Source organism: Acanthochromis polyacanthus, chromosome 17, assembly GCF_021347895.1.
Source record: "Acanthochromis polyacanthus isolate Apoly-LR-REF ecotype Palm Island chromosome 17, KAUST_Apoly_ChrSc, whole genome shotgun sequence".
Lineage (NCBI taxonomy): Eukaryota > Metazoa > Chordata > Actinopteri > Pomacentridae > Acanthochromis > Acanthochromis polyacanthus.
In genome coordinates, this window is record NC_067129.1 from 9,769,373 (window position 1) to 9,907,724 (window position 138,352).

At 39.5% G+C, this 138,352-nt stretch overlaps 8 protein-coding genes across 9 annotated transcripts; 4 read left to right on the plus strand and 4 right to left on the minus strand.

Annotated features, from left to right (window-relative positions):
* Positions 1–18,195: 18,195 nt before the first annotated feature.
* On the minus strand, positions 18,196–64,758 carry LOC110953178 (replication protein A 70 kDa DNA-binding subunit-like). Of its 2 annotated transcripts, none has more exons than XM_022197048.2 (17): positions 64,629–64,758; positions 64,104–64,151; positions 62,693–62,771; positions 61,394–61,502; positions 61,202–61,293; positions 61,014–61,112; positions 53,173–53,470; positions 51,162–51,264; positions 50,972–51,040; positions 47,061–47,253; positions 42,697–42,833; positions 41,973–42,121; positions 39,993–40,122; positions 29,720–29,896; positions 29,459–29,566; positions 29,139–29,225; positions 18,196–18,937 (listed from the first exon to the last, which is right to left on the minus strand). In XM_022197048.2, the coding sequence occupies exons 1-17, from the start codon at positions 64,659–64,661 to the stop codon at positions 18,836–18,838; spliced, it is 2,013 nt and encodes a 670-aa protein (XP_022052740.2). In that variant the 5' UTR covers positions 64,662–64,758; the 3' UTR covers positions 18,196–18,835. The 2 variants fall into 2 exon arrangements, with proteins under 2 accessions (XP_022052740.2, XP_022052739.2); XM_022197047.2 differs by having other exon boundaries at positions 53,173–53,473.
* A 762-nt stretch (positions 64,759–65,520) lies between these two features.
* smyd4 (SET and MYND domain containing 4) lies at positions 65,521–75,410 on the plus strand. The gene is made up of 10 exons (XM_022197049.2): positions 65,521–65,784; positions 66,089–66,233; positions 67,108–67,197; positions 68,853–69,870; positions 70,818–71,084; positions 72,184–72,389; positions 72,494–72,641; positions 73,899–74,015; positions 74,803–74,926; positions 75,197–75,410. Exons 1-10 carry the CDS (start codon positions 65,648–65,650, stop codon positions 75,318–75,320), a joined length of 2,376 nt encoding a protein of 791 aa, XP_022052741.1. The 5' UTR covers positions 65,521–65,647; the 3' UTR covers positions 75,321–75,410.
* Positions 75,411–90,718: 15,308 nt separating this feature from the next.
* waif2 (Wnt-activated inhibitory factor 2) lies at positions 90,719–92,905 on the plus strand. Its single transcript, XM_022197037.2, has one exon. The coding sequence runs from the start codon at positions 91,017–91,019 to the stop codon at positions 92,088–92,090; it is 1,074 nt and encodes a 357-aa protein (XP_022052729.2). The 5' UTR covers positions 90,719–91,016; the 3' UTR covers positions 92,091–92,905.
* Positions 92,906–110,627: 17,722 nt separating this feature from the next.
* On the plus strand, positions 110,628–112,527 carry LOC110953183 (cytochrome c oxidase assembly factor 4 homolog, mitochondrial). Its single transcript, XM_022197052.2, has 2 exons — positions 110,628–110,779; positions 111,858–112,527. The coding sequence occupies exon 2, from the start codon at positions 111,877–111,879 to the stop codon at positions 112,126–112,128; it is 252 nt and encodes an 83-aa protein (XP_022052744.1). The 5' UTR covers positions 110,628–110,779; positions 111,858–111,876; the 3' UTR covers positions 112,129–112,527.
* Positions 112,528–112,643: 116 nt separating this feature from the next.
* Positions 112,644–116,165, plus strand: or41a3 (odorant receptor, family 41, subfamily A, member 3). The gene is given in 2 exon segments (XM_051937759.1): positions 112,644–114,472; positions 114,475–116,165. Coding segments are annotated over 2 exon segments (984 nt in total). The 5' UTR covers positions 112,644–113,982; the 3' UTR covers positions 114,969–116,165.
* Positions 116,166–118,137: 1,972 nt separating this feature from the next.
* LOC110953181 (olfactory receptor 1-like) lies at positions 118,138–121,123 on the minus strand. Its single transcript, XM_022197050.2, is given in 2 exon segments — positions 118,138–119,325; positions 119,328–121,123. Coding segments are annotated over 2 exon segments (975 nt in total). The 5' UTR covers positions 119,803–121,123; the 3' UTR covers positions 118,138–118,825.
* On the minus strand, positions 121,120–123,172 carry LOC110953182 (olfactory receptor 1C1-like). The gene is made up of 2 exons (XM_051937900.1): positions 123,165–123,172; positions 121,120–121,936 (listed from the first exon to the last, which is right to left on the minus strand). Exons 1-2 carry the CDS (start codon positions 123,170–123,172, stop codon positions 121,120–121,122), a joined length of 825 nt encoding a protein of 274 aa, XP_051793860.1.
* A 1,595-nt stretch (positions 123,173–124,767) lies between these two features.
* Positions 124,768–128,232, minus strand: LOC110953191 (olfactory receptor 6B2-like). Its single transcript, XM_051937760.1, has one exon. It carries the CDS (start codon positions 126,424–126,426, stop codon positions 125,455–125,457), a length of 972 nt encoding a protein of 323 aa, XP_051793720.1. The 5' UTR covers positions 126,427–128,232; the 3' UTR covers positions 124,768–125,454.
* Positions 128,233–138,352: the final 10,120 nt, after the last annotated feature.

Genomic DNA, 138,352 nt, shown 5'->3' on the forward strand with positions numbered 1-138,352 from the left:
AATATGAAACTTTTGGCAGGAAGTGAAAATAAGATTCCAGACTTTGTCTGCGCAATCATCCGACTCCTGCCAAGAAGTTTGGAAGGAGAGGAGGTGACAAAAGGACAGATGAATGTCCATTTGTCATTTACAGGGTTGAATCATGTCTCAACAGATTAAAAAGTGATGACAATTAATCAATATGACATCATGAAACATGCATTTAATACATGTCAAACAGGTGCCATCTGCTCTAAGACGAAGCCTACAAAATACCAGTTAAATGTTACAAACCCACATCTCTTATTTTTAAAAAGTGTGTAATCTACTGATTAAACTGATTATTTTTGTTGAGCTATTGTTGCTGGAAGGTTTCACACGTAAAAATGAATTTTGATTGTATTTTCTTCTGGTTTTAAATTTAAGGGTGTAAAGTAAAAAATGTTAAGATATGAAGATGTTTATTTTAGTCATTCCTCAAGCTTTACTTATTAACATATTTTCCTGTTTCTGTTGTTAGACAACAAAACAAGTATAAAATGAGGCTGAAATGCAGCCCTTTAAGATGATATGTTCCTCTGCAGTCACATCAGAGTTGTTTCCAAGCTGCTACTCTGCACCACTAAACTACTGATTTTATAATCGCAATGTTGCCTGACAAACTGAGTTACAAACCACAGCTGTGGTGTGAATTTGGTGACATTTTCATGGAGAATGATCACTTAAAGAGAAAGCTAAAAGCGGTTGAAAGTCTTGGTCTCCTTCATGTGCTAGCTGTGAATTGTTTTGCTCCACACTGTCAATCAAACACAGAGAGTCTTCTTCCTGAAGGGGGCGTGGACAGCAGCAGCTCAGACACTTTAACAGCCCATTAGAACGAAAGCCAGGAGTTATACAGTCATGGTAAAATGAACCTTGCTGGCAGTATTTTAAGCTGAAAAATTGAAAGACACAAAATATGAGACCTTTAAAGCTGTCGTCAGTTGTAGAATTGAAAGAAGTTTGTATGAAGTCCAAAAATCGCTCTGAAAAATCTGTCACTCATCGTTTTCCAAACAGACAGTTTGAGGTTTATAGTTTGGATTTTAGTCTGGTGTTGCTGCTCTCTGTCTTCTAATCAGACAGAGAATCTCACTTTGCCCAGCAAAGTTTGCTAAACAGAAAGCAAGATGACTGACTGTGATAGCCTGAGAATCAATCAACACATACAGCACAACATAAGCTTTGACGTCCTTCTGTGTGATCACACATGATAAGCTTTAAAAAGTAACACTAAGACACACAGAAGCAAAACTGACCCCTGCGATTTCTGAAATAAAATGGAAAAGGTGCTCCGTGGAGGTCACTGACATTTTTATGAAAGTGCAACGCATGTAGCACTTTGCACACCATTTGAGTTCATTCCACACTTAATGAAATGCTGTGTGTGTTTTTCATTTGGCATTTGGGTACATTGTCGTTCTTCTCTTTTACAGTCACAAGGCAGTGACTCTTAATATGCATCACGACTCTGTGCAATCTGCTGAGCTGAGCATCATGCCACCACGACATGAGGACACATTTCAGCGTGCACGTGTGTCTTCATGCGAGTGAGCGTGAGACACCGAGAGCGTGATGAAGCTGCTCCCCAAACTCTGGTGCACAGCGCCGATAGCGGTGATGAATATCCACAAGGTGCCTTAGCCTTAACCTTTAAAGCAGCCTTACACGCTGCCATATGTGGCTGCCACTTGGTAAAATTACTTTCTGAAAGGAGACTCAGCGTGTCCTCCAACAAAGCTGCTTTTTTCATTTTCTGACAATACTGGGACAGTCAGCACGATGGACGGGCAAAAGTCAGTATTTAGGGGACAAAAAAAAGAAGGTAGAGCAGAGAGAAAGAGGAGATACTGTGACATGACACAGCCCATCTGTCTTTTACTTTCTCTGCTGTCTTTTAATCCTCCTGTTGTCCTCATTTACAGGCACCAAAAAATATTGTTTCCTTGTCTGAAAAAAATCCAAAAATTCAGCAAAAAAACCCCCAAATTTCTGAAAATTTGCAAAATATTCAGGAAAAAAAATCCAATAATTCCTGAAAAGTTTTATTTTTTAAATAAAAAAACCCCAAAATTTGGCAAGAAAATTCTAGTAAATATTTTCAAAAAATGAGTAAAAATCTTTCCAACAAAATCGCAAAAATATCTTAAGTGATTACATATATATCAGTAAAATTTCTAAGATTTTTTTAAGAACATTCACAAAAAAATCAACCAAAATCCAGTGAAATTCATTGGATTTTGGATTTTGATTTTTAACATTTCTTTTTTTCCACCAAAAAATGTTCAAAGATTACATCAGAAGTTTTCACTGTGAAATTTTTTTTCTCGACATTTTCAAACTTTAAAATGAATAAATTTTGACCCGCAGGACGACATGAGGGTTAAGTAAGTGTAACCTGTTTTCATATGTTTTTGTAAGAACACAGCAACATGGAGTCCAAATTTCCTACAGGGACAATTAAGTTTTGCTCTCCCCTCCTTTATAACAGAGTTGAAAAGCTGCTGCTGCAGTGGCAGCCTCATATTTTACACCATTTATGCAACGGGGACACGGTTTCGATGTGAGCTATGACTGTTATGCCGGTGTCTTGTTTTTTTTTTTTTTTAGCTTTCACTCTTTCCTGTTTGTATGATATTCATGAACACTTCAGCTGGCGAAAAAAGAGGACTCGAGGCTATGACGATAAGAAAAAACGAACAGAGCTGAAATAATCACAGCATTTTAAAGACTTTGATTGATTATTGGATGCCTTTTTGTGTGTGAGTAAATTCGCATGCTATGAGAAGTTATGGTGGATTCAAAATTATGGTGGATGAGGGTAAAATTCACAAAAAAGAATGTCTGCAGGCAGGTTGATGTAACAGCATGAGGAACAAACGATCATTTTTACACATTAACTCCACTCTGACAGCCTTTACTCTCCAATCCCCCATTTAATATAAACTTCCCCCTTTTTTCTTTAAAATCAAATTTAATCCAAGGTTGCAAAATTTTTCAGCAATCACCACCTCCTGAGGTCTGAGTCTGGTCTTCAGCACTGTTGCTGGCTACCTCCTGCACTGATAATCTGGCTAAATAACTGAGCTTCAGACATGTGGTGCATCTGCGATTAGCCACATCCCTCTGGGAGAGAGATTTATGAGCTTCAAGCTGTATTGTTTTATTCAAAGTCAGATACAGAGAACTGAAAGCTCACTAGTCAGGCAGACGTGTTCTGTTGTGTTGGCCTTTTCAAACACTTCTTTTATTTTTTCCCCCGCTAATCCTGTTTTAAAGGGTGTTTGAATGCTTAATTAAATATTAAACTGTCCAGTAAGCTTTAAGAAGATCCTCCCAACAATGCTTCACTGATGAGTCCTCGCACACACTAAAACTGAAAGAGGAAAGCGCTTCCGTACCTTCCAGCCCTGCTACCTCGAGCTCAGTGTGCACTGCACACTCTACGCCTAACTTCTCATAGGGGTGTAATTACGTTTGTGTTGTAAACCGGGTAATTAGCTGCGTCTCCACTTAGCTCTCAGCTGGAAACGTGGAATGAGCAAGAGAGGCAGCAGACAGAAACATCGTCACATCTGCTGACTCTGATTCCACAGCAAGATAATGCAATTCCTGAACAAATCATTACAAACCACATGCTAGCATAATGAAAATTATCCATATGCTGTATATACAGCCTCCATTGTTCCCTGTTATGTCTGGCCCTCCCCTTCTGAGGCTCCCTTTATGAGACAACAAATGTACTACAGGCTGATTGTGTGTCTACACATCATGTATACGCATGTGAAGAAGTGCACGAGTGAGTCTCCTGCTATTTGAATTCCCACTTTATGAAAAATGGCTTTAGGCTGCTCTTGGCATTGCTTTGATAGTTTTCATGATTTTTGAAAATAAATATGAATGATTATCATTTTGTACTGTCTTCTGAATGCGAGAAGCTGAGGGCTCCTGTCGGAGTTAGCATGTTCTCCTTATGCTAGCTGAAGATATACACGGTAGATTAGCTGCTTAACTAATTGGCAGGAAGTGTGAGCATGTGTGGTTGTTGGTCTCTGCCCTGTCATGAACTGGTGACCTATCCAGGATGAACCCTGTCGGTGTCAGCTGGTTTAGTCTGGAGCCCTGTGTGACCCTCTACAAGATAAAGTAAATGGACGGTTAGATTGGTTTTGGCAATACAGCATTAATGTAATCCCTGTTTTGCCTGTCAGAGCAGTTTTTTTTCTGATTCTTTGGGAATGTTGCTTTCACTTGCCGTTTTTGTATTTTTTCTATTTTGATTGTTTCTTTGTCTCTGTCTGAAAATGAACAGATGTCAAGCTGTAGTTAAATCTGCATTTGCTAGTTTTAGGGCCACACGAGCACAAGGAACTTTAACACAAACACTATAAGCTAATCTGCTGTTATGGCCCACTGGACAGACAAAATTCAACATTTGTGTATGACTGTGGCTTAATGTGTAGAAATATCAGATGAGGCCTGAACAAGCGTAAACCTCTGAACTCTCTGAACATTACTTACTGTACCTTACTTATTTTTCACTGCAATTTACTCAATGCAGCTTTATTTTTGTATAGCGCATTTCATACGCTATAATTACATAAAATGCTTTTTAACATAATAAAAATGCAATACAGGGCACAGATTTAAACAACTTTTATAAACTACATGATTTACATCGAAATAGCTAAATTGCAGATGTGAGGCGCATCAATTAAAGAACTATTCAAAACTGAGTTAAGCTTAAAATTATTTTCCAGGGATTTCAGGGTAGAGGCGGCAGTGAAAAAAAAAAAACTTTTCAGATCAGACTTGCGTGGTGATAATCGGGACTTGTCTGGCATCACTTGGGAGGTTATTCCTGGTCTGTGCTGCATTTAAAGAAAACGCTGCTTCACCACGTTTGTTTTTCTAGTGTTGGGACACACAGTCAGCCAGGTGTAGTGAGATTACGATTAGACAGGCAGTCAGTGTGAGGATTTTACAACTGAAGCAATGTGATCATATTAGTTTTCACCAGCACACTGTGAAGAGAACTGAAAATAAAAGCATGAGTGAACCTTTCAAGGTTTTGCTTTGACTTCAGCAGTGTTTTTTAAATGGTAGAAAGCTGATGAAGTTGAAGATTTAATGTGGCCATGAAAACTGAAATGACTTCAGGATAACACCAAGATTTCTTACTTGGCTGCTTGTTACAAGAGAGAGAGATTCAAGGTGGCACTTTGTCTTCCTTTATTCAGTCCAAAGACAATTATGTCAGTTTGATCTCTATTAAGTTTGGGGGAAAAAACGCTGCATTCAGTCATTGATTTGCTCAGTAAAGTGACACAGAAATTCAACAAGTATATAATCACCTGGTCAAAGCAATATGTATATTTGCGTGTCATCTGCATAGTTATGATGAATATTTTTCCTCACATTATTTTCTATGCAGAATTTGGTCTAATGGTCCCACAGTGGAGCCCTGTGGAACTCCACGTGTCACGGCCAATTACTCTGACACACAGCTACCAATTTAAACAAAGTACTTGTCACCATGAAGACGTATTGAACCATTTAAGGACAGTTTGGGAGAGTACTACCCAGTTCTCCAATTTTGGCAACAAAATTGTGTGGTCTACTGCGTGAAAAGCAATATAAATTACTGTACCGCTATGAATACAGAGGTAGAAATACCTTAAAAAATGTTATCACGCCATAAATCATAACAAATATATGAATAAAAATTTCTTACATTATTTATTGTCCACAAATTGGGGGTGAAAAAAAAACATGGACTCAGCATGTACAGCATTTTTCTGAAATATCTTTAGTGTTACCAGTTCTAGAAAGATGGCGGCTTTGCATACTATATATACCGTAGTATATAGAGCCATCCAAGTCTATATATATATATATATATATATATATATATATATATATACACACACACACATTATGTCACTATATTTGTCTCCTGTCTGCTCTATGTAGACAAATTCAGCAGTTCAGTCAAAAAGTCACAGAATTTTGCTCCTGCGACTGCCGCTCTTTGCACTGAGAAACACAAAATTGCTAGTTTTTCACTGGATCTGTTTAATGCAGACACTTTGTCTAAAAGAGACACGTAGAATTAAACAAATTTGAGAAAATATCACAATTTTAGGTTTAGACTCAATTTAGTTCCTGTTGTAACAGCATAAAACGCAACATCAAGTCATTTAAAGTTGAATATCTAACAATTCTTTCTATTTTTACAATTTCTAGCTCAGATCTGGGGTGTAATTTGGGCAATTTTTAATAAGATAACATGCTTTTTAAATCTGCTGGCAAGTTTTGGGATTTTGGGAGTCAAACTTTGGCATGCAAGGCGACATTAAAATGGGAAAAAATCCAGTTCATTCATGTATATAGAATTCCTTCTTTTCTCTCTCTCTCTACCTGCTAATGGAAAGTAGAATAAGTAGAGCTATCCCAATGGGCGTATCTAATCCTACAGATAAGCAAAGCAAACAAGAGGGAGTTAACAGTGATATCGCTGCAATCAGATTGGAGGTTATAAAGACAGCGGCTTAAGACACTTATCTACTGACTCATCGTGAAGACACCACAGGTGAACAGAGATGGCATCGCATGAACTGACTCAGCTGCATCGAGCCACTGGACGGGTACAGCATGAAGAACTGATATAAATACAAATAATAAACTATATTTAGAAGCATTTCTTCATGTCAGCACCCTGCACTGTTGTTACACTCCCAACACTTTGAGGACAGCGGGGCTTTAATAGTTTTGGATTTGATTTCTTTTCCTAGCAGAAGCTAAAAGCTGAAAACTGTCTGGAGACACTGGAGCAAAATGTGTGGCAAAGCTGACAACAGAAACATACAGGCAAATACAGGTGGGTTGGGAGATAGGGATGGGTAGATAGGAAACCAAGAAACAGGAAGGAAGCCTGGACAATGACAAAAACCAGCAGGTAATATGTCAGATTATCACAGGAGGAGATGAGGGAAGTGGAGAACCTGGTAATAAAGGGCAGCACCTCTAGTCAATCCTGCTTTAACTTCTTGATGCCTGAATGTATTTACAATTAAATAAAAAACATTTTTTTGTGTGTGTTTTTGCTTTCCAGCTAATGCTAAAATAAGTGGAGATTGTTAATTTCATATAGAACAGATATGTAATAATAATAATAACAATAATAATAACATATATATAATAAATAGGTCCCACTCCGACCGGTCCGAGGGACGTATTGAATATGCACAAACCAGCTTTGGAGGAATGGATACGCTCCCTTGGCTGCAGTCTAAATAAAAGTGGTATGTTGCGAATTCGCGACAAAAGGCGCCAAGAGGTTAACGAGATTATATATATTGTTCTCAACAATGGAGATATTATGTTATAGATTTCATCATATGAAACCTGCACATCATTTTCAGTCAAAATGGACCCGATTTAAAGTTGGAAAATGTGGGGGGAAAAAATTTACTGTGAAACTTCTGATGTCCACATTTTCGACATTTGTGGGAAATCTTTGAAAATTTTTTTGGTGGAAAAAAAATGTTCAAAATGTTTTTTTTTTAAGAACATTCACATAAAAATATATATATAAAAATTTATGTGAATGTTCTTAAAGAAAATATTAGAAGCTTTACAGATATATATGTAATCACTTTAGATATTTTTAGGATTTAAAAAAAATATTTACAAGCATTTTCCTGCCAAATATGGGGGATTTTTTAAGAATAAAACTTGAGAGAATTTTTAAGGAATTACTGGAATTTTCTTCCTGAAGGTTTCGCAAAGTTTCAGAAATTTGGTAAATTTTTTTTGCTGAATTTTTAGATTTTTTTCAGACGAGAAAACAATATATTTTGGTGCCTGTAAATGAGGACAACAGGAGGGTTAAAGACAAAAATCTATTTGAATAATGTTTATGTTTAGCATTCATGACTTTTACTCTTATTTTATCCAAATCAAAAAAAACATCTTTGTGGATTGGACATCTGTCACACACATGTTAAACAATTACAGAAGGAAACATCCATCATAGGAAAATATATTCCGTACTTTGTGCCATTAATGTGACATTTTCTTCTGCGGCACACAGCTGGTTCTCCCACCCACTGGTATTTAGTCGAATTACTTTGAACTTGACTGTGGCTAAAGCAGGGAGAGGTGGATGAATAGCCGTGGCAGCAGCAATCATGAGAGGCAGCTCAATTTGGAATGCCATGTACTACATGTATTAGTGCTTATGCCACCCACCTGTCACACGCTGAAGGTATACTGTGGCATTGCACGCAGCTTTGTTTTGTTGTGCGTTTTTTAGTGCCAATTTTAGGTTTCACCAAGCACTGTATACAGAGAAATGATGAATTAAATTTACATTTTTGGGAGAAAACATCACACAAAACTACAGTACAAGGACATGCATTAATGAAATTTTTCATTTTAAAAATCTGCAAGGCCAAAGTTTCCTAGAAATTCCCTGCTGGGTCGAAATCTGGTGATTTTGGAGATCATACTAATTAATTTGAGCCAATAAAATTCCTAAGAGAGGCGGAGAATATTTCAAACCATCTTTAACAGAGAGAAACTAAACACAAACTGTGGACTGTGATCTTCCTGATGTTTTCCTGAAAGAGGAAATCTGAAGTTGTCCCACTTGTTCCCTTTGCCCAAATATCATCTGACTTACAACAGTTGTACTGGAACAGCACATTTATAATTTATCTACTGTAAGCTAATTTAATTTAAGGCACCACATATTCACTCGCAGCAGTTCTGCACCTCCCACACAAGCACATCACTTTCCTCTTGAGAGACGCTTTTGCAGTGGATCTACTCCCAACTGTTCTCTGTATCACAGACCGAGCTCCACAAAGCGGAGACCAATCCTTTAGAAATGAAGAAGGAAAAAAGCAAATTTGATTGATGATGACTGACGCGAGCCCCTACCACATCCAGATAATATATTTCTCATAATCGCAGCCTGTTTCCAGCCGCACTTCAATTGTGCCACATGCCTCCAGCAATGAAATATCCAAAAGTCAGCTGCCACAGTGTGAGTGCAGCACTCTGCACCACTGATTCTACAGAACAGAGCCCAGAGACACCAATTTGTCCGCGGTAGCAGCCACAATAGACCAATATATGGCACAGTATTTTGAGTAATGCCTGCAATTCACACATCTTTCTTATTCGGATGCATTTAGATTTGATTCTCTTGCTTTCTTGATGCTGCTATCGCGCTTCATCGACACCACAAGTGCAACAATCTGAGGGGTGCTGAAATTTTGGGATATTATCAACCAAAAAGGAAGTCTTGCTCACTGTGCCACACTTCAGTTGCATAAACCAATATAATAAAATAGCAATGAGTAAGTTTGACTGGCCATTGTAGCATTGTGTTCAAGTTAAAAGAAACATTTAGGATAAGATTGCTTTTATTTGCCATGTTTATTGTCAGTTGGAGACACAACACAAACAGCACATTAGAGTCCAATGTTTTGTTGACCCGTCTATCCACCCCAGTTAACGTTTTCTGCAGATTTTCTATAATACTGTGGCAGCACTCGCTTCTTTACCACAATCACAATTCTAGCAATAAATGTGCACTTTTTTAGCCTAGCCGCGCTAGACAACCCACGGCAACGAATTTAATTCTCTGCCAGGGTGGGTCTAGTTACCCTCCATAAGGCTCGAGGCTGGATGCTCCTAAAACTGGCCGGACGAATCACCATGAAGTGTAGAGTCAGAAGGCGGGCGTAACGAAGTGACGACAGAGGCGTGACGATTCTGACAGAAACAACCGGCGCACAATAAACAGTTATCTTTCGACTCGGCTTTGGCCACAGCCCTTGAAGATTTGAAGCTAAAATTCAACTTGAAAGATAAACAAAGGACGGCACTGAAGTGTTTCATTGAGAAGAAAGACATATTTGGACTTACGCCGACGGGATATGGCAAATCCTTAATATACCAGTTGACTCCGCGGCTCCGCTGGTTGGGAAGCTAATGGGACTTAGCCACAATCCGCCGGTGCTCTCGGAACTACGTCAGCCTATTCCTTGCGTTGATTGGTTGTATACCTACCCAATTGCTGCAGAGGGATTTGATAGACAACCTTTTAGCCCGCCTCCCTCCCTGTCGAGCTTCCCTAGACCCTTGTGCCGTCAGAAACATGGGTGTAGCATGGCTAGGCTAGCACTTTTTATGAAGGGAAAGGGGTAGCTGATCAAATTTTAGAAAGATGATTCTGGTTTATTTCAATCTGTGAACCCAAAACCTGTCGGCAGGTTTAAAAGGCATCTTATCTTTAAAAAAATTGCACAATTTATCACATGCAGAAAGTGTGAAAAGTCGTCTGACTCACAGGATAGAGTGTGGGTGTAAGCCTGCATTTTTACTGGCTTTCTTCTGTGTTCAAAACCCCCTTTACTTCAGAAAACAACTTCAAATTTCAAGCTAGCAACATATTTTGCAGCTAAGTTTCCAAATTGTGAGAAGGATTTGAGCACTTGGAGGTTTTCTGTTTGCTTCTTTTGAGTGAATTAGCTACTTTAATGACAGCGCTCACCTCAAAAATCTGGAGACTTGTTGGCTGAACAGTCGGCTGTGTTCACACAGAGCAGAGAGGAAAGAAGTAAAGTTCACAGTAATAAAATCTATAGCAACTATAGCACATATGCCTACAGGTGCATTTGTAACACCTGTAGGGGGAAAAAGTTCCGTTTTTTTTTTTTTCAAAGCTCGTAAAATAAAATATCAAATGAACTCAACTTTTTGTTTTCTTTATGATTCATGGCATTAGAACTTTGTTATGCTGCACAGAAGACAGTTGTGACTTATCCCTGCTGCTTCTAGCAATGTTTGTGCTGTTTCAATTGAGGTGCAGAGAAAATGCAGCAGAAACAAACAAACTAAACACCAAGACTGTGAGGTTCAGACTGAGTCAGGCCTCATCAAACATGGTCATGTAACAATATTGCATTGCCAGTAACAGCAAATTATGTCAAAACTGTTTGTGTGTTACAGTATGTTGCAGCTTTAAATGAGCCCACAGTGAGTGAAAATGTGACGGGGGCAAAGAAAACACCCAGAAACTGCTTTGGGTTCAGAGGTTTAATGAGAATATTTCGTCACTTTGGGTCACGCTAACTTTGAACTCTCCTTCGGGGACACCAGGAGTCACACAGAACATCGTTGTTGACTTTCTGCCTCCGTCCTCCGTGTCTCATCTTCCATTTGATTTAGCTCCTCGTCTGTGCGCTCCGGTTCGAATGAAATACGACCAACCATCAAACTGAAATGACTTGCTGCCGTCTTCATTATGGTCCACGGGGCAAAGTGCCTTTGCATTTAGCTGTTGGCTTTCCAGAAATTCAGCCTCACACGTAAACAAATTGGCGTGCGTGGATGAATATTCCACTGATTAGGTCAGACAGCATCTCTGTCTTCCCAATGGAGATTCCTAATGCATTTAGCAAAATGAATGTTCCAAGTGGCTAATTTCTGTGTATCCGACTCGGAAAACTTCCAAGTGATTCATGTAGGGATGAAGGTGTTTGGAAAGCTGCAGGGAGTTTGTGCCAGTCGTTCCAGCTTGGACTGCTGGATAAGACTTTGTACAGTTCTTTACAGTGAGGGTGGAGGATGTAAAGTTAGCATGACTACGCAAAAACATGCTGTAGAGATAAAGTTTGATCGACCAGTTGTGAACCACAATACGTATAATTATAGCTATTTATTAAAAAATAACTCCTGCAGCTCACTGATCATGACAGACTGATGATCTGTAGCATTATATGAATATCTGACCGTAAATTCCCACACTGAAACAAATGGACAATGCAAACTGCAGCGTCTAATTTCTCTACAAACAAATATAATTGCATGCGAAATGTGCACAGATTTGCTTTGAAGAATAATAAACCTAAATCAATATCAAATGAAACCTGATAGATTCGTACATGGGATAAATATTCAGCCTATTCTGCATTTACAAACACAAAATAAATGCATGCGCAATGAAGCTTGTTGTATGTAACAGTGTCAGTGTAATGTGTCATTTCCAGTGAGGGTCTGTGCTGCTGGGACTTCTAATGTAATGCTACAACTCCATCTGATGCCACTTTTTTGCCTTCTTGGTTCTTTCTCTAATTTAATCCTCAACTTATTAGGCATGCATGCCTTACACACATACCAGCGTCATTTCAGTTTGCCGTACCTACTGGAATTGACTACTAACAGGCACTTAAAATTTTATGACATTTGATGTCAACTTACGATCCGTCATGTGCCACCATTCACTGCGCTGTTAACTGGCTCGCACTGGCAATTTAAAACCTTTCCGTCTCTTAAGAGTTAGCATGCACACATAGCGTGCACGGTGCACACTGGCCTTGGTGTCAGCATGGCCTCTGGCTCTCCAAGAGGAGCAGGAAGAAATAAACATAAATGCCCTCAAGTCAAACCTGCTTATGATGGAGAGAGAGGGAGAAAGGGCAATAGGGAAGGTTTACTTAACCGGTGGTGGTGGTGGTGGTGGTGGTGGGTTGGAGAGAAACAAAGACAGGAGAAGATGAGAGGCAGTGCAAAGTGGCAAAAGAAATCGATGAGGAGCTCAGAGAGAAATGATGATGATTCTGTGGAAACAGCATGAAGAAACAACAGATACTGTAGGTGGACAGGAAGGCAGAGGAAAAGACAGATGCGGAGAATAATAGAACAAGTAGGGAGCTGAAGGGGGACTGGGTAATTTATGTAAAGAGTGGAAGGAGGCAGGAAGGGAAGGCTGAACAAAAGGAAGAATGGCCTCCTACTACAGTGGAAAGTTAAGAGAGTTAGTGAGAAATCCGCACCTACGGCTCCCTGCTATGAACAAGTAACATTAAAGACGAGAAGAATGCTGCCGAGTACCTGCCCTGCTGCCTCTGGAGCCTTTTCTGACTGTTATAACTGAGATCATACATACATTCATGCAGACACACACACACACACACACACACAAAGAGAAAACAGAGCCTATAAATACCCTGGTGAATGCGAAGTGTCCTTGATAACACTGTGGTGGAATCCTTGAACAGAAACAAGCAGTCAAACTGTCTACTAAAATGCTCTGTAACATCAGCAGAGACTGAGTTGGCAAACCAACCAGAGCAACCCTCGCTGAGCTTTGGGGAAGATTTCTTCTTCCTGCCAGTGGAAGCATGTTGTGGATTAAACACGAGTTTTTAAGTTATGCACATCAAAGCACAACATGTAGATGGTTGACGGGATGCTGGCTGATTTCAGCTTTTCTCAAAACAAACTCGAATCTGACCCCCTGCAGCACTTTTATGTTCACATATTTGTTTGAGTCTTTCCAGATACAAAAAAATAAAATAAAACATTTAAAGAGAGACCATGAGCGCTCCAATAGAACCGACTGCGATATTTGAAGCTTGCACCCTTTCCACTAGGTTCAGTCAAAGCAACAATCCCCTACGCTTCATTTAAGCTCTTGCTTTTGTACTGTCATACTTTCCCACCACGGCCTCTAGGTTCTCACTACAGACTGCTCAATTCAAAGTTTTAGATTTTTAGTCTAGAGGATAGAGTGGGTAGAAAAAGATCTGTGTAGCCTCCAGGCCTGAAAAGTGAAATCAAAGCAGAAGTTTATTAAATCTGCATTCTTTTTAATGGCCATCAGGGGGCGATGCATCCAGTTGCACAAAGATAATCTATTCTGGGTAATAAATATTTTTGTTTTGTAAAAGTTGCCGGTGTCCAAGATGCATGTTACAACCGATGCTCCCGACGGACATCCAGGAGTTTTCTAGCGTGCAAAGCTTCCACTGAGACTGAGGTTTGTGTCCAATATCAGTTCATTATTTTTTTATTTATATTTTTTAATTTAATTCTTGTTTTCACTTGCTGTTTGTTAAGTTTAAGCACCAAAACAACATTAGTTATGTTGCAAGGTAAAATTTTTGTTACCTAAAAGAAGCAACAGCAACAAAACCTGGAGAGAACATTTTTCTCTATTTCTAAAGTTACAGTTTTTAATAGGTCCATTGGATTAACCTGTGTGTTAAAAATGGTGCTAAGGGTATCCAGTTCATTGAAATCTGCACTGGAAAAGTGGCAAGTTGGGACTGAGACTGGGCTCAAGAAGTTTGAGAAAATGACTCAAATTCTCACGTGAATTCTTACCTCAATAAACTATTTCCTAATGAATTCTGGTTTCAAGTGTTTAGTTAGTAAATTATGGTCCCATTTATAAGTGGCAAAACAGGATATGTTTTAGGGCACGGCTTCTATGTGATTGAAAAGTGGCTACTGTGCATGTATGCGTAGTGTCCTCAGGTTCTCAGTAGGATCCACTACTTGTCTGACACATTTGGTTTTAAAAATCCAAGATGGCGATAGTCAAAATGCCAGACTCAAGGTTTCAAATAGTCTGTAAACTAGTGGGTGACAGAGTTATCTTTTATACACAGTCTATTGTCTAGAGGTGAAAGATTTTCGTGAGTGAAAATCTTTAAAAACCAATTACTTCAAATACTCGGATTTGTGATTGTGCAGTGTAGTTTTACAGGGTTTGAACAGGTGAGCTGGTGTGCTCCAGCTGCAGTAAGTGGGACCACCTGGGTGAAGATAGAGATGTGGATTTCATATAACTGCACATTTTAACAAAAGCAATGGTCTACAGTTACATTCAAGTCATTTAAAGGCATGAAGGACATATTTTTATAGAAAAAAATATTTAACTTTGTAACTGATACGCTCATTCCGTCTGTAGGGTTTAGTCTATGACCAGAACGGCACTTTCACTGTCTTCATTGTTGACTTAGACTTAAGTATTTCGTTGCTTCTGCATGTGTAAGTTTTATTGTTCTCAAGCAGCTAAAATTCACACTTGAAATCAAACGACAAAGTGATTATCACTCCAGTCTGCAGCTTCCCTCACCTTCCAGCCACAAGCAGCTGTTTGCAGTGAAAAAGCACTAAAAACCCGCCATTAGCGACGAGGTCAGATAGTTAACGAACAGCACAGCTGGAAATGCCTCTCAAACCGCTGCCCTGGGTGGATCTGGCCAGATGTTGAAAAGGTGTAAATGCATCCAGCATGCTGAACCTTAACGCCTCCTGAGTGGAACAAAGTCAGTGAGCAGTCTGTGAAAACAGCCTCTACGGTGTCGGATCCTGTGACCACAGCAGTAGAAGCTGCCGCCGTCATTCTGTCCGTCTTATTAAAGTGGCAGCAAAGGGCACCTTGAGCGGTTAAACATGCATCCGATCGAACACACTGCACACTGAGCTTGTTTTTCTTTTTTCAATAAATATGATTTATTCAGTTTGCCATCCCTCCCTCTGCAGGAATCTCTGACTCCAGGGCTGCTGGTGAACTTACTCACTGTTTATTATTATTATACCACCAATAAGTATCTTTATTATTATCATCATTAAATTACCCAGTACATACACGTAACTATTCCCAGCTGTTCCTGCTCTCTCCCCTCTCCAGCGCTCTGCTTTTACCTCAACCCTTCAAGGCAGACAAACATCCACCCCAAGTCTGGTTCAGTTTGAGGTTTCTTCCTGTTAAACGGGAGTTGTTGTTTTTTTTTTTTAACCGCTGTCACTAAGTGTCTTCTCAAAGGAGTAATTGTCGGTTTCTCTCTGTAACACTTTCCTGACCCAACCAAAGTGCCTTGAGATGGCGCGTGTTGTGACTTGGCAGTGCAAAAATAAAATCAAACTGAACTGAATAGCTAAGCAACAGAAGCAGGGGATTATTTTTTCTTCATCTTTGGCATGAACCTAACAGCTTCAAGTGCATCAGATTCACACTCCAAGCGACAAGTATAAATGGGGCCATAGAGAGCCAGACTAAAAGTGAGACTTCAAATTAAAAATCCCAGCGACATTTGTAACTACATTAATGACTAAAAAGTCCAGTCTAGGCGTCTTTTGGGTTGGAAGCAAATGCTGCATGGACACCTCAGTGAGAGGCATCAATCCAGGGTTAGACCTGAGGCCAACACGTGTCAGAAGCTACACAGATGCTGCATTCACTGGTTCTGGGAAACATCGCCTTGAACCCATCGCCACACGCATGCAGGAGGACTTGACTGAGCCACAGTGTGTTTAAAGATAGGACCGTGCACAGATAGACTGTGATCAGGGGTAGGACCTCAGCGATAACCGCAGCTCATTTCCATTTACTGTCCTTGTAGCCTCGCGCACATTCTGCAGATAGAGACAAACTGCATATTCACCAGACTGAAGCTCCCACATTCCCAGAAAGAAGATATGCCAACCTCACCAGCAATCCACTTCACTACTGCTTCTTCGCACGTCACATTCAGATAAAGTTCTCAAAGGATAATAATAAAAAAAAAAAGGAAAAAAAAAAAAAAAAAGAACTTCTCCTAATCTCTTTGCTGTGTCCTCCTCTGTCCCACAATGCCTCGGGGCTGGCGAGTGCTGCAGACTGACGCATCTCCATCTTAAGTCTCAATCACCAGCAAGGCTTTAAGTTGGAAATGACTTTCTGATCTCATGAAGTCCTTTTTTAGATTTGCTGAGCAGAACAGAGAGTTACACTCGCTGAACCAACTTATGCCAGCAAATTAAAAAAAAACAAAACCCTGATTCCAGTTTAAACCTGCCAAGATTTTGGAGTGAAGCTGACTCAAAAAGGGAAAAGAAAAAAAAAAGCTGTCTCTTTAGAGATTTGAACTGTGTGGGACTATTTACGTTAGCTCATCAAGAAGTGACACATGAATCTAAAGCAACCTTTAATCATTCTCTTAATTCCTTTCACACTTTGGCTGTAAAATGCGGTTGATATTAGTAAACATCAAGCCACGACATTTCATGTACTAAGTCAGATTTTGTTGTCTTTAAATAGTGATAATTAGAGACTACGGCCTCACAACACTCCGAGCAAATGAAAAAAGATAGACAGAGATAAATGGAATAAGTTGAGCGAACGGTGACACTGGAATAAAAAGATCAGCGTGTGCATGTTTAGCTTCCCAAACCTCCACACACAGCGTGGCAGGCAGGAGATGGTACTGATGGCGCTCAGAGTCGGGAGAGCTGGCGGCTTGCTGCCAACATAAATCAGTGTCGTGCCCTTGAGCCACACCTTAGTGAAGACACACCACTGAAGCAGTGCGCCTGCTTTTAGGAGTGCTTTTCAGGAGTGTCTGAACAGATACTCACAGCGAACAAGCAGTTTGCAGCGTGGATGGACACATTTAATTTCAGTGACTTATAAACCAGCTGTGCATCTAGGAGCTGTGAAATCCTTCATTGATCAGTGAAATGTGAGAGTTTTTAAACAGGGTTTCTGCCGGATTCAAGAAATAAAACCCTTTCAAACCACACCGAATGCAATTTAGCACTTGTTTTCATAACAGATCAGTCAAAATATGGAGATACAATAGGAAGGCGGTGATAAGCAGGATAAGAAGCAGGAAATGGCTGGCTGGATGAGCAAACGAAAGATAATGGATTCCTGTAAGTTCATTTAGATTCTGCTAAAAATGTCCTTCATGAGACAATAAGCTTCAGAGCTCTGAGCAGCAGTGACAGTGTTTGCTACAACCCCATAAAAAGTATCACTTTGTCTGAACACACAAACACGGCCCTCCAGGGGACACGAGGGAAAAAAAACCAAACATCTCATGTAAAAATCGGTGTGTATGGATTAATAAGCCACGTGCTCCGAGGAGTTGTGTTGGAGCTGAGTCACTGAAGAGAAGTAAACAGTGACAAAACTTGGCATGTAACTTTCTCAACACTGTTCATAGGTGTTTAAGGTATGCTAAGAATCACATGCAAAAACATTTTAACATCTTCTGTGATGTTTTTTAAGGAAACCACATTCAATGTTGGCTTACAGACTTTTCTGAACATTTACAGTTGTGCTCATAAGTTTACATACCCTGGTAGAATTTGTAAAATGTGCTACATTCTTTAATGAAAACATGAATGATCAGAGCAAATACAATTGCATGACAATAAATAGCTTTGTCTGAACACCAGCCCTAAATGAAAGAAAAATGTTTCCATTAACAAAACATATTTGCTAAAAAATAAAGGACAATATTTCACAAATTTGGCCAGGGTATGTAAACTTATGAGCACAACCGTATATACCTTGTTCTAAAAATAATGATCCAGACAAAGACACTGCTTTTATCAAATGTCCTTTTAATCACTTCTCTTGCTGGACATTATTTTGGAAGCCTAGAAAGCAAAACCGAATGTGTTTTCTTTTTAAAATATACTTTGAACAAGGAGAAGACATTGTGAATACACTCTAAACATGCATGCCTTTTAAAAACAAACCAAAAATTAAATAAACATGACTCATCTACATCTTATTCAACTAACACTGAGCATCACCAACACACATTAAAATCAAAGACATGAGTCACTTTTAAGAAGAAACAGAAACAGTGTGACTTTAGTATGTATGCAACACGTGAGACTTGAAAATGTACGCAGGTCTAAAACACAGTTCTGTTAACGAACAGTCAACCCACTCTAAAATGTCAAAATGGCATTAAATTAAAAGGTAAAAGTCATTTCCATAATGTTTCCATAATTTCACAGCGGGCCTGGTGAAGGACGTGAACAACTAAATATCAGTCTTTTGTTTGGCTGCCATTAAGTCAGATGAATCACTGGTCGCCCCTCTGCTGCTTCAGTCAGATACGCCGTTATCTCACAGGTGGTAAAAGTCAAACACACAAGTCACAGACCAGTCAGAGACCAATCGAAGACATGTTTAATTACCAGGCAGCCATTTGGATGACTGGGATGCAGTTCAGCTCGCCAATTTGTGGATGTTACTGAGCAGTCTCCTGCTGTATTCCCTGTGGTTGACCGGTAGGACTTCCAATACAGTTACCTTCACTCGACACTCATCCTGAAAAGGGAAGAAAAATCGCAAGTTAAGTGCAGCAACATGTGAATAAAGAGAAGTATCTAAGCTCTACAATCAGCATACATCAGGAATACTAGACAAACTATCTGAGCCTAACTGATACTGGATTTTCTGATCAGAGTAAAAAATTGTCATATCAAATAGTATGTTAAAGGATGGGATCTTTGTGTTGGACCTGTCCAGGAATGTATTTCAAAAGCTAGTTAGCAACTTGCAGAAGCACAGCGTCACTCCGCACCACAGTTTGCTGCATGTGCTGCAAACAGCGCTGAGTGTTGGGAACAATGGAGTCGGTACCGCTCCGCTGGACAAACAATGTGACGACACCGGTTTTCGCACTGGTGCATAGTGGACAACAAATACGGTGACAGAGATTCATCGCTGAATGGCCAATATCGACCAAATGATGCATCGGTTGGGCTCCAAATGGATTAATCTACCAAAACCAACAGGCACATGGGAGCGTTGTCACCAAACCAGTGTAAAATATGTCCTCTAATGGGGAAAACTGATGGCAGCACTGAACAATCCGTCCACTAACAGCTGGCCTTTCGTGCTCGCTGATGTGACTTTCTGTTGGTCCTAAAATCATTTCAGCACACCTTCATAGGTAAAAGCAAAACAAGTCCTTCCTGTGTTTTGTTTTCCACATGCACCAGTCTTAATCTCCCCAAAACAGCTGGTTTAAAAGCTGTTAGGAAAGTACATCTCAGTGTACAGTTTAACATCAGTTCCTCTGGCGAGCGTGCGCCATGGTGTCCAGCCAAACTGCATAATTAACAGGATATTTAATATGCTGGTTTTGGTCTGCATTGCTTACTTATTCTGTTTTATTTTGGTTGAGAATGTAACATAAATGTAATTAATGGAAGTGCTGCTTTTTTAATGATGTGAAATGTTTAAAATGTGCTAGAAATGAACAAAAACATCTTGAAGAATCCATTGCTTGACGTCACAGTACCCGCTCCAGATACCACGGTAGATAAAGACAATTTATCAAAACAGTGAAGAACCTGCTAGAGGACAGTCAGACAAAAATAAGCTCCAAATAAAAAGAGAACATTGATTGCCCCTGATCATGATTAGAGCTTTTAGTAAAGCTTAGATCGTCTGCAACCAACGGAAGAGATGGAACATAATTTGGAATTGACCCAATTTAGGTTCAAATTTGGTTTAAAACCCGGAAACTGAAAACACCTCTATGATTAATACAATTTGTGCGGGGAACAGACCATGAAAGGTGACATTTTCAATTTCGAAAAGTGAACAAAAGCAGGACGTTCAGCTCCGTCACTGCTTTTCTCTTTAATGAAAAAGATAAACAGTGATAAAAACTTCATTCTAATTCAACTTGCATATTTTAGTTTGAATTTTCAGGCTGAAAAGACAAAAGCAATGCCACATGGAAATGAGTAAAATATACACGCAGATATAAGAACTGCCACACTATTCAGTTCCAACAATCTGTAGCAACAGCCACCATCCACGACGTACATTTCATCTTATACCCCATCAAATAACGAAGACGTTTCTCATGACGACACAAAGTCAGAAACTAATTTCCATTCTAATCACAGTCACTCTTAGAAGGATTAATCCAGAGATCATTCATTAATCAATTAGCAATTCAGCCAGCATAACCACCATCAAGGATTTAACATTTGTCCATTATCCTATGTGATTCCACACCTCTATTAGTATTTTCAATTTGCATCTACCTGAGGATTGCAGGCAAATTAAACGATACGGGGGGCCATCAAGATGGAGGTTCCACTTGACAAAAGGTGACAGCTTATTTAAAAATAATGGTCTTCCAAATGACGGGGTACTGTGAGAAAGGCTGCTTGCTAATTTAATGTGCGTTGACTAATATTCCAATCACATCTGGAGAAAACAATTACTCAGTGGCCTAACATTCACACCGTTCTCCAACTCAATTTCAGACGGCGGGGTGAAGTGGGGGGTTCTTCCCTGAAGAAATAAACCCAACATCACACGAACACACTGAAAAAACAAACAGACACAAACGTCGAGAGAGATGCTACAAACAACGAGGAAATAGCGGCCTCACTGAAGCCACAACCTCAAAGAGAATTAATGAGACGCTGTAATGTAAATGACCAACAAAATGACGTAAAAGTGAAAGTCCCCGCAGAGAAATGAGAATAATGAACCTGTAAATAATAGTGTAAAGAGATGACCTGGATGTGAAAGAGACAAATTCACAAAGGTACCTTTAGATTTTAGCTGAACTAATGGCAGGGCTCTAAAGATATCTGAAAACATCAAGCTACCATTTTGAAATATCTCAACAAATACTGGGTGATATTGCCACAATATGTTGTACAGATTTGACATTAATGGTTCCCAAAAGATGGATCCTGCTGTCTTCAGTGGTCTTTAAACATCTCTAGTTGTCACGTATCCATAAAAAAAGTCAAGATAGATTGCCGTAACAATTTGTGCAAACACATCTTAGCTCCCAGATAATGTTTCTTAAAGACTTTGCTGATTCCTCGACTATTTCTCAAGGGCCTCCATAAATTTAACATTTATGAATTTTAACATCCCTGCCTCAATACTGCAAGACTGCTGTAGACATGTGTTCAGTGTCTTTGTTAACATGTTAGATGCACACAAAGAAATCTACTCTGCATATATCATACTAATTATGTAAACAGTCACATTCATCAGGCTTTGAATGGCAGCTCTTTGAAATGCTTCTGTGTACCATCTACACCAGAAGTGAAATTCAGCCATATGCAAAGCTTCTCAAACCGTTTTCACACACTGAGGACCAAAATGTGATGCTGATGAAGATTGCTAAGAGTGTGGTTTGTTGATGATGTAACATGACTGTGCTATGTGTGTTCTTGGCTCTCAATAGCCTGTCTCTTAACATAAGGCAAGAAAAGCAGGGCCTCTCCGACACTAATGCATTCCATGAACCAAAATCAATTCATTCACTTCACGCAGACAGATGTGCTCAAGTACACGAGCGCAGATATATTCACACACACGATGGAGGGCTCCTGCAGATAACAGGTGCACACACATCTGTTTATACGGCTTCATACGTTATTAATGGAGCATCCTGGATTTACTGTAAGACAAATAACCAAGCAGTCTGAAATGGATTCAAAGGCTGACCAAGATTTGAACTTAATTACTGCATCTAGCCACTGGCAAGACGTAGTGTTACACTGCATACCAATTTGAGAAAAGCATCACAATAAGCTGGCTTTAAAATTATACAATTTACCATTTTATTTATATAGGTACTTTAAGGAATGACAGTATTTTAGCAGAAGTTAAAGACAGTAGTTTGCCCATCATGCACAGATTCTCCACAAAGTAAATGCACAAAGCCTACCACCTAGCTAGATTTTTTTGGGTGGAAAAAAAAAACATTCTGACAAAGTTTCAGTGGAAAGCTACTTATTTATTCATGTTTTAGTTCCCATAATGTTTTCTTTCAAGGTAGGATAATGTTCTCCAGATATGTTGTTACATCATCATGCACTAATATTCCTAAAAGGTTTTCTTAATGTTGCATTGAAACATCCTTCCTTTGTCAACATTATTCTATAATGTGTTACCTTAGCAACATCTCAATACATCCTCAAAACATTGCAGGCAAAATGTTCTACCTGTGTTATATGTGTCACAATATAGGAATCTTTTATAAAAGATGATCTGGCACCGAAGGATTCGATAACATCTTGAAAATATTTTTCGATCCTAGTTTGGGAATGTTCTGCATTTCTTTTCATAGAATATAATCTGTGGTGCTTCGCCCTCCAAACATCTGTTGCAGTTTATATCTTAATGAATCTAAAAAAAAATAAACACCTAACAATCCCTGTAGACACCACAAAGCTCTTTTCTATACGAATAGAATATGTTTTACCTACACAGACTGAGGGAGTCAACACATACGAGTTACTAAAACATCACGTCAACACATGACAACTTGTTCAAAGGATTCATGGAGCAAATGTGATGGATAACATGTTTACACAACCTCCATTTTCTCAAATATAAGTCAAACAGGCGTGATTTATTTTGGGACAAGCAAACATTTTCTACCATCCGTGTTTGATGAGGTAATTAAAGGAAATGATAACTGCTTAATTTGGCTTCCTCCTTGTAGTCAAACTTACCCATGTCACAAACATTTTTACATGTTAAACACAGCGTTCACACTTGATTATTGTTAACTCACAGGATACAGAAAAAAATCTGACTTTCATATGTATGCAGATCAGCAACAACAGCTCTAAATGATGAACTGAATTCCTGCAGAAAGCATGAAAGTGGGTGATTAAAATGCGCAAAGTACGGCTCGTGCTCATCTCTGCAAGGATTTATCCTTTTACAAGCAGCTGTGTTACATGTGAAAATGGAGAGATGTGAATGTGTAAAGAGCAGATCTTAATGAAGACTTCCAACAGTTCTGCTGGAAAATGGCTGAATGCAGTTTGGTAAAATGATTCATTCTCATTCTGTGGCCTCCACTGCCTTGCACTGACATGTCAAAATATTTTCCTTTTTAGAATAATTAAAATAAAATAAATTTTGAGTTCTGTGTTCTGTCATTTATTATTGCATTACCTTTCTGGAGGTTTTAAGTTTGTGCTGTGCTATCATTATCGATATGTTTAGACAGGTACCATATTAAAGTCAGAGATATGGTGACAACTTTTACACAAATGCTAATTTGAATGTGCAAATGTGCACACTCATCTGTACTCAGTAAATCCACTCCATCATCTGAATGCTATTTATTGCCGCGTGTAGGAGAGTTTCTGATCAGCCTCATGTGCTCCTGCCTTTGTGGAGCTCCACCTTATAAAAAAATGACAATTAAGATAAACTTGTATTTAATTTCAGTGGGTTTAGACTCTTAAATACGTCCTGTACACTTGTTTATCTGTTTTAGGTATAAACCAGATAATAAAGGAACATTTCAGCAGCTGTCATATATACTGACATCTATCAAAGTGGAGAAAGTGACGGTTTCATCTTTATGCCAGTCATTGCCGTGCTAGATGTACTTTGTGCATTCAGAGATCACTTCAGTGTGGCTCATTATGCCACAGTAACTATCTAAAGGAATGTTTTAAAATATTCATGCTGTTGCCCCAATACACATAAAAGTCACTTCTTGTGTGGAAGAACATTACTTAAATGAAAGATGTGTTTGCATCAAATGTTAAAACTTTCCAGCCGCCAATGTTCTCACACACAACAATGCCTATAAGGGGCCAGTCCAAACAGAGGTGTTTCATTAATGTTTGAACTGAATCTAACCCTCCCTCCTTCACATCATTCTAATAAATGAACTTTTCTTTTTTGTAATTTTCTGAAACTGACAATATGGCAATCAAGCCTACTCTATGCAGGGATAAGCCTGGTGTGCAGAAGAGAGAAAGGTAGGAAGGGAGCTTCATTTTCTTCCCTGAATTCTCCTTTTTCATTCTTTACACAACTACATATCACATTTAATGTGTATGTCAAGACCAACACTAATCTCAAAATGTGCACTGTCATCTGCATATTTGAACAAATATGAACAAATCTGCCCTCTCTATAACAATCGACATTCATTGTATTCTACCTATATGCTGATGATTGTAGACTATATATAATTGTCTGAGAAGTGAAGCAAATACAAAACCCACTTAAACCTGCATTCTCTCTAATTATCGTCGAGCTGCAAACAAGTCCAATTGCATAGAATAATACAAGAAAAACACCCTTAATTCTCCATTAATTTATGAATCAGTAAACTATTTCTTAATGAGTTTATGGTCTCAACTGGTACTATAAAGTCTCTTTTAATACAGCATGAAGTTCATTTGGTAAATTATGTTTCCATTAAGAGCAAAATAGACAATAAAGCAGTCGGTGTGATTAGTGTCCCAGGTATTCTGTCGCATTCCCCCCTTGCATATCACATCTGGTTTTAAAAACACCAAGATGACAACAGGCAAAATATCAAACTCAAGGCTTGAAAGCAGCAGACCATTAACCAATGGGTGACATTCATCTTAACACCAATAAGTCAAAGATTATGACCACCAACAAATAAAGTCAACAGTGTTGATTATCTCATTACAACATCATATGTCACGGTCGAAAATATATTGAAGACTCGGTGAAGAGTCGGTTCCCGTACTTCATGTGTTGGATGTGGCAGATAAAGGCAACAGGAAAAACCAGAGCAAATTCTAAAAGAGCCAATCAATAATGGCCAGATGACTAGGTGAGAGCATCTGCAATGAAAAGGCCTGTGGAGTACTAGTACTGATCAGGATAGATGAGTACCTGGTGTTTTGAAGGCTGACAGAGTACAAACCAGATGCAAAGAGTTAGGCACCAAAAGGCTCATTGATGCACAAAGGACATAAAGCATACCTCCTCTGGTCTGAAATAACTAAGTGGATCCTGAGTACATTTGCACACAACATTTTTAAATGAGGAATGTGTCACAACACACAGAGCATCACATTCTGCTGTAGCCACAAGACAAAGTGCCAGCTGTAACCCTCTGCAATGTCAAAAGAACCTAGGAGAGAGACCTCAGAGAAACGGAAGGAGGTCGTCTGGTCTGATGGCTCCAGTTTTCTTTCCATTACATGGACGGTTGGGTATATATGTGCAGTTTCCCTGGGAAAATGATGACACTCGGAGGCACTGTGACAAGGTGACAAGTGTGCAGTGATGTTGAAGACTGTGATGCTCTGGGAACGGTCTGTTCGAAAACCTTATACTCAGGCATTCACATGGATTTTAGTTTGACACGTTCCTAATTAAACACTACGGCAGACAAGGTACAAATCCAAACATTCGGATCTCAAAATAAATATTTGGATACCATTGTCATGACCGAATATTCGGATGTTCAGATATTCGAGTCCAGCCCTAATACACAAATATACTCCTTTTAAAATGCATGCATAACACTGCTATATATTCTATACATTTTGCATTTGATATTAAACAAGTAGTAATCATTATTTATATTGTATTCTACATTAACAACAAGCATACCAACTTCAGTATGTCTCTGATATTCAATAAGAAGAGTAGAATGTCACTACTAAGCATTTCTTCTGCACAAAAATACTTTCATTCCTATTTGGGCAATAAGCATACAGTATATTATTTCTTGTTTTGCTTTATTTGCTGACTTTAAATGGGTAATCATCTGTTTCCTACTCTTCTAAAGTGGTTCTTGTGTTGCTATAACATGAATTTCCCTTCAGGTAATCTATGAAGTCATATCTCATGAGTCACATTATCAGTAAAAAAGTAGAAAATAAATCTTTTATAACTCGGTTACACTTGCAAACAGGAAGCATGACTGACCACTGAAACACCAATTGTGTAACACACAGCTACATGCTTGTGTGGTTTCGTATTTATAGCTGAAGACTGTCTTTTGAGTGGGTTGTGCTTGTTAAATCTAAAAACTGATAGTTTGTCATCTCTGCTAAAATAAGACAAACTTGAGTTTGTGTGGAAGAAAAGTTCTTACTGCAACTTTAAAATGTGATGCTCAGCACAGTTCTTTCTGTATGTCCATGTTAAGAAACATGGCAAAGCACAAATTTTGTAACTTAATTAATCTTGTTAAGCTCTGACATTTCATTACATTGTTCTATTTTCTAAAAATACTGTTAGATGTCTGATCCTTCTGTCTTGTGTCACACTCCCAAGTCTGTGCGAGAGAACTGAGGCTGAGGTAGAAGACAAATTGGAAAAGTGAATCACAGACTCTCTCTTCTGTGTTTGTCTTTTTGAATAACACAGTAAATTCTGACTAACAGCCACTGAAAGTACATTCTGAATACAGTGATTAAACATTGTGTCGAAAATGTATCTGCTTTGAGCTCATTGCCTTGACTTTGTGGAATTCTGAAATGATTAGTTCGACATTGTTTGAAAAACTCAGAAAACCCAGTTATGATTTGATTTTGGTGTGTTGGTGGTTTTGACATCAATGCCTAAAACATTCATTTGCACCTGTTTTGCAGTTGTGCTTCCCTTTACGTAGGCACAGGAGTAGCTTTGAAGTGCGATTAGCAGGTGAGCCTATTTTCCATATGGAGTGCTAACTGGAAGCAATTTATATTAAATGCTCCTAAATTAATTAAACAACAGGAATGCTAAATTGAATGAACACATCTATGTCTTGGCCCTGGCATGTACTGCCAACAACAGGCTTTAATGACAAGAGGTTGTTGAGCCCTGTTATGAAACATATTCACGTAAAACTGATTAGGTATATTCAGTATAAAGCGGGTCATACTTCTAACCTGCATTAATGCTCAGGCCGTTATGAATGTGGTAAAGCTGCGCAATAGATCATTTAAAACTGCGGCTATGACACTGTATAATGTTTTCCATTTCTTATTTCCATTTTTTGCCAGGCAGGACTTCTGGACTGAGATGACTCTCAGTTTGTGTCTCAAATTTGAGCCTAGATTGCCATGAAATTTGCTGTGGATAATCGTGGTCCTCAGAGAATGATTTACACACATTCATACTCCCAAGGTGATCAAGCGTTTGTTTGGAATGACCATGACTTTTCCTGTAATGCAGCCCTGAGGACCGCATTTTGAGCTCCACCACTGGTAAGGCTGTAATAAAAGCAACATCATCAGAGTGTTGTTTGTTCTGTCCAACACTTCTGTATTGTGCAATGTAATCAAAATTCCAGCCTACAGCATGTGCCAGTGGTGCTTCAGAGCTTTTTTCCTCATAGATGGTAAGTAGCAGTGGTATGCCGACATTTACTGTAAACAGTCAGGCCGACTCATTCCACTTCACGTGTGAAGATCCCTCTTCACTGCAATAACCGGCACTATATGTTAAATTAAAGCACAGCTGCAGGAAATGTTCATTCCTGTGTAGAGACACTAAAAAGCAGGATTTTTACTAGACTTTGAGCAGTTCCTCATAGAAACTGTTTAACATTTTTTCAGATTATGACTTATGAATGCTGCATAGTGTTCCTTGTAGGTTTTCTTGAGGTCAGGACACAGACTGTTCAGAGCTCATCCTACATCTCAATCATTCCACTCAGACTCTCAGTATGTGCCCCCAGTAGCAAATTAGCCTCTGAATAATTTAGCTAATTAGGCTTAGACAGACAATAGCTAAATGCTAATTAGAGCCTAATTAAGAGAAATGAATGCACAGCTGTATTTGTTTTCTGTTATCCAATGTGCACTGGCTATATAACAACTCCCTCGTCACTCTGGTACTAACTGAAATGGATTTGGATTCATGTTGTGTGACTGACAGTGTATTGTGATTACACTGCGTTCGTATATCTTGTTTTGTGGTTTTACATGCTTGGGATCTCAGTTTGGTGGAAGATAAAAAGCCATGATGACTCAGGTTTTGCAAATTCATAGATGGAATGCACTTCACGAATTAAAACAACACACCGCAATGTATTATGCATTAACACCAGGGGATGGGGAACACAAAACAGTGAAAGTTCACTTTATCGCGGTAGAGTTCACTGCATCTTTAATTTTTGTCAATCAAGCAACCTCCCCGAGCACCTTTATATTATTAGTTGCTGCTAATCAGTAAATATCTATTAAAGCTTTGATTTTAAAATTGCAAGCTTTCACATCATGTTTGTAACTATTATTCTTAATGTGTTACTGGAAAATATGTACAAGTAAGTGAGTGATACATCAAATACTAAAATTTCACAACTGAAATTCGGTCACAGTCATATGAAAAAAAAACTGCTCACACACACACAGCTCAGATTGATGAATTGTATCTGGTTCTTATTTTTTGGTTGATTGTGAAATTGATCCTAAATGAGAACATTTTCAGGTTTTTACAACAATGCTCCCTGTGTGAAAGCCTGGTTATTTTGAAAGCCTATTTTTCCTGAACCATGATTGGTGCATGGGAAAAATGAAACACCTGCTGGTGCATTTGTTCAGAACAGCGATAAGAACAGCTGTTTCTGACAGACATGCACTGCCCAATAAGGGCTGAATATTCCTGCAAGATCACTGAAAAAATGCTTGCAGGACAATGATGACCACCATTGTGTGTCACTATATTACTGCTCTTTTACTCCAGGGAAGATAAATTATATTGCATTCTATCAAGCTGTATTGTGCTCCCATTTAGAGTGACTTACGTTGTACGTCTCCAGCTTGGCTCGGTTTTTAAAGATGTGAGTTCTGAAGGTGGCTTTCTGGAAGACTTCATCAAATGCATCTTCGTCCTTTGGAACACAAGCACACGTACACACAGATGTACATAAAACTAGGTAAACACAAATTCAAGGGCGAGCGGTTTACAGGAAGTAGTCTGTTATAGTTAGTCCTGGAAAAACTGCAAGCACAATTTTCCTGTCAGATGTGAACAAACGACTTAAAGAAGAGCTGTGTGTGGTAGCGTGTGCATGTGTGTGTGTGTGTGTGTGTGTGTGTGTGTGTGTGTGTGTGTGTGTCTCACTGTGTCTCTAAGCTGTCCCAGTGCTTCTGCACTGTGGCCTAACAGGACCTCAGCCGTCTCCTGGAAGCATGTCACCCACTGGTTATCCCCGAAGTCTGCTAAGTTGGCCTGAGAGTCAGATGGACAAAGATAATGAGGGGGCAAACAGATTGCTTATACGTCTGAGTGTATGCATGCGTTATCATGGGACATTTTAACATTCCTCATCACTGCATATGTGACAAACATCACTGATGAGTAGTGAATGCATTCTGCACTTACAGAAAGTAAGAGTCTGTATTTGAAGTTGGGGAAGTCTCGGTTACACTTCTCGCAGCGGTACAGTCCATTCTGTTGGTCAATGACTTTCTTGTTGCAGTCGGCAGATGGACAGGCCTGGTACAGACAATTCTCCTTGCGTATGTACACCACTGTTGCTATGCAGCTGAAATAGTCCGCCTGAAAATAGAGAGAGGAAATCTAATTATGAGGACACAGCTTAATCAATAAAACTACAAAATCACATCAAACTGCTGCAATTCGAATGTCTCGGCAGCTGCAGTTAATTTTCAGGTGCTGCCCCCTTACAAAATATTGTGCTGTGGAGTCATTTAACCTGCAAATGAAATTACATACTTGAAAAATCTTTTAAACAAAAAAACAAACTAAAATTTAATCATGGAAAAGGCTTGTAGTGCATTTGTATATTTTATGTCTTACCCTCCTGAATAGAGAACATGAAGTCGGCACTTTGCTCAAATGTCACGCCACCTGACTCAAATCCTAACCAGACATGTTTCGATGCATCACATTTAATGTCAAACAACTGCAGCACATTAAAATCAACTGTAACAATGAGACTTATTCTGCTGGAGCTGAGAGCCGAGACAATGTAGCACTGAGTCACCAATTAATTAACACTGGCCTTTAAACGCATATCTTAAGTTACTAAAAATGTGATAAATCGACAGAATACAGCACAAGCACCACAGGAGGAAGGAACTCATGGCAGAGGAATAGTCAGAGCAGCAGTGCTAAGGATCATCTTGCTTCCTCATTTAAGTGGCAGCTTTCTCCTTTGAATGTATTAGCGGTTGCTTGTAGTGCTGGCAGATGTTAAAACATGAAAATAGCTGTAGCTGTCCTTATGACTGCCTTAAAGTTGCCTTGTTTCATTAAAATTTCACAACATCCCATCTGATTCCTTTTTTGGAGTCTTCGGCTTGAAAAAAGTAAGAGCTACCAAGATGTCTGCATGAAGATTTCAAGCTTATACCACATTACTAACACAAAGTAGAAACATGTTTTAGGCTGTATGTGAAAATAATGTGCATCCTGCAAAAACAGCTGCATAAAAAAGCTTGGACACCACTGGGCAAATTACAAAATGTGTAGTTTTTTTCCTTTTCTAAGCAGAAAAGAGGTAAATAATAGCCCTGCAGTAAACCACAGTTAAAATGGATCTTTCATTAGTATTAATGCAATGCTACTTTATTTAAAGAACTTAAATTAAGAAAAGCAACAACAACAAAAACTGTAATTGTGCCATGTACAAAGGTTGATGCACTTTCTCCAAATCTCACAACTGATGCACAATTATCATTATAAATTGTCAGCTGATGACATTTCCAAAGCTTATTGAAATATTGTGGTATTACTCAACAAATCCATGCTCCTCTGAACAGCTGAAGATCTGAACATAAAGCTAAGCGACACCTACAAAGGACAAATCGTATCCTCAAATTACTGCAAAGCACCTGCAGAAAAGATTCGCTAACACAGGCATGGTGGCCCACTGTTCCTCTCTGCAGTGTTGATGCACTAACAGGGTCGACGTGAACTAGTCATTAGGAAGCAACTTTGCAAAATAACTTGAACACCTGAAGGAGCAGCATTTGGTGAAAAGAACACCTTGCCAACTGTGCAGGTGTGGAAATATTCTGCTTTGGGGTTAAATGGTAGCCAGTGGTCACAGAAAGACGGTACAGATAGAGGGAAGAATGGATTCCACTAAATATAATCAAATTCTGAGTGCAAATGTCATGCATCCAGAGACCAAACATAGAAAGAAGGCTGCTTCTACAACAGTACAATGATGCCACAATTAGTGTTTGTCTCAGATTTTTAAATTCAGAAAATAAGAAGACATTACCATTTTAAGAAAGGCTCATATTTTATTGTCTGTTTGCTGCAGGGGCTCCATTTACTTCAAAAATCAACAAATATGTAATTTGCCCAGGGGTGCCCAAGTGTTTGCACACAGCTGTAACACTGCCAGATGCAAGTGTGACTACTCCACTCATGCACTCACAACAGATAGCTGTGGACTCATAATCTTAGAAAGTTCCATCAGAATACTTTTAAAGACAGGGCCTCTGTACAGTTGTATTGCCTTTGTACTGACAACAATCTGCTACTTTCCACTGAGCACACCCATTTAAAACCTGGCACACTTTAAGATGCATTTTCTGCTTAAAAATAAACAGAGATTCAATATGTACCATCTTTGTCTAATTTTGAGCCTGGATGATCAAAAAAAAGAAACCCTGTCCCTGCAGAAAAATTGGATCAACTCCTTCCATCTGCATATGCCATCAAATTAACAGGATATAAACAGGTGCGGTTTTACAGACTTAAAAAAATGCATGTTTGTGTGTGCCAGGAGAGGAAGTCTGAGCTTTGCAAAAATCTGTTCAAAACTTTTCACAAGCAGCAATCTTAAAGGTGTACAATGAATGGACCAGAACAAGATATCTCATCAAAGCGTTTGTTATGTAGGAGGCAAGAACTTCGTAGATGAAAAAGACGGCAGGTGGCACAGGCCGTAAGAACACAGTGAGTAATCACTAGTTCACATTACAATCACTCTTTTCTGTTAAGGCATAAGAGAAAATGACCACAGAAGTAGATCTCGTGCCCGCCAAAACTGAATTGGATGCCTACATTCGACGCTCATTCATTTATGACTTAACTGATAATGGGGTATTGTCAGCTGGATAATGCTACCATCAGGACAGAATATGTGCAGGAATGGCTCATGATAATGCTGTGATACGAGTTCTTCAGTACAGACAAACACAGCAATGCTAGATAGAAGCATTTTGAATGAATAATCTTGTGTGGATATTTGTTCTAATTCAAATGGCACGAGTATTCTTTTGGCATTTCCTTCTATTAGCATTATTGCCATCGTTAAATGATAACTCAAATGTCAGGAAACTAAAGAACAAATGAGGAAATTTTGGGAGATGAAGATGAGCAAAAGTGCCTTTTCTAGTGTAAGCAGTTATAAGAATAAGACGCTTAGGGTGAAAAGAGAAATATTAAATAAAATTAAAATAAACTCTGATAAAACTTGGCATGATCTGCAAAACTGTTGCCAACGAGCCAGTCCAGCTGGTAGATGCATGCTGTTTACACATCTCTATTTGACTTCCAAACAATCTTGGAACAGTTTGAAAAGAGAGCAGAGGGAGTTTGAGAATTCTTTGCATAATAGATGCAACATGAGACGAATCTCTCTCTCTCTCTCTCTCTAATACAGAATTTGTGCTAATGTACATGCACACACATGCAGGCTGACATATACACATGACTACTATGCAAGGTTATATGACTACTATGCAAGGTTATATGCAAAGACCCAAACTTGTGCATTTGCAATACAGATACAATGAGCGAAACTTCTTTCTGTCATGAATTTAAATTAAAGTGTACATAGTCAAACAGAATCAAATTAAAATGCAGCGATGTTGCTGTAATTTAAACCGATATTAGCACCTTAGGCGGCAGAACTCACACTGGTAAAATCAACAGCTAAAAAGGAAAGAAATGCTAATTCTGAGGGGAAAAGGCTATTCTCTCATCCTGTGGAGAAGCACGGCATTCGATTTACATAAATATAAATATAAAGAATGCACACAGCAGATGAACTGTGTCTCATTGGGGAGAGGCGCACACGTGTACGAGCTTGCACGCCAGCAAACATACGCTTCAACACAAAGTGATGAATGTGATATACATGCACATGGAAGGAACCACAGAAAAATCCTTTTTCCTAGATTCACCAGAGGGTATTTCTTCTACCAGGAGAACAGGCCTTAAACAAGATGTTGGAATTACAGCCAGAATTTAAAATGAAATGCTTTAAAATGCATTCTAAACAACAACTACAAGCTAGAGCTGGGCCAGACTCATTACTAATGTTGGCCTAAATGAGTCTATCAAAGACTCTTTCTAGGATGCCGGCCAAATTCACACACACACTGCCTGAGCAATGCTGTTCCTTCGTTATGCAGCCCACACACTCTGTAAAGTGTTTAGTAAGAGAATTGAATGTGAAAAGGCCATTGTGTTCACTGCATCCCTTGTGAGAAGCCTGATGTTGTCCTGTGTCCCCCATGACCTCTACAGATACTGTCAGTCAGACTTAGAGCTCTCTGGCACTTTTTTCCCGCTAGCGAACACTGACTCAGAGCCTCATAATCTGTCCACCCATCCATCTACCCAGTACCCATGCCACACAGCAAGTACCCTTCTGAAACACTTAGCAAGAAGGTTTTTTTAATTAGGAGATTTTCTCCCGTAAGCAACAGCCCTCTCCCCCTCAACACTCCACTCCCATGTTTCCGCCTGCGTGCCTGCCTCGTCACATTTTGCAGACTTGGGCAGATTGGAGCGCTGGAAGGCTGGAGAGGTGGGAAGGCGATGGGTGGGGAAGATGGTAGGAGGGTGGATGTGACAGGAAGAAAAGTGTAAGATGCTTTTTTAAGGGGCTTGTTGAGGGCTCCTCATGTTGGCAAATGCTACTGTCAATGTGCGGACAGAGGTCAGCGGGATCCAGACAATAGTGATTCCATCAAAACTAGATAACTCTAAATAAATCCCAAAGCATTTGTCATCATCTCTCCCCTTCTCCATCTGTGCTTTTTCTCTCTCTCGGTATTCCAGTGTATACACAGAAGCCTTGGGGCAAAGTCTTAACCTTAAGCACACTGATGAGAACCTAGAAGAGCAGCATGACTAACGCAGCACACAAAAACAGACACACAAATGCAAGAATACGCGCTTAGACTTACCTAAAGATACACACACAAAACATACTCAACATTCTGAAAATAGTTTTCATTCTTATCACACCAAATCCCTGTGTCACCTTCTGGCACCTAAATGCAATTAAAATTTGTATGTGGAAGGGCAACCAAGTGAAAATCTACTTCACATAATTGACATGGCCGCACATGCCAACTTTAATGCTTGTCCCAAAACCCCAACACACACACTGCTACATTAATTAGAAAAGGCTTGCACACTTCCAACCACACAGAAACACAAACAGAGCCAGAGTCACGCACATGCATGGAGCCAAACAGGTAGAATGTCAAATCAGGCTCCTTGGAAATACAAACCAATGATTTCGATTCTATTATTATAACCAAAGCAGCCTTAGAGTATGTGATAGACAACCTTCTTAAAGCCTTTCAATTACAGAAACAGCTGGGGGTACACGGAATAGAGAGAGAAGAAGGCAGACGAGGGGACAAGACAAAGAGAATGACGGAAGAAAAAGGAAAAAAATTGAATAACATGAGAATTTCTCGCTTTTCCCACTCTTTTCCACACATCTGCCAGTTAACTTTTCCTATCTGTCCCTATTTCTCAACACCCCTTGTCACTCCTTCCCCTTAGTCACCACACACTTTCCTTCTTATTTAACTCTTTTTTTCTGTAGTCTTGCACCCTCCCATCCTTCAGCCCAGGTTTGTAAGTGACATGAAGTTTAAGTGGCTCTGTCTGGTTTTTCTACTCGTCTCTCACTCTCCCACATTTTCCACTCGCGCTACTTCCCCTCTGGTAATGTTATGCCCTATAGGCTTCCTCCACCTCCAACACATAATTAGAAATTTTTATTAGAAACGACATTGATCTTGAAGCTACCCGTAAGTGGCTTCCAATTAAATGCGAGGAATGAGGGAGACTCGTCTCAGATAAACTTAATTAATTAGATGGAAAGTTTAGGAGTGGCACATTCCACTTAGATGCACTCTACGTTTGGTTGAAAGCATGATAATTCTGTGCAATGACACCTCTTAAAATGGCACATGGTTCAATTTGAGAGTTCTCTCATGCTCCTCCAGTGGCGTCCGGCAGTACTGCTAATATATGAGCATCACTATCTGCCTCCCACAGCAAAAACAAGAGAAGCATGACTCTAATCCATGAAGTCATAGCAAGGCACAGCCTAGAGCTGCTCTGTTTACAATGAATGGAAGACTGACTGTGGATTTGTGTTTGTCTAAATGCTTACATTTAAATGAGACTGAGGAGCAGTGAGGTCCAAAAAAAAAAAAATCACTAAATCCATGTCTGTTTACAGAAAATCTTCTTTGATAGCTTTTAATAAGAGGCCATAAATCTCTGTGACAAACACGTTACGACCCTGTGATGTTGCGTAGCAGGGGTTGTTTTTAGCCTGCCTGTTGTCAGTTCAGTTCAGCTCAAATGGCTGTATTGATGACATATTGAGACAGAAGTGCAGATACAGTGTACTGGTGTTGGAAAACACTGGGCTGGTGTGATGCAGAGAATAGTTGCCTCAGCATCAGCTAGAACTTCTTCTTTGTGTGCCTGCTGCTAGCTAGCTCCTTAACTTTGAAGAGAGAAGAAGGGAGGCGAATGCGTAAGGCTCCCCGCTGCTAGAGCACAGCCCCTCGACCACCAAGACTCCTGCAGTGCCTCCCTGTGGCAACACATGGCAACTGGGTATCATGTGACCCAGGGCTGAACTCCATGTGCAGCTGCAGTTTGCGGCGGCGGCGGCGGCGGCGGCGGCCCGAATATTCGGATCCGTTCTAGTGGTTCGTGCGGCGGCGCGGCAGCGGAGACGGCCCGAATAGTCGGATCCGTTCGTCTGGTCTCCCGGGTCCACATTTTGCCCTCGTTTAGTCTTTAGTAAACTGAAGAATTCCCAAACACCGGTCTTCAGCATCTTGTCTTTTGTTTATGCAACGAAGTGAAGCGTGACTTGGGGGGGGGGGGGGGGGGGGGGGGGGCGGCGGCGGCAAATATTCGGATACCAAAATTAATTAATTTTGGTATCCGAATAGTGCCGTAGCGAACGAATATTCGGATATTCGCTATATCTGTGTCCAGCCCTACTAAATACAGCATTATCAATTGCTCAGTGATTAGTTTTTCTTGCAAATTCAGCAGAATAGACATTTGGTCCTCTGATACTGTTGCTGTTTTAAACAACAAACAAATGATACTGTCTGCAGAGGCAGTTGTTTCACATGCTACTGTGACACAGGAGGCTATCCTAGATGATAGTGGCTTTCAGTAACACATGTGCTAGTCGGAGTTTATTAAACATCACATGATACTTTGTCATGGTGCCCCTTTACCAGTTGAAGTCCCACAACACTCTCTGCTTGTTAACACACAACTGCCCAACTCATTCGGTTGCTACTATGCAGTAAAAGGCTCAACTGGGTGGCATAACCAGGGACTCTGGCTAATCTACAATATCTGAAGCATGCATTGCGTAGGAAAATGGTGTTAAATATTCAGTGATCTGGACTGGATCAAAGACAGAAAAACTTGAGTAGTAAGTAATTTGAATTTAGCCATATTTTATACCGTATGAGTAGCTGAAGAAAGAAAAACCAGCAATAGAGTGGTGAGAGCAAGCAAGTGAAGGAAGTAGAGAAAATGCAAGACTTGTGCTCTTCACGTCAAAGTCTGTCAACATGATGGATTTGTCCCTGTGTGACTGCAAACTTTGGTGCAAAGCAGTGAAACTCTAACTCCTTGATTCTCTGGGACTGACACCAAAATCTGATGTTTACTGTGCTTGTCTTACAACACTGAAAATATTTTATCCTATCAACCTCAGTTCTACTGTAGTTATGCTGATGTTACATCATCTGCAGAGGGTTTCTTTCATTCCTCTTCAAACAGTAGCCAGCTGCCCGAGCCAGAGAAGGATTTTCTGACTCACATATCAATCTGCTTCCAACCAAAGTTTTCATAAAGAACCAGCTCAGAGATCTAGCTAAAACTAAAACACAAACAAGATATATTTTTTTGCTGTAACACCCCTCACAGTCTAATTTCCGCCAGAACTAATATACATCCCGTGTTGTGTGACTCAAACGCAAGTAAATAGATATATTTACATAAATAGTAAATAGATTTACAACTCAAACGTCAACATTTAAATTACACGGTGGTATAAATATATTTCAGTAATATAATCACTATCACTGTTGCTTGTGGTTCACGTAATGATTCATACATTCAGCTGTTTCCTGCAGACTGCACTGAATCATGTGCCTAAATTAATCGACAACCAAAGTCAATAGTGGAAATTGCTAAAGGGGCACGTATTCAAAATTACAAGAAAAATTCTCCTTGTTTTAATACAATAAAGTCTAGCCATGGAATAGTTTTCGTTTCAACTGCTTGTTCTTTTTATTTAGAGCAATTTTTTTCTCTCCTCTCTCAGTGTATTAATAGTGAGCTCTTTCTTAGCTTCATCCCATACTATGTGAATATATGTACACTACCGGGTCACTCAGGCAATTTCATGTTCTCCATTCTCACACTTTTATTCATGTGCTAACATAACTGCACAAGGGTTTTCTAATCGTCAGTTAGCCTTTCAACACCATTAGCTAACACAATGCAGCATCAGAACACAGGAGTGATGGTTGCTGGAAATGTTCCTCTGTACCTCTATGGAGATATTCCATTAAAAATCTGCTGTTTCCAGCTAGAACAGTCATTTACCACATTAACAATGTCTAGACTGGATTCTGATTAACTAAATGTTATCTTCATAGAAAAAAAGCTTCTATTTCAAAAATAAGGAAATTTCTGAGCGACTCTAAATTTTTTGAACTGTAGTGTATGTGTTTGCATTTACAGGTAAAAGCCAGAAAATTAGAATATTTTCATAAACTTGATTTATTTCCGTAATTGCGAACAAAAGGTATAACTTTTACATTATATGTAATCATTGCACGCAGACTGATGCACTTCAAATGTTTATTTATTTAATTTTGATGATCATAGGTGGCAACAAATGAAAATCCGACATTCCGTGGGTCAGAAAATTAGAATATTGTGAAATGGGTCAAGTTTGAAGACACCTGGTGCCACCCACTAACCAGCTGATTAACTCAAAACACCTGCAAAGGGCTTTAAATGGTCTCTCAGTCCAGTTCTGAAGCTTACACAAACATGGGGAAGACTTCAGATTTGACAGCTGTCCAAAAGGCAACCATTGACACATTGCACAAGGAGGGCAAGACTCAAAAGGTTATTGCTGAAAAGGTTGGCTGTTCTCAAAGCTCTGTGTCCAAACACATTAATGGAGAGGCAAAGGGTAGGAAAAACTGTGGTAGGAAAAAGTGTACAAGCGACAGGGATCACCACGCCCTGGTGAAGATTGTGAAAAAAAATCCATTCAAAAATGTGGGGGAGATTCACAAGGACTGGACTGCTGCAGGAGTCAGTGCTTCAAAATCCACCACCAAGAGACGCATGAAAGACATGGGTTTCAACTGCCGCATACCTCGTGTCAAGCCTCTTTTGAACAAGAAACAGCGCGCAAAGCGTCTCACCTGGGCTAAGGAAAAAAAGAGCTGGACTGCAGCTGAGTGGTCCAAAGTTATGTTTTCTGATGAAAGCAAATTTTGCATTGCCTTTGGAAATCGAGGTCCCAGAGTCTGGAGGAGGACAGGAGAGGCACAGGATCCACGTTGCCTGAAGTCTAGTGTGAAGTTTCCACCATCAGTGATGGTTTGGGGTGCCATGTCATCTGCTGGTGTCGGTCCACTCTGTTTCCTGAGATCCAAGGTCAACGCAGCCGTCTACCAGCAAGTTTTAGAGCACTTCATGCTTCCTGCTGCTGACCTGCTTTATGGAGGTGGGGATTTTATGTTCCAACAGGACTTGGCGCCTGCACACAGTGCCAAATCTACCAGTGCCTGGTTTAAGGACCATGATATTTCTGTACTCAATTGGCCAGCCAACTCGCCCGACCTTAGCCCCATCGAAAATCTGTGGGGTATTGTTAAGAGGAAGATGCAGAATGCCAGACCCAAAAATGCAGAAGAGCTGAAGGCCACTATCAAAGCAACCTGGGCTCTCATAACACCTGAGCAGTGCCAGAAACTGATCGACTCCATGCCACGCCGCATTAATGCAGTCATTGAGGCAAAAGGAGCTCCAACCAAGTATTGAGTACTGTACATGCTCATATTTTTCACGTTCATACTTTTCAGTTGGCCAACATTTCTACAAATCCTGTTTTTGTATTGGCCTCAGGTAATATTCTAATTTTCTGACCCACGGAATGTCGGATTTTCATTTGTTGCCACCTATGATCATCAAAATTAAATAAATAAACATTTGAAGTGCATCAGTCTGCGTGCAATGATTACATATAATGTAAAAGTTATACCTTTTGTTCGCAATTACGGAAATAAATCAAGTTTATGAAAATATTCTAATTTTCTGGCTTTTACCTGTATGTGTGTGTGCACTGCACCTTCTCTCCATGTCCCATGCTTTCACTCTTAACATCACTCAGCATTTTCCAGTTCATCCTTGAGCCACTAACTGATGACCTCGTCTCTGTCAGTGACTGGCTGTCGAGTGCATAGCCTTCCTTGTCATACCTATAGTTGGACATTGAGACACACAGCACAGAGAATACAAGTAAATACATGCTCAAACAAATACAAGAAAAACAAAACATATAGTGAAATGTAATATAAATTGTTTAGAGTGTAAGGAAAGAAAGTAAAGTTTGTCAAGTCAAATTAAAAGCAGAGTGTGCAAGGAGAATGTAATACATGATCCCTGGATACCCAAGCGATTCACCTACACAAGATTCACAATCAACACTTATAATCATCTCTGAGTCTCAGATGGTGTGAAAGCAAGCATGCGTGCTACATTAACAGACTTTGATTTTTCCTGTGGAAATACCACACTGCACTGTATTAGTTATTATCTAAAGAAACCAGCTTCAGATGTAAGTGAATTACTCGCTTAATCCCTTAACTGATTTACAGCCACTGCGTCTGTATTCTGCAGTGTATTTGATCTGACATGACTGTCTGTCATGGGCATATACATTCATAGATCTGTCAGCCTTTTATATTTGCATACATTACTGTCCATATAGAGAGCTTCTTCACTGAGCAAAAAAAGACAAACAAACCTTGTCCATCTATATTACAGTCTCTCAACTCCATCTTCTCATTTATGTACCTTTTATATTCCATCTAAAATCTTAATGCATCAGTGCGACTCTGCTCTGTATTCTAGCTGAGCAGAGCGATCTAATCAAGGCATCTTACAAATTCATCAGTTTCCTTGAATTATGCAAGCAAGCCTGGTCAAAACAATCCCACATAGCACCATATCGCCACAGGAACCAGAGTCAGACACACTCTCTTTGTCTTTGTTAAGCGACATAAATGCTAAAAAGAAGTGGAAAACATTCTGTCTGCTCCTTGAACAACTTCATTGTCATTCGTTCACCGCTGTCAGCATGTAAACCAGAGAGGGGACCAAACAGCGACAGAGATCGAGGGAAAGCCGGGGATTAGAGAAGAACGGAAGGAGTGATGAAAGGAAGGAGGGTGCAGCTATTTTTTTTTTAAGTTATTTAGCCCTTAGAATGTCAGGATGTGATGGTGTATTGACCGGAGACCTAATAAGACTGAGATTAAAGCTGTAGCAAAGGAGCCTGCTCCTCTTCTTTCTCAGACACAAACAAGTAACTGCTATAACCAATACAACGCACTTACCAACACAGCCAAAGCAATTGATCACAGATCAAATAGGTAAATTTTAAACTCAACATTAACTGACAAAGTGACAAGAACAACACCCACAGGTACCAACAAACACACACTTCTTTGCATTCTGTATTCACACTTTGAAGTTGTGAGTTTGACCTAGAATAGCTTTCAAGTGTAAGACACAAGCAGTCATATGCATGCTGAAGTGCTGCTATGTACACACACAGAGAAAAAGAAAAAAAAGAAAAATACATTTATATTTCAGCGGTGGCCCGACTTGGGAACAGCCTTAATGAGTGAATGAGTCATTATTCAAAGTCCCTCCACAGGAACTGCTAATGGGAATCCAGTTTGATGCGGCTCACCATGTCCCCGTATTTCTGAGCACGTACAGGAGCTGTTCCGAGCTGAAATCCAGAAATATCCATGCTACGCTTCTCTGTTATTCCCTCCATCCACTCCCAGTGGGACACGTGCCACCAGTCTCCTGACGTGATCGTCAGGGTTTTACATTTTAGCTCATCAGTGTGTGTGTATGGCTGAGCATGCCCCATGTTTAGCAATCATTATAGCTTATTTCATGTAAGTAAGTAATACAGCAAGGACAACCTTTCTAACAGCAGAGTCATTTGTCTGAGTGCCTCTGCTTGTGATGAAATATTGGCAAGACTCTGTGTGTGATTGTTGTCGTACTGTTGCACACCAGTCTGACTCACCACGCCCTCAGTCTAAAGGCCTCTGGTATGTCTGGGTTGACCATGACTGTTGAGCTGAACAAAGCAGAGAGAGATCTGCCCCCAAAATCAGACAAGCGAGCTCCTTTGATGGCAACCACAGGCTGCCCAGAGCTGTCAAACTTTTCCGCCTGGAGAAAGAAAAAACATGGTCAAAAACAGTAATTGAGGAGAGAGAACATGAGACAGCAAAAAGCACTTGTGTTCTCGCGTCATATGTTTCGTCCATGCCTGCAGCTTGGAGAAACCCGAAAGTAATATGTGGTAAAGCCTGCTTTTATAATTGGACAACCTACAAGTTAATTTGAAAGTCATTTCTGGATTTTGGCAAAGAGGAGGGATTAGCTCTTGCAGATCAAATGAGCTTAGAGAAGAATCGTGCCATTTCATGCACATTCGAGAGTTATTTAGCCTTCTGTCTCAAATCAGAGACTCTTGTCCAAAAACAGTCCTGAAGGTCACAGGAATCATCTGACCGATCCAAATTTTACAGGCCAGAAAACTCAATCAAAGTGCCCTGTGTGCAAGAGAACCCACAGTGTTCTGCTATGCATGCATGCACACGTGCATTGAGGGGGATGCACACACACACACAGGGACCTTTATAAATACACTACTTATTAGAGTTTGCTCAATATGGTTTTATGTTAAACCACAAATCTACCCATGACTACAGAGGGGGAGTGAGAGAGACAACAGTTATTACCTCGTCTCCCCACAGTGTGACTGTCACCACTTTGCCGGTTGTGTCTATTAGGCTGAGTTCCCTCTTGGAGACTTCTCTGCTGGACTTAGTGGTGATACGGGATACATCCTCAGCACTCTTACACACTCCAATCAAATCTGCAAGTAGAGAAAATCATTTTACATCTCCATCCATTGATAGCTAATGAATACAGGTGGACAAAAATTCCTAAAATATGGTAAGAAAAAGATATTATGTAAAGAAATTCTTTTGAAATGCCTCTACATAGTGAAAATTGTAAAAATACCTCTTGGATATACTGTAAGTAATGTGAAGTGTTGTCACATCAGAAGCAGTAAAGATTCAACACAGCACAGAGCTGACACTCCTGTGATATTGCCAAGTCACAGCAGACTAACATAAATGTCATAACAGGCTGGCTATCACCCAGGCCCACATGCCGAATCACAACAAACACACTCATTCCTCATTCAATTTCCCTTAATGCTCAAGGCCTGAACGCTACATTGAAGATTGCTGCACTTAACAGCAGTCAGTGCTGAGCTCTAAGAAGGTGCAGTCTGAATCAGTGCAGGTCAAATTAATTCATAAAGAGCATATAGTGCAATGCCACAAGCTGATTGAAAACAAAGGGAACAAATACTGACTAATGCATCTCAACGCTACGACACACACAATTTAAATGAAAAAGTGGAATTTGTACATTTAATACACATGAATATTGTGTACATTAACAACTTAAAGTCCAACTTGTTCTCTGATAAAACAGTGTTACAATCCATTTCTTATTTATATGAGACAAGAGAAAAGCAGTTAAACTCAAGAAACTGTAAGCAGTAGGGGTGTTATCAGTTGATTAATAACTAAACAGAGCTCTGTCGAGTTTTAGAGTAATTTATATCTACATTTAGTGAAACGCGCTAAAACGCTGTGTCCTTGTGACTTGACAAATGCATTTTCTTACTCATAAAACATTTGCTGGTCAGTACTCCCTCAGTCATTTCCCGGAGTCAGGACCAGTGAGTGACCACGCATTAAACAAAATGGCTGGACAGATTTATAACAGACACTTTGCAAATCAGTCATTCTCTCAACCTCAGCCTCCTGTTTGCTTTGTCTGCTCACCTTTTTCTAAACTCTCCCCTTCATCCCCTATCCTCTCCCCTGCTCTCTGCCAGTGCTCTCTCAGCCTTCCTTAATTCTATTATGATTGAGACGATGTCATCCACCTCTGAACTCCATTATCACCACAGGAACAGGCTGACAGTTCTCATTACCATGTTATAATCCCCTATTTAACAAAGGAGTAGAGTGAGAGGGAGTGGAGAGCAGGAGAGAGGATGAAGCGTCAACAGATGACACAGAGAACATGCAACACTGGCCCTCCGTGACAAACACACACAAACACACACCTCCAGTGGAACGGTGCATCTCTAAACTCTATACTATGTCGCTGTGCTGGCTTGCTTTGCTTCTAGTCTACAGTAATGCAATATTACTTGAGTTAGGTCTTGTATTTTAACAATTCTGACTGTGATTCTGCTTATATTTTCCGATTGTTGAGGGGCAGGCAGTTAGGGTCACTCTACTTTGACAACAACAACCACCTCCAGGCTAAGAACCATCCACATTAAAAATGTCATGTTTGCTCAGGATTTGGATCATGCAGTAACTCAGTCCTACAAGTTATTGTTTTTAGTTCATTAGCCATTTTAATGACAGTTCTCACCTCCCCGTGTACAAATACTCCACCAAAACAATTCCCTAGTCACTAGTTTGAGATTTGAGGGGGCATCATTGCTGCATCCTGGGCTTAAAGCCACTGAATACAATTGTGGATGGTTTAAAGAAATACAAACAAACCAAAGCATTTTCCCACTAGAGAACAAAGATAAGGTGCAACCAGACCAATCTTTGCTGCAGAATGGTCAGGCTATGCGAGATTAAGTTTACTACAACTTGTGTACTTCTTCCAACACTATCAAGGTAAACAAAGTGTAACTATGTGACTTAATATAGTTATTTACTGAATAATGGCACAATCAGACAGATGGGATACACAGTTATTGTTTGCAGTACACTGTTTATAAACTATCATGAAGGACATTTGTTCTGGAGCTGAATCAAAGATAAACTTTCTTAGTGATTCTTCTAACATTTGGACTTCTATTCTATTACCGGTTCCAAGTTGGAAACAGTTCCCGATGCTCTACCTTAAATATTACAGCTCAGAATGTAAACCAACATGAATCTTCCAATCAGTAGGTTACACCATTCAATCTGGTATGGAAAAAAAAAAAAAACACAGGTCAGTGAAGACGGTGAGAAACGCAACAGATTTTAAGCTTTAACCTTTCAGTCTCTAAAGGTCAGAAAACGCCTCATCTAAACAAGATATGTTGTTAAGTTTCTCTGCCACCATGGTACTTACAAATGGTCACCTTGTTTACATTAATAAACCATAAGCAACAAAAACAGCTGATTCTTGTCACTGTTAGGACAACAATAAATATTAAGATGAAATGAGTTGTCTTCACTTCTCAATTTAAATACAGACCAGTAACAGTTCTCAAAAACACATTCTCATTATCACAACTACATGAAACCATGGTATACCTGAGCATCATCTAACCAATAATACTGAGCACTGTCAAGAGCACACTCTTAAATCACCAATTTCAACCCCAATCTGCATATGGGCTCCCCCAATTTACCTGTCACAGAGATAAGACTTGCCTGTCAGGCACTGAGGGCAGAAATCGCAGCTAACCTTCGTGAAAACAGCGAAATAAGAATTATCCTCGTTTTTATCTCTCCTCTTCATTGTACGCCTGAATTAACCTTCAGTCTGACATTGTCATAATGTGTTCCTCAAAGACATTTGGTTCTCAAATGAATGACATGTGTCTATCAATTAATTAAGATCTTTTATTTTTCCAGCTTCTACACCTATGGACCTAACTGACTGAGTTCAGAAGTGACAGACGTGATAATTCATATGTGGAAATACTGAAAGCAACTAACATGTCCTTGACAGTTCTGGTTCCTCACTGGGCTTGACTCAACGAGCAATTAGATACACGTTTGTTCTCAAGTGGCACGTGCGACTGTTGAGGAGAGTTTGCGACATTCACCAGTTTTCTTGTACTTTGAAGTTTTTCTTTCCATCTAAAGCCCTTTTCAGACATGAGATGCACAACATTGCTGCTTTATCAGTTGAAGTGGCAACATTCTCTCATTCAGATCTAGATCGCTTTTATTTTAATGTTCTTCACGTCTTCAGTCAGACAGACCCAGAACAGCGATGTAAAGAGCCACAGGACCCACACAATATTTGCAGAACACACAGAATTGCACAGTACAAAGTGATGTCGCTTCCACTGGAATAAGGTTGCAGACTTTACAGCATCGCTTCCTAGATTCTTCCATATCAGTAAAGTATAATTTTGAGTATGCCTTTCTGTTAATGTAGATAATGTAGATGTTTTAGTTGATTATTTTGTTTTAAAAATATAAAGATGTAATTTTTCTTACTGTTTTTTTCTTTAAATATTTTATTGTCTTCCTAATCCAAGTTTCTTCTTTGTGTGCCAACATCCTTTATCTTTTTTTTTTTCTTAATCGGCTAAATTGTAAATGAGGATTTGACATGTCAGTGTTTTCAGTTAAGGAATGCAACTGCTTGGGGTTAAATTTGTGTCGTGTTGAAAGTTAAATGTAAACGTTACGGACCATTTGAGACTGCTGTAGCAGCTTTTACAATGTTTGATGTTTCAGATAAAAACACAGAAATGAACATGTATGAGGCCAATGTGCTACAAATAACTTGTACTGTAAAAAAAACAACAATAGTTTGCTTTGTCACACAGACTTCATCACGCATCTTTTCTTCTTTTAAATGGACTAATGCACCACTCACTGGTCTGCTGGTGGACGTTCTCTTCTGAATTTTAAAACACCCATACACAAAGGAAAGTACCACACAGCAGCTGAATCACATTTCATTTTCTATCTAACACTTTGCTTCTGCACTTCACAAAGTTTGGAGAGGCAGTGAGTCATGTCATTATAAGAACACTCGCCACAGATTGTTGATTGGTCGGCAAACTACCTATCTGGCTGAGCTCATTATCAATATTTCTGAGCTTTGACTTCAAAACCTGAGCTTTTCAATCATGGTTTTTGGTTTATGAGGCCAAAAAAAAAAAAAAAAACATTAAGTGAGTAGTGTCATCTCCTGCCTTTGATTTTTCCGACATTTCCTCCTGCTTTTTTTTTTACATGCTCAAACTGTTTAGTTGTTCTTTTATTAGTTAAATTGTAGGAATGAGCAAACAGAGTCACTGCTGAACTTTGTGTCTTACCAATGATAGCATCTTTGTCTCTGTTTTCCAGCTCGGCGATGGGCACAAAGTCACAGTTGAGTGTGGGGACACCCTGAATGTCATCACACGGCACAATGGATGAATTAGCGTGGAGGGTCATCTCGTACTCGTGCTTCAGCGTCGTGTACTGTTTGTTAGCCGCCTTAAGTGTCGCCTTGGAGATGTAGTACACCTACAGAGAACAGGCAAGTTAAGCGTGCTGGTATGAAAAAATGACACCTAATCAAACTCACCACTTCCTGAGAATTCAAAGCAGCTATGACTGATCAAATTGGTGACCACTTTATTGATCCTGCAAAGCAAATTATTACGACAATACAGCTTCCGTTCAATGAAAGCCTCTTAATAAGAATAGAAAAACCTTCAGGTCCAACTAAGATGTGGTGTCATATCAGCACCATCACTTCTCTAATTCACCAGAAAATAAGAAGCAGCTGAGAGCGAGTCTGTTAAACGGCATAATTTAAACTCAATCTGCGAGGCACACTTCTTCATTTACTCTCCCAAGTCTCCAATATCCCCCCTCTCTCTCCCTCTGCCTCTGAGTTTGTCTCTTTGCCTCTCTTCCCTTCCCTTCCTTCCTCCCTCTCTGATTTACCCCACACAGAGATAGGAGCATGAAACTAATGTGATAAGCATTCTGGCTGCTCAGAGCCAGTCACACCCACTCACTGTTTTGTCAATGCTCAGATCACGGAGGGAAGACGGATTCATTCCTTTATTTATCTTTGGAGGGCAGAGGGCACAAATTGGATGTGGGATTGTGTTGGGAGTCAGTGCCAGTGGCCGATACCTGATCCAGTGTGGCTAGCAAAATGATGGCCAGGGTTAATTGAGTTATTAAGCTCTGTGAGCCAGACTAAGTTGAGCAGGAGCTTTAACATGTCTTCCACCTGTCTGTAATGACTCAGGTAATTAGGAACATGCAAGGGGCAGGTTCTGAGTGTTCAGACTAAGCATCACCCATTTTTACCACAAACACACTCCAATAAGAACTTTTTCTAATCAGAAGTGTTTTTTTCTTTTGCTTTTCAGCTGGCTTCTAAGACTTTTGCCAACTGCTGCTTGTGCTCTCTTTACAGGAAAAAATGTTGTCTGCCATTATGCCCCATCTGACATTTTACTTTTATCACTTATCTATTAATGTTGGTTTTCTAAGTTTAACCACTGAGACCTTAATGTGGAAGTGTCTTGACTAGCATTATGTCTGTAAACCCCAAAACCCGCTGGCAGGTTCCAAAGAAATGCTATTTGGAAGGGAAAAAAATCAACAAAATTACATCACATATTGCATATTTACATTTCATCAGAGCGAGAAACTGACTTTGAACTGTGCGACAGTCCTGGGACTAATCATGTGTGACTTTCAGTTACATTGGGATAAGCAACCAAATTTAAGCTAAAACTCCATATAATTTATCTAAATTACTTTATGTGCATTTAAAAACTTGTCGAATACAAACCGACTGCTGTAACCAGATTCTGTAAAAGCCAAAAAACGATGCAGCCCTTGGCACATGTGAGAAGTCGTTAGTGACTCAGCTGTGACTGTCAGTCACACTATAAAAAAAAAAAAAAAATCAGGAACTTCAGGCTGTACACACAGCAGAACAAAAAAAAATTAAGTTGTAAGACATCTACAGTATGTAAAGACACCTTTTTCTCCCAGGACTTTATATTGCAGTGAAAATTGAGCCCACAGTGAATAAAAATGTGACAGAGGCAAAACCATCTAGAAACTGCTCAAGCTTCAGAGGGCTAATAACTAATTAAAAAAAATGTGAAATACTCCTTCATGATTGGAATATCTTTTGTAAGAATACTACTGTACATACTTCAATTCTTCTTCAAAACACTGTTTGAATTGCAGTCCTGCAGCAGGTTCAGGGGTCAGCGTCTGAGTCAGTTATATAACAGGAGATGGAGCTGGTAGGGATTACATTTCTTACCAAAAGACAATAAAGCAGATGCTTGCTGACACAAGGTCTTGAACCACAGTCCTTTGGTTGAAAAACGATCCTATTATTAAAACCTACTTCCCAGATTTTTTAGGGTTTGGCAAGTACTAGCGCTTGACTTCAATTCTACTATTCTAGTGTTTTTCCACACTCAGAGGTTTAGTGGTCATTGTAATTGTTCTCGCTCTCTAAACTTGAAGTGAAAGGATCGCTTGTAGTGCAACAACACTTAGTGTGGCTACAGGCACTTTTGTAACCGAGTTTCCATTGAATCTCTCCAGTAAGTGACTTTTCAAATGCCATGTAAACCCTTGGCCATGAACACAATTTCTAATAAGCTTTTTTCAAGCAATGATGTACAAGATAGAAGACTGTGCACAAGCAAAGAAGCAGTGGAGCCAGTGGATTAAAGAAGAGATTGTTACATCCTGTAATCCAACCTTGCACTTAAAAAGCAGCCATCTAAAACAAAACTGACACTCACTCAAAGAAGAATCTAGAAATCGACAAGACATGTCGATATTCCAGTGCTGATTATTTTGGTAATTTGCCCATTTCTGACATATTTGTGCTGTGAGGAGGAACTACACTTGGTTTGTTTGTCTGTTTTATTACTGCCTTTGCTGCTCTGACACACACACACACATGCACACAAGGCAGCCTATATGTTTTGTTTTAAAATTATTATGAGTCTAAGTTATCCAAATCGGGTAGATATACTCCAAAGTCAGTCTATTAAGGATGAAATGATTACAATATAATAATAGAGACAGTAGTGACAATGAAGCTACATGTGATAATCGAACAAAGATACTGCCTTAATTAGACAGACTCAGACTTCTGAAGCTTCATTTAGCTTTGTCTAGAGAAAAGAATGCACCGTTTCTCTTATTTCTTGCAGTGTAGGCTCGCTTGAAAGAGGAATTATTATTAGGAAGGACTATGAACGTGTTGCATAAATGGACATATAAGTTTGGTATGAAGACTGATAAAATCCAAAGTCATACTTTGAAGGTTTGCAGGAAGAGTTCACTTAAAAATTCTAATCTCTGGGGGTGCCCCAGTAACTCAACTGGTTGAACGAGTGACCCATAAACAGGGTCTATAGTCCCTTACGCAGTGGTCATGGGTTCGTATCCAGCCTTTTGTTGCAGGTCCTTCTCCCATTCTACTCCCCACATTTTCTGTCTCTCTCTCTCTCCACTGTCCTATATAATAAAGCCTAAAATGCCAAAAAAAAGAAAAAAAAACAAAACACATACATACATATTTTACATCCAACCGTATGTATCAAATAATTCAGCCCAGTAGAATGAAATTCTAGAGAAATGTTTTACATGTATCCTCGATAAAGAACACAGACTGATAGAGCAATATCCAGACACTTGAGCAACAGCAAAACAATATCAAAATGTCCCATTTTAAATGGCTTCTTAAATCCATCAGCTACACACACCCAGCTTTGTATTTCATCTCAAATGTTCACTATTCTCTAACTTATACAGCATATTTCAGCAAAAAATGACTAAATAACTCTTCCTCAAAATCCTTGAAAACTTGCCTCTGGCTCATCCATTGACCAGAAATCCTGCAGGCACGACAGAATTTTGCACAGGGATTTTATAAGGCACTACTTTACCGGTGATACATTTGTTTGAGGAGCTATGTGGAAAAATGAATACCTCAAGCTCAAGCTTACAAGCTTACTAGCCTTTTTGATACCGTCTTACTTTTGTCAAAATGGGTCTTCTGTCAGTTTCACTATTTGGCAACAACATGTGCAAGCTGTTTTTGAAAGAATGCGAGTATAAACATTTCTTTAGTCCTGGGCAAAGTGCAGCACATGCAAAAGTTATCATTTTTGTCTAAAATTTCCAAGAAGCTCTTATCACTTCGAGTGAGGATACACATGAATGAGTGGGATCTGCTCACCTTGCCTTGCTCCACTAGAGAGAAAAACTTGTCCACTTCGTTGTTAAAGGCAGTGATCTTGATTTCTCCCTGTTGACCAGCACATTTCCATTTAAAAACATTTCATCGCTCGGATAAAGCGAAAAACACTCAGGTGTGACATATGTTGACATGCGGCAGATAGAGTTTGAGCACTTCCTTGACTACTCACACTTTCATCCACTATCTCAAAGGAGAAGAGCTTGCCCTCTCCTCTAGAATTGCTCCATGTGCGGATGTTGGACTTGTTGGTGACTCTGGCTCTGATAGTCCACCTACAGATTTACACAGATATCTGTAACAGTGCTTTCAAAGTACATGTCAATAACATAAACTTAATTACACAACATGATTTCAGTAATTTTGGACAAAAACACTTGAACACCTAATACACCTTAATTAAAATTGACCTGTTAAAGAGCTAAATTGCTGATATAAAAAAACATGCCCAAATGCTTACAAAATCTAAGCTTTGCAAATACAATAATGTCTTTTACTATGTTTTTATTTATTTCCATCAACAGATTTCCTTTATGCCAATGTGTACAGGACATTCAATGTATACCATTTGTTTAAAAAATATTAACAGATAAGATTTCTTTGACCAACACATGAAAGTTTACGAAAAGAGCTGCAGTCTAAAGGTCAGCAAAAACAGTAAAGAACGCTGCAGAGACACTTTAAAAAGATTCCTTTTTTGTTAATGAGCATCCAACTCAGCTCACATCACTCACTAGTGTGAAACACAACTGCACAAAAGAACAATTCCCAAGGAAACGGGATGAGTGTTTTTTCCAGTCTTTTTAAAGTTCCGTGAAAGAAAAAAAAAGCATCCAGCAACTTTCTTTTCAAAGAGTGAACTAGGTGTTGTACATCTGCCAACTTCTGGATGCATTTAAAATGTGCTTCTTGTTCTGTTTTTAACAACAGCCAGCCAAGCTCGGCACTTTATGCAGCAGTGAGCTTTTTGACTGCATTGATAATTGTGCAGTGGAGGATATTCATACCATAACTTTGCCTGCAATTAAATCCCCTATCATGAGAGCAGCTGTTGGCCCAGAGTGAACCCCATTTCCTGCTCAGTATGGATAAGACTGCAACACCGAGGTTTATGACAGTCAAAAGCCAGTTATACTCTGCTCTAGATGCTTTTACTTAACACCAGCAGAATGGGACGGGAAAACCATGCAATCGGCCATAAAAGACCTTGTGAACATACAAGGCATCCCTACGCAATCTATTGCATGTAACACTTTGTGTCACACACAGGCACACAGCTCAGCTTTTCATTTCACCCAAACGTTCATAGAAGAACCACAGGTGCTGAAGTCATCGGTTTTACTCAGTGTAGGTACTCCCCAACTTCAAAGTTAGAACAGTCATCAGTTTATTACAACACCTAGAGGCACAGTTATCTTTACAGCTTGCAATTTCAAACAGGGCTGCGTTATCAGAGCCAAAACATGGAGAGTTGACAAGGTACCTTTACACCAATCTGGACAACTACATCTTGCTACACTGTGCTCTTGTCTTTTTGTAGCCAACTTTAAGGTCAGAGACTTAAGCCTAATGAAATGATAAGAAACACGAGGGGGGAAAACAGCAGTAAAACGGAACCCTGGAAGAGAAATTGAAAGAGGTAAGGAAGTGGGAGGAAAAAAACGAGGTTGGCCAAATCCCCACCGGGCCAAATAACAGAATCAAAACCTCAGCAGCAGACCATAAAGACCCAGCAGTACCTGCTGTAAAAGTGTCCGTTTCTGAGGCAAGATCGGTCATTTCATTTCCATGCAAATGGGCTGACTAACATGCACACACTCAACTTGACACAGACGTACACATTCATATGGGGAAAAAAAAAAAAGACTGCTTTCACATGCATGCACCGACACATATACACACATATTCAAACATGCCCGAAAGTGTTACCTAGAATTGGCAGCAAACAGGGAACTCTAGCCACAGCATGGGAGAAAATAGTTTAGCTGATGAATGAGCAGTAGCGGGAAAAAAATCTAAGTGAAGTCATAGACAGTGCTGAGTTTGTTTGGTAATTATGAAGAAATATGTGTAAGATGGGCTTCAGTGATTTGTAACTATCCACTATTTCAGTTGATTTAAGCTACAGTTACCACACATGTGAATGAAAGCAGGCACATACAGACCCACAGACTTATACTTACTTGCTTTGGTAAGGGTTGAGGTTAGCAATGGACATTGCTTTTGCTGGAGAGGCGCTGTTGGCCTTCATGGGTGAAGCTTTCATGGGTGAAGCTTTCATGGGCGAAGCTTTCATGGGCGAAGTCTTCATGGGCGAAGCTTTCATGGGCGAAGCTTTCATGGGCGAAGCTTTCATGGGCGAAGCTTTCATGGGCGAAGCTTTCATGGGCGAAGCTTTCATGGGCGAAGCTTTCATGGGCGAAGCGTTCACGGGTGCTTTTCCTGTAAATCCTCTTCCTCGACCTCCCGAAGCAGAAAAAGCTGCTGAAAGATAAAATGAGATCCTTAAAGAAGCTGTCCAAATTACCAGAATTGCAATTTAATTGTGTTGAAAGGATTGACCGGACATCGAAGACGATTTTAGAATGTAATTTACCAGTGACGACATTTGTCAAGCAAAAATGCCAAACATTTCCAGGGGGCATTTCTTAAACATGAGGATTTACTGATTTTACTGTAAATTAATTATATTGGAGCTTTGGACCTTTGGTTGAGCAAAACAAGCAATGTGAAGATGCTTCCTAAGCTTTGGGAAACTGCAAAGAACAAAGAAATTTGCTAAATAAAATTATATAAAAACAGACAGGCCTATCAGTAAAAAATCTGGCCAAGTGTGTACAGGTTCACCACACCCTTTTCTGTGACAACTGATAACAAATACCAATTTCGCTTTCAAATTAATGCCTGGCTCAGCTATGTTTAGTATGTGGCAAAAGCAGCATTTTAATATTTTTTCCATTGACTGGATGATGTAACCGAAAGGGCACCTACCAACGAAATGCAAGCAAAACAGTTCAGCTCTTAAAAACATTAGTGGTTGTGCTCTTAGCTGATCGTACGTGCTGCTGCCAAAATGATAAAAATGCCTGAGAAAGTTAAACTCTCCCCACAGATCTCTCCGTAGAGTTACTCAATTCCCTGTTAACATCAGTTGCCAATTAATAAAACTGTTTTTCTTCATCGAGTATGGCTGCCAATCAATTATTAATTTCATAATTACTGTACTTGTGCCTTTCAGCCATAGGAAAAAGAATAATTAGGATTAGTTATCAGAATATCAGTCTTGTGGCCAAGACGCCAAACAGAGTAGTCTTAATTACATTCATGCGTCACGACCAAAATTTAGACTGAGTTCAAGAGAGACAAAGTGATTAATTTACATAGATAGAACATAACCTATAGACATGAATGATTGAGGGCCCAGAACTGATTATTACAATGTTTTCATACAGTGTAACATTTAACAGAAAACACAATACCTGTACTCTAACCCCAAAAAATGTTGAATTTATCAGAAAATACCAGATGAAACTGAATGTGGAATAACGTCAACTGGGAATAATTCAACAGAAAAACATTCCATTCTTTGAGAAATTGGATGATAGTACTGCTATCATTTCTATCTTTGTTGAGTGAGCACTTAACTCAGGCCTAATTTAAATATCTCGCATACAAATAAATCAACACACCAACTAAAAAAGTTAAGAATAAGTTTCCTTTGTTTTTCGAAAACACCTGCTCAGCTTTTCTGTTCTTTTTTCACTAATGAAAATGCCAGAAGACTTGAACAGTTTGGAACAGCCCACAGACTCATAAGGTGCTATCTCACCTCCCACATTTAAGTGGCATCAGCCCCATCAGTATGATTCAGGCTAAATAATTAGCAGTTGTCAAAATAGTTGTATGCAATGCCGTATTCTGGCACAAATGATCGGACGTATCGAAAAACTGCATTTAGGTGGAAGAAATGGAATAAAGGTGTACAATCTACAGAGACCACTCCCCTGATTTAAGCTCCTGTTCTACAGCACAACAAATACTCACCTCTATGATTCCCTCCTTCATGTGTGTGTGTATGTGTGTGTGTGTCATGAGCATACTCTTCGGGGAAATCACAGACTGAACAGCTATTTTCAGGCAAGGGGTAATTAACATCAATATTCATACACACGCTATCTGGATGAAGTGGTAGAGAGAGGGATATGCTAGTGAAAAGAGAAGATGGGGAGATGATAGGTGGTGGTGATGGGGGGTGAACTGGAGAACGGAGCAAAGACAGGGGCATGGAACTTTATCAAGGATCCTCATTTTTTGTGATTAACATCAGTGCAGGCTTCTAATATGCATGCCAATAACATATTCAGCAGCCTGTTGTTGACAAGGGGTCCGTGGTGAGGACACTGCAGGGAGAGGGAAAGACAGAAATATAAAGACAAGATAGAAGTAATAAATAGAGAAAGTGAATAGGAAAGAGAGCGTGTCAAAGTGTGTGTGTGTTTATGAAAGGGAGGAGAAGAGGGAAGGAGCTGTGAGGACAAAGGAAACCTGCAGAGAATGGTTAGTGATGAATAATGAATATTTTTTTTAAACCGCACTTCAGCGAGTGCAGATCTCTTTTTGGAATTTAAATATCATCTGCGAAGCAGTTTGAAGGTAGTCTATTTCAAGTGATAGGCGCCGATGAATATTTAAATGAGGATACAGAAGCATCTGTGACTAATGTGTCATGACCTCTGACTTTACACCTCATGCTGGAAGACGAGGACTTTTAAAGACATTTCAGAATAATAATACAGTGGCTTAAATATTGTTGTTTGTTTAATTGAGAGAGTATGATGGCACTTACAGTTACTGACAGAGTGCAGAAAGCATGCTTCAACAACATTTAATGGTATGAACATTGGAAATAATTTCTTCAAAATGGAAAATCTTTCTAGCAGCATCCTCTCACTCCATGCATGTCAGAGGTCGAGGTCTCTCCAGAGCAGAATGCCTTCAGCTGATAGAAAACGTTTTCCATTCAACCAATTACAATACACTTCCTCTGCCATCTCAGTGATTTTTAAACTGTTTTAAAGCTCCCATAATGTGAAAAATGCATTTTTTATGTTTTGTAATTGTTATAAACTTGGGTATGTACAGCAGAAGCTGTCAATATATAAGGACAATTACTTCTGGCATTCCTCAACCCCCACAACCAGACAGCCTCCCAGCTTTGTGAGCCAATAACTACTTTACTGTTATGAGCTGTTTCACACCAGGTGAGTAACCAATAGTCCACTAACAGCTGCCACAAAGTCCACTAGGTTTGTTTGGGTTTTTTTGTTTGTTTGTTTTTACTTTCTAGAGCTGTTGCTGCTAACTCTAAAGGGTCACAAGTAAAGCTAAACATCCAGTGGCTCACTTTTATCTTAGATGGCAGTGTCACCAAAACAGGAAAACCCTTAGTGTTAGCGTGTTGCGTAATTAAGACTAACCCAGACCCACAGGTAAGAACTCTGTAGAGTCTGCAAAGCTGAGGGGATTCAGAGATAGAAGAAATAATAAGATCAATCTCAAATCAACAAGCAAGGATTGGGTGCATTACTGTATTTTCTTGTTGCATATTGTGCTTTAGTGCAACCTAAACTCTGTCAGTGTCAACATCTGTTTGCTTCTCTCCTGCTCTCTGTCCTCAAACACTGCATTTTAGTATAGCACAATTCCCAATAAAACTCTTGCCATTGACAATTTTTTTCTGTTGTCAGATAATGGAACAAGTATGAGGTACTGACTGAAATGAAGCCCATTAACACTACATGTTAGCCGGCAGTCACTTCAGAGCCATTTCCAATCTGCACCTCCACATCGCTAAAATACAGATTTTATGATCATAACGCTGCCTGACAAAGTTACGATGAACATGAGTTAAAAACAAAGACTGTGCAGTGATATTTATATGTAAAACAGTGGAAGTGTCACAAAGTCCTGATCTCACATCTGAGTGAGCTGCCGTGCAGTCAGTTATTTTCCAACACTGTCAAAGACACAGAGAAAGTCTTCTTCCTGAAGGGGGTGTGGACAGCAGCAGCTCAGCTGCATTTAAGCTACAGACACTGAAACAGCCAGTTTAGAACAGAGGCAAAATTAGCAATGGCACAGTGACGGCAAAATGAACCCTATGTGCAGAATTCTGGATTGAAAAGTTGTAAATCACATTCTGAGGACATTCCTCAGACTTTACATTAGTTTAAAGTAAAAAAGGGAACAACACAGGAACTTCAAGGTTCACCAAAAACAAAGATGTCCCAACACACTTAAATCAATGCAAAGACGAAAAAGAGCAACAAACAACAGGTATGTCCTACTGGTGTAGCTTGTTCATGGCAAAACTTTTCGTTCGAAACATCAGCAGATCCAGATTTATTATTTGACCTATAACATCAAGCCTGAACCTGACAGGACAGAAACATGTAACTGCAGGCTTTTCTAAACAAACTGAGTTTCATTTTGCTGCTCCCTCCTGTCTGTTAAAATCAGTGCAGTTCCTGGTTTTATTTCTGTCATGTTCTGATCAAGAAAATAGATCTATAACTGGTATTGGAGCAGCAGCCATCAAGCATCACGCGATTTCTTAAAACTCTCTTCTAATAAAGAATTTCTAAATTAAATGGACAGCTGAGATACTGTGGGTCACATCTCATGATAATGCCGCAAGAGTGAGTGAAGATGTCTTGTCTGGTGGAAAGAGCCCCTGTCTCTTTGCGTCTTGCAGCTTAACCTGCTCTAACACCCCTGTGGGGAGGAGTTAATGTACAGGAACATATAAAGTAAAAGAAACGAATGCAAGTACAGCAGGACTCAATGTGTCGCTTGAGGACTGTGAAGTCTTCACAGAGGCTTAAATCCAGACCCTTGAATAAAAGAGCAGCCTCCCCAGTCATTCCAAAGCACTCAGCTCACTGGAAAAACTCGCTTTGTGGCATTTAGCAATCTTGTTAAAGCACACAAATTTATTGACTTCCCGAAAATGCAATTTACAAAAATATTGGAATCAAATCAGACCCTTAACCACATTCAGTCGAAGAAAACACTTTTGAGATTTTATGCATAAGACTTGTTTTTGGCACTATAGAGGAACGCAGGACCATTTCGTCCACAGAACAATTAAACAGAGCAGCAGTCTTTCTGTATCTGGTGGGATCTCTGAGGTAACATGGATCAAAGGATGTAACGAGCAAAGAGTCTGATGAACTACTTAATGCAGAGCCTCGTCTTTGCTGAGTCAAATTAGTTGACTTTCCTCTCTCTCCCTCCGTCTGTGCGTAGCTACAAGGGGATTCAGTCCACAACACAATATTCATAAAGCCATGAACTGGAGGAGCCATCGGCCCACACGAGCTCCCTCAGTCACAACACGCACACACAGACACACACCTACACATGCACAAACACACAATATACCAAGCACTCATTATCCACCCACATGCCTACATCCTCCACTGAGGAGGACCATTGGGTATGTTTCTGCCACATAACAAAATCAATGTCAATGCTGAGAGCAGTAAAACAACAGAGTGAAACAAAGGCTAAGCTAATAAAAGAAGATCCAATAAAGCACAGGCTACTTTAGGCATGATACATGGCACCAGCCACTGTGGTAGAAAACTAACCAGCATTTGGAGCGACTATTCTGTTAGAAAAATCTGGACGGTGGTAAAACAGTGCAAGGGGTGACATATGGACTCCTGCAGTGGCTAGCGGGCAACAAGATAGTTTCCTGCTCTGATAGCTGAGCCATAAATATGATTAAAGGGCTCAATGTGATAAGGGGGAAAAAGGCACTTGAGCAGAAGAAACTGCAGTCTTCCATTCATTTAACATTTCCTGTGGCTACCTTCAACTGGTTGAAAACCACTGTGTGCCTTATGATCGTGCTCCATCGACTTCTTAACCCACGCTCACACTACAGCCTTTGAACACCGAGGCACTATGAATATCAAAGGAATGAGAACCAGGACGTACTTTTTGGTCTATAGTGCTGATTGAAGTGTGGCAAGGTAAATGAGATAGGATGTGAAAATGAACAACGAACTTGATCCCAAATTATGGCTGCAGAAAAACAGTACTGAGGAGAGAAGCCGGGGAGAGGACTGCAAATCTCTCATCAGCACTCTTCACTCAAAGGGTACATGGCTCCCTCTGTTGTCAAGATTAGGATGTGAAAAAATATTCTAATTTTCTCTGAAATAACTGGGCCAAAACTCACAGCAATCAAACCAACTGCCAACATTTCTTGTGATTCTGAAACTACAATTATTTTTACCAACAGAAGTGAACAGAGCAGCTGTTTAAAATGGAGACACAATAATCCTTCATGTAACAAAGACACACACCTTTAAGAGACCAAAATTATGTTTAATGACCTGAAAATTATTACGACTTACTTCCCTCACATCATGTAACTGTTATTCATAATGATGATGTCCTCTATACACAACAAATTTCAATAGTTCCCTGTTTATGACTGCATTTATGTGTAAACAAATCCTGTAACTTCTAATTAACAAAACTGCATTTGATGACGTCCAACTGCTAAATAAGGGCTTGCGGATATTCGTGAGGTATTTAATTCCTGTGATCTACTGAGGAAAGTTCTATTGATCTATATGACATGTAATATCCATGAACACAGAGCTCGAGGGCCTCTGAGTGAACTGATTTCTTGTGTTTACGAATGATTTATTTAGAAATCTCTGTCTTGCCAGAAGTGGCTCAGGAAAACATCCGCATATATTTTTGGTATTATTATCAATACTGCATGGGTGCTGACACAGAACACATATTTTTTTTTGCTCAGATGCAAGACCTCCGTTTGTGTTTGTGTAGAAATTGTGCGTCAGCCTCATGCTGATCACTTGTACATGTTAAAGCAAAGGTTTCGCTGTCAACATGATATATGAACGCTAAGTTTCCTTGAGTGTATAAACAGATAATAAAAGATAATATAACAAAACCTGGTTGAAATTACATTTAATATACTAATAGGAAATTTTAAATTCTTAATAAATACTTCTCAATAATCCGATGAATGTCAAATCACACAAATGGGTTTAAAGGCATCAAGACCATTTATCAGAGAAATGGAAACATAAAAACAGAATCATCATATTTTCTACTTTTCAACTGTGCATGAACTAATTATCTGTGAAATTGTGTCCTGTCTGGAAACTTATTCAAATTTCAGCTTAAAATTGTGATATTTCATCAAAAATAATTTCATTCTAAGCATCATTTAAAATTGGTCAAAAATAAACCTTTTGCAAAAAACAAAAAAACAAACATGAGGCTGTGACCAACGGTCATGCGATAAAAATTCTGATCTTTCTGTGTAAAGTGGGCTGAACTTAAGGCTGTATTATCACATAGGAGATAGAAGACAATAATTTAAACAATTACAAATTTTAATAATTAAATATCTATAACATGTGGAGCCACCATCTTCCAGTTCTTAACATTTGGAGAAATTAGGTACAAGTTGATTTCAGGGTCTTTCATTTCTTTTTGAAAATAATAATCCTCAAAATTCGAATTTCCATTAGAATTGTCATACTTTACAAGAAACATTTTTGAGTTCTCACCAATGTTCTGACCACAGTGAGGAAAAATGTGACTGGGGCAAAAAAATTGTCTTTGAATGCAGATGCTTCAAACTCACTACACTATTTCCTCGCAGATATTTAACCAACAGTACTGTGTTTTATAAACCTTATATTACAGAGTGCTTAAAAATGCAAAACGAGGAGATTTAAAGTATTATCTCTGCATATAGTTACTGCTGCTATTAACAGTGGCTTCTGTTTTGTGTGCTTCTGTGTTTTTAAGAACAATAACAATAACACGTCGGAGATAATGGTGGATTTGGTAAGAGATTTGGTAAAAGACAGTAAAACCAGCAAACCATATTTAAGCATTAGGCTGTTACACTATCCAGCACTTGTACAGAAGCCTATAATCATATATAAACCATCAAAATGACACTTACTGTTGCTGCTGCTATAGGAGGTTCCAGGTACTGCTGCAGATGGAGGGGAAGCTGAAACAGAGGTACTTGAAGACACCTTCTTTGGAGATGAATTCTTACCTGCAAGTCAAACAAACACCATAAGGGACCAACAGAAGCTGCTGATTATCTTTTCTATCTTCATCCATGCACATTTAAAACAACTATACCATCTGCACTGCATGGAGTGGGATTTCCAATCTTTCCTCCAGTCTCCTCAGCCGACTGCAATATCTCCAAGTCCATCACAATCACCACATGTCTGAAATACAAAAAGTGAAAATAAGGCCAAGCGGGATTACATGCAGCAAACAGAGAAAAATAGGGGTGGGGAAAGAAAGGAACAAAGGAGGAAGACATGCCTGCCATCTGCCAATGTGTTGATGATGATCTTCTTCAGCAAACACACACAGTTTGGTACCAGGAGGTTCTGCTCTATCAGATAGTTCAACTGCGTGGCCAGAATGACAGCTACAAACACAAAAACATGCATGATAACACCTTCTGTTAGGCTGTTTTCATCTTCATCACAACTCCTCACCAGCTGGATCCCCCAGAAGCCAATTCTATATCCAGTTCTTTGTGCATATGCTCCTTTTACGTTCTATCTTTAAAAAAAAAAAGCAGGTACATTTCACTGTTAAGTAGAAAACTTAAGACTATTTGCCACTTTAACATCACACGATTACCCTGGAAGGCCGTACGGTATTGTCTGAATGGCACTAAACTTTCCTAATCAAAATGAACATTAAACAGAGGTTATAGTCTTTGGAGACCCTGACCTCCACGTCACCCTTAGAAGAAACTACTTTGGGTGCCTTCAAAAAACATGGGAGTGATCTTTGGCAACACTTTTTTATTACATTTGACAAATAAGTGCAGTTTTAAGCACGACTTTCACTCAGCTCAGAGTTCTTAGAAAGGCCAAGCATTTTCTCTCCTTCTGTAACTTTGACAGGGTCATTCACACCTTTATTTCATCCGCCGCTACAGTTTTTACTCACATCTCAACAACACTTGTCTCTCGTCTTTTGCCAAAACTGAATTCTCTGCATGATTAGATTTATTTAAAATTCATTTTAATAGAACATTGCTAGTTTTAAAGTATTCAAATGGGTTAACAACTCCCTACTGCTATGATTTTCTAACTTTGCACGCTTCCAAAGGATCCCTGAGGTCTACTGATCAGAGCCCCTGCTTGTCTCATGGTCCAGATTAAGCCATAGAAGAGATGTGGCCTTTGTAGTGGCTGCAACTTACGGCTTCACATCAGGATCTCACAGTTGACATTTTCAAAACCTGTTTGAAAACCCAGTTTTATTCTTTGGGTTTGAAACCAGTCAGAGTTTCGACATTTGCTTTAACTTGTGTTGTTCTAGTGTTTGATTTTTACATTTTTTTTAGGATTGTTCTTAATTTGTCCTGCACTTTAGGTTAATGTCCCCTGACCTGACCTGACCTGACCAAGCTTGACAATAGATACCATATGTTACTCGTCACTGGCACTTGATTTTCTTCTGAACTGCAAATTCTCTTGCCCTGCTGTTTCACAATATGAGCTATGATATTACATGAATTTATCATAGCGCTCTTTTTGCTTTGCTTGTTAGTACAATATCATGACCGATCCAAACTGCATCCAGTTTCTGTAAGATACTCACATGACAAAGAGTGCTGACCATCACTCATCATAAGCCGGAACCTGGGTGAGGCTGAGGGCGCACCGATCTGACGGATGCTCTGACAAACACAGGGAATGAAGGATCTCATGAGCAAAACAAAAAAAATCTCATCATGCTCGATACTGTACAGCTAATAAGTCCATGAAGACACATTAATATAATTTATTCAACTACTTTGTGGGCACAGAACAGCAGTAAACTATAACACATTATATTAAAAATAACTATATAAGCACATTGCAATTATTTAAATTCTGAGGTTGATATTACATTTTCTTTTTTGGTCATTTTGCTGTTTGTTAAATGTATAATGACAGCACAGATAAAAACAAGAAATGCATGCAGACACTGAGTAACTGCTAGTTTTAGAGCAGGATAGAGCTACTGAGCATGTCGGTTCAGCATCAACGCATGCTGCTACAACTTTTTTTGCTTCCTGATACAAAACAAAACTTGCATGGTTCTAATCTTCACTGATTAATCTACAGTAGAAATCTGTCTCACAGAACATAACTTTTGAGGGTTCTTGGTTGCACATTTTTGAAATTTTTTTCGAATTTGGAGGCTGCACATGTGCACAGCAAAATATGCCAAAAAAAAGGGAGGAAAATACACTGGAATGGAAGATAAGATTGCATAAACAAATGAAATGGTTGCATGGAAATATTTTTGGCTATTTAAATCAGCAGCAGAAAACCACCAGGAAGTAATTTTCACCAAGTCATCCGGTGAAAATTTCTGGATTTTTCATATAGCCACGTACAAACACAGAAAAACTAAATATTGCAATGTCAGCTTCTTATAATATTTTGCAGACCTAGTGTAGGATGTGGGTTTAAACCACACGGTCCCAAAATGTCATAAGACCAATATAACTTCAATATCACAGGTTATTGTAAATGTGCTGTGATCAAAAACACTCCAGAGTTGTGAAAAATCTATCATATTTTGAAATAACATTACAAACAAGACGACATGGTCATCAATATCCCCCGCCACGTGATGTCAAGGAGTCTATATCCAAAATAGTGATCAAGGGCCATAACTATGTTAAATATTATCGCACAGGTCTCATTTTCGAACTTGATCAAGGTGTCCATGGTGTGAAGCTACACACTAAATTTCGTAATCCCAGCTGTAATAGTTTCCGAGAAAAGCTGTCCCCTTCATCTCGGACGAACGCACGGACGGAGGCCAAACTTATCCCCCTTTTCCACTTCGTGGAGGCGGGGGATAATAACATGAATGCGGAGTTTGGTAGTATGATGATAAATACTGTGAGATCCTTTTTTATACAATAGGTTTGTCACAGCTTGTAATTATAATAAAGGTGATGGTAACCCAATAAATGCCAGTATCTTAATATCAAAGTGCACAGAGATTGACTTACCAGCAGCTGCAGCATGGGGTTGTTCACCTCTACACCTTTGAACAGGGCCTGTACAGTAACACACATTGACTTGTTAGTATCTGCTGCCTGACCTCATCCTGTCCAATCACATTATCAAGCAGCTAATGCAATGTTACAGTCCGCTGGACGGTAATGAAGTGGCACTGATCTTGTACCGCCCCTGCAGGTAAACACAAGTGGACAGACACTGCTGCTGTCTCTCTCAAATGTTTAGGAAACAGTGGCCAAGAAACTCTAACCTCATAATGCCAGGTTCTGTGTCAGTAAAGAACCATGCCTGTATTTTTTTCACCCTCATAGAAACTTAATATTACAGTCCTTTTTCCAACAATGGCAAAGTTTAAACAATTTGTTTCGTTGTTGTTTGTACAGCTGTGTAAATCGCGTTAGCTCACAGTGCTAACAGCACTCAGTAAGATAACGCAACATTGCTAAATATCATCCATAAAACATTGAGTCCAAAGAAAAAAAATGCAGGTCAGTCGTATTAATAGTTGTGCTTACTTCAACCGCCCCCTCTGTGAGTCTTACACTCATATTTCCTGTGTGAAGTTGTTCTCAAAATCGGCAGACTTCGGCTTTTCTTATGCGTGGTTCACGGTAAAGGTATGGAATTTATCGCGAGAACAGCGAGGCAAACGAGACTTTCGAAATAACTATGAAAAGTTGCGTCAATGTGCTGCGTTTATGCCTTCAAAATAAAGGTGCAGAGGACATTCACTGGAGTATAATAGTGATTTGAGGTTCTGTACTTGTTTCTATTTTTTCAACTACTTTGGACATCTATTCTACCAAGACAAATGCAGTACTTTTTATTCCACCGCATTTATTTTAAAGTTTTACTCATCTTCAAAGGAAAAAAAAATACAGTATGTCTGTAGAATAAATGTTACATTTCTAAAATCATAGTGACAATTTGCTCAGTCTCTACCAGTTGCAACAATTAAGCAAAAAAAAAAAAAAAAAAAAAAAAAGAGCATAACACATGAATTGCATTTTAACAGGTGCTCTTCTTTATAATTTACTATATAAATATCTAAAGTACAAACTAACAAAATAGGAGCTTACTCTAGACTTACATGTAGCTATGATTAGAAATAAGAACACATTTGAAATATGTCAATATGAAAATTAATGTTAAAAGCACACTGCCAATCATGCATTAACCAAGCATTGACAGCAATGTGAGAATAATAATAAAAAATGAATATAAGTTGTGGATTTTTAAAGATAATCAAATTGGATTTAATTCATATAAAGAAACACCAAATGAGTGTGTTCACAAGGTAATAAAGGGCTTTTAATTGAGATTTTCTTGGGCTGCACTAAGGTGTGACTTTTATTTTGAAAGCAATTGCCAGAAGCGCTTTTCTGATCCGCGCTGACTTGACAGAGGAGCTCTGACCACAGACAGTGGGGGACTAGGTGTGAGCAGGCGTGAAACAGTTTCAAAACAAACCCAGAAGTGTCCTCTGCTGCTGCTGTGGGTGTATGAGGAGAGCCATGCGGTTTGGTTGTAGTTCATGATGGATCTTCCGTGTGTTCGGTGGCACGAACACGTTGCACAGAAATGGGCCGGACTGGACCCGGAGCTACAGGAACAGTTTACATACCTGCGAGAAATAGATGATGTCTTTAAATATGCTTTAGGACTGACAACGTGAGTAGCTAGCTAAATGCTGTAGGCCCATCTAATCAGTCTGACACTAAATAACTGGATGTATTAAAGCAGTAAAATATATTTAAATCTGAATCTGTTGACTAACAACTAGAGGATACTGCCATGTAACAGAGGCTTGTACCCGTTTGCTTTACGCATTGTCCAGAGTGAATAAACTCCATAATTAGTTTGCTTTATGTTGTCCATAAGTTCATATCTTTAAATATGATTCTGGTTAGTTTCTAATCACATAGGGTTTCTTCTGTTTCTGCATGTTCTTTAATGGTTTCTTTATGTTTTCCAGCCAGGATGATGTGGACTTTGTGCAGTCAATCTCTGCAGAACATTCAGTACAGAAGGACTCAGATGAAGCAGCCAAATGCAGGGAGAGGGGTAACTCCAGCTTCAAGACTAGAAACTACACCGAAGCTGCTCTGCACTACTCACAGGTAAAGACAATTAAAATAGTATTGGTTTGTATAATATTAGCCAGGAAATACAGGCACTTTGATATTAATGTATACTGAACAAATATATAAACAGCAGCTTGTAGTATTTTTTTTTAAAGCCTAGCGACATCACAGAAGCATTTGGCATCTTTACAACAGAATGGACGTGATGAAACAACCACTATATTGGAAGTGATAATGACCAAAGTCAGGATCATGTTGTTGAACACGTCCATCCAGAGCTGTGTGAATTTGTTTTAGACGACAAATGGTGGAGTTGTAGACATGTAAGTGTCTGGCTGTGGTCGTAACTGAAATGCCAGCATCCAGCATCCAGTAACCTGTTCTCATCCTCCACTTGTCACCTGTGGCATTTGAATTTTAAGGTGGCCTTTAATAGTAATAGGAGTGAAGGGCCTGAAAGCATGCTGATTTGCATACTGCAAAATCCAAACTGATGTAGTAAGACATCTTGGTATTTTTGGTATTTTTAACACTCTATGGACATATTAGGACATATTCATACTTTTTCTGGTATACTATGTGGCATGGTAGGGATAGTGGAATGTACATATGGTCTCTTTTGTGCATAAGCGGCTACACTGAACCCATTTCTAACCATAACAACAGAAATGACATTTGAAACTTTATCTCTATCCCAGAAAATAACACCATTTGCAAGCTGCGTTTATGTTTTTGTTCAGTGTAGTGGTAGTTCTGATGCAGTGTAAAGGTTACTAAGTACTAATGAGTAATTATTCATCAGATAGTAGTGCAAAAACGCAAGTACAGCAGTAGTACTTAAACGTGGCATGCATCCCAGTCCTAATTATCATGCATCAACACCCAGCTTCTCTGTCTCCTGTCATGACAGGGCATATGTTTCGCTCCCCAAAGTTCGGAGCAGCTGTCGTTGTGCTACGCCAACCGCTCTGCAGCGCTCTGCCATCTGCAGGACTATCAGGTGAGACTGTGCCATCTCCAGCAATTAAAAGATGTGTTCATCATTAAAGCCCATTTTAACCACCTCTGCCTGGTTGTTGACGGAAAATGGGCCTGAAGGTGTTGAACAAATGGTGTCATTACGTGATTAATTTGAATAACACTTGACTGGAAGAATCCTGCAGGGGACATTTCTGCAGAATTTATGTAGCCAGAGTGTTCACATACAAATAGATGATGATCTGCAACAACACATTTTATAAGGTTTCACTTGTATCATCAGCATTAATTGCCCAAGTACATTCCCCACTATGACACTCTGGTAAGGAGCCTTTCCAAGAACCAGTGAATTATCGGTGAGAGATTACCGTCAATATTCAGATAGTTTCGGAACCACTGACTCATCTTCTATAATGGCTCGTCTAATTGAAGTCTGTCGTCCTCATGATTAGCTGATTGACTCAACCTTGTTTCGCTAATTTCTTCTCCTCTAATAAAGTGAGTGAGACGCAGCCATTCACGTGTTATTTCTGCAACTTGTGCAGGGCATGATGACTCTACACAGGACATCCGGTTATTAAGTGGCCTTTGGAAATGTCACAATGTTCGCTCCTCACTTCAGATTTTCAAGCACTGGCTTGGTAGGGGAAAGTAATTATGTACATTCACTAATTCCTGTGCTTAAGTAAAACTTCCAGGTACTTAACTTGAGGATTTCTAATTTATGCTGCTTTATAATTCCACCCCATTACATTTCAAAGGGAAGCATTGCACTTTAGCCTCCACATCATAAGTCTGACAGCTTTAGTCGCTTTTAACATAAAGTTTTTACACAATGAATAATACAACAAACCTGTAAAATACAACATCGTTAAAGATTAAAGCCGTGGTTTTTAAAACTTTTTGGCTTCTGATACAATAAAAAAAAAAATCAGTGTGTAATCTGGAGCACATTTCAGATGTTTTTGAGCTGTTAACAGTTCTACCAAGTAGGGATTTTTCCTCCTAAACGTCTCACATGGTTTCAATTTAATAAATGTTCAGATGACTCAAAGATTAGGGAAAAAGTCCAAAGACTAAAAGCAGATTTGCGGATCAGGACTTTACTCTTAGCTCTCCCATGAATCCTGTCGACCCCTTCGATTTATCTGCTGTTCTTGAACATAAAAGTGTATATAAAGTAGTTGAAAGTAGCTCCACCTGCAGCAGCTACAACAGTAACATGCTGCTGACACACACATGCATCACTATTAATAATGTGATGTTGTCAGACCGGTACTTTTACTTGAACACTTTAGCTACATTTGCTAATTATACTCACATGCCTTGAAATGTGTAAATATTGTATATTAAATTTAGAGCATTTAATGTTAATTAAAGATAAAAATGGCAGTGAAGCTTACTTCCCATGAAAAACCTTGTAGCAGCTTATGTAGCATGGGAAACTCCTACCTAAGCTTTCGCACTGGATTGACTTTAAGTTTCTTGCACCAGCCACAAGTTATCCCAGCTTATCTGTCTTCTTTAGTGTACAACAAAAAAGGCTTTAATATTGCTTTCTCAAGTCAGTGTCTCTTGGTTTATATTAGCTAAATCACAGACTTTATTAGTCTGTAAGTCTGCTTGCAATCTTGGATTTCACAGTGGCTCACATGTCGGTGTTTCTGTTTCCCTCAGGAATGCCTTGATGACATTGACAGAGCCCTGAGGAACGGCTACCCCTCTCATCTTTTACACAAACTGCAGGACCGTCGCACACTGTGCCTCGAACGCCTCTTTGTTAAAGCAAAAGAGGATGATCACAGTCCTGCCTCCAAGAATCATGAAGGTCCAGGCAGAGTGAAAGCACCATCTGTTGGGCCTCTCACTTTTGGGATTTGTCCTCAAGCTGTTGTTGGCTCCAGCGTGGAAAAAGGTCGACACCTGGTGGCGGTGGAGAGAATAGTAGCCGGGCAGGAGATCCTCGCTGACAGGCCGTACAGCTGTGTCCTCATACCGGGCATGGAGGAGGTGAAAGGGAAGGGAGGAAGGCAGGGCACGGGGAGGGAAGTGTTTGGAACCGAGTGCAGGCGCTGCCACCGGTGTTTGGCTGAAACACTGAATCCTGTGCCATGCGAGGGGTGCAGCTACAGCCGATACTGTTCGACCGGCTGTCAGCAGGAAGCCTGGGAGGAACATCACCGCTGGGAGTGTCCGCTGGGAGCAGATCTGATGGTGATGGGTGTGATGTCACAGCTCGCTCTGAGGGTAACGCTAAAAGCAGGATTGAAAGACATCCAAATGGCAAGAGAGCCAATCAGAGGCGAGCAGAAGAAGTCAGTGCTCAGCCTTGTTCATCATGACTCCAGTGATTCCAAACAATCACATCAACCTGATAGTTCTGTTTTATACTACGGGGATTCTTACATGAGTGTGTTTCACTTACTGCACCACATGAATCAGCACAGCCCCAGACTGTGTTTCCTGTATGCTGTCACTGCAGCAACACTCTACCTGAAGCTGAGCGGAACAGGACCTCCTCCTGCGTCTTGGAGTCGTAGTAAACCCTCAGCGGCAGGAATCCAGTCAGAGCACGAACCAGACGAGGAGGGAGGCGATGCGGATTGGAGCTCAGAGCAGCTGGGAAGTGCAGTTCTGAGGCACATCCTGCAGCTGAGGTGTAACGCCCAGGCCATCGTCACGCTGCAAGACACAGGTGACTCTCTCACAGATCTCCCAAGTGTTAGCACCATGTTTCACATTTAGTTTTGTCACAATTTACAGCTGTTACTGTGTCTCAGAGTCACAAAAATCAAAGCAGAATGTTCCCTCTTTTGATCTCGAGTGTCACATCAATGAAGCGTTTCAGAGAAAAAAGATGGATGACACAACTGCAGATGATTCCACAGGCATGGAGATATATGTTTTTTAAGTGTGACAACATAACAAAACCTCAGCTACAGATTTTCACTGCTATGACTTTGCAGTTTGAATTTTCCTCCTCTCTGCAACATAACCAGTTGTGCAGCCAAATGAGTGAGAATGAAGTCAAAAAAGGAATTTAATCCCTCTGCTTTTGAAGTCTGCAACTAATTGTTCGTTTGTTTTCTGTGTTCATTAATGCGCTAATAATTTTGTGTATTAAGAAATTATTATGTCTGTCTAATGTCAGATAATAGTGCTGGGAATAACCTGACAGACTAATGGCTAGAGCTCATACTTTTCTTTTTCAGCTGTGACTTTCTGATAAAAGAAGGCAACAATACAAAAAAAATCATCTTAAAAAAAAAAGAAACCATCTGAATCTCTCAGGGCCTAAGCTGACACATTTAAACAGTTTGTTCTGTCTGTCTAGGAGTGAAAATGTTTAAAATGTTCAGTTTATTATCATAGACGCTTAAGAAATCCACAAACTTTGACATATAAAAAGTCAGAACCTGTGAATTCAGGGGTTTTATTGTCGCTTAAGAGTGATTTTTAACCATTTTTCTGTGTGTTGTTGATCATTTCTTCTAACTGATTCAGCTCTACAGCAATTTCTATGCTTACACTGCAGCAAAGTCCACTATAGAAGAGGTGCTCTTTAATAACTGCACCTTCAGCTATGAATTTGTTCCAGTCACACAATGAGCTTCAGAGTCTGTTTTCTTTTGCATCTCACAGGAGCGGCAAACTCACCGGTGCAGTCCAGCCGGGAAATTCGCATTGCCACGGCGATATTTCCAACTCTTAGTCTCCTCAATCATTCCTGCTGTCCCAACACCAGCTTGATGTTCAGCACTGGAACGAGTGCTGATCCCTGTGGTTCAGATGTGTCTGCAGACGCCGGTGAAAATGTAGCTGAGCACAAACACGAGGCCCGTGGAGTCACTGTGACAGTCAGAGCAGCCAAAGTCATCACTCCTGGACAAGAGATCCTACACTGCTATGGTGAGATATGAATAAGTTTGTGCTATAAACATCTGCAAGGATCAGAATCATTTTGGTCTGAGAACAGTAGCAGGGTCAATATATAACTGAGGGACTTTTGAAGTCCATGGGATATGTCTTGCATACATTTTTATTAAAAGTAAATAAAAAACTAAGGATTTTATGTTCATTATGAGCATGTCTTTACAACTTCCAGAACTATTTATTATTGAAACAATCACTTATAAATAAAAAATGACTGGATATCACTAAAATATCAACTAAATAACCATCCGAATTTAATAACAACCAATTCTAATTAGCTAAACAATAATAAAATTAGCTTATTCAAAAATTGTTTTGATTGTGTTCTTTTTATTAAGTTGAGGTAATCATGACAGATATTTCTTTTTTGGCAATATATCAAATTTTATATGGAAAAGAACAAATTGTATCTGTGTCCGAGAAATCACTTTCAACTAAGTTCCCCGTTACAAAAACACCTCTTAAGGAAGTGTGTTAATTCCAGATCACATGACCTGCTCCACATGATGTCATTTCCTCCTGAAGGAAAGACTGGCAAGACTCCAAGGCTTTCTGAGTTATTTAATATAAAGTAGTGTGTGAGTCAAGTGTGGATTTATGGCATGTCAACAGGTTTACTACAATACCTCTATAAATAACTTTCAATTTCAATTTTACTGAATTGTATATATAATATTTAGAAGAATCTTTCTCTAAAAATGCCATGTGGTGTTTGGTTATAGACATTCATGTTGATTTTAGGCCTGAAAACAGCAAAAATGTCAACTATGTTACAAAAAATCCCACAATTCTGTATTGACCCAGGTGCAAAGTTCTCACTTACATGACGGATTTGAAATCTCAGAGTGAAATGAACAGTTTATATTTTTAGTTTTTCTAAAAATTGTGGAGATATTTTTTGTCAAAGAACAAATCCCTAAAATATAATTGCAACACTGATATCAAGGGATTATTCAGAAGGGCTTCACTCTCCACTGAAAATAGGTCATTTGCAGCGGGCTTCTGTCACCACTTCATCTTGATTTACACATATCTGATGCTGCTGTAACCAACCATTCACATCTTTCCCCCTCAGGTCCTCATAGCAGCAGGATGGTGACCCAAGAACGCCAGCGACTCCTGCACGACCAGTACTATTTCCTGTGTCGGTGTGAAGCCTGCAGCGTACAGCAGGAGGATGAGGAGGAGGGGGTGGAGGATGGAGGACAGCAGTGGCCGGGTGCTGGAGGCGGTCCACAGGAGTCTGGACTCCTGTGCTGCAAGTGCAAAGGTCTTCTCAAAGTACGGTGTTTTAAAGATGTATTTTAACAAGTAGCCATGATTAATTGCACTATGTGTTTGTGAAATCATCCTTTAGGATTTGAGACATTTTATGTGATTTTCAGAGGAGCGGCGACAAGAGAGAAATCATGTTTCTATGTTCGCGGTCGTCCTGTGGCCATGGTATGTCTTCCTCTGAAGTGAGCCGCAGGCTGCAGGAGATCAGGGTCGACCTGGAGAAAGCTGTGGAGCTCATGGAGAGAGAAAGACCAGGTGCTTGTAACAAAAAACGACATTATAATGTTGATATAACATGCAAATTACAGTAGTCCCTCGCCATATCGCGGTTCACTTTTTACGGTCTCACTGTATCGCAGATTTTTAAATTGCATTTGGTATAGCTGATTTTTTGCTATATCGCGGGTTTTTGCGGCATAGAGTTATTTTTATATATTTATTATTGTGGCGAGCATGTTGAAAATTAACGTTGGAGAAAGGATATCTGTCCTTTCAGCATGCTGCAACTGGTACATGCTTTTATTTTGACACACAGAGAACAACATTATAGAAAAATGTGGCAGGAAGTCATCAAACATAACAACATAACACTTAACCAAACTTACTAGGCTGACTAAACCATAAAAACACAAGCACTAATAACACTGTAACACTAACATAAACCACAATAATGACATTTAAACCTCAAACACCCCAAACTCCCATAGTGCATTGCAGCACAACAGTTCAGTCATAGCGACCAGCCCTGCGACCGCTACATTATTTTAATCATTTTTGCGGTAAAATAAGCATTTTCTAGCCTAAAAAATTGAAAACAATATAGAAAATGCATAAAAAATAATAATTAAAACATATGAAAAGAATATTTAATGGAAATAAAATGTGCAGTGTTCAGCGCTGGGCTCTGATTGGCTCAGCAGTCGTAGCATCAGTCTCCTCTGTCTCCTGCGTATAGCAGCATTCAGCATCTGGCCTTGTCCATTTCACATAGATGTCTGATCACAGTGCATAGTGCTGCTCTGCAGTGTGTGGGGAGGGTTTATAAAACCTGAAAATATATATAAATAATAAAATAAGTAGGGGGTTCTGGAACATAACCCCCGTGATAGATGAGGGACCACTGTATTGTTAAGTATCACTGTCATCTTCTTGCTATTCTACTGCTCTGCCCTCACTAAGACTGACAGTTTTTATCCCAAAGCTGTCATGGCACATAACTCTGTCCAGCTTTGATCACACTGGCCAATATGAGAATGTGATGTGCAATATTTTGATGGACAAACCGCAGTATTCACACAATCATGTGCAATAATAACAACAGGTATCTATACAAGTCCTCCCTTTTGATAGTAGTTTCTACTCTTATTTTATTCTTGTAAATAAAGATTTTACACTGTTATGTATTCTTTGCGCTATTCCTATACTTAATATTTTACTGTTTACTCTTTGCACCCTTACAATTTTGTTGTACCAGTGCAATGACAGTAAAATCATTTGTATTCATACACTCAGGTGAGGCTCTGAAATTGCTGAAAAGGACTCAGTGTCAGTCTGAAGGGATCCTTGCAGAGAAACACCCCCTGCAGGGGGAGCTGGCTGATGCTACAGCCAGAGCATATGCTACAACTGGTGAGAATATTAATGTGTTCATTCCTTTTAAGTACATTTACCTTCACTAAGAGCATTAGGGGGATATATTTGTACTCTATTCTGTTTGTTTTTTAGCAAGATGTCGGCGTATATGTTCATGAAAACCAGGGTAACTTTCTGTTGATCCCCACTAACAATACCAAAGATAAACATTCATCTCTCATTCATTTTTTAATTTTTAATCTCATTTTGGGCGACATCTTGAGAAATACTGCATCTTACATAACATTAACATGAAACCTTTCTTAAAACATGAATAATTAAAACGGAAAATGGCATTAGACTGGTTGAACATGCTACCTTCAAGGAAGGCTAATGGTCTGGTTGTAAAAACACTGAACTAATTGATTTTTTTTTTTAGGATTAGCCGACTTTAATTGTGTGTCAGTGATGGCTCAGTCTGTGCTTTTTCCGCAGTATGTTGCATTTTAACATGTTAAAATGTAAACATTATTTTCCCAAGCAAGAATGTGGCAGCTGAAGGCATATTTTTAAGAAGAAATAACCAAATGCAGGTAGAGCAGCAGAATTTAATAGAGGAGAGTTGGCGGATGAGCAAAGTGATGATTGGCAGCTTGTTGTTGTGATAATCAGCTCGATATGCAGCCAAAGCCAGGAAAGCAATGACAGAATTCTCAGACACCCCGGGGAGTCAAATAAATCATTATGACCCTTAGCTCTGCATCATCAAGACTGGAGTTATTTTTTGGTTGTTTTTTTTTTTCAGTCTTCTTACTGCTTTGTTTCTTTTCTGCTGTCTCTGCAGGTGACTGGAAAAATGCAGCGTCCCATCTGGAGTGCAGCGCTGTAGCTATTGGCTCCCAGTATGGAGAAGACAGCATAGAACTGGGTCGACAGCTCTTCAAATTAGCTCAGCTGCACTTCAACGGGTGAGCAAGTTGCACAAACAGTGAGGGAAATTTTCAGGTCATGCTGGGTTTTTTTTCAACTTCTCATGTTAAACGTGAAGCCGCACCGCTGTTGTGTTTGCTTAAACTTGGGACGCTAAACTTTAGTTCGTCTATCTATCCATCACCTGAACACATTTAACCTGTAGAGGAGGTCAGGGAGAGTCTCATAACTTTTGCGGTTTTATAGTTTTGACTGGCATTTTTAGTAGAAATAACAGCTCTGTGTTTTTTCCCCTCTCCTTCACCCAGCGGTGCCAGAGCCTCGGCCCTCTCTGTCATCCCCAAGGCCAGACGACTCCTCTGCCTTCACTGTGGCCCTCACTGCCATGAATTACAGGAGCTGAAGGCCATGGAGGACTGTCTACGGGGGTAGTTTTAAATAAACACCACAGTGGACTATCATAAAAAAATAATTACAGTTTTGTACGCAGTAAGGCTGATTAAAATATGTGAAATTTTCTAATTGTGGGCCTGTCATTGTTTAAGAAGCAACATGTGCGTCTACACAACTACCAAATGTCCACAGGTACAGATCGAGGATATTCGTAGGTGGCTCACTGACCTCATGGTGTCAGAATGCATCCATCAATAATTTCAATTTCATGCTTCAGTGGTGGTCATGCAGTGTGCAGGCAACTTACCACAAGGTACTTCCAGGTCACATGCGCTTCTATAAACGAAACAGAAGCAAATGTTGGTTTTTAATGATTGTGGATTTTTCTGCCTCTTTTTTTGGAAGCCCAACAAGAAAATGCGTGTACTGTAGCAAGTTAATCAATCTATAAAATCTGCTAATACCCTCAGCTCCTATGTATAGGTAGCCTTCTGACCTTTAGATGGCAGCAGTTATTCACTGACTAATTCAATTTCGTGCTTGAATGGCTGGAAAGCCAGATGTAGCTTTGACTCTTGAACCTACACTGTCCTCCAAGACCTTAAAGTCCTCACAAGTCAGCTCTTTAACCGCATTGGTGTTTTTTCCTCTCTCAACATGTAATCAATTAATAACCGTGTGTGTAAGAGGTGAGGATGAATGAGGTGCAAACACAAGTGTGCTGCATGCTCCTGTAAAGGTTCATTAATTTTTAGTAAGGAGGGGAAGCTCATGTAGAGCAAAGACAATAAACTCTTGATCACAGCTGGACGTCCTGAGGCGCCTGCCAGTTAAACATCACCAGTATCTGGTGGGCAGCCAATCTGACAGATGTGTGCGTACAAGTCAAGGTCAAGACAGAAAACTCAGAGGCAGCTGGAGAAAGCCGCTGATGAGCAGTTTAACAGCGAACTGAAAAAGCTCCATGGGGCAGATATCTGCTGATTATTGTGACGAGAAGGTTGCCACAGGAGGGGAGGAAGTAAAGCCCTTCATGATTTGCAGGGACGAAACTAAGGTCAGCTGTGACTCAAAAAAATAGACACTCTTACAGGGAATATTCAAGTGGGACTTTGCTCTGTCTTTGTTGAAACTTAGGAAACTGAGGGTAGAGCAGCAAATGGACGTTTTTGTCATCTGCTGATTGATCGTTTGTTCAATGAAATATCAAAAAACTATTAGCACAATATCCTACAAAGCGAGATAATGGCACCCAAACTGACATTAATGTCTTGTTTTATCTGACCTGAATATTCATTTGCGACAGTGCAAAGCCGATTATAGCAGATAATAATAATAATAATAATAATAATAATAATAGATAATAGCAGATTCTTATGTTTGTGAATCTTAACCATCAAATGTTTAGCAACTCATTCAGGGACTAATCACTGTGACTAACTAAATCCACCCAAAAGTTTGATGCTACATACTTATTAATCCAAATAAAATCAAATGCAAATATAGCAAACAGAAAATCTGTGCTGCAAACAGAAATCTGCAACTGTACATTCATTTTTCAATAAGTTTGTTTTATTTTGCATTACTGCTGATATTTTGTCGTACAACGGAAGTCCAGACTGTGTGATCTGAATGAACAAAACCATATGTTCATTTTTTTTGTTCAACAAATCTATACAAACAATACAAAACACACCCAAGGATGCAACACTGTCCAGCAACAGTAACTTGATATTGTAACATTAAACTTTCTCATAGCATAAATCATTGAACTGTTGAGTTGAGTAATTCTGAAATACAGTCTGTAGCCACTCCACTGGCAATTTTTTAAAAATTATTTTCAATACCACATCAAATATTCCTAAGCAAACGCTTAAAACTGGTCTTTTTGTACATATCAAGGAAATACACTAATGTGGCTTGACATTCCCAACATAGAGCTAATGAAAACAAAGCTTTCATAATAATGCCAGAAATACATAACTACATTTGATGTTAAAATCCATTAATATTCCTTTACATTACCCCGATGAAAAAACGCAAAAACGCCAAATTTCTCATCTTTTTATGCAAAAGTATGTCATCAAATACCTCAGGTTCTCAAAGCTGTACCTGTGTTTACATTCCCTATGTCTTGGGAAAAAATTCTGTACATCTCTGCTTGTTTTATGTCTTCTGAGCAATTTCTTTTTGTTTGTTTGCTTTGTCTTCCTGTATCTTACGGCTAAGCTTTGTGTGCTTCTATATCATTCAGGAGCCGAGGGAGAAATGTGAGCTCATGTTCAAAAGGATTCACATGAGTAAACCAAATATTGAAAGATAGGGAGAGAGAGAAGCAGCACGAGAAAGGCAAACACAGCCAGGACGAATCAGTCTGCAGACGTCTCCTGGCTGCTGCAGTATCAGATCACGGATTCCCCATTTGACTGTCCAGTGCCATTTGAGGCCATTTCCACTGGCTGTGATCTCGGGCTTATCAGATGTCTTTGTTATACATAATGCAATCAAAAATGGCCAGACCGCAAACAAAAAGCTGTGGCGTGTGTGTTCTGTAACAAGGCCTGCGTCAATATCAGTAACACAGACCGACAGAGTTACTACTAGCTTAGCTGGCCTGACTCAACTTGTCTGCTGTAAGTCGCCTGTTATCAACATTACAACCTCCCCAGCATGAATTATACACACAGTTACCATAACAATGAACTGAAACCTCCAGTCGGAAGGTGTGGTCGGAATGGTGAAGACCAACACTGACTGTGAACTCATCACCCGGCACATTGCATGCTGCTTCAATCATGATCTTTTTCACAGCACATATACATAGAAATAGAATAGCAGAAGAAGCCCATGTACAGTAATAATGCACTTTTGATAGCGGTGTAACGTGGTTTACTTTCATCCCTCACTGGGACATGCAATATCTAACCCCTAAAAAATTTTCTTTGCATATCAAAGTTGCATATTTCCCATAAAAATAAACCCTTCCTGCCTTAAAATAGCTCTACACTGTTCCTGCATCTTTACACTCACCACTGCAGCTCAAGCACACCAGCTCTCTTACAGTTCAGACACTATAAAACTACTCTACACTGCACAGTGGCCAGTTGTAATATTGCAGTAACTCAGCCAGGCATCGGGTCTAAAACATCCATCCATCCATTCTCTATACACCGCTTTATCCTCACTAGGGTTGCAGGGGGTGCTGGAGCCTATCCCAGCTGACTTGGGCGAAGGCAGGGGACACCCTGGACAGGTCGCCAGTCTGTCACAGGGCTACATATACAGACAGACAATCACACTCACATTCACACCTACAGGCAATTTAGAATAGTCAGTTAACCTTTTTTGGACTGTGGGAGGAAGCTGGAGTGCCCGGAGAAAACCCACGCATGCACAGGGAGAACATGCAAACTCCATGCAGAAAGATCCCGGGCTCAGGCTGGGACTCGAACCAAGGATCTTCTTGCTGCAAGGCGAAAGTGTTAACCACTACTCCACTGTGCAGCCCGGGTCTGAAACAAAATCTGAAAAAGAATAATGATGCAAAAAGTCCCACCTTGTAAGCTGATGGGATTGATTTCTTTTAAGTATGAAAACCCAAAAGTCTGAATCAGTGTTTTGGTACACTGTCGTTTCAACTGTGGCATTGACTACTTATTTTGTGCATGATGTGTCTTGTGCTAATATAAAGCACCATATGGACAAGGTAAAAAGCTTGATTTTTACTGGAGGGGGTCTCTAAAGAAACTGAGCCATCATTAAAACACCCATGCTTCCTCTACTGTAATAACGTAAAATGTCCACTGTAGAAAAAAAAGACATACCAGATGGGTGGAAAGTTAAATATAAAAAACAGCATAAAGTATTTTAGTAAGATGTTCTGCCACCAGAACAGCTTCAGCATGCCTTTGCATAAAATCTCCAAGTCTCTAGAACTCTTCTGAAGGGATAAAACACAATTCTTCTAACAGATGTTCCCTCATTTAGTGTTTTAATCATGGCGGTATAAAAAGCTGTCTAACATTTTATTTCAACAGCTCCCATACGTGTTTAGTGTGGCTGAGATCTGGTGTCTGTGAAGGCCATAGTATATGATCAACATCATTTTTATACACAAGTGTATTCATCCCTATGGATTAGCACATTATCATTCTGAAAGAGGGCACTCCAATCAGGTCAGAAATTTTTCATCATAGGATAAAGGTACTGAGTTGACTTTGACTTTGTATAGATTTGCAGGGATCAAGGCTTCAGGTTTTCTCTTTAACTGTCACCCTTTTGTACCTATACAGCAGAAAATATCTTTTTTTTTTTTTAGTTATTTTGTATGAGGTTACTGCAGTGTCCCCCTTAAAAGACAACTTGGCTTGTACCATCACAAACCAACCCAACTTCAAAGCAATACAACTTCTGCCGGGAGACGAATAATTAGATTGTATTAGCACAGAAATTGTGATTTAAAGGTGTATTCCAGAAATGTTCTACAACCCTTCCAAGCTGGGAGGAATGTTAAAAATGTTCAAAACAGTTTAATGATCTAATTTGTCTAATAATTTTGTTTAACATCTGCTTAATGTTTGATGGTAGTTAGCCAATGTTAACATGCTAACATGCGAGCAATACTGGACTCCTCAGATTACAGAAAGCTCCTGCAGAACTTTAGTAAATTTTATACAGCTGTTCTCACATTTCCAATGTATGTTTGTTCTCAGTTTATCTGATCAAATGCCCATTACTTAAAATCACTGTCTTGACGTTAGGGTAAGGGTTAGATAAACTGAGAAACATAGAAACCCAAACAAAAAAGTAAGCAAAGTAGTTAACAGCTAACATTTCAACTCTTTGACAGCTGTTTTTATACTTTAACTCTTCTGAGTTGCTGTTATTGCTGTTGGTTTTCTAATATCTTTGCATTCTGACATACACAGCAAGAAGCCCCTCAGCCTCTCTTTCACCGCTCATTCGTCAACCTGCAGTTCTCGCATACTGATCCCTCTGAAGGGTCTCGTGTTCACCTCTGCCTCCCTCCCTCCCATCCTGATAGTTACATGAGCCCCCTCACCCCTCACTCTGGGAGCTCCAACCCCCTCAAACTCTGCAGTGTCTCCATCTGCCTTCAAGTGGATTCATTCCTTCAGCTAATCTCCACGACGCTCCATCTTTCAGCCTCTACTCTCCACAGCGGAGGAAATCTGATCCATGATGCAGACGATGGTAATGCGGCCGGGCTCATGTAAAAATAAAATCCCCATCGCTCTCTCACGCAGGCAAGGTTATTACCAACTGTTATGAAAATGGCTGACGGTAAATCATAGTCTGAATCAAGACTGAATGTTAAGTGCAATGACAATGATGCATTTAAAACAGATCTCAATTTCTGTCAGGGCAAAAATAGAAACATTCATTAGGTTTTGCTGGCTGCAACTTCAGCACCACAGCTAGAAACAGAGACAGAGAGAGTCTGTGAGTTGAATGTGAATCACAATCAGTGTACTTGAGGGCTGTGGAGAGAGGGGCTAAATTTGGCTCCAGAGGTGTTTACACCGCTGGACAAGGTGAGGGTAAGCTGGGCCGGCAGAGCCACCGGCAATCACTCTCCTAAAAAGCGAGTTCACCTTGCTGGAGCTCAGAAACGCAACTATGAGTAAGCAGATGGAAATATGCAAGGTTAGAGTTTGACTGGCACTTCAATCTGCAGGTGGTGTGGCTCTGGGGACGCTGATGTCGGTCTGTCAGTCAAACACTTTGGTCCTGCTTAGCATCAGCACGTTAGCGCTGTTAATGTGAGCGTGATAGGATCATAGCTCAGAGCAGAGAGCCTCACTTCTTCATTTTCACCTTCCAGCTGGTTTTTGTCATTTAAACCCTCAACCGTTTTCTAAGCGCACATTAACGTGAGTGGGGTTTTTGTTTAGCATAATTTTGATTTCACTGTCATCACATTACCTTAATGAGAGGAGCTGTTGTTGACAAAGTCTGCAGAGGAATGCTTTCTCCCATCCCCTCACGACCGTCTGCTCTCTTGTTATGATGTTCCCAGATATGAAAGCTGAATATTGCTGACATTATTCATCCAACTCCAGGGAGCAATAACCCAGGTGACATACTTGGAACTTCAAAAAAGCAAATAAAATATATTGAAGGGAAAGTCGCCCTTGGGGAAATTTATTTATTTACTTAGTTTATATTCTGTGGTGTCAGCATACCCTTCTGCTGCCTGAGGTACTAAATATGTTAACTGAAAAATAAAGGACCATCAACTCTTTTTCTTTTCTCATAACTGCCATAAAAGTGTGTTTATCTGACAAGCTAATAATAATTTTAGAAGAAGGGTATGTTTACTTCCATTTCGTGTGTGTTTGATGAAACGGTAGCCTGGCAGAGTCCGGCTCGGCCTTCGAAAACCTTCTCACAGATAACCGCAGATCTATCTTGTCGTAAGGGGTGAAAGCTAAGAATAGGTCCTTCTTTCACTACTCTCCAGATAAAAATAATGACCTCTCCTTTTTAATTTGCTCCACTAATAAATGTAAGATAATCTCCTCCTCCTCCTTGTCCATCTTCTCTCCTTTTCTCTGCAAATGTCCCGCTCTGCTCTCCGCTGTAATGGCAGGAGTATTTTCAGCACCGTGGAGGAACGTGGATGGATGATGAGGCCATTTACCCCAATGACTGCTCAAGCTTCTCATTCATCAGTTTCCCCTCCCTGTAATGTAATGCGATCCTTTATTCCTCTTCATAGGGAAATTTCCTTCTCACTTTCTCCCCTCACAAGAAGAGGATCAGCAACAGAGAAGGTGTCACATTCAAGGACACTCAACTTGAGGAGGGATAATAGGGGTAATTGGGCTCATAAAAAATACACACTTATCATTGCCGAAAGTTGAAGGTGCTTTTTTCCCCACAAAATTCTAATTCTAACAATTTCTACAGGAATGTTATTTAATTATCTGGTAGCAGTAGTGGAAGAAGTACTCAGATCTTTTATTTACCACGACAGTGTTCCCCATTAAAATCCTTAATTTAAAGTCCTGCACAAGAAAATGTACATATTTATTACAAGCAGGATGCATTCAAAGTATCAAAGAGAGAAGATGTCTCTTGTGACTGATATATGGTTATATGTGGCATTAAGAGTACATTTATGCTGATGGATCAATGTGTGAGCAGCATTTTACTTTTGCAGCTTTAAATGCAATGCTTCCTCTGTAGTGGAGGAGAAGTTTTAAGCAGAAAGTAAGAAAACCTCAAAATGTGCAGCAGTTGAGCAAATGTTCCGTAGCTCATTTCCGCTATTATTTGATGGCCACTAACTTCTTTCACCACAAAGTCCTCACGATCTCACATCGCACGTCTCAGCAGCTACGCAAACATCAATTATTGAATAAAAGAGAGGTGAGAGCGCTGCACTCTCTGCCCGTTTGTCCAGTAGTTCTTTGTGGAAAGTTCACCCTGACCGTGGGTAGGAATGATGAAGAGTCTAGTCACTGATGAATGGAGGGTGCCATGAGTCTGATTGCCCAGCACTGCCAAGCATAAATATGGGCTCTTTACTTTGCCCACTTCAGGGCAGCCTGATGACAGGAGTCTGCTCATGGAGGGATTTTGAGGGAGTGATGCTGTCAGTCAGAATGAAAATGCCTATATACAGCTCTCCTCTGAAAACAATGCTGTTCAATTACTCTGTTTGTCCTTTCTATAAGCCATGTAGCTACATTTGGATAACCAAGTGGTGATACATTACGTAAAGATTAGGTTTTAACACACTGACACTTGATTATCTGATGGCCTCTACAAGCTCTGGAAACTTGAACTCTTAACTTTAACCAAACTCAAAACTAAACTCTGACCCTGACCCAATGTTAATCCTGACCCTGGGCTTAAACTGGACATCAAACACCCGCTGAACTCTTATCACAGCACTTTATCATCTCAGAGCACACAGACATTTTACTGACACCTCATTGCCGCGCGTTTGCAAGTTGAATATCAGCATGGCACCACTGTATCTAAACAGAAAGTGACCAAAAATATACCAATAAGAGAAAGAAAGAAAACATGATGCAGTATAGTTCAGTCTAGTTCTGAAAGAGGATCTGCCAGCACTCTGACTGATTAACCCCTTCTAACAGGACTGGCGCCAGGCCAGCGTCTTGCCCTGACTCAGGCAGTTGATTCACTTTCCAAGGTGTTACTGATACACTTCACCCTTCAGCGGGAGTGTCTTAACTGCCATGGAGGTCTCAGTGACAGCGAGAAGGACAAACAGCGGTCACCTGAACATCAGATATCAACTGTTTTGTAATTCAATCTAAATAGAGACATTGCAAGCCAAGTATCAATATCATTTGTTTGTTATGTGACCATTAGAAACTCAATGTTCATTACGGACCAGAAGGTGATGTAAATTAATCTGAATGGCAGCAGGAGGTGTTATTATTGTGTAATAATATCAGTTTAAAGCCATCAGGATGTTGAGTCAAGTCCACAGATCTGAACATATTCGCGACTACGCAACATGAATAAGCCAAGTGGCACTTAAATTGGTATTGGAAGGACTACAAAAACAGTTTGGACCTGTGCAATGTCATTTAACTCTGAAGGACTCTTGGGTGTCGCTTATGCACTTTGTAATTTAATCTTAATATCTCTTGGGAGGTCAAGTATCCGCAACAATTGATTGTTACTTGATCGTTACATAATCAGAGCTCTTGAACTTGGAAGAATCTGATCTTGGCCACTCGCTGAACTATTAATTTCCAGATCATATTGCGCTCAGACTCCAAATCTTAAGAGTTTGAAGACTATGGATTACCCATGAGTGAATGTGATACATCGCATGAAAGTGCATTAAAGTACGGCAAGATAAGACTGCGATGTGAAAAATGATGAATTTATGCATGACTGTAAGATTTGAAAGCATCCTTCATCTGAAACCCTAGATATACATTTTTATTATCTACAGCATATTTGATGGACAAGTGAGACAGTTAATGGAATATTATATGTATTATTATATTATTTAAATCAATTGTTTTGTGTTGCATAATAATATAATACATAAAACTATACACAAAGATGACAAGTGATGAAGACTAACTTGAATTTCTACATATTTATAATCCTCTCATGTTAGCATCAGTTCTTGTTTTCTGACTACTAATGCTTTAACTAGAAAGATAATACTGGATGTTCCATTAGGCACATTTTCCCACAAATTATCTTTCGTGTGAGACAGCATACTCCTCTCTTAGGTGCAGTTGTGCGCCTGTTTGGGTTTTATCATCTTATAATATGACACAAACTCAGCGATCACTACCGTTTTCCGCTTTGGGCCTGCCGAGTGATCAGCAGCCACAGCTATCTCTTCTGACTGAATGATTTGACTTTGTGTGGCCGGTTGAATCTGTCTGGCTACGGCTCACTCCATTACAAGTCTAAATGACTAATTAATGGTCCCGGGACAGGTGACACCAACTCCTCAAGATCCATTTACGCCCCCATCCTCACAGGGCTCCGCTGCACTTCTTCACTTCCCCCTCCCCACCCTCCATCCCCTCCCCTCTTCCCCCATTTTCCTCATCTCTTATTCATCCAGTGGCGGAGTACTGTTTAAGGAGCAGGTCTGCGGATAGACAGATGGACAGATTGAGAGGCAGGTGGAGCAGAGAAGTAGAGGTGCTTTTGGGAAACGCAGGAGAGCGAGGTAGAAAGATGATGTGTTACTATCTTTACTGGAGGGAAGATAGATGATTAACCCTGCTCCCCATCTGCCTATGGGAACAGCACACCCACACTCCTTTCTGACGAGCTTTATGTGGGGTCAGATAGATGATATTAGACCCCTCTGTGTGTCTCTGTATGTGTGTGTGTGTGTAGTCACAGTTGCTACAGAGTCCTGTAACTTCTAACCCTGGTTGCTTTTTTTTAAGCGATTCACACTATCAAACCTCCAGAGTGCAGTGTAAGGAGGAAAGATTAAGGAAAATTTTAGATGAAACTACTGTTACTCACGAGTCCCCTGCTGTACCACGACGCACCCATCCCCCCTGGCAACCCATCAGCAGCAGTGTGTAAGAGTGTGTGTGTGTGTGTGCCTCTAGCTAGTAATGATTCTGTGCGGCAGTGTACAAAGCTCCTTGAGTCACTTTAATAGCTAACAGAATAATGCCTATGGGTCTCCATAGAGAGTGAAAGAAATTTATTAAAGTTAGTCCTCAGCTTGAAGTCCTTTTCATATCAAACTTAAATGAAAATTGTCAGAAGGTAAGAATGAGGTTAAAATCTATTAGAGATGTAAAACTGCAAGCTGTCGGAAAAGGGGAGAGCAGTTTAAGATAGTGGCAAAAGAGAGCATATTATATTCAACAGTCTAATTTTCAAAAATGGTTTTCTGAATGCATCATGAAAATGAAAGAATGAAACTGAAAGGAAAACTGGTAAGTCGCACTATATTAAACTATTTGTCGCAATCATGGAGAGTATATACTAGACAGCCTCCAGGCCTGAGAAGTGAAACCAAGTGTCTTAAACCTAAAACAGCCAGCAGGGGGTGATACCACTGACTGCAAAAATAAAAAGTTTGACTGTATGAACGTGAATGAGACAATAGTTTTACTTCTCCTTTGAGTTGTTACCTCAATGACCATTTTCCTAGTAAGTTTATGATAACAGTTGCTAGTTTGGTGTCTCCTTCAAGTGATCATGCTGTTCATTTCTTGAAATTATGATTCAGTTTAAAATAAAACAAAAGATGCAGCAGGGTATGTTGCGATTGACCATATTAGCTTAGTGGTGTCCATAACTTCTCAGTCAGACCTATCCCTTGCTCGTTATGTCTGGTTTCAAAAGACCACGATGGTGATGTTCAAATTCCACAATAGTAGTCTTCAAGCCAAACAGGTGATGCCACTGTAGCTGAATTAGCGACATGGATTAGATTTATATAGCGCTTTTCTAAGGCACTCAAAGCACATATAATGAATCCATTATTCATTCACTCCCACATTCTCATTCTGATGGTGGTAAACTACATTTGTAGCCACAGCTGCCCATGGCTGCCAATCTGCACCTACGGGTCCCTCCGACCACCACCAACATTCATACTGGCAAGGTGGGTGTCTTGCCCAAGGGCACAACAGCACACGACTAGGACAGAGCGGGGATCAAACTGCCAACCCTTCGATCATTGGACGACCTGCTCTGCCACCTGAGCCACAGCCGCCCCCAAGACTATGTACAAAAACACCTTAAACTACAACCTAAAACACTAGCAAAATAGTCTAACCACTGACAATATCACACCATAAAATGCACACATTTAGATGTGTTGACTGAAAAGTTTTACGTAATTTTATGTTACAGTACCGCATTTAATACAGTGTATGAACAACTGTGCATTGCACTAGCTCTGCATTAATACAACAGTACTAATAGTGCACCTCCAAACAGTGTTCTCTCTGTGTGGTATAGCTGCTAAAGACATGATGAAGTATCTCTAATGTACTGAGACACCATGTTGAGTCATGATGGGAATCTAAGCAACCAACACCCACTGATACCCTTGGACCTGCTACATTGTTTCCACAGTCTTCACTTGTGTCCTTTACCTGAGTTATATTGGATTCTCTGTAATTATGAGTAAGTCCAGCATGTGTCAGTCATGTGCCAGCTGGAGAGAGGATGAAGGAAAGATCGTGTTGGCCGTTAAAACAAGGTTAATGAATGACGAATGACGCGGCTGGGATGAAGGAGAAAACCAAAATGTGAGAGCGGAATGCAGGAACAGTTTGCAGTGGATGTATAATTCACAGTCACACAGAGTATGCAATAATGCATGCATGCAATCAAATATAATCAACGCATAAAGCAGCACTGCACAATACATACACATAAAAACAGTATGCTGCCGTTTATTTAGCATATGCACCAGACCTGACAGAAAAAATGACACATCTGAGGACTGGGGGAAAACTCAACCGCCAAGGTTACTGGTAACTGGTCGCTCACCCTCCAGTTTATGCACCTAAACACACTCGCACTGTAGTCGGGAGATAGGGATGGGCAGCCTTGAGTAAATCAATTACGAGGTTCAGTGTCAAATTGAAGGCCACGAGGAGGGCACCATAACAATATCCTGGCAGCAGCCTGTGAATAGCAGCCACCACTAAATCAGCTCTCTGCACTGGCAGATAGAGCGGACACCCGTGGAGCAGGCAAAGGGGGTCCTGAGAGAAGAAGAGGAGGACCGAGCAGATGTCCTTGTTTGTTTGGTGGAAGAACTATTATCCCGTATGCCTTAATAGGCAAAACAACCTGGCGGTAATACGGCCCTTCGTGCTTATCAGGAGCACCAGCAGTAAGACCATTTTCCATCATTCGCTATCTCTTTCTGTGTGGCTGTCTCTCTGTCTCAGTTTCTCGCTTGCACCCTCGACCAGTGTCTATATTTACATTCCTGCAATAACCATTTATGTCCATTCGTTCCTGATGGAGTGCTCTTGAGCATGACAGCAAACTGCAATCAGCTCCAGACTCCCTGGTGCAGTGGCCTCTGTGATAAATACAAACAGCAGCCCTGAATGTGTTTTATGGTTCCTACTGTCCTTTGAATGAACAGTTTGTGATTCTAACAAATATCCTTAGTTGCTTGCTGAGAGTGTGATAAAAACATCAATAGCTCGCATATATTTCTTCCTATTCTTTGTGTCAGTTGTGATGATGCTGTCTGTAAGTTTGAAACAAGAATTAAGTCTTACTAATGCACTCGCACCTAAAGTGTAGTGCCTCCTGCCCAGATAATTTCACACACTTTTAAACCAAGAGAGCTTTTCTTGGTTAACTTTCCATGTTGCTGCATACGTTGTTATTTTAGACAACAGTGTGCTTGCAATGTTGTGACAATTTGGGGAAAATGCACAAACCCAGATCCACATGAAGATATTTTTTTTTTGCAAGTTGCACAGACACCTCCAGTCCAACAGCTCAGGATGAATTTATTGCCTAATATCAGCTCCCAACCTTACCACTGCTGCTGCTGCTTAATGGAAACAAATAACTGCAGCCAGTGTTCACTATATTGCATACAAAGCAAAAGAAAAAAGAAAAGAAAAAGATTTGTGCTTAAATGTAACTCAGATTGCAGATACACTCTCTATAAGGACAGAACACAATGATCTGATGCTTTCTGTATGGATTTGTGCTCTCTCTCTTCCTCAAAAAAACACACACATGTAGAGAAGACTGGAAAAAGAAGAGCACTCCAACTGATTGATTTTAACTTGGGCTGAGTTGAGTAAGGTCATCCTGAAGGTTATTTTTGTATCCAATGTCCATAAAAAAACAGAACCACACATTTCCACACAAAACAGCTGGGATTCTATTAAGTAGTCTTTCTTTCTTTCTCATGTGCTTCACTCTTGTGTACCAGCTGCAGCCTTGAACCTCTCTGTTTTTCTCTAAAAAACACTCTTACGTTCTATTTCTTTAGTCTTTTCCTGTCTACACTTTCCTTGGCCCGATCCCAATCTCCACCCGAAGGCCTAATCACTAAATCCTCACAGCCTTAACTGACTTCACAGCTGTAGTTCTTGAGCGTGAGAGTCTTTGAGGTATAAAAAGGAGGAGTGGGACACAGTACCGTGACAGCACACATTGCTTGGAAACAACACATAGCAAAAAAAAAAAAAAAGGAGAAGAAAATGGATTAGCAGTTTAATTAGCTGTTCAACTACCGCAAGTCAAGAAAGCCATGAACAACTCTAAATTCTCAGCAGATGTTTGGCTGAAAATAGACACAACTGGAGGAAATAACCACAATAAAGAGCAGTGAGGTGCTGTCCCTTTGTGTGCTTTGTTTGTGGTTTTTTTTTTGAGAGAGAGCAGGACAAACACATTTATATGCCACTAGTTTTGTTATGAACTATGGGCAAGTCATTCAGGAAAGTCTGCAGCTATTCAGATGCGCAGACAGGATGCATGACAGTATTGAAAAGCCAACATCAGAGACCTAATGCACTTGATGAGTTGACAGCGGGACAGTCCAAAGCCCTCATGCACTTGGACCAAATGTGTCTCAAAGTCTGTGAGTGTGGAATTTGAGATTGGACCCTTCTGTTTTGCTGCACTGAGAACGAGCTGCAATGCGCCTCCCTCTGGAGCTGTCCATGTGATTGACCCCTGGGCTGCATCTGTCTTCATCTTCATCTTTTTCCCTCCACAGCTCATGTTGTTTTTCTTGTCAAACAAAATAAACTAAATCTTCAGCCTGTTTTGCTTCCCTTCATCTCTTCATTTCACAGAACAATACAAGTTCCTTTACAGTGAAATGCCGCTCTGCTCTGTGGAGCTGTCCATGGTGCTTAACCTCTCTGCTTTACAATAAACAGACTTTTTTTCCTTTCCATCTTGCTTTCTTTTCGGCTGACCACTTCAGTCACTATGTACTCAGTGCTTCTAGTTTATTAATAAATCTATCATGAACCATTTTATCCAGCACAGAATTACATAGTCACCATTTTCGCTCAAGATGGAAGATGCATTGAACTTCAGTAAACTACTATGCCAACTACAAGGCGCCCTCATACCGAAGCCTCCAACCACGTTATTGCCTAATTAGAGTATAATTCACTTCTCCCTCACTAGCTCCAGGCTTAAATGTAAAACTCACTTGTTTCATCTCCTTGTTTCAGAGAAAGTAATGAGACAAAATGACAGATCAGTCCCACATGTAAGTCTAGCACCAATGCAAAATCTGATTTTGGAGCAGTTTATTTATTCAAGCTTATTGATTTGTTTGCCAGCTCCATACTGTGGATGTGGGGAGCGTGACCAGTGCTCCAAAAGTGTGTTTTCTTTCTTTGGAAAATTGATGAGCAGGAAAGAACTGACCAAGGCCCCATTAAACAGGCTCCACTGCCCGCACATAATTACAGCAACTAATTTACAATCAGCATTGGAAGACATAAATTAGGACTGCATTAATGGAAACATGGTGTGGGAAGGAGGGCAAATAAACCAAAACCCAACAGCATTCATGCTAAATGATCACACAAGCACACAGTAAGGATAAAGAATGCTCGTTTCTTGTTCAGATTGGGAGGATTAGCTTTTGCAATTACAATAACGCAACAGTGAACACTTTTCAAAATTAGAAAAAGGCACTGCTGTTTAGTTAATAGCACTGAGGGATTTCCAGTAGCAGATATTCAACAGAGTGTCTTCAGGCAACAGAAGAGAGATTAAAATCATTCACTTGGAATAGCTTTCACAGATCCATATTACAATCTTATGCACGTCCCTTTTTGCATATTAAACAATGAAATATGAATTAGGGTGACTTTGAGGTACTTGCAGTGTCCCATGCATCTCTCTCTCTCTCTCTCTCTCTCTCTCTCTCTCTCTCTCTCTCTCTGTTTGCCTCCCTCTCTCCCCTCTTCCTCCCCCCTCTCTCTCTGTGACAGGCGTCAAAAATACCACCAAGGGAGCGCGGATCAGCAGCTTTCCACGCAGCCACACTCGGCTGTTGTCCACCGTTCCGATGCGTAAATATCCCCAAGAAAACTCTACTTTTCTCCATTCAGAACCACCGAGGTGACGATGGACAGAGCGTTTTATTCTGATTCTTCAAAGTAGCGATGCCGGACTGATTCGACTTTAAATGTCTGTAAAAGGACAGCATTCGACCACATTCTTTGCAACACCCAGCACATTTCTGCTTTGAGGGAGAAAAAAAACATGAGGGAGAAGATGTGGATATTTTACAGCGCTGACGACTCAAAGTGTCTTTTTTCTCTTTGGAATCAGTGGTGTTTGTGTTACGCAGCGGTGGTGTGTTTGTTGTGTTCACCCGTCAGGACGGACGATGCATGTCCGTCGTCCTGCGTCTGTGCCAGAGACTCGGGGACGGTGACCTGTCGTGACGGAGAAGACACGGAGGTCCCGAGCGACATACCGGAGTGGACATCCACCTTGATAGTTCAGGGTAGAAACATCTCAACTTTACAGCGCGGTGCGTTCATGACCAACAGCACGGAGTTGGAAATGTCGAAACTCTCGCTGTCCGACAACGGGATACAGGTTATTGAACCTTACGCCTTCCTGGGGCTTCCCCGGTTGCACCTGCTGGATCTGAGCCACAATCAGTTGGAGTCTATCTCAGCCAGGGCTTTCCACGGATTACCAGAGCTGCGCTCTCTGTTCCTAAACTACTCGGTGTTGCCTGTGGCCACGGCGCAGCTCTCCAATGCGCTCAGCGCACAAACTTTGCGCAATCTCCATAGACTGGAGTTGGCGGGAAACCAGCTAAAGTCTATACCGCTGGTGAGGTTAGACATGTATAACCTCCATGTGTTAGTTCTGATAAATAACTCGATAGAGCGCATCGGGAGGGAAAACGTGACCAGTTTGTACCAGCAAAGGCACATACGCGTCTACTTGTCTTTAAATCCGTTCTGGTGCGACTGTGAACTGGAGTCGTTTTACTACTGGCTGAAGAACTCATCCCAGTGCCCGGATGCAGGACATCTACTGTGTAGTGAGCCGGAGGCCAAGAGGTGGATTCCTGTTGAAAAGCTGCGGGGAGAGGACGTGGATTGTATGAACGAGAACCTGGAGGCGGTTTCGTACGTGTTCCTGGGTATAGTGTTGGCCCTGATCGGGGTGGTGTTTCTGATGGTGCTCTATCTCAACCGGGGAGGCATCAAACGGTGGCTCAACAACATCAGAGAGGCGTGCCGAGACCAGATGGAGGTCTACCATTACCGCTATGAGCAGGACTCAGACCCGAGGCTGGCCAACGTGGCTGTTTAAGCTTTGAGAACATCTGTAGGCTGCAGTGAGAGGACACTGGAGAACTACTTGGCAGTGACACTGTACTGTCAAAATCAATACCAATGGCTTTTAAGACCAGTTTCGTCTTTTTCAGTAACTGGCCTATGAACTGCAAGTCTCACTGTGAGATGTGCAAAGAGCCAAACAGCTACATGACTATAAGGGACTATTAAGTGTTCATCTTGCACAACTGAATACACTTCTTAGCAGTATTGTACATATTGTATATAAGTCAAGACAGGAATGCTTTTCATGCATAATGTTAACTTACAGCAGCTTGTCCAACTCACTTAGTATTATTACAGTATTAACCAAATGAGAATTACACAGTAAAGTTATATAGAATTTCTGATTTGAAAAGATGAAATGAAAGCTGTTGAACAGTCTGCTTTCAGGAAAAACTGCAGGCAGAACAAGATGACTCTGCTTTTAATCTGAAGGAGTGCATATTGCATAAAATAAAATACAAATAAGAGCAAAAGTGGCAAAGAAGGAGACAAGACAGAATGAGGCAAGAAGGCTGGTGTGTTTGTCAGAGTGCCATGTTTGTGGAAGCAGGTGGTGCTGAAGTAGACTGTTGTATTTCATTGTAAACCATACAGGCTAAGTTACCAATCTTGTCTTTAAGAAAAGCCTTTGATATTTGAAAATACCATGTATCATGTGACACCAGGTCACTTCATCAGTAAAGCGATGGAAGAGGAAGAGACAGATTCTAACCATGCATGTGATTTTAGTAGGCATAGAAAACCAACCAAAACATTAATAAAAGGTCAAATAAAAATGTGGAGTTAGCAGTGTTCTTTATGTCGGTGCTTTTTATCGTCACTGTCAAGGAATGTTGACTTCATGCAGCACTGTGCCGGCCATGAAAGAGAGGAAACGTTCCCCCTGTTGTGCCTGTAAATTTGCTAGAAGCAGGCGCGACTGAGCGCGACTGGTCCTTGTGAAATTTTGCGAAAATGTCACTTGTTCTGTGAACTCCAGTAACATTTCACATCATCCTCGGTTCACCAGAAAAGGTCTAGACTATTTCATCTGTTTCTTTTTAAAGCACCAAAGAGCGAAAGATTGTCAGAGGTCTGCGTGGAGAGATATGACAGAAAGGCGCTGCAGCGTTAATCTCATCAGCACTGTGACTAATAAACCACGGAGAATGAGCATCGACCTGTGAAGTTTGGTATCTCTCTGTGGCTATCATCAACCCTCTTAACGAAAGGTCTGCAGTACGATGGCAGGGATTTTGGAGGCAAGGTCAAACAAATGAGTAGGAGTGTATGCATGTGTACAACAGAGGGTACTACTTTAAGTCCTGTTTGTGAAGTTGAAGGAGCAGAGTTGCTATTTTTGTAAGTGCCTTTTGTCCAAATTCACATTAGTGGTGGAGGGCAAGAGAGTAAACATTTGAGCAAATGAATTTATCGCACATGGAAACAAGCAGCGAATTAGTGTGATTTTACCTGGTGATTCTTCCCTTTCTTGCAAGTCAGGATAAACATGACTTATTTTCAAGGAATGTGACAGCAAAGAGGGAAATCAATCATTTGCAGACTTGATTTTCAGCTGTGATGCATGAAGTGGGATATGATTAGCGCCAAGACGTTTCAGTCATGGAAACAGACCAAATAAATAAGAAGATCATTTTGAAACACCAGGCCCTCGCTAGACTAGCTATAAAAAGCAATTTCTGTTTGTTATCCACAAATTAGCATGTGATAGATAGATAGATAGATAGATAGATAGATAGATAGATAGATAGATAGATAGATAGATAGATAGATAGATAGATAGATAGATAGATAGATAGATAGATAGATAGGTCATTATGTCAGCAGTGGAGGAAGCTCCTTTACATAACAATGGGCATGAAATGTGACACGCTGCTACTTGTCGACATGCCAGCGTACCATACACTGTCATGCTGTATATGAAGGCAGAGGAGACACACCTAATCATCAGGACAGCAGTGTCCGAGGATAAAAGCACTTGTGTGCTGTAAATGTATGTCCCAGGTAACAGGAGTCAATAGTCAAGCTGTACCTAAACGCAGCGCTGCTTTCAGCCAAATGCAGTAACATGCTAAGATGTTGCTATGATGTTTCTCATATTCACCATCTTAGTTCAGTGTGTGAGCATGATGGTTTGTCATGTAGCCCTAAAGTGAACGTCAGGTTGATGGAAAGTCATTATCTATGCAGGCAAATAGTGGAAATGTTCAACTGATTATGGTGGAGGAGAAACATTTGACTGGATCACCAAAGTTATTACAACTGAGTCTGTGAGCACCATCCAGTAGCTGTTATTTCATGATATTCATGTCGTAGGATGATGAATGTTTTATGGCGGTTTATCAAATAGCTGTCCAATATTTCAGTCTTGACTAAAAGCATGGACCAACATCACCATCCACAGAGCCACATCATTACTCTGCCAGAAAATGAAGGCTTGGGCTTAACTTCAGCAGGCCAGTGTTGATGTGTAACTATCTGTAAAAGTTCATAATGCAACACATGCTGCAATATCACCGACAAATCAAGTCAAGTCAAGCCACCTGCATTATTATAGCATGTTAAAAAGTGCTTTTTGTTTGTGACAAAGGCTTGCCAATGCAAATACATATGCAAAAGTAGAAACCAAAATTCTAGCAAATTTCTCGATCTGGAGCACACTGCTTAATTCACAGGGGTCTTTTATCTTTCATTTTGTTGTCTCTCCCTTTTTTATTTATCTTTTATCATCCAGTAGATTTAAAATCCCTGTTCTACCAGTGATCCAATAACAACCGTACAGCTGGTTTAGGTTGGATATATTTGTCTGCCTCATGCCCTTTGTCCGCTTTGAATCTAATAAAGACAGAGCAGTGTTGATACATTCGTCTGTTTCCACAATAAAAGGTTGTGAAATAAACAGTGTGCTCCAGCCCCCTTTTTGTACTCTACATATATATAAATGAATAAAAGATGCAAAATGTACAAAGGAGGATCAAGAATATATAAAACATGCATCGTGTGTCAAAAAGCGTTTCAGAGTTTTGGGTTAATCTGAGAAATGGGTCAGGATCACATATGCACCAAATACTGAAGCAAAAGACATCACATCTGATAAATAACTGAAGGAGATTGACTAACTTTGCATAAAAATGAAGAGAAACCCCAAGACAGGCAGAGGATAATGTTGATGACGTTGTACAAAAAGAAAGTGAGACTGAATAGAGGATCTTAACTTACTGCATGTGCTTCTTAATGACCGGTTTCAGCTCAAGTGCTGGGCTTCTTACTTCTACTGAGTATTTCCCAAACAGTAAGTCTTTAAAGAATCTAGAAAAACACACATCAAACACAAAAACACTTTAGTGGAGTGAATATCTCTTTCATTATCAGTCTTTTATTACATTAATACACCATCTCACAATATGTTCAATAAACTGGACACTATTGTTCACAACCCACTGATTTTTTACTGATCTTCATTTTGTTATTCAGCAAATCTGCTTTAGTCTGACTTTGACTGCATCTCCTTCATTTTTTATCTCAAAAGTCTCTGTGGTTTAGAAACAACACAATGTTCTGCTGTTGGTCTAAAAGACTTTATTTGTCTTTTCAAAGTATTCCCGACTTCACCTCTGCACTCTCAGTGTTCTTTACTTGTCATCGCTCCATTTCTTTGTTCTTCCATTTTTCTACATTCTCCGTACAAATACAGTATTTGTCAAAGACGTCCTCTCTGGCCCCTACACTCCCACCTTCCCTCTCCCTTCTCCCCTCTCTCTCTCTCTTTCTCGTTCCTCTTCATCCAGGTAAATGACTTTATCCAGTTGAGTGACTTTGTAAGGACGTAGGGACAGGGTTTAAGCTGAGCCCAGCAGAAGGGAAGAACAGAAGTAGGAAGATAAAGAAAAAGGGGAGTCGAAAAAAGATTCATTAGAGTTCTTCAGTCCTGGCACCAAATGTCCTTGCCTTATGCAAAGCGATGACTCATCGTCTTGCTCTATATATGAATGTCTGGGAGGCCAAAGCCCAACTGCAAACTGGGGGAGATTTCTAAACGAACAGGAAAATATTACTTTTATTGTCGAGCAGCTGCTGCTGTTAGCAAATTCAATCATATCTCAGCATCTGTGCCTCAGTCCACTTTTTAAATGACCTCCATCTTTCCTCAATAGCAACACTTTCTCCATGATGTGCTGCCTGAGCGTCTGATGTCTCACAGTCCATCAAGCGCTGACTGAACAGTTCGGCTCTTGTTGCTCACGCATCACTAGGTGTTGCAGACTGAAGCTGCAGTGACACATAACGAAAATAAAGTAAATGTTCGCAGCCTCTCCAGGTGAAACTGGTGTCGTGGGCTGCTGAGTGTTTAGAAGTTCATGATGTGAAATGGAAATGAGTGTGCTATTTTGTAGTCTGCTGATTACTGGTTATTGATTTTTGGACATGTCTCTGCTGCTATCTGAAGATAAGAGAAGGGGTTCGGCATCACGGGAGAGGAGAAGGAACAGAGTTGCTTTGAGCAGAAGGAGGTTGAAAGTCAAATTTGAAAAAACTTGAGTTAAGCTTAAACAGCGAAAAGTGGGCTTCTAACAGTCGAAATCTACATGTAATGTAAGCTCAATGGCATAAGGAACATTTGAAGATACACATATCCTTTACATTATGTCTGCTAAGGTTCTAATCTGCATGGAACTGGAAGAAAATGTGATGTTCTTACCTCTCTCCTACATATATTTTTGCTTTCAACATCCTACACAAAATCAGAGAGCAGAAACCTTTGCATTAAAAAACAAACAAACATTCGTCTTCAGTTAAAAGCAGGAATGTTTGGCACATTGCGATAGCAATCACGAATTTATTCCGGTTCTAAGTCGTTAACAGAAAGAGAAGGAGAGAGCAGCTGCAACTTTGAAGGAAAAGGAGTCAGTGAGGGGCACTGTATTAGAAAGACTGAAATGTTTGACATTGTCTTATACTTGTCCTCTACACTGGGTGTTAAAAAACACAGTGTAGTTTATTAAAGTAAGGACACAGGGAGACTGAAATTTAAATGTATGCTCCACTAATCATATAAATACTGAAAATGATAAAAATAAATTTTTAAATGAGGAATAATATTGGCAGATGGTTGATTTTCACATAGAAATCATCAGATACTGTGGAGCTAAGTTTATCACTTAGTGCAAAACACCGATAGCTTTAAAGTACTGACCGACAGATACTCAGTTTTTAAAGCTGATACAGTCAACACAATACAGAACATTACTGAGCAGGTCATTCAAGCTGTACATGGGAGAACTAATTTTTAAAACATCTGAATCTCACTTAAAAAAAACTGCAAAACTTGTAATAAAAATAGTGAACTGTGTAAGAAAAAAATGTAATGTATACCATGAATGCTGCACATAAAATCCAATAATTATCATTTTAAAGTCAGTTATCTCTAGTGGTGAATTGCCATGCTGATATTCTATTACTTTAGGAAAACCTTTATCTGTTTATCTGTTTTTGCATCAGGACAAAAACTCATATTGTTATTGTATTGCTGCCAGTTTATTGTCACAGTCTTTTATTGTGCAAATAAAAGACGTTTTAATGTCACTATATCTTTATCAGAGTCTCAGTCCTAGTCTTTGATGCTGATGAAGCCCTCTTTTTGTAAATGTCTCCTCCTTGAGCTCAGAAGTGTCTGTTTTAGCTGCATTTTGCTCCAAGACGTGAGTAGAACCCTGTTTCTGCGGTGTACAATTTGTATTCCACAGTACAGAGGAAATAATGAAAGATCACAGTGCATTCAGGGTAAAGATGCTCCACAGGTGTCCATCATTGTTTGGTCTCTCTCTTAGCTTTTGAAAGGCTAAACACTCGGTCGTACACTTGAGATGTGACTTTAGATTTCAGAGGACTGAGACATCATTCACGGCCAGGCGGTGACGGGGATTCTCCAAGGAAGAGGAGCAGAGGGGGAAATCCAGCAGCTCTGAATATGTGTCAAGTGTGCTGGCCTTTTGACAAATACAGTGTTTACTTTGATTTAAATAGCAGCTTTCCAGACCTACCTTAATGGCTGATCATCAGCAAGCACCACCAGACATTTCCTACCAGTTTTAATTGTAAGCTTGAGCCTCCTAATGCGTTCTTATGAGATTAATTAAACCAAGACTTGAACAATAAAAGGTTTGTTTGTTACACGCAGGGTCATTAACCAGCAGCCACTGGTAATGTCATCACAAATGGAGCTCATTAGAAAGACTACCACGAGTCAAACAAGCTGGAGTGAATCTTTTGTTTCGGGTCACTGTTTAATGTTAAATGCACTCTCAGGGAATTTTGTGCGTCTGGCATGTCATCATATTATTTTGCTGACTTATTTCATCTAAAGTTAACACACAGAAAAACTAAAATCAGTAAGAGACTATTATTAAAGTGTTGTGCAAGACTAAATTAATATGCATTGTCCCAAACAAATGAGAATGAATGCAGCTGAGCACCAGCACTCCTCCAGTTTGTAAATCCATTTTCATATTTACAAACCTTGGGAAAAAGTGTTCTAAAGTATGGTGTCGTGACCCTTTGTCTGGACTCAAAAGTCATGTGGGCTTACATCAGGACCACTCAGGTTTATGAAGAGGATGACTGCACTCCTGGCCTGATGTTTGATTTATCCAACACTAGGGATAAGCACAGTTGGCTGGTCAATCGGCCTTTGACCATTAGAACGGATTCTTTCTTAACAGGTGACTCAGATCTATACGCTAATTAAGACACTGGACCTGCTTGTCAATATTTAAGAAGAAACAGTCAGCACTGTACAGAACAAGGCGATGAGAAAGAGTTCTGACCTTAATCTCTCACTGTAGGATGGCTATTAATTCCTCCGATTTCACACATTAATTTCAAACACGTTCTTTCTGATAAGGGCACAGGTGCTCATTTCAGATTGGATATTTCGGTTAACAGGAATCACAAACAACCTTCACATCCCAGGAATGACTGAAAAGGTGATGCTGATGAACTGGAAATCATACATGAGAGTTAGAGCCCCAGACCCCTATGAAGCTGATAGTGAGTGTGTCTATAAGTTACACACACTTGCTGACGACTTGCTCATTAACTTTGTCCACAACTGCTTTTACAAACTGTTGTTTATGGTACTGATAGCTTCTCTGCAAGCTTTTACTCACTGGACTGTCTTCTCAAAGACAACATGAAATTAAAACGGTCAAGCCACCGTTATTTATAGAGCATGGAGGCAAACTGTTTCCAATAAGGAAGTGGAATGAATGGACAAATATACTCAACAAGTTTAAATGTCAAGGTTAAGGCAAGAAATGTATTACATCCACTGGGAAAATGTATTAAAGTTTACTAAAATCCTTCAGCATTATGTATTAAATACAAATGTACCCACTGAATTAAATATTAAGAATAAACCCTATACTAATCTAATTTAAACATTAAATTCAATTTTGTGTAATATGTTTTTTTTTAATTCACCGCACTACTTTATATATTAAGGTTAAGACCCTTCAATATTACATTTTATATAAAATACAAATTTATCTGACCAAATTGAACATTAATGATATGATCCCTCAATATTATATATTGTGCAAATTTACCCAACTAACTTAAATGTTAAAATTAGGTGCCTTCAGTAATATATGTTACACAAATTTACTTTATAAATATATGTATAGAATATTAAAAAATACATAGAAAATGCCTTTTTACACGTAGACCCCAAAACTATTATTTATTTATGAATACTTGCTACTCGTTACTACTCATTAAATAAAATTCTGGACCAATCTGGTGTAAAAAATACCCGTGATGAGGAATATAGCTCTTTACAAACAGTATCCATATGCTTGATTACAGCAAGTCACAACAATGTTATTGTACATGATTTTTGATCACTGAACCTGTTCCTAAGAACTGATAAAACATTTTGATGCCTCATAACAGTTCTTCATCTTAATTACTGGGAAATCTTTAGCACTCATTAAATTGCATTCCCATTAATCACACAACCATCTTCTGTACATCTGCTAATTAGCTGTCAGTGAGACAGTTTGCAGTGTGTGTGTGTGTGTGTGTGTGTGTGTGTGTGTGTGTGTGTGTGTGTGTGTGTGTGTGTCTGCATTTTATACACAGTCATTCAAATGACTGTGTATAAAATGCAGTCTCAGCAGTATGAATATTTCATGCTGTCCTTCACTCAAGAGAAGCTGCTGATCCTCTGACCGGTTATAACATCGGTCCGTTACTGCAGAGACCGAAACAGCATCTGCTCTGACAACCTGTCCGTCACTTTTTGAAGTTCCAGAGAGCTCTTTTCGTCTCGGCACAACCTCGAGTCAGCTGCTACAACCTGAGCTTCAACCTGCAACCAAAGTATGTGCAACTAACGGCGCAATGCTTTCATCTGTTTTTATCCTGATAATATATTTGTATTTGAAAATTCATCCAAAAGACAATAAATCATTCAGTTTGGTCAACAACACGCTCACATAACATCCATGACAGTAAATCTACTCAAGATTAGACTAACTTTGGATGACATACAGTGTAAATGTTAATAATGACAGAACACTGGCCACTCATGGATCTTGTACATCCTGTAATGTAAAACTGATACATGCAGATCCAGCATTACGCACTCTGGGCTGCAGGTTGCCTTTTTCACTACAGTGCAACCTAATTATATCATTCTGCCTGCATAGGAGAGCACACTTTTTTGACTCTTTGAACTGTCAATTACTGCCCTCATGTGGTCACTGGGCAACAATGCAACTGACTGTTAATATTCTGTTAGAATTTCAGTGTGAGTGAAAGTCAGTTTCACTCATCTGAGCTTGAACTATCTCCTGCAGAAAATAACAATTACAACAACAGAAGTAAAACAAGAAGACATATTAAAGATAGTACAGCATGTTAATAGAGTCATTGGCTACCTCTTTTATATTTAAAGTAAAGTAATATTATCATTATTTCCAGGTCTATATCACAATCTTCAAACACACCAGAAGGTCTGAATGAAAGCCATAAATTAACAATAAAGGACCTGGTTTTAATATTGTGGTTTTGCTGCTAAAGGAGTCCTGCTAAAGGATCTTTGCTCTATATTTTTCAGATTAAAATGTTTGCAGAAAATCTGCTATTATGTCTTGCTTGTATCATAACAAAAGTGTCATTACACCACTTGTTATACAGTACAGTGTGTATACAGTGGGACAAATGATGTTTTCTGCTATGTAGTCATAAAGTAATACACCTAAAATGAATCTACATCTGCCTGACAGTCTCATGGTTCAACCGTGTACAGTGACAATTAAATATTCACGACAGCAACACTGATTATTGTTATTATTTTTTTACTTCCCAGCTGCTCAGGGTATTTTAGCAAATTTAGCCCCAAAACACTCCAGCCATCAGGTGAAGTCTCACACATTCTTGTTTGGAAATATGACCTCAGTCATTAACTGATCATCTACTGTACACCAAAAACATCTCTGTAGTAACTGTGTAAGAAAAATGATTATCAACGGTTATTTAATAATGAACCCAGTAGTTTTATCTATTCCTCAGGTTTCTGAGTCAGGAGCACATAGTCCATTATTGAATGTTTTATGAAATCTGCACTTTCCACTATACGCTAACTGATTCTGATCTGAAAAATCCCAAACCCACCGTTGCTCAAGTATAACTTGTTCTATATTCAAAGAGTCACTATTTCTATTTATTACACACATAATGTTACTTTAATTAAGCTCTACTAAAAATATTCCCAAGGGATAAACAACTCACAGCCTCTGATGGTTTATGGAATTAAATAAAATAAAATATTCATGGATTATATTTTCACTGTTTAAGATGACTGAGAGTCATGTGAGTACTGATCGGGTTTACACAGAAAGCTACCTTCTATAAACTGACATCTGAACTGTTACTTACCCCGTTTTAATCATTTCACATTTGCTGTTTGTTATTTGCTTTACTCGTCAAGTACAGAATCATAATTCGTTATTTAAGAGAAGACTTTCACTGGGAAATGTAATTGTGAGTTCACTGCTCGATGATAAAGGCAAATGAGATTAATTAGGCTCAGGTCTTAACAATAAAAGATGTTGTTTGTTACAAACAAGGTCATTAAGCAGCATGCTCTGGAGATGACATAAATGAGTCTCATTAGAAAAGCACCAGGAGTTAAAGAGGCAGGAACACGTGTGATGATAAAGGCAGCATCAGGGAATATGAGAGAGTTTCATCCTCTGAAGCTTCATTATATACATTTAGCTACTGTGTGATAAAGGTAACGATTTTGGTGATAATTTGAAAGTTAAAGCCTTGGTTACAACTGACATTTATACAACAGCCTACTATGTATATTTATAAAGTGCAAGGTTATGCTTACACCAATCATCTGGGAAACCTTGACTTCTGACATTCATGTGCAGGTTTGACATGTACCACCCACCTAAGCATTGCAGGTCAAGGTCAAAACCACCTTTTTCAACAAAACAAATACGTAAAGATAGTACGGCAAATGCTTTGATAAGAGTTAGAGGTGTAGGTCAGGTGTGTGGTGAAGCTACAGATGAGTGACACCAGTGCTGACTATCATCACCCCAGAGAAGGTTAATCATATTTTGAGTTTCGCACTTCAGTCTCTTTCAGTGTCTCCATAGTGAGGTCAAAAGTGCTCATTTTATATCCATTACCTGGGAGTGAAAGGAATCATGAATCAATGTCAAGGTTAAAGAAATGTAGACCAGGCAGTTTGAGCTGTCATAAATCTACTAGTTAGCAGCAGGAAATGCTAAAAAGTTCTCTAGTAGCACTTCGACTCTTGATATTGATTATATTTTGACAATGAGTACCTATCTTTTTTGAAAATCCTCTAATCAGTGTTTACATGTCACTATCTGTGGTCCTGAAAACTCCACGTCCGCTTTAAGACCTCTTCTCTCTCCCAAAAACAATTTAAGGAGGCCTTTCCGCATCAGGAACCTGCTATAAAGCTAGCTATTTTTACCCAATAACCTACATAAATCAAAGACCAGTTCAGCCTCATGAGTTCGCTCTTCCTGCAAATCATCAAGGATTTGTCTTCAGTTTGTTGCCTTACAAATTAGCCAAGGTCAGTGCACTAGTCAAACATGGACTGACCTGAACATAAAAAGGAACATTAAACAGACAATAAACAGGCAGTAATTAAATCATTATTTACTACCAATGTCTTGGATGCATTTGGCTTTGACTGGCCGTCTCTCTTGTGTCTGGAATTTAGATTCATTTTTATCGTCAGTGAGGACATGATGACACAAAGCACTGAAAGAATTCCTCTTTACTCTAAGAGTCGCTCTAATGAGTCCCAGTTGGGATGGTTTCACTGGGGAAGGATGCTTAAAAACCTTGCCTGTAAACAAACAGTGTTTCACTCTTGAACCTTTAGACTAATTAATCACTTCCCTGGCTCATTAGAAGTAGAAGGGAACATGGGAATGCACATATTTTAAAAATACATTGCAGTTTTAGGAAAAGCTGACAAAGGTGCAAACCGTCGAGAAGCCAAGAATTCTCTAAAACCTCATTATACGTGCAACGCCTTAGTATGCTGTAAATATTTACAAGCAATGTGTATTCAGTCTTCTCTAAACTTTTGTTTAGCATAGTACCTCCTGTTAGTGAGGCTCGAGAGTGGGTTAACATGTGATGATTTTCCTTTTTGGAGCTGTATTTAAATGGAAAATCTTACTGCCACACTCCACCTTGGTTAGACCAAAAAAGCCCATTTTAACAGAGTAAACAGCTTTTATTCTAGTCGATAGCTTCACTGTATGTTGTGTTTTTCTGACCTGGCAACTGATATTTTGCACCCTGCAGTGCACAGTAACAGTGAGCACAGCTCTTATTTGCTCTCATGGATCATGCTGCGCTCCTGGCTGGGTCTTATCAACTAATTTTTTAATTGTTCCTATTTTCAAACTCTCCTCAGTCCTCCAACAGTCACTCCTCATTTTCACAATAGTCTGTCCCTATTTGATTGTTATACTCTTACAATAATTTGCATAAAACTTCCAGAAAATGTGAAAATAAAATCCCACCTGGATTGTTTGTGATTCTATAGCAGTGATCCTTAAAGTCACACTGAATAGTTGGTGTGACAACAGTTCTGGTATCTTATATTTACTTAACATTTTGATACAATATTGCCGTTTTGGGGACATTTCTGAGAGCTCACAGACACATGGAGCATATGGTACATTTACTGATTGATAGTGGTTACCCAAAATGTCATTACTAGAAGCCTTCAATATACACTGTGTGGCCAAAAAAATAGTCGCCACCTGGATTTAACTAAATAAATAGGTAAAAGCCATCCTTTGGATAATTACTGCAGGGATGAATACGTTTCAGCTGCAACAACTTGTTCAACCCTAGATGATGCAGTGAGGAGCTTCTCATTTCTTATACAACCATGCTGGAGGACATATCCTGTGGTCATGGAAAGGATGTTAATCTGTCTCAGAAGGGTCACATTATTTGCCTGCATCAAGCAAAGAAACAACTAAAGAGATTTCTGAAACTACTAAAATGAGGTTAAGAATCATCCAACGTATTATTAAAACCTGAAGGATAGTGGAGAACCATCATCTTCGAGGAACAAATGTGATCGGTTATGTAGTCTGATGAGTCCAGATTTACCCTGTTCTAAAGTAATGGGGGCATCAGGGCAAGAAGAGAGGCGGATGAAGTCATGAATTCATCATGGCTAGTGTCGACCAGCCTTTAGGGGTTAGGGTTATGATCTGGGGTTGGTCAGGTCCAGGTCCAGCAATGTTATGTGCCCAAAGAATGAGGTCAGCTGACTACCTGAATATACTGAATGACCAGGTCTTTCCATCAGTGGAGTTTTTCTTCCCTGATTTCATGGGCATATTCCAAGATGACAATGTCAGGATTCATGGGGCTCACATTGTGAATGAGTGGTTCAGGGAGCATGAGGTGGATTGTCCTCCACAGAATCCAGACCTCAGCCTCAATGAGAATCTTTAAGATGTGCTGGAGAAGACTTTCTCCAACTCTCCCATCATCAATACAAGATCTTGGTGAAAAATTAATGCTCAATAGACAGAAATAAATGCTGTGACAATGCAGAAGCTTATCGATACAATGCGAAAGCAAATGAGTGCCATACTCAAAACTAAAGGCAGTCCAACAACATATTAGAGTGTGCAACTTGTTTTTGGCTGGGCAGTGTATATTCAGGTTGTTTAGAGAAACTTTTAATTGTCTTCTACTACAAACGAGTAACTTCTAGATGAGTTGCGAGCTCTCAGCCCACTTTCTAAAGAATAATGTTTAATTCTGTTGCACAGCATATCATTTGTGTTCATTGCCAACACAGCAAGTAACTGTGAACACAATCTAAAGTTTGGCACCTATTGTTTGTCAGACTTTGCCCGCTAATTGCGAAAAGGTGACTTCAGAAAGGGCGTCTGTGGGTGTAGCAGCTGAGATTGCAGGCCTATCTGCTACAGCTCTTCAGAGAGGAGGTGGATATTAGACAATTAGGGGGTTTACTTGAGCTTTTCAAGAACACTAGTGACTCATTAATATCACTGAACATCCCTTCCCATTACACTCCAGTTTTAATTGCAAGAGTGCAAAACCTCCTAATGGATGCAGATGAGATTAATTAGGCTTAAGCTTCAACAGTAAAAGCTTTGTTTGTTGCAGGCAAGGTCATTAACCGGCAGCCTTTGGTAATGACATCACAAATAGGACTCATTAGCGAGGCTCCCAGGAGTCAAAGAGGCAGGAGAGGATCATTTTGTCTGGGGTCACAGAGTCCTGCTTGGTGACAAAAAGCCCCCTCTGGGAACCCTATTTCCTCTCAATGTCATCACATTGTGTTGTTAAGTCCCTTCATACACGGCAAGTTTAAATTATGCTTTTCATGAGACTCATAAAATGATGTGTGTGTGGGAGAGAAAACAGACTTATTTAACAGTGCTTTCTATCATTGATCACCAATTGTTTCCCATTTCTAATCAGTATGTAGTCCTAGTTGATTAGTATTGTGTTTTTATTTGTTGTGGCTGAACAGACTAAGGTCTATTAGCATGTGAGCCTGCCGTTATGACAGTAAAGTCACAACTTTGACCATCTGCTGATGCGTAGTTGTGCAGTCTGTTGGGTTTCAAAAATGAATGACTCCATAATCTACAAAGAGGAAAATAAAATAAATTGTTTTTTCAGAAGAGGTAATGTTGGGGGGAAAAAACGGCTTCAATCCATTACCTTCCAAATCTGAGTGAGCAAGATTATAAATACAGGTAAGTTTGATTATCAGACAGCAAAAGGTTTTTTTGTTTTGAGGAGGCTCAGTAGCCATCACACTGAGATGAGGAAATTTCAGTTGTTTTGTCTGTTAATCAGTGTACCCTCTGATATGAATATGATGCACTGAGTAAGTCCCTGTATTTTAACTAACTTCAAACATCCAGAGACAACTGAAGATTTATTTATTTTTTTTACATTTTACAAAGCGTGATTAAACCCTGACTTCTTTTTGAAGGACTACTTTGTTGTCTTATGCAGGGTCGGGAAGAGTCAATAAATTCTAGACCAGCTGCACCTCTGCTTTAGATCTACAAGTTCTGACTGGTCCTGAGGATTCTGATACTTACTCTAAAGTTTTATGAGTTTATCAGTATGTGTGAGTCTGAGACAAGTTGGTGACAGGTGACTTAAGAAAAGTTTTATGAGTCAAGTCAAAAATGTCACACATTCTCCTAAAGTCTGGATGAGTGAAATAAAGGGTGACTATACCTGATTCTGCTGTCTCACTCAGTCTGATCTCTTTCTAGGAGAGATCTCAAGCTCGACCCGTAAACTGCCAACTATGCTCATGTGTTCAGAATTTTGTATTAAGGGTAAAGTCTACAGTTTTAATCCAAAACACTGTTTTCTCAAATTCAGCAAATATGGGAAAAATTGTGAGAAATTCCACATTTTACTACAGACATTCACATTAACGGCACATATTATTGTGTATTCTAGATATTGTGTGCTGTTTAATGTGAATTTTTGTCTCCATTCCATTCCTAGTTCGTGCTCGAAACCCAGCTTGACCTTGAAAGCCTTATCTCGTTTCTTTGGTGGATTTGATGGAGACCCAAGCTTCAAGCAGGAAAAAAGGCAGACAGACCCACACAAAAAATCTGTGAAGCTTTATCAACAGTTCTGCAAAAACCCAAAAGACTGACCTTGCACCCCTTCTTTTTCTCCGGGAAGGTTTATGAGAGACTAAATGGAGTGTGACTTTGTACCTTTTGCTCTTATCTTAAGAGAGCACAAGTCCTGTATGCATACTTATGGTTTATTGCAATAAAAACTCTGACGGACACTTTACTCTTTGTGAATTCCTTTTGTACTACAGAAAGAAGTGAAGTATGCAACACTATTCCAGTGTGTCTAGTGCACATTTGTGTTGTACTTGTACAGAAGGGTTATCATATCTCCAAAATTCAAAACACAAAACAGGAAGTTGTCATCATTCTTAAATCAGCCAGAGGTGTGTAAATACATAAACTAATCTTATCTCAGTAGAATTCTAACATACTTACGTTTTCAGATGAAAAGTTTGGTGACATCTGACGATGACTGATTGATGATACTATCAGTTAATAACAATAATAAATGTATTTATATAGCTCCTTACAAACTGGATACCCAGAATATAAAAGCACCGTAAATAAAGCAAAGAAAAAATTAAGGGAAATGTTAAAACAAGAAGACAAAAGATACAAAAAATATAAAATTCAATGTATCAATATAAAGAACGACCAATAAAAATTTAAAAGCAATGAAAGTCTTTACACCACATAAAAACAAGTCTATGAAAATGAGTTTAAGAAGTGGTTTAAATGAAGTTTCTGTGAGTCTTGTCTCCTCAGGCAGGTCGTTCCAAAGCCGAGAGACTCTGATGGAAAAAGCTTGGTCACCTTTAGATTTAAGCCTCGACTTTTGAACAGCCAGAAGGGCCCCACCTGAGGATCTAAGGCTGTAAGCTGGCTCATATGGGGTCAATATTTCTGCTGTGTAGCCTTTTGCCAGACCCAGACGACCTTTATAAGAGATCAGTAAAATCTTAACATCAAACCAACAGAGAGAGAAGCCAGGAGTGGAGTGGTGCAGTTTCATCTGTTAAAGCCACGAAATATGCATGGATGTGAAGAGTTAGGAGGTGGAGAACAATTACAAAACAATAATTAAAGCCTTGTTTTCTGTCTATGATAAACTGGAAACTACACATCACTCTGAGAGGAAAGACCTGAATTTCCAGAAATAGACAACTGCACATTACTGTATTATTCCTTAATGTTATTCTTGATTCAAATGATTGTTATCTCTTGAGAATGAAGAGGACAGATTTTGTAAACAGGTCAAATGTGCAGACAGTCGGTGGCTGCTATTGATGTCAGTTTCATATGGATTCGCAATATGTAAAACAATTATTGAAAGAATAGCTGAGGCAAAAGTATAACTGATAATAATTGATCAGCTGTAGTTAATTGCCCAAGTGTGTGTGTGTTTTTTCAAGTAAGTCAATGGAAAGAGTAGCACCAACAGGATGTATTTAGACCAGCTATGTGATCATTCATCCTGCAGACTTTTATATCACGGGATTTGAGACATTTCCTAACATCGGTGTCTACATCTTATCATACATACATATCTTTCTACCTGTAATGATTACAATCATTTGTAGCTTCAGTTTTTTGTATGATGAACCTACTGGCCCCATTTACTTTCATTGTTCCTACTTTTTGTCAGCATCCTAGTAACTGTGTTCAGAATGAAATCAGTGAGCATTACGATGAAAGCTCCTCTCCTGTGAAGTGATGGAAACACGCCACTATGTGCATGTGTGTGGCCTGTTTTACTTATCCTTCACTGTGGGACAGAAAAAAAGCAAACATGCCTTTATCCGATTCATTAGCCTTTACAAAAGGTAGACGTTCTGTGTAGTTTGAATGTAATGACAGCTCTACACAAACTCTAAATGTACACCCACAAGCATTTGCCTCATTTTTTAATTGTTTACATTCCTCATAGGTGCAACTGGGATTAATTAGTCTGAGGTTTGTACAGTAAAAGGTGTGTTTGTGATGTGCTGAAATTCTCTGGAGATGGCAGCATAAATGGGGCTCATTGGAAAAATGTTGTTTTGGCCTGCATATCATCTCAACTATGTTTTTGCACCTCTCTTTGTGACTATGAGTCTGTATTTGAACTCACTGGTAAACAACCAGCTGGTTCATTAAATATCTCTGTCCATTGTCAGGCTAAAGCAAGAGAACAGAGTTATTGTATGTGAATTATTTCCACATAAAGGCAGTTCATTCAGTTGTGTCTGAAGGCTGACAAGTGACAATATATGATTTGTGCACCTCCTAAAATGGCGTGCATGGAAAATGTGACACTTGCAATTATATTTCCAAATTTCCTTTTCCCATTTTATGCTGTTTGAATGTAACAGTACATGAGGTAAGATGTTTCATTCAGTTAAGACAGTTTCAGAGCTGATTCAGATATCTCTCTAAGTAATGTAAAAAACAGTCATATACACTGAGTTTGCATTGAGGAAATGGTCATAGCCTGTTTATATTTTACTGCAAAGCACATGTTGGGACAGGATCACAATCGTGAGTGAATATTAAGTCAATGCTGATTTTTTTAAAAATTGAGACACACATATACGAAACACACGCACATAATCCTGGTCTCGGGTGTCAAAATCTATAAAATTCAAGCACATTTAATGTTTTTAATCTAAAGGTTGAAAATATTTCAAACTTAAAACAAATGAAGATAATAAGGTATCACAGCTAAGTTAACCTTTTGGAAGATTTTCTGCATGCATGAGTTGAGGCTTTTTTGTTCAAATTCTCATTTTAATAACTCAGTTATATTTGTTAGGAAACTCAGTCAAGCAAGACTTCTCAGTAAGGTCCCTAGTCAAATCATATAGCGTAATTTGTCTTTGTGCTATCTGAAATAGCACATTTTATATTATGTTGTTTGGTTTGTTGTCTATTTATCCTATTATTTTAAAAAATCGAATGTATTTCCTTGCATAGGGACGGTGCAGTTTAACACACTTCTAATCCAGAGTATGAAAGTGATGTGGTGTACAGCTATGTCTTATTTTAAACTGTAGTTGGCTTTAGAAACACCTATTACAAACAAAATACACAACCTTCCTTATCAACAAAGGTAACTACTGAGATGGAAGTGCAATAAAATACTCTTGTTTTTTTTCCATTTCTAAATGTTATTAATTTGATTAATTAAAATAGACTGTGAAATAATTCTTTAATGTGCTAATAATGTTATTAATATATTAACTGAAAGCTAGCCTACAGTTTATTCTATTAATGACTGTATTATCAGGGGTTACTGTGTTGTTGTCGGTACGCAGCGGAACTAACTGTGACGGAAATAATTTACGGCAACACGTTCGTCCTTCGCTCAAATGTGTCCTCCATTTGACACCTGCTGTGTTATGTGTGTTGCTCGCTACGGAAAATCAAAAGTTATGTAGGTTATGAAAACTTCATTTAAGTGCCTCGACGGAGAAATTCCCCCAGAGACAATAAACAGGTAAGAACAAGGTCGAGTCGAGTGAAAATCCGCTTTAGTTCGCCGCTTTCTCGCTCATGTTAGCTACCATTAGGTACATTAGGTAACATTGAGGGGCGCATGTTTGTTTGGTAACCACAATTTATTCTTACGATGGTGCCGCCAAATCACCGCGATAACCTACACCGTAAAAATATTAATTATATTAAAGTGTAAGCCATAAATGCATGGCCGACATGTAGCTAATTTTATCTTATTTGACCATACGTATGTAAACTATTCTGCGAAGTAGGAAGTAACTGCACCGAACAAACTGATGAATGCAGTCTCTAAATTGTCTTCTTTCTTTTCTAACTTGGAGAAACAGTGGTTAGAAAAGAGCTGCATTTAGCCAATTCTGCAGGAGAAGTTTTAGTTTTGAGCCAATTGGTTGCAAATTCTTGGCTATTCAGTTCATCTGTACCCTGATCAGGTGCGTCTTAAAGGACAATGATCAGATGAGGTGTCCATCACACAGACACATCTTTGACAAGCCAGCTTAAATACAGCTTTATTCAAATGATATATTGCTAAAGCAGGTATGCTGGATGTCAGTTACGCCTGTCTTCAGGCACTTACATATCCATGGCTCCACCATTTGTTGTCAAAGAAGTTCTGTCAGACATCTCTGGTTCAAAGTATCTGTCATTGTAATCCTGTCCCCAGAAAACTTGGCCAAGCCCTTCAAAAAGAGTGAGACAACATTTCCCAAGCCTACATTGACAAATCCTATGTGTGTTAAATGTGTGGCGCTGAGTAATTTCTGGTCTATTATTCCACTTGAAGTCTGTCCATTATGCTTTCCAACATAGAGCTATTCTGTTGTAGAGATGCTGCGTGTTGGAACAAAAGAGAATCAACAGAACTTAATGAATTATTAAATGCTATGTTTTTGTTAAGTATATATAGCAGTTGTACAGTATGTTTCTGTTACTGAAATGTAGTTTAGAGCTGGAATAAAATGTCAATGAAATAATAAAATCAAAGCCTGAACAGTGTGTGCTTGCTCCTAAAGCCATATCACCACTTGTTTATTAATAACAGCCTGTGTTGTCTTTAGCATCGCGAACTGACGTAGGATGGCCTCCCCTTCACCCCACGACCGCAGTCGCAAAGACGATGAGGATGACCCTGTCGAACAGATGATATCCCGCACTGGCTGTGCAGAGCTCCACTATGCTGTGCAGGAGTGCATGGCTGAACACCAGGACTGGCGAGTGTGTCAGAACCAGGTGCAGACTTTCAAAGACTGCATGATGAGCTTCCAAAAAGCTCGGAAAGAACAGCTGATAAAGCAGCGATCAGCCTCCACCGAGTCCTCGCCCAGCTGAGCTCACAACACCACCAACACACAGTTGGATCAGTTTGGAACCTGACTGACTCATTTAAAGTGGAAAGACTGTACCTAATATAATTGTTTAGAATGAAAATAAAGGACAAATAGCAACATAAAATCCTAATTTGGACTTTAAAGTGTGTGCTATCGAGCTAATACTTGAGATTTATCAGCTAATATAAACTTATTAAAGACTTTTCCTACCAGTATGTATGTTGGTTGTTGAGTAACAAGAAATTGAAGCATAGAAATGTCGAATACATTTGATTATGTGGGAAGAAAGACCAAAGAAAACACTGTAAAGTACATTTTTTTCAATAGTGAAATGCTTTTCATGTCTATTTTGGTCACTAATGTGTTCTTTAAAAAATAAATAAAAATGAATCCTCCATTATACAGATGAGATGCATCACACAGAATGAAACCACATCTCTCCAAAAAAACTTCAACTGTCAGTGAAAAACATATAAAGATTCAGATATTTTACTAAAAACAAAAGCAGATCACATATCTCAAGAGTATTAGTTGGATTTAGGGTGCATAGAGTACTGTTTGAGCAGAAGATACTCAAACAGCTCAGTAACACATTCCATTACTAAAATGTAAAATCTCTAATATTTATTTCATGAAACCCACAGTAAAGTCTCTCTGAGCTACACTGTAATAAATCATTGCAATATGAATGATATAAAGCAGAGACTGCAAACAGCTCGTCCTCTCGAGCTCAACTTGACTCATTTGTGCAGCTGTGTAACCAACAAAACTAAAAAACAACTCAGCTGAGTACTGTACACTTCCACCTGTTTTCCATCTCGTTCTGTTTTTGTTTTGAATCCTTAATTGGTCCAAAGTGCAAACAGGAAATGGTTTGTCAAATTCATAGTCATTAATCCCAATCCTCTGGTGACTTCATCACAAATTGGGCCCGTATGAACCATTTTGACTGGGATTACTATGGCCTGTTTAGTGATAAATGCATCTTTGGGGACCATTATCCAACAGACGAATCACCAAAATGCACTGTTTACTTGCTTAAGGATCTGAGCAGACAAAGTTCATAAATCATTTTACACAGTATCTAGACTCTGATAAAATAAACTTATATACATCTAATTAAGAAAGTCAATTACACAGTCATTTACAATAACGCCTCATTGCTGTCCAAATTAATCTGATTAAAATGGGGATGTTCCTCATTTCTCTTTCCAGTCACAAAAGGTCACTGAACTCTGTAGTGTCTGAGTGTTTCATATAAACTCAAAACTTAAGCTTGCAGTTCTTTAACACTGATGCAATTCAAACCTTGGCCGTGCTGTTGGCTTTACTAAAGTTGATTTGGGCTGAGTACTAGGCAGTCTATGAGGGTCTTTGCCTGCTGACTCGTCCAGCAACACGACAGCTCTATCATGACTTATTTTGCTTTTCTTTTTTTTTTATTCTGAAAAGATCACATATTTCCCTGCCTTCAGGAGGACTGATGAGATGATCAAAGTGGGTACAGCCCTGCTCTCCATGGACCAAATTAAAGGGCTTTTACTTTTAAGTTTCAAAAAGAAGCATTATCTCTGGAGATCAATGAGGAACACATATATATTTTCTGCTGTCTGTCACACGTGTTGCTGTCTGCAATCTGCTGTTGAAGAGAGCATCACAACAGTTACTGCTATTAAAGGTAATCAGGTGTGCTTACTGAGAATGTATTTTAAACATTGTTCTGTTTGAAACTAATGATTATAATGGCATGAATGTAATGCATTTGCAGGCTGTATGTGATATCATTTCCTTCTTTGTCAGACTGGAGAGCTATTTTGCAGAGGCTGTCATCCAACAGAGGCTGTTGTGATCAATTATGTCTTTTCTCAAGACTGTTTTAAATGACTCTGTGATCATTCATCCTCCAGGTTTCTACATCATTGGATTTCAGACCTTTCCTTCCATTAGTGTCTACTTCATCTTTCTAGCATTTGTTTATGTGGATACAGTGCTGTTCAACAGTCTGGTGATCTGTGTAATTGCCTTTAATCATTGCTTACACACTCTGAAATTTCTGGCTGTTCTCAACCTTGCAGGGATTGATATAATACTGAACACATGCACTATTCCCAACATGATAAAAGTATTCCTTATTAAGGATAACTTTATTCCTTTCAACCTATGTTTGGTGCAGATGTTTTTCTACTATACTTTTGCTAGTTTGGAGTCATATGCACTTGCTATTCTTGCTTATGACCGGTTTATCGCAATATGTTTCCCTCTGCGTCACAACTCAATCAACACATTGTGGAGAATGTGCTGTATTGTCTGCATGTCATGGTTTTTTGCTGTGGTAGCCGTTACATTTTCAGTATAATGACTGAATTGTCTTTTTGCAGCTCTGTCAGAGTGCTCAGCTACTTCTGTGACTACGCTCCTGTGTTTGGACTCGCCTGTAATGATAACACGATGCAGTGGTGGGTGGCCTCTATGTTGTCTATCTTTCTCCTTGCAGTACCCTTTACTTTCCTTCTTCTCTCTTATACCAGCATCCTGGTGACCGTGTTCAGGATGAAATCACTGGACAGTCGGGTGAAAGCTTTAGCCACTTGTGTCGAGCATGTTATTCTTGTGGCCGTATTTTACATTCCTCTTCTTGTTATTTTCACAGTAGGGTTTTATCTGAGAGTCATTGACCCAGGCCAGCGTGTGCTCAGCCTGTCGTTGGCCTCTTCTATCCCACCCTGCATCAATCCTATTGTGTACTCTTTAAAAACCAAATGCATCAAAATCAGAGTGCTGGCACTGATCAGGCAGAATCAAGTTGGAGTGCAACAAAAATGCCACAAAAGTCTAAAGTAATCCTTGAAGAATTAGCAAAACAGAGTGAAACAAGAGCCTAAACATGTGTGGAATAATGTCCGGACACAGAAACGGTGATGCAAAATAGGTCATCATCAGTTTTGTACAAGCATTACAGCATCAGTTCCAAGAAGGTTAACAACGCTACTATGCTGTAAAAGACACAATCTTGAGGCACAATTTCAGCTCAGCCTTGGACTCAGTGGATTATGTGATCACCTGGTGAACACCGTGGACTGGCCTGTCAGTTTTGACTTTTTTTTTTTTTTAGCTTTGTCTTTGTGCAACTATCTCTGAATGTTTATTTCTGTGTGGAGAAAATGGTCCTTGTTGCTATATTTTACATTATTTCCATGTTTGGGTTTTATGTGTGAGTTACTGAAATGGACCAGCATGTGCAGCACTTGTCATTGGACTCTTGCATCCCTGCTTCAATCCTATTGTGTGCAACTTAAAAAAAGAGAGACAGCAAAAATAAGGTCTTGTAATGTGTTTGAGCCTAGTAGAAAAAATCAAAATGCCAAACAACAGTGTTCCCTATGAGAGCAACAGCATTAATTCTGAGATGAAAAATGCAGGACATGAAGTGTGTGTAGTTTGTGGAAGATTTTAAAAATGTTTATCCCCTGTTTGTTTCAAGTAACTAGTAATAACCTTGTTTTGGGCATTGCATTGCAAACCCCATGTGCTTTTAATGTGACTTTGCACTACCTGCTTTCTTTAAAGTGAGATACTCTAAGGCTGACAAAGTGCTTCAAACTACTGAATTTCGTAAATATCTTGATTTGTGTAACACTGCCCCCAAATTTGTTAAAGCTGGCCCTTCTGTGGGATGTTTTTATTGTGTAAAGTCTGACTGTTTTTTATTTTCCTGCCTTTATAATGACCATACTAAGAGTGATCATTCTGTAGACATCCAATACACGAAACAGCAGAGCTTTGTAATGGTTTGAATGCGAAAACAGTGCTCTTGTACAGCAGCGTCTGTGTTTGTTTCCTTGTGTTCACTGACATGTCACATATTTCCAGTTATTTGGTGCAGGTGTGAAAAAATGTGACACAACTTGGGATGACACGGAATGACAGCGGTTTATTTTCTGTATTGAATTTTAATAATTGAATGTTCTCGAGGTGTACAATAACGTGATGAATTATAATCTGCAATACATTAATATAATTAATATGTTTCATCCAAAATATCTGGATAGTCTTTTTTAAGTAAAATAAAAAGTGTATTTTACTTTTATTTGACAAATAAAAAGCTGTGATTTGAAAACTAAAGCTTTTCCGTTGTTACTGACTCTTTTCTAAACTCCTGTTTTTTCATCTATGTTAAGCAAGATAAGTACCAACATGAAAACTGGATGAACATAAGTCACAGGATAGGGTGACTGCTGAAATAATTTACTTCTTTGTGTTTTAATTATTAATATTGCAAAAATCACACTGGTTGTTCCTCTGTATTCTTGTCAGCACAGTAATGCCAGTACATTCCACTGATGTTTAAGGCATCTAGAATTGTAATGTGATGACTGTCTGCCCTCTATTGGATAGATATGTACAGTGCAACATTTACAAATTAATGGCTACGACTGTGCCTGAAATTTTTGAAACTGCAACAGCAATTCACAATGATTTCAGTCGATTAATTTTCTGACAGAACCACTTAAAGCCAGTGTGAGACACTCTACTTCTATGCTTTAGTCATCTGCTCAGATATTTTCTCTGAGAAACAACACAATAACTCAATAACTCATTTGGTACAAGAAGTACAGATGAAAATCTCTCAGAAAGATTTAAACAAAAAGGGACGAATCTGTAATCACATAACTTCGAATGCTGATAAAAGCATAGTGGATGCTGTGACTTAGCAAGCCATCCTGCCTGTTACAGCTGCGACAGGTACAACTACTAACCACTAGATGGTGCTTCTATAAACATCATTAAAATGTATCAGTTCACCAACTCTTGAACTTTATCTGTGGGGGTTTTGTATGTCCTCTGGCTTTCTCCCATAGCCCAAAGACACTACTGGTCAAAAGTTTCAGAATGCCCCATTTTTCCAGTTTTTTTTTTTTTTTTGATTGAAATTCATGTCCAGTGAATAGCTTGAAATGGTACAAAGGTAAGTGGTGAACTGACAGAGGTTAAAAAGATTTTTCTTTTCTTTTCGTTTCTTTTTTTTTACCCATATCTGAAAAATAACGTGTTTCAGAAAAGGCCTTTTTCAGGAAACAAGAAATGGGTTAACAATTTTAAGCTGTTCAGCAGCAATGGAGGTTGATCAAGTCTTGAAAGCTTGAAACTTTCTGAAGAATATTTGATTTCCATTGTGGAAAGGATGCCACGAGTGTGTTCAGATGTTATATATGCCAAAGCTTGCTACTTCGATGAGTCAAAAATTAAGAATACATTTTGGTTTCTTAACTGATTTTTTTACACCTCATTTTTTTATTTGTTCTATGCTTTCAATTCAGAGTAAAATGAGACATTGACATGCATAACGTTAAAAAAAATGTAAAATTGGGGTCTTCAAAAACGTTTGAGTGTAGTGACTGTCAGGTAAACTGGTGACTCAAAGTATGTGACTGATGATAAACAGCTGTCGGTCTCTGCACATCAGCTCTGTGGCTGGCTACCTGTCTGAGGTGTACCCCACCTCTTGCTCAGTGCAACATTAACACAGTCTACACACAGTCATTGTGAGTTGAACAAAAAGGTAAAGATAAGGCAAAAATAGAACTGATCCTGTGAAAATTAAAGTGTCACAACATACACACGACACGACATAGGTTCATTCTAAAGAAGGAAGCCATTAATCAACAAATTTGTCCACGTGTGTATATTTAGTGTTGACTGTCACTGGGCTCTGTGTGCGTGCATTGTACCAAACCACATAGAGTTGTATATGTGTAAGCCCCGTTACAAATAAAAGAGAAAAAGGGAACAATTGTCTTGCATTCTGACCGATGCCGCCTGGCAGCCACAAACTTTTGACCGGTGAAAATTTATGCAGTCTTTGAATCTGCAAAACACCCAGGATAAGGACTGTAGATGCAGAGGAGTGAAGACACACCTGCACACAGATGAGCAGAAACCTGGATACTATAAAAATCAAGTAAAAGGGGTATGAATGACCATATACACCAAATAAGATCAAAACAAGGAGTGCAACTAACAATTATTTTTATTAATGATACCCCCAGTGCCCCATTATATTATGCAACAAAACAAATGCTGATGTATTTAAAATGCTTTGTTTCTTTCAACCAAAGTTCCAAAGTCAAATAATATTTCACTGACTATCATATATGAAAAAGAAAACCATCAAACACTAAAAGCAAGAAGCTGATCTGAAAATATTGTGTGTCGTCATGAAGAAATCATTTACTGATCAAAAGAAAATGTAAACTGACTTTCTACTGATAAATCAATCAACATATCAACCACTGAGTCACTCGTCAAACGGAAAAAGAGGCTTAAAATCGAGAAATAATATACATGTATTCTGACTCTGTCTCTACATTAAAATCAAACCTTCCCACACATTATGAAAACATTTTTTGTTTCCAAAATATCAAAAGAAATCTAAACAAAATCTAGTACATGAGATATTAAGAAAGATACGTGATTTCATTTTGCATGTATGACCTTTACACTGTATGGCTCATACAATATAATGCAACCACTTTATGTGATATATGGAGTAAAGTACAATGAATGACAAAATACCACATGATAATCATTCTGGAAGTAAATTCATGATGCTTACAAATAAGCTGACAGTACTAGGAACTTATTAAAACAAGTATTGTACCGTAACTCTCAATGTGTCAATATAACAGTGACAAAGTTCATCATTTTGGGGCTGTGCTGCTGAGACTATATCTTTTGTAAAGCTTCTTGATAGCATTCAGCATTTCTTCTGTCTTCAAAGCGTATATGATGGGGTTCAGCAAAGCTGGTATTGTGTGTGTCAAAGTGGAGTTTATGATCCTGGCATTAGGATGGATGTGGGAGGCCACTGAAGCAAAGTTGGTGCCCAACAAAGGGAGGAAGAAAACACCAACAAGAATCAGGTGAGAAGTACAAGTTTTCAGTGCTCTGAGTCGTTTCTCTCCTGACACAATCCTGTTCAGTGCTACGGAAATGCAAACATATGTGAATATTATCAGTATGAGAGGAATACAGAGAACTGTAATGAAAACAAGATATACTGCTATTACATTTAAAGTTATATCATTACAGGCCAGACGATAAACTGGGCCATGGTCACAGAAAAAGCTGCGTATCACCAAGGATCTACAGAAAGAGATACGATCAAGAAGACCAACCATTAATCCTATTATACTCAACAAAAAATCCATTTAAACAGCAGCATTGCAACAATAGCTGGTTTAGTCACAAAGCTGTGGTACCTTAAAGGGAAGCAAATTGCTATGAATCTGTCATAAGCCATAAAAACAAGAGTCCATGACTGCACAGCTCCAAAGAAAAAGACAAAGAACATATAACTTAAGCAAGCCTCATAGACAATGTATCTCCTGTCAAACAAAAATGTGTCTAAGAGTTTTGGGATGAGAGCTGTGCTCCCACACAAATCCACCAAAGCCAGATTGAACACAATCAAATATTTTGGAGTATGAAGAGTCTTCACAAGGTAAATCACAGAGAGGAGAAAACCATTCCCAAGAACAGTCATGATGTAGACAAAACACAAGAACACATAGAAATACTTAACATGAGGGATGTTAGAAAACCCACTGAGGTAAAATTGTGCAGGTCGAACAAATGTGCTGTTAAATATTCTGCTGGATTTCTCTTCTAGGACCATTACAAATATCTGTTTCCCTACATGGAAAAGAGCAAACAACAGAGTATATAATAACAGACAACGTGGCTGCTTGAGAGAAATTGTTGTATTCAAAATAACCCCAGACACTACGGAGTGCGCAGTGCCCTGAGGTGAGTTGTGCTCAGAGAAACTCTTATTTATACTTTACCTATTTCACTCTGGGACAGATGGAATGCAGGAAGCAGTGCCACATGATCATGAAGTGGAAACTGATAGACTTCCACTTTATGTCATCACTGAACTGATGCAACTGACTGTGTTAATTATCACCAGAATATTGAATCAATATCGGTACAAACAGCATCTAAATCTACAAAAAAGACACTATTAAACAATACTAATTTCAAAACATATTTAGTGACCGAAGCTGTGTCGTTTTGTCCGAACAAACAAATCTGCAGTAGACATAAAGCCCACTTGGTACAGCAATAATTTTTCAAAATTCTATAAGAAATATCCAGAATGAAGAGTTAAGTCAGAGACACTTGTGCCAGGAAAATGCTGTTTGAGGGAGAAAAGGCCACTTAATGTATTTGTGGGTTCCTCATTAGCATTCTTTTTTACATCCGAGTCCCCATAACATGAGTAGAGATGCAAGGAAAACACAGGAAAGTAGGGCTGGCCTGAATAGCAGTTTCTGTGCTCCGGATATTCGGCCCCTATGAATGACGAATATCCGAATATTCGGTCTGGTCCGCTCCATAACGTCAGACGGGGGGTATTTTTCAGTTGTTTTATATGAAAGATGAAGTCTAATTTACTAATGAAATACTGCAAATTATTATTTGATGTCACAAGATTATATAGTGTGACATTCAAAATATAAAAATGTGTTATATTGGAACAGATGTGCCGCAACCTGTCAGAATGAAAATACAAGTGGTAGAAATTATTCAGCTGATTTCTTTACTGTTTTAAAAATATTAACATGTACAAGAGTTTGCATCATTTTCCTTGATACATTTGTTGCAAATATGGCATTAAATGTTGACTTAGTTTCCTTCAAAGCACTTCCATACAGATGTTCTTCTAAATGCAGTCTAGAATTACATATTGTTATCAGTGTGCTCAGAGATAAAATTCACAACATTTTGTCTTCTGTAGTACAACTGGTTACATTCAACTTTATTATTGTTTAAAGAAATTACTCTCACTTCAGTTCGCTTTCAAGATAAGAAAAATGCACACAAAAGACAGATGTATTTCTGCTAATTCTGTTTGTATGATGTTGCTGAACAATGGTTAAAACTACTGCTTGACAGTGGATGTTACTGCACAGTACAAAGGTGAAAGGTTTTACGTTTTCATTGCAATTTTGGATTGCTCACTGATTTTTAACAACTTTTTCAAGGATTCTTTGATTTCTTGTGTCTGCAGAACATATATGATTGGGTTCAACATAGGAGGGATAACAGTGGACAAAGACAGGTTGATGATTCTAGCATTAGGATGTACTGTGCTCTTAAACGCATAAACCAGTACAATAGGAAGAAAATAGATTGCCACTAATGAAAGGTGACCTGTACAAGTTTTAAAAGCCTTCATTCTTTCCCGGACTGTAGACATTTTTGACAAAGCATAACCAATAGAGCTGTAACTTGCCACGATAAAAAACAATGGAAACCAAAGTATCAGAATGGGTAAAATACCTGCAATTACCACATTAGGAGTAATATCATTGCAGGCAAGCCGGAACATAGGACCATGGTCACAGAAATAGCTGTTAATCACCACAGATCTACAGAAAGAAAGCCTCGTGAGAAAGCCAACTGCAGTCAGCGTACTAGTAATGGCAAAGAGCCAGAAAAAAGCAATCAAACATAGCATGCGTTTGTGTGTCACCTTCACATGATAGTGCAGTGGATAGAGGATAGCTATCAGCCTGTCATAGGAGAGAGCAACCAGATTAAGAGCCTGCATCGAAATTAAAGTGAAGCAGAAAAACATGAATGTCAAGCAGTCATTGTAGGAAATATATCGATGGTTAAACAGAAAGATGTCAAGAACCTTTGGCACCAAAGCAGAGCTACTTAACAAATCCACAAATGCTAGGTTGAAAACCGCAATATATTTGGGACTTCTTAATCTATTATCCAAAATAGTATGGTCATTACTGCTGTGTTTCCCACAAATGAAAGAATGTAAATAAAACAGAGAAATACAAAGTAATAATCAATATCAGGTATTCCTACAAAACCACCTATTATAAAATACGCAGGACGGAAAAACGTGATGTTCTTCCCAAGAGCAGAGTTGAACAATTCCATCTGATGGCTTCTTGTTAATCGTTAATTTTACTCATGTCCTGTATCCTCGCGTTAGGTGCTGTTTAGTGAAAAGTGGCAAGAAAAGTAAGCAGTGCCGCTGTGATTTTTGTAACTTATAGCAACTGGCTTTTCCCTCCATGCAAGTGTGGGACGCACTCTTGGGAAAAGGGCAGGATAAGAGAGAATGCAATATCATTGAGGCCATAAAGTTACAATAAAGGGTGGATACCAAAACCTATGACTCTGTCCATTTAAGTGTGGTCTTTTACTCTACATACTCTCAAATAAACAAATAAAAGATACACAGAGAGGCACAGGATGAAATACACTATCACTCATAAAATTTAAGCTGTGTATTTTTCTAAAGGCCTTGAGTTGAGTGCTTGTCAAATACTGGACAAGTTAATTAAAATATAGCTGATCCATCAGTAACTCAATGGGATAAAACAAATTGTGGAAAAAGAAAAAAAGTAACTGAGAAAGCGCTCATTGTACACAAGCCAGTATACCTGGCAATGGTAACCTAAACATCTGACTAGAGACTACAGACTCACAGAAGGAAAGTTTTGTCAGAAAGCCAACTGCAATAAGAACAGCAATTATTGTAAAATCCCAGAAAGAGACAACCAAAACCATCATGAACTTGTGGGTCACCTTCACTTCATCGTGAAATATGATGGCCATCAGTCTGAAACGCATCTGCGACAAACTACAGCCTCTGCTAGTGGTGGGTGGCTGCGTAGCTTTTTAAATGGCACACTTAAACTATGTTGTACATTTATAAATTAACATTTAGATTACTTAGAACTAATCACGCACATCCCCAGTTTTGTAAAGAGTTATTATGGGAGGAGACAATGAATAAGGTCGCTAGCTTTTGGTTTAGCTTTATTTTTTATGATTATGATGGCAAATAAAGTGAATTTCATTGAAACAATTACAGTATATTAAGCTCCCTACCAATGAGACAGTGATACTGAAGCCATGTTAGTAGCTCTGACTGGTAATACAAAGGCACAGTACATTTATTCCAATTGTGAATTGGAACTGAGGAACATCTGCAAAAGAACTGACATTCCCATCCGCCTTACATGTAAATTTCTACTGGCAATTAACAAATGCAAGCCTGCTAAAACACCTGGGGTAAGATGTTGAAGAAGGTACAGAATATTGTGTCTGAGTACAGTGTCACAGAACCACTCACTAGAATTGGCTGGTTTTATCTTAAAGCCTAACCCTTTAAGCTTCAGTCAATTCCAGCCGTTTTCAGTACAAAAAATCGCTAATATTCTATTTTTGAATAAAAAAAATTACGAAAAATACGGGGAATATTGGACGCGCATCGGGAGGTGCATTTCCTTGAAAACGACCGATTCGGGGATTTTATACCGACTTCAGGACATGTTTTGGACAAAATAGTTTACTGGCTTGTGTCATCTGATGTAAAAGGTTGGATTATGGCCGTTTTTTGTGGAATCTTTTTTTTGTGTGTAATAATAAACCCGGAAATGTGAGTCGCGCTGTGTGCTTTGAAGCCGTGTATAGAGAACGGATGGATGAATATTTGTTTTTGTCGGACAAATGTGTTTTTCTCACCCGCTGTGGTAATCGCATCTGAAAGTGGTTTATACCGGCGGATTCATGAGAATCTAAGCTTTCCATCGGTGTATAGTGTTTGTATAATCGCGTTTGCACCCGTCGGACATTCCTGAAATTCCTATGCAAATTAGTAGGTGTACCGCCGGCGGTACACTGAAGCTTAAAGGGTTGTTTTGGTTTTTTTTGTTTTTTTTTAAAAAAAAAGCAATGTTTTGTTTTGTTTTTTTTATTTGAAAACATCTCTCAGAAATATGCACATATGACATACAGTTTTAGGATTTCCAGTGTTCTGTGTCCATAGTTTCATTAATCTTCAGTTTAGTTTGCTTGTTGCTCACTCTCTCTGGCTCACTTCCCTGGGGAGTTTAGGTTCACTTGTTTTTTGTTTTATTTTTGGTACCTGCACTTAGTGTTCACTTTTTAATTTCACCATTGTAAATAAACACCTTCTTTACAAAGTCTCTGGTCTCCTCGTCCTCATTTGTGTCTGTGGATGATTCTCACTCAGTAAGACAATGACAGTACGGTCTGACCAGAAAATTAACTCAGCAGACACTTTGCTTGAGGACAATGAGTCTTATTATTCAAATTCTCTACTCTGTTTGCATGGGAAATGGGAAAAGGGCCTCAACATGAGGCACAAAGAGGCAGATCTTCCTGTGGCAGTCACTGAATTTCTCTGAGCGAATATTCGGATACCTAAATTAATATCCGGATACCGCTGTAGGGAACGAATATTCAGATATTTGGGATATTCGGGTCCAGCCCTAATAATTTCACTAAATTCCACTTCATTTCAAGGTGACTCTGCTCATCTGCTCCCTTTAGGAGAACAGGTTTGAGGGTTTGTGATCTCAGGAACTGTCTGTGTCATGCTTGCTCAGATTTTTCCAGAGCATCGCTCCAGCAGAGTCACCACCAAACACAAATGCATGCCATCCTGAAACAAATGGTTCAATCTGCCTAAGTGTCCTGTCTGAACTACAGTGAAAATCTTTTCTGTCAAATCAAGTTTTCTTTACTGCAGAGATGCAATAATGCAAGCAGTGCTGACTTATGCTGTGCTCAAAGTACTACACAAAGGTGGAAATGTTACTGTAGCTCTGGCTTAGTAGGACTGCTGTTACAGATTTTAAGGAAAGATCATTCTGTGTTTTGTGATCAGAATCTGCAGGGTATTTTTCAGTTGTTTTATATAAAACATCAAATCTAATTTACTAATAAAATACTGCAAATTATTATTTGATGTCACAAGATTATATAGTGGGACATAAAAAACTGTGTGAATATAAAACTGTGTTATATTGGAACAGATGTGCCGCAACCTGTCAGAATGAAAATACAAGTGGTAGAAATGATTTAGCTGATTTCTTTACTGTTATAAAAATACTAAAATGTACAAGAGTTTGCATCATTTTCCTTGATACATTTGTTGCAAATATGGCATTAAATGTTGACTTAGTTTCCTTCAAAGCACTTCCATACAGATGTTCTTCTAAATGCAGTCTAGATTTACATATTGTTATCAGTGTGCTCAGAGATAAAATTCGCAATATTGTGTCTTTTATAGTACAACTGGTTACATTCAACTTTATTATTGTTCTTTAAAGATACTACTCTCACTTCAATTTGCTTTCAACATATGAAAAATGCACGCAAAAGACAGATGTATTTCTGCTAATTCTGTTTGTATGATGTTGCTGAACAATGGTTAAAACTACTGCTTGACAGTGGATGTTACTGCACAGTACAAAGGTGAAAGGTTTTACGTTTTCATTGCAATTTTGGATTGCTCACTGATTTTTAACAACTTTTTCAAGGATTCTTTGATTTCTTGTGTTTGCAGAACATATATGATTGGGTTCAACATAGGAGGGATAACAGTGGACAAAGACAGGTTGATGATTCTAGCATTAGGATGTATTTTGCTGCCAAACGCATAAACCAGTACAATAGGAAGAAAATAGATTGCCACTAATGAAAGGTGACCTGTACAAGTTTTAAAAGCCTTCATTCTTTCCCGGACTGTAGACATTTTTGACAAAGCATAACCAATAGAGCTGTAACTTGCCACGATAAAAAACAGTGGAAACCAAAGTATCAGAATGGGTAAAATACCTGCAATTACCACATTAGGAGTAATATCATTGCAGGCAAGCCGGAACATAGGACCATGGTCACAGAAATAGCTGTTAATCACCACAGATCTACAGAAAGAAAGCCTCGTGAGAAAGCCAACTGCAGTCAGCATACTAGTAATGGCAAAGAGCCAGAAAAAAGCAATCAAACATAGCATGCGTTTGTGTGTCACCTTCACATGATAGTGCAGTGGATAGAGGATAGCTATCAGCCTGTCATAGGAGAGAGCAACCAGATTAAGAGCCTGCATCGAAATTAAAGTGAAGCAGAAAAACATGAATGTCAAGCAGTCATTGTAGGAAATATATCGATGGTTAAACAGAAAGATGTCAAGAACCTTTGGCACCAAAGCAGAGCTACTTAACAAATCCACAAATGCTAGGTTGAAAACCGCAATATATTTGGGACTTCTTAATCTATTATCCAAAAATAGTATGGTCATTACTGCTGTGTTTCCCACAAATGAAAGAATGTAAATAAAACAGAGAAATACAAAGTAATAATCAATATCAGGTATTCCTACAAAACCACCTATTATAAAATACGCAGGATGGAAAAACGTGATGTTCTTCCCAAGAGCAGAGTTGAACAATTCCATCTGACGGCTTCTTGTTAATCATTAATTTTACTCATGTCCTGTATCCTCACGTTAGGTGCTGGCTAGTGAAGAATGTATACAGCACTGCTCTGATTTTTGTAACTTATAGCAATTGGCTGTCCCTCCATGTAAATGCCGGCCACACTCTTGGGAACAGGGCAGGATAAGAAAGAATGCATTATCATCAAGGCCAAGGGAAAGACAGAGAGACATCTAGGTTCATTTAATCAACAGTGGATGAAATATACAACCACTTATAAAATTTAAGCTATGTATTTTCTAAAGGCCTTGAGTTGAGTCCTTGTTAAACTGTGGACAAGTTAATTAAAATATAGCCAATCCATCGGTAACTTAACGAGATAAAAAAATGCGGAAAAAGAAAAAAGTAACTGAGAAAGCGCTCATTGCACAAGAGCCAGTATATCTGGCAATGATAACCAGAATACCTGCTGGTAACTACAGACTCATAGAAGGAAAGTCTTGTAAGAAAACCAACTTTAATGAGAACAGCAATTATTGCAAAGTCCCAGAAAGAGAACGCTCAGTTATTTTTTTTTTTGTTCAACGCATCTTTACTAAATTTGAACCCCTTAACATCCATCCTATTCTGATAAGAAAAAAGAATTGTTGGCCGTAGTGATTCCACAGGTATGTGCCACTATAAATTACAGAAAAGGCCTTATGTATGGACTGCATTCATCTCATACAAAAAACACATGAAAGTCTAAATGAAACAACTTTAGCTCACAACTCAACTACTCTTTAGTCCCTAGTTGAAAGCTGAAAAAACTCTACCTAATGAGGTTGTTAATGAGTTGTTTGTTGCCACTGCTTTTGCAGGATGATGACACATCCTGAACAATTAGGTAAACACTTTGTCCCTAACTGCAGGGGACAGTCAAGGGAGAAAAGAGATTATGTTCGGTTAGTTGGACAGACAGCAAGAGTTACATTGCCTCTCGAAGTTAAAAACTTTCCATGACATGGATAATTTCACCAAAAATGTGCATAAAATAAACAAATTGCCTTGTCCTGACAATGTGAGTTTACAGACAGAGGATGTTGTAGTCTGGGCAGATTGCAAAGGCCCTTGGGGCAAATGTATTTGTGATTTTGAATGATGAGTTACATTAATATAATTGACTTGACTTCGCCTAGTAGCCTTTTGGTGGAATAAGAACATTTAGAATGCCACGTTGGCTGAGCTTCTTCTTAGTTAAAACTAATTTGAACCATACAAGGTCAGCAACACTTATCTAAGAAGTGTAAAACTTTTTTTAAATGACTCGAATCATAGGGTGTAACAATTACACAGCTGCACAAGCTAAAGCATTCACTGTCTGTTGGTAAGGGTGCTGTGTTCAGAGTATTTATGCTTAAATGAGAATTGCTAAGGGAAAGATTGCACTTTTCTAACATCCAAGCGCTGGCACTACATGTATTAGCACTGTAGTACAATAAAGAACTGACCACTGACTTCTGGGAGTCTATGCTGGTTTCCTGTCAATCTAACCGTGATGACAGGACTCTAGGAAATAGTTTTCTGGTCAATAAATACCTCCTTTTGCAACATTTTTGTTCATATGTAAATAGATATGCACAATATAATGTGTTAATTAGCCAGCTGAAGAGGTGCTTTTAGGCATTTTTTTACACCTTTGGACAGAACAATGATAACTGCATAACCCTATTTCTGCTCTTTATGCTAACCTAAGCCAACCACCTGCTGACTCTAGTTTGCCATCTAGCAGGAAAATCATTTCAATCTTCTGTAAAACAAAAATGAAGACTATTCCTTCAAATGCAGTGCACATGCATGAATAGGTGTGCATGAGTGCTAAATGACAAGAGTGTGTGTGATAAAGTCAACAAAATACACAAAAAATATTCTTGCCATCCTTTGTGGCCTTACTTTGTCATAGACTTGCATTGCATCACTACTTTGACTTTATTTCACAACTTAACTTCCAGATAACCAACACAAGCAGCTCTCTCCTTAGAGATCTAATTAACTCATGGCGCCTGTCAAAGCATGAGCAGATAGACTGGTTTATTTTTCACGATACTGAAATACTAAACATGTTAGAAATTGATACTGAAAACAGATACTAAGTTCATTATTGCATCATATGTTGCATTAGTATCTTGTTATTGCTGGCTTTATTTTTTTACTAGTGTACTGTAATCTAGCTGACCTACTCACACTGCTTTAGGTCAGCAGCAAAGAGATCCCTAATGCATTTATGAAAATTCTCAAAACGGCCTTCCCAAGTGGCTAATTTCTGTCAGACTTTTGGTTAGACTCCAAAACAAACAAATAAAATGATACATGTAGAAATGACCTTTTTTGGAAAACTGGAGGGAGCTTGCACGAGGCAACAGAGGTGGAGAGTGCAAAGTTAACACGACCTATGGAGCCGCAATAACCAAATTAAAGGGAAATAACGCCAAATTTTATAGGCACCAAAACTATCCTTTAATAGTTTCTAATGGAAACTGGATTTTTTTTTTTTTAAATAGAGAAAAACTGCAGCCTGTTAGTTTGGCTAAGGAGAATTCTGGCATACATACATTCATATTTCATTACCACGTGGCACAGTGTGCTGTGCCTGAAACAATATCAGAACGTACACAGGAGACTATTAAAGCTCCAGGGCCTAACATTGAGTACTGTCCATAGAGCTTTATTATTAAGGTATTGTTGCCAAATACATGAAATTCGCTCCCCAGGTAAATAACAGGTGTTCAGATTGTCCCACAGAGCTGAATTTAAACAACAAACAGGACAAAATGGCAGGATGTCCCCCGCCTCAGATCTGCAGGGACCAGTTTGTCACACAATTCCACATTCTGCAGCTGCTCATGGGAATCATCACTATGGCATTTAAATGATTTTCAACAGCACTACAACAACATATGTTTCTAAGATATACAGCAGAATTTAACCTTAATTTATATTTTAGTGACTCTGTTAGACAAATGAATAAACGACTGAAATATAATTTACTATCAGGTAAAAGATGTCCAAAAATAGGTGACAGAATTATTTAACACAAGGCAGAGTTGCTAATCTATACACCTGGAGCTGGAACTTATTTAAAACAGTCAGTTACTGAGATAGGTAGCAATTATTCTTCTTTCAATTAATAAACTAATTACCTATTTATGTCTGCAATAAGTGTGCTATATACACTACCAGTCAAAAGTTTGGACACACTTTCTCGTTGTTTTTTTCTTTATTTCCATGACTATTTACATTGTAGATTCTCATTGAAGTCATCAAAACTATGAATGAACACATATGGAATTACATAGTAAACAAAAAAGTGTGACTTAAGTCAGATTGTCAGCTTGTAAATAAACCTGGCCTCCACAGTCACCTGACTTAAACCCAATCGAGATGGTTTGGGCAAAAGGGCCAGCAAGTGCTCAGCATCTCCTGGAACTCCTTCAAGACTGTTGGAGAAACATTTAAAGTGACTACCTCATGAAGCTCATGGAGAGAATGCCAAGAGTGTGCAAAGCAGTAATCACCGCACAATGTGGCTATTTTGAAGAATCTAAAATCTAAAACATGTTTTGACTTATTTCACACTTTTTGTTACTAGATAATTCTATATGCCTTCAGTGAGAATCTATAAATGGCCGATGAAAATAAAGAAAAAACCCTAAATGAGAAGCTGTGTTTAGGGTTCTAGTTTACAAACAGATCTCTGACCTCCACAGCAGAGGGACCTCAGACAATCCCACTACAGCGCCACAGCACATTCTCATCTGCCATCAGGAGAGATCTGACCTGTTTTTCCTCATCCTCCTGGGCTGTTCCTGGAGGACAACAGTTCTGCTTAAACCTGCTATGATCAAACTGACTAATTGATCCTCAGAGGCTTCATCATTCCCTCCTTCCCATAAAGACAGATACAAACACAAATATTTATCATGTAGATGATGTAGCTTATTATTGTTAAAGCACTTTTGTTTTTGCAAGTCTGATGTAAGACAGTTGTATCAACACTTCTGACTATGACATTTCTGCTCTTTGATTGAGCTGTATCTTTTATTCTATTGTGGTGATCTGTAATCAAGTGGAAATATAATATTTACTTTTTAAAATTTGCCATAATATAGCAAACACAACACTTTGCAGCAAAATATACCAATTAAGATATAATAAACTTTCAGTGTAAAAAGAAAGTTAGCATTTATTAGTAAATGGCAAGCGTGTGCTATTTTCATGAGAATATCTCTATTCCTTACTCTAGTCATCAGTGGCGGCTGGTGGTGAAATTTGTTGGGTGGGCTAACAAATGCATAATACCAATCAAATAGCTAACACAGCTGCAAAAGCAACATCACCTATGATACACACAGTTACATCAATTACAGGAACACTAGACTTTTTTAGTGCTCTACATCAACTCTCTCTCTCTCTCTCTCTCTCTCTCTCACACACACACACACACACACACTCTCTCTCTCTCTGTCTCTCTCTCTCTCACACACACACACACACACACACACACACACACACCACACACACACACAGATACACATGCCACATCAGTTGTCTCATCAGCTTACTCAGCCACAAATGCCGTCTGCGATATTTCATCAGTCACTTTTTGTTCATAAACAGCTAACATACAATCAAGCAACTCGTGTTGGCTAGTCTTTGACATGTACTTTGCAACTTGCGTGTTTGATAGGTGATCTGCTAACTGGCTGTCTAAGAAAGAAAATTGGTCAACCGGGTCCAGAAATACGCCGTGTTGGGTTGAAGTGGGGGATGCGTCAGACCCAAGGGGGGTCCAGCTGCAGACCTCCCGTGTGAGGCCGCTTCCGGTGCAGGCTCCCCTCTCAGGTCGCCGCCAGTGTCAGGCCCGGAATAAACAACCTTTTTGTGCGTCTGTAAAGGACTCCGGACAGAAACCAATGAGGTTACACACTCGGTACAGTAGGCTGCGGTATGCATCTTTATGCATACCGTTAGCGATCCGCCATTTAATCCAGAGAAAAAGAGGAAGCGCAAGACTCTGGACTTTAACAGCTGCAATGTGTTACTTTTTAGAGTGTGTCTGTGAGTATATACTGTCTACAGAGTCTCCTTCCAACTTGTGTCCTGCGTCTACCTGGATCACTTTCAAGGCCAGGCTCCACTTCCTCCTCCTGGCCCTTGGTCCTTCCTTGACAGAGGTGGCCTTCCTCTTATGGGACATCTTAGCGGGATGACATTATGGTTCTGATTAGTCAAAATTAGAACTTGGTGAAGTTTTGAATCAAATTAAGGTGTGTGTATGTGTGTGTGTGTGTGTGTGTGTGTGTGTGTGTGTGTGTGTGTGTGTGTGTGTGTGTGTGTGTGTGTGTGTGTGTGTGTGTGTGTTCTATCTGGACGGTCCTCTGGGAATTCAGCCAAACACATTTCTAAGAAATGTCTGCAATCTGGAAAAGAGATTAAAGTCAGGATTAGATAAAGTTAGAATTTGGTCAAATTTTAGATCAAGTTCAGGTGTTATCTGATCTTCATCTTCATCTTCACACCAGGACCCTCGTTGTCATCTTCATCTTCACACCAAGACCTTCATCTTCATCTTCATCTTCACACCAGGACCCTCATCTTCGTCTTCATTCTTCACACCAGGACCCTCGTCTTCATCTTCACACCAGGACCTTCGTCTTGGTGATGTTTCAGCTCCTCCAGGTTGGATGGTCTTCTGAGAATCAGTCAAACACATTTCTAAGAAATGTCTGCAATCTGGAAAGAGATTAGATTAAAGTTAGGATTAGATAAAGTTTAGAATTTGGTCAAATTTTGGATCAAGTTCAGGTGTGTGTGTGTGTGTGTGTGTGTGTGTGTGTGTGTGTGTGTGTGTGTGGTGTGTGTGTGTGTGTGTGTTATCTGATTATCTACTCCTAGGATCTCCATGACCTGGATGTCTGAGAATCTGGGAGAGAAACTCACACATTGGTTAGTAAAAAATGTTAAGAGGGGACCTCCTGCATGTCACCAGCCTGTATGTTTGTCAGGAGGTCCCTCAACAGAAAAACTTGGATGGGAAGAAGAGTGGAGGCAGCCTCCAAAGGAAGAGTTTGCAATTTATTACAAATCAATCCATTGCTCAGCCTTACCTTAAAGGGTTTTTTTCTTTCTTTCTATCTGACCCTTTCAGGTCAGATAGAAAAACTCTCCGCTGGAATCGAACTGCTGATCCCATCCCTGGATATAATGTGTGCCATGCAGTCCAGATGTTGGTGGAGTTTATTTCTTTGTGTATTGACCAGAGAAGAGAGTTAGCATCCAGTAAATATTCCCTTTAATATAAATTAGTGATGCTAACCGAGAGAGCTGCTCAGTCATAGCCTGATTAAACCTAAAGTAGCATTAAGCTAACGATGTTTGCATTGTGTTTCATGGAAACAGCTGAAGTGTGTTGTGCTAGTGTAATGTGGTACATTTAGTTAATAAAACTGTGTGGAGACGCTGGTTTCACATTAATGTAACATTTAGAAAACCTAAATGTGATTCAAACAGTAAGGTTAAGGTTCTGTGTTGTCAGTAGTCCTAAATATCTGCTGAGTCTCTGAAGTTAAACTGGAGATAAACAGTAAATCTACTCTCTAGTCGTAAAAGGCATTATGGAGGATGTTTTTTTTTGTTTTGTCTGATTCACATAAAATGAATATACTGACCTTTAGTGGACTTGTATGTATGGTCTCTAAAAGAATAAAAAAATAAAAATAACTGTGGACATGGCAGGACCTGAAAACCATCAACCAATCAATGCGCTCGGACCGAGGCATTTGGTTTGCTCCCTTTCCTGTCAATCAAAAATCTTCCGGCTCAGGCCTTGTTACGTAGATTACGTACGCCTTGGACTTACGTGTTTTCTGTATGTGTTGCTTTGGTATAGCTTCGAAGTTAGCTGACGACTTGTTTTGCTCATATTTTTTTACATAATGGCAGATAAAGATCCAGGGGGACTCAGCCGTAAAAGACAACTTCACGAGTGCTACGCAAGTTTCTGGAGGGGGGCGATTCTTCGTAAATGTTAAGAGGGGGAGGTTAGAGAGGGGTGAGGGAGAGGTTGTATGTGCGCATGCGCATTGCTACGTTCAAAGTCGTAGGAAATTAAATCTCCTCTAATGCCTTTAACATTGTTTAATGACTGATTCACATGTTTGTAGTACATCTTAGTGCAGATTAGGAAAAATAACCTCCCAGAATATGTCCAAAATAATAATGAACACTACAGTTAATATTTTAAATTGCAGCACAGATAAGCTGGATAATAAAATCCTCTCCTAAAGCTGAAGTGACTACAAGGTCTTTCTGTCGTTCAGTGCTTGGAAAATTTTTTGAATAGAAAATCTTTCCAGAGATACTTTAAATGAAACCTCTGCTGTTTGATGCTGATACTGTGACGTCTGTCTTCATCTCAGGCGTCTCGTGTTCACTGTGAGGATCTTCTGAGTGAACCACCAGAAGGAAAACCTCATCTGTTGTGAAGAAGGAGACTGAATGGACGACATCCTCAGTGAACCACTTCCTGTTTAGCTTTCACTGACAGAAGAAAGACCAATTCTTTCAGCAGTTTATTATTCTCGGTTCTTAGTATTCACAGATTCTATTTATCACCTTAACTTGATCTCTGCTGCGGTAGCAGAAATACAACAGGGTTTCTGCAGAGCATAATAGTCATTAAGTGATTTTTGCAAAAATTAAGGTCTTAAATGGCATTAAAAATAATTTAAATTTGATTCTCGGTGGCATTAAATTTCTTTCTGCAGTTTTCAAGAAAATGATTGACATTAAAAAATATATTTATAGACTGCAATTTGTCAGATATGTGCATCTGCATAAACATGCTGAAGCATTGAGATAATTGTTCCAGCCGGTTGGGTACAATTTCCAAAAACTGCATTTTTTTAAAGTGGCCGGCAGGCTGGACCAGGCTGGGAAATGGGGGAAACACAAATTCCAGCAAAAATGGCTCAAAAACGTGGATTTCAGAGAATGACTGCAGCCCGTCGGTGTTCAGTGTGGTTCCCAGATTCAGAAATAGTCAAATGTAGGGTTTTCATATAAAAATCATCTTTTTACAAAAAAATCCCAAACCCACTGTAATTTGAGTTCATTGTTCGTGGCATTTTAAAGCTGAGCTTTAAAATTGCATTAAAATTGACTGGTTGATATCTGCAGAAACCCTGTACAATATAAAAAGTCCATGTTATTTGTAACAGATACGTAGCATTAAAACATCAACACATTCAGGTCAAGAGCTCATTATTTCCTTCATTGCACATTTAAAAACTGCATTTATTTAACAATTGTGAATTGTAAAGATGTGTAAACATGTAATAAATGGAATGAAATAAATAATGTGTTGCTGAAAGGTGTAAGTGTAAAAACTGAACAGTCACAAGACAAGTTGTATTATGAAGAGAGGAGCTTAATCTGCAGCATTATTGTTTATATGGAAGGATGAGGAGAACATCAGTGCTGCTCTTCCTCACAGTGATGGAGAGAAGACTGTTCAGACAACCCACAGCTGGATGTTCATGTTCTCCTGTAGCTCTCAGTCCATCAGATCAGATGTTCCCAATGATCCAGACCAAGGCTGGAAGGGAAAAGACACAACAGTGAGAAGAAGATCTCCAGGTTCTTCAGTCCAACTGCTGGAACTTTAAATATCAGAGTGAACACATCAGGTATGAATGAAGCACAACAGAGTGTTTGTATTTTGTCCTACTTTCTAATCTTATAGAAATGTTTGTTTTCCTGGTTGAGGCCAAAGAGATTTTACTGCCTTAGTATGGACAATAAAGTTTATTAATTTTATTCTAATGTATCATTAGCATTAACATGAGCGCCACAATTATCTGACCGTACACTGTTGTAGAGAAAAAAATGTCTGAAACAAAGAACAGAGACAGTAACTCAGAACTGAATTGTACTTCATTCATTGAACTGAGAGATTAAACATTCATCAAGTAACAGAGTTCTGTGGACAAACGTTAACATAGATGATTTTGATCTGCTGAACATTAATGAACTGCACCTCGAAAGCAGCAGTTTCCCCTTATGACTGATATATTATGATTGATCAGCTGTGACCTTCAGGACACTTAGCTACACCTAATAAATAACACTGACTAACGGGGATTAGCCTCAGTGTAAACACAAAGTTAGAAAACATAAATTGAGATTTCTCAGAACAACTTTAAAACACAATGTTAGAACATGTTTATATCAGAGGTTACAGTACTGATGGTAACTTTACAGTAACTTCACTACTTTAAATGTGATATTCTCCAAAGTAGAGAGGAGTGCAACTAGTTACAAAGTTGACTTTAACACTTACCTGGAGAGTTTAACCCCAGCCTCCTGTCAGACCGCCACTCTACCCACTGAGCTATGCCTCTCTATGCTCATCTCACTTACTCAATCCTGGAATCGAACCCCAGCCTCCTGGGTGCCAGACAGCCACTCTACCCACTGAGCTTTACCACCCTATGCCTATCTCACTTTTTCTACCACTGAGCTTATACCACCCAATGCCCTATCTCACTCACTCACTCACTCACTCCTGGAATCGAACCCCGGCCTCCTGGGCTGCCAGACCACCACTCTGCCCACTGAAGCTATCCCATCCTATGCCTATCTCACTTACTCTACCCATGAGCAATACCACCTATCTCACTCATTTTACCCAGTGAGCATATATCACCCGATGCCTATCTCACTCACTCCTGGAATCGAACCGCCAGTCGACACACTGAGCTATACCACCCAATGCCTATCTCACTCATTCTACCCACTGAGCTATACACCCTATGCCGATCTCACTGACTCTACCCACTGAGCTATACCACCCGATGCCAATCTCACTCATTCTACCCACTGAAGCTATACCACCCTATGCCTTATCTCACTCATTCTACCCACTGAGCGTATACCCACCTATGATTGTCTCACTCACACCTGAATCGAACCCCAGCACTCCTGGGTGCCCCAGACCGCCCACTCTACCCATTGAGCTATCCCACCCATATGCCGTATCTCACTCGGTTTTACCCAATGAGCTATAACCACGCCTGATGCCTATCTACACTCATTTTACCCAGTGAGACAATATTCACCCGGAGGCCTATCTCACTCACTCACTCACTACAACTCACTCACTCACCACCTGGAATCGAACCCCAGGCCTCCTGGGTGCCAAGGACCGCCCACTCATACCCACTGAGCTATCCCGACCCTATGGCCTATCTCACTTATTCTACCCACTGAGCGATACCACCCTATGCCTATCCCACTCACAATACCCACTGAGCTATACACCCTATGCCTATCTCACTCACAATACCCACTTTGCTATATCACTCATTCTACCACTGAGCTATACAACCCGATGCCTATCTCACTCACTCCTGGAATCAAACCCCGGCCTCCTGGGTGCGGAGACCGCCAGTTCTACCCACTGAGCTATACCACCCTATGCCTTTCTCACTCACTCTACCCACTGAGCTATACCACCCTATGCCTATCTCACTCATTCTAACCCACTGAGCTATATCACTCATTCTACCCACTGAGCTATACAACCCGATGCCTATCTCACTCACTCCTGGAATCGATCCCCGGCCTCCTGGGTGCGAGACCGCCAGTCTACCCACTGAGCTATCTCACCCTATGCCTATCTCACTCACTCACACCCGGAATCGAACCCAAGCCTTCTGGGTGCCAGCCCGCCACTTTACCCACTGATCGATCTAAACCTATGCCCTATCTCACTCACTCCTACCCACTGAGCTATACCACCCTAAGTTTTTCTCACTCACTCTGCCCACCCACCTATACCATCCTATGCCCATCTCACTCACTTAATCAGCTATGCCACCCTATGCCTTTCGCACTCACTCTACCCACTGACCTATACCACCCATGCCTGGTCTCACTCACTCTTCCCACTGAGGTATACCACCCTATGCCTATCACACTCACACCTGGAATCGGGACCCCCGGCCTCCTGGGTGCCAGCCCGCCACTCGAGCCACTGAGGCTATCTCTCCCTTTGCCTATCTCACTCACTCTTCCCGCTCAGGCGATGCCACCCTATGCCTATCTCACTTACTCTACCCACTGAGCGATACCACCCTATGCCTATCTCACTCATTTTACCCAGTGAGCTATATCACCCGATGCCTATCTCACTCACTCCTGGAATCGAACCCCGGCCTCCTGGGTGCGAAACCGCCAGTCGACGCACTGAGCTATACCACCCAATGCCTATCTCACTCATTCTACCCACTGAGCTATACCACCCCATGTCTATCTCACTCACTCTTCCCACTGAGGTATACCACCCTATGCCTATCACACTCACACCTGGAATCGGACCCCAGCCTCCTGGGTGCCAGCCCGCCACTCCAGCCACTGAGCTATCTCTCCCTTTGCCTATCTCACTCACTCTTCCCACTCAGCGATGCCACACTATGCCTATCTCACTCACTTTACCCACACAGCTATACCACCCTATGCCTAGCTCACTCACTCACCCGACTGAACTATACCACCCTATGCCTATCTCACTCACTCTACCCACTCAGCCATACCACCCTATGCCTATCTCACTCACTTTACCCACTTAACCCACTCAGCTGTACCACCCTATGCCTATCTCACTCACTCACACCTGGAATCGAACCCCAGCCTCCTGGGTGCCAGCCCGCCACTATACCCACTGAGCTATCTCAAGCTATGTCTATCTCACTCACTCTTCCCACTGAACTATACCACCCGATGCCTTTCGCACTCACTCTGCCCACTGAGCTGGACCACTCTATGTCTCTACCCACTCAGCTATACCACCCTATGCCTTTCGCACTCACTCTGCCCACCCAGGTATACCACCCTATGCCTATCTCA

Coding starts and splice junctions, on each gene's coding strand:
- LOC110953178 (XM_022197047.2), bottom strand. CDS start 64,661: ATGAGTGTAAGACTCACAGAGGGGGCGGTTGAA. Junction 64,152..64,628: donor TCACAGAGGGGGCGGTTGAA/GTAAGCACAACT, acceptor GTTACTGTACAG/GCCCTGTTCAAAGGTGTAGA. Junction 42,834..47,060: donor AGACAAAGATGCTATCATTG/GTAAGACACAAA, acceptor CTCTACTTGCAG/ATTTGATTGGAGTGTGTAAG.
- smyd4 (XM_022197049.2), top strand. CDS start 65,648: ATGATGGATCTTCCGTGTGTTCGGTGGCACGAACACGTTGCACAGAAA. Junction 66,234..67,107: donor CTGCTCTGCACTACTCACAG/GTAAAGACAATT, acceptor CTGTCATGACAG/GGCATATGTTTCGCTCCCCA. Junction 74,016..74,802: donor CAGAGCATATGCTACAACTG/GTGAGAATATTA, acceptor CTGTCTCTGCAG/GTGACTGGAAAAATGCAGCG.
- waif2 (XM_022197037.2), top strand. CDS start 91,017: ATGAGGGAGAAGATGTGGATATTTTACAGCGCTGACGACTCAAAGTGT.
- LOC110953183 (XM_022197052.2), top strand. CDS start 111,877: ATGGCCTCCCCTTCACCCCACGACCGCAGTCGCAAAGACGATGAGGAT.
- LOC110953191 (XM_051937760.1), bottom strand. CDS start 126,426: ATGGAATTGTTCAACTCTGCTCTTGGGAAGAACATCACGTTTTTCCAT.